Raw genomic sequence first — 142,688 nt, forward strand, 5'->3', positions numbered from 1 at the left:
CTCAACCTTAGGACAGTGTCTGCTCATGGCAAGCACTTAATAAATATATTTTCATTTTAATTATTCCTTCAATCACATTTGACTTGCGTGTAATTGTTTCAAACCTGTAGTCACCCACCTCTGAAGAGTTGGAAGGTAGCGTCTCATATTTCTTCTTTGGGGCCAAGCTTGCTAATTTCACAGTATTCTATTTTGATTTTGATGTTTTTCTTTCCCTTTACAGTACATCGGGCAGTTTTCCTCTTCCTGTTTGTTTCATTTTGCATCAGTGTATTTTTTACTTCTTGTACTTTTCTGTTCTCCACACTAATCGTTTCTTATAGCACAATAGTGTTAAAGTCCACCATTGATGGACCACAATATGTTTAGTCATTCCCCCATGGATAGGCATCTGCTTTGTTCCCAGTTCATCGCTGGCACAAAAGAGCTGAATACATATTTGGGAGCATTCATTGACCTCTTGGATAAATACCCAGTAGTGGGATCTCTGAGTAAAAAGTTAAGGACGTTTTATTCCTTTCTTTACATAACTCCACTGCTTTAGAATTGGACCAATTAGGGGTAGCTAGGTGGCACAGTGGATAAAGCACTGGCCCTGGAGTCAGGAGTACCTGGGTTCAAATCTAGATTCAAACACTTAATAATTACCTAGTTGTATGACCTTGGGCAAGCCACTTAACCCCATTTGCCTTGCAAAATCCTAAAAAAAAAAAAAAAAAGAATTGGACCAATTGGACTAGCTTTACCAAAAGTGTATTATTAACATGTCTGTCTCTTCACAACCATTTTGACATGGACTTTTCCCATCTTTTGCCAATAGGTTGGCAGAAACATTCTTCACAATTAGAACCATGCCCCGATAGTGGTTTCCCATCAATGGGACTGTTGATGCAGAGGCTACTTAACCATTGAAGGTACTGTGGTCTTTGGTGAACTGGGCTCAGAATAATGGCTGACCTTCATATCTGGATTTAGCAATCGCAAAGGGCTTTCCATATTATTTGAGCCTGAGGTCTGATTGTATTGCTATTCTGCTTCAGAAGCTTCTTTGGGCTTCCCTAACCTTTAGAAAATAGAAATGCCTCCTTTTAGTACTTAAAGCTTTCTACAATTTAGCTTCAGTGTGCCTTCCTAAATTGATTATTTGTCCTCCATATTTTAGTCAAACCAACTGATCTACTATGCCTGATACATAACCTTCCATAGATCCCATTCCTGATGTCTGGAAAGCCTTCCTTCCTTCTCTCTGCCATCTTCCTCACTCCAATCCCATGAAATGGGGTGTGGGCAGATCTATCTATACCCCACTGATAGCACAATCCAGTGACCTGATTACCCCCTATTCCCTTCTTTCCCCATCTAGGGAGAAATACCCAAATCCAGCTTACCTCCCACCCTACTTTTGCTCCCTCCACAAGCACAGGCAAATGTTTGCAAAAACATAATCGCTTTATTTAGTGTTGGCTGGGGTTGCAAGTGTCGGCAGTGTTCCCAGGATCCCAAGGAAGAGCACAGGCTGCTTGGAGGGCCTCCTGACTCTCAGTGGGAATGGGGAATGAGAAATGAGTGGAGAAGCAGCAGAGATAGGTGATACCCCCTTTTTCTTCTTATTCCAAAGTCATCCCTTACTCAACAGAAGGATGACAGATTTGGAGAAGGGGGGGACAGCAAAGCAGTGAACAAGGTCACACTGTGGACCCTAGGATCATTTTTCTCCCTTTTAATTATATCCAAACTATCCATTTCAGTATTGATTCTAGGGGTTGAGGGGCTTTGAACAAGGATGTGCAGATCCCATTTTCCATTGGGCAGGGGCTTCAGAATAAACACCATTGAACCCCCATAATCATAAAATGTGAGTTGAGGGGAACATGGATGGTCCCTAAAATCCCTTTGAGTAATCCTATGATTGCAAAGGAGGGTGAGGTCCAGAGGTGAAACGATTTGTCCCAGGTCACACAGGTAATAAGCAGAGCCCCAAGCCCTTTGAGATCCAGGCCCCTGTTCTTCGCATTGTGCCACTCACATTGACTGCCCCTTCAAGGGAGCATCTCCTCTCATCTGTCACCAATTCCATCCAGGTCTGTTTCAAGATATATCTCCCCACCCTGCCCCAGGCAGTTAGGGGCCTATCATGGGGGCCAATTTATAGGGGTGTATGTGTGTGTGTGTGTGTGTGTTTGTGGGGATTGGGGAGAGAAAGTGCCTCAGTCCCTCTGAGAAAGAGCTCTCAGGTGGGCAGGGCCTCACTAAGGCAGAGAAGAGCTGCAGATCAAGTGTGGTCCCAGCCCCTTTATGGCCAGGGATGAAGGGAAACTGAGGGTATCCCTAGGGATGAACCTATGGGCAGGGGCAGAGAGGATGGAGTTCTGGGGTGGAGTGAGAGTAGCTGGACCCTGACCTTCCTCCCACCTCCAGTCCTCTGATTGTTCCTTGGTGGTCTCCCTGCCCTCCCGCAAGGCTGGTCAGAACACATCCAGCATGTCTTGGTGGCAGGGAATGAATGATTTAAAAAAAAATTATCTCATAAAGCATCAAAATGACTCAGCAGAAAAAATAACTCAGCAAAAGGTCTCCTTCCCACTGGTTTGGCATCGGTCATGGGGCTCTGCCTTGGCCCCTGTCATCCCTCAGCTCCACTCCTGCCATAGCTCCCTATTTTCCTACTATTCCCCCCACATCCACCATGAAGCTGATGTGGAGGTTGGGACATGGGCGGGGAGGAAGGGATTGGGAACAGAAGGCAGGTCCCACAAGGGCCCCCTTCAGACCCAGATGCACCCAGTTTTCCAATCGTGGAAGTGAGAGTCTTTGGTTATCATGAAGGGGGATAGGACAGCAGTAAGCGGGGTGGGCGGGTGAGCAAAGCAGGCATGGTGGAGGGGCAGGAAGAGTGTCCCGACGGACAGGGTCCATCATCATCGAGAGTTCAGCCGGGGAGCGACCTGCAGAGGGGAGCACAGAACACTCAGAAGGGATCCCTGACTGCCCCCACCTCATCCATCTATTGAGGGGTACCTGGCTCAAGGGGTAAAAAGAAGGATGTTCAATAGCTTACAAAGCACATTCATGTCATCCTCAACCTGTGAGGTAAACAGAGCAGGAAATAATGGCCCCATTTTTATAGTGTTTCATTCTATATTATATTTATTATAATTATAAATAATAAATGTAATTTAATATTTTATAAATAATGAAAATTAAAGATCAATGGAGGCTCAGTGAATGACCCAGCTAGTAAGTGGTAAAGCTGGGTACTGAACTCAAGATTTTTGATGTTCTTTCTGCCATGCTAATGTTACTATGCATGGTTCGGTATCCACTTTATTTTGAGGTCTCCTATGGGACCCAAGGCTCTCTTGACACAATAGGCCTAACCCTCCCTCCCAGTCTCCACAATTAGAAAGGTCAATCAATCACTCCCTAGGCAGCCAGGATTCTGAGAGGAATCTGAAAGGTTATCTGGGGCCTGAGAAGGATCCTCCATACCATCCTACTTCACTCACCACGGCAAGGTGCCCATTTTTGGCTTTGGCGATAAGGAGTTCGGAGCCAGGGGTAAAGTCGATGATACCATCTCTGCCTGGGCCACCAGCAAAGGTGATGCTAATGGGGAAGGAGCAGGCTTGATCAGATCCAAGATGGGACAAGGACCCCCCATGTGTTATCCACTTCCCTTCCTTCCCCACCACTCCCTCCAAACCTAAGCAACACATACCCTCCTATCCCTGAGGACTGGGCTTACCTGCCCTGGTTGATGTTAATGCTGTTGACTCGGTCTGCATTCAGGGCCAACTTGGTTATCGTCTCAATCACGTGATCACTTTGGAGCACCACATCCCCCTAAAACACCCAGGAGGCAGGAAGAGATGCTTAGCTTCTCCATCACTGGAGTCTGGCATCTCAGCAGTCAGGGCAGCCACCCTGCCTCCATCCTTCCCCACATGCCCTCCCCCAATATCTTTAAGATATAATGATTCCAGAAGGCCTTCTATAGGACAATGATGGGGGAGCCTGAACCCCAGCTTCAAGCCACAACCATGAATTCAGGAGCAGAGAATTTTCAGGTAGAATTATAGAATGTAAGCTCCTGGAGGGCAGAAACTGTTTTTGTTTTCCTTTGCCTATGCCAGTGCAATGATTAGCAACCATTAATAAAAGCTTACTGAATGGTTGATTGATACAGAAAAGTCAGGGGTATGTCAGGGGAAGGGTCAGGGGGCTATTCTCTTCCTCCCTCCCCTTTCCCCATATTTGTAGAGGAATTTTCAAAGGATGGATAGTAGAGGCTGGTCAAGGGAAGTCTCTGGAGGGTCGGTGGGGAGGAGGAAGAGATGGAGCAAACCAAGTCCCCCCAGCCCCTCCCCCTCCATACCTTCTGTTTGTTGTCTTCTCTCTGCACATGGAGGACAAAAAGGCTGTCACTTAGGCTGCTGACCGAGATTCCTGATAGGGGAAAGGTCAGTATGGTGAGATCCGCTCTTCCCCTCCCCCATCCATCCAGTGTAGAGGAAGAGGTCAAGCAGAGATGCCCCAGTGAAACCAGGAGAGATGCCAGGGCACAGCGAATGACGCTGAAGGTGGTGATGGAATGTTAGCCCTCTGGGCTTCCTCTCCACAGGTTACCTAGGATTCATGGACCACCAAACCCATTTGATTTAACAGAAGAAGCTTAGGAAGGCCAAGGACTTATTGAAGGCCACATCACATAGGACTGTAAAGCCAGGTCTTCTGAGTAGAGAAGTGGCACTGCCTGGGCCTTTTCCCTGGTCCATCCAGGGTCAGGATGGCTCCTTTCTTTGGGGTTGTCTCTCTAGGTGGCCCCTTACCGGTTAGGTTGGCGTATTCAATCCTTTGCTTGACTTTGGCCTCCTCCACGATGACTGCAGCATTAGGGGTCAGGAGTAGCTGCCGGGTCCGAGGTTTGTAGCCTTTCCGGTCATACTTGACAACAGGCACTGCATACTGGAGGGAAGGGCACCATTAAGCCACTCTCTGGTAGCCCAAGATCTTTCTTTTAGCCTTCCAGTTTCCATGAAAATCTCCAGAACAAAAACACCTCCAAGTTCCTGACTCCCCTGTTTCAGTTCTCTACCTCAGTCCCATTTGGGGGTCACTCCTATTATTACATCATATTAAAAAGAAAATAGAACCTAGGACTGGATGAAATGGCACTGAAGGTAAACAATGGGGGAAGATGCCTCTAGGTAGGTATTATAGTAAATAGAATGCTGGCCTCTCTGTAGTTCACTATGACCTCCCACTTCTCTTTTTAGACTGTTGTTTCTCCCATTTCCACTAGACTATTAGCTCCTTATGAGTAGTGCCATTATTTCTACTTGTATTCCCAGGGGTTAGGACATGGTAGTTTAATAAATGCTTATTTCTCCTGTTATTCCTCTTGCCTCCCATTCTGAGAGCCCTAAACTGGGCTTCTGACTTATTTTTGAATTGCCACCATCAGTCCTGCTCCCATAGTTCCCTCCTATTTCTCTCTCAAAGACCCCAGAGAAGAGGCTCACCTGGACAGGCTCATTGCCTAGGGCCTGGAGCACTTTGGGGTTGATCTCATCAGCAGCTAGAAAAGACAAATCGAGGAGAGGTTGAAATATTGTTGGGGAAATCCCAGACTAGAAGGAAATGAGGAAGGGGTGAGAGGAAGAACATCCATGAGGAAGTGAAGTAGGAAGTTAGCCAAGGGTGATGGTGGGCAAAGGAAAGGGGCACAGAGAAAGGGACAGTGTGGAGGAGGGGTGCCCAGAAAAAAGGGAAATTATGAGGAAAGGGGGGACCAGAATGGTGGTGGGAGGGTGCAATGTCATACCAAGCCGCGTATTGATGAAGAGTCTGGGGACACTCTGGGGGTAGTTGTCTTTCTTGCCCTTGAAAACCTCACTGGCCACAGCCTTCTGATGTAGCTGTTGAGACAAGAGTGGGGCGCTGACCAATAATCCAGCAATTTCATACCCCTTGTTCCCTGGTTCAACGCAAGCTTAGGTTTTTTCATTTGTTGCTCTTGCATCTCTGGTGCTGGCATATTGCCTTGCACACAGTAGGCACTTTAATAATTGCTATCATTTATATAGCAGTTTATCTCAACATAGATTATCTCAATCAATCCTCAGCAATTCTTGGAGATGGGGTTATTACTATCACTATTTGATAGATGAAGAAACTGAGGCAGATTGTGGTTAAATGACTTGCCCAAGGTTGCAGGGCTAGCATTGTCTGAGATAGGGTTTGAACTCAGGTTTTCCTGATTCCTAAGTCCAATATACTTCACTGTTCCAATATTAACACACCACAATTACTAAATGTTTTGAACTCCTTTTCTCAATAAAGAAACATTTCTTTCTGAAATGTCACTTGGGAAAGAGACAAAGCGCCAGACCTGGGAGCTCTGGATTCATCTATATGTCCCATCTCCTCTCCTCCCCCCAGCACAATGAGATTCAGCGTTTTAAAAGCGCCAGTAATGGGGTAGCTAGGTGGCACAGTGAACAGAGCACTGGCCCTGGAGTCAGAAGGACCTGAGTTCAAATCCTGCCTCAGACAGTTAATAATTACCTGGCTGTGTGGCCTTGGGCAAGCCACTTAACCCCATTGTCTTGCAAAAACTAAAAAAAAAAAACTCACCAATAATATCCTAAAGAGACAGAACTGTTTAGAGAGGATAGTGCTAGACTAGCAACTGGGGAAAATCTGGCTTCAATAGTGTGTGACAAAAATATCCTGTGTGTCCACAGACAAGCCACTTGATTTTTCTGAGCCTCAGTTTACTCATCTGTAAAATGAAAGGACCAGATGGTCTCAGAAAACTTTTCCAGCTCTCAACTTATAATTCTTTGTCCCTGTCCTTCTCTATGCTCAGCAATCATCTTTCCTTTGAACTCTATAATACTGGAGAAGGTGAATGTACTCAGGTTCCAGTCCTGGACTTGAGACTGAGTGGCCTCAGGATTCTGCTCTGGGTTCCTTCCCTTCCTCTACACACTACCTTCCCTTTCGCTCAGTTGTGGGGAGCCTTGGATCTGTGGATCTTATTGGTCTGGCATTGCCAAGGCAACCACAGACTTGGTCTAGTAGTTTTTTAGGGGTGAACTGTTAGCCCTCAAATGATGCTGTAAATACCCAAAAGCCCTTAGCAGAAAAATGGGTCGCCGCTCTTATTTTAGCTGATTAGGATTCTTATTCCTGGCAAACCAACTCACCTGCTGCTTCCATTCATTACTGATATTCCGGCAGTATTTCCACACCATATTCCTCATACAGAGCTCCCTCAGCTGCTCTGATGCCTGGGAAGAAAAGAAATGAGGTCAGGAGTTAGGAGGTGTGGAGAAATGTCTCTGGGGAAAGAGCCCAAGGGAACTTGGGCCGTTCTAGGTGGGCCATCCACAGCTCTTGCCCACAATGAGGATCTGAGTTCTAATCCCGATCTGACCCACCATCTCTGTGAGCTCAGGCAAGTCCCTTCATCCTCAGGACCTCAGTTTCCTCATCTGGGAGAGAGGGGCTGGTCTAGAACAGAAGCTAAATGCATTTGGGAAATGCTTAACAAAATCAATAAAAACACAATAAAGGTCACTTTGTAGTTTTCTTTTTTCTTTTTTTTTTTTTAAGTTTCTGCAAGACAAATGGGGTTAAGTGGCTTGCCCAAGGCCACACAGCTAGGTAATTATTAAATGTCTGAGGCTGGATCTGAACTCAGGTCCTCCTGACTCCACGGCCGGTGCTCTATCCATTGTGCCACCTAGCCGCCCGTCACTTTGTAGTTTTCTAAGACAATATGCCAAGAATCTGGATAGCTTCTACTTGAGTTTGACACCCTTGATCTATGATCCTGTGAAGTTGAAGTCAAAATTCAAATCCAACCTTGTTTCCTTCCTACTTATGGGACCTCAGGGAAAAAAAAATCACTAAATAGTGAAAACTATGTAACATATAACTGGAAAAGTAAATAAGCTAATGTTTTTAGAAAAATCATGTGCTTCTTAGGAACTCAGTTTTCCCATCTGTTAAGAGGGTTGAAGTATATGCCTGAGGTCCAATGTGGCTATAAATGTTTTCAGTTTTTGAACACCTTCCTCTCCAAAGTCCTGGAGGTCTTCTGCTTTCTACTATTGTTTTGTTCCTCCAACTAGTCCTTGAGGGGAAGGATGGAGCCTCAATTTTTTCCTTGTGACCTCAGTAGGGCTTGAACAGGATTGGGGCAACACTTGCTAAAGGATTGGTCATCAGAGTAACATAGGATCAGAGCCTGAGAATTTAAGGAATTTCAAGAGGTCATCAGTGAGGAGACTGAAAACCTGGACAGCTAAAGGGTCAGATTTCTATCTTGGAAGTTAACTTCTTCTCTTTAGAAATAAGGAAACTGGGGGCAGCTAGGTGGTGTAGTGGATAAAGCACCGGCCCTGGAGTCAGGAGTACCTGGGTTCAAATCCTGTCTCAGACACTTAATAATTACCTAGCTGTGTGGCCTTGGGCAAGCCACTTAACCCCATTTGCCTTCCAAAAATTTAAAAAAATAATAAAATGAAATAAGGAAACTGAGGGAGCAGGTAGGTGGCAGTGGATAGAGCCCTGGCCCTGGATTTAGGAGGACCTGAGTTCAAATCTGACCTCAGACACTTAATAATTACCTGGCTGTGTCATCTTGGGCAAGTCACTTAACCCCATTGCTTTGCAAAAACAACCAAAAAAAAAATAAGAAATAAGAAAACTGATTCAGTGAGTTGCCCAAAGCCACACAGCTAGCTAGCGTCTGAGTTCAGAGTGGACCCCAGGTATTTCCCACTTCTGAGAGCTTATCCCTATCTCTACATTGTCCAGCCTCCTCAGACCTCATGCAGGGCTGGGGGAGGGGTGGGCCACGTTTTGTCCAGCACATTCCGGGGCAGGTGTCGCCGTAGATTCAGTAGGAAGGAGCACCGAACGAAATCCAAGAAGAAGGCATTTTCTGGGCATCTGGGAGCACGGCGAAGGATGAAGCCTTGGATTAGCCTTGAGGAGAGAAGTCAGTGTGTTAATGAGAACAGCTCATTGAGGACTCTCTTCCTGAAAAACTCAAGTTGAAATCCTCTCCTTATGTAAAGGTGGACAAGACATTCACCTTAATCCCTCTGGCCCTCGGGTTCCTCCTCTGTAAAATGAGGAGGTTGCATTAAATGGTCCCTGAGATCGTTGCCAACTTTAGAGCTATGGTTTTGTAATTCTCTAACCCATCTCCAAGGAAGGTAGGCTCATTTCACATATGAGTATATGGACACTTGCCCAAGACTATAGTGAAAGAGCTGAGACTTGAACCCTGGTCTAAAGACCTTCAACCCATTGCTCTTCCTAATGCACAATATCCCTTTGTCATCAGGCGTTGAGTATGAGGACCCATCATCAATGATTTGCTCCCATTTGCCAAGGTCACTCCCAACACCTAAAGTCAACACCTCCTCCCTGATCCCAATGTGGGGCCCCTCAAACTCACTGTCGGATCATGTGGGCAGCCCATTTCCTCTTGGCAGCTTTCCTCCGGCCCAGAGTACCACGCCACCATGACTGGATACAGATAGCTGTACGGGGAATAGATAACTACTCACTCCCATCCACTGTCTATGGACAACCCTGAACTTGACCTTGGTCCTCCCCTTTCACCATATCCCATTATGATCTAGGCTTCTCTAAGCCCCTTCCATTAACTTCAGCTCTCCTCCTCTTCCCTGCCCCATCTCCACATCCCTCACCCAAAATTTACTGACCTGCACGTTTCACTCGTAAGAATTTCTGTCTCCAATGGTACCCTTTCCATGCCGCCTGGATCTTTGTGGCTGTGGTTTCAGAATGAACAAACATTTACTTATCACTAATATCCTCTTGGAATAAAAAGAGCTTTTGTCTCAAAGTCCCAATTCCCCCATTTTACAGAGAAGGAGATAGGAAGTGAAGACATTGGCCCAAACTCATCAAAAGTGGGGATTTGAACCCCCATGGCCTTTGACTCTAGAACCAATGCTGTATGAAGAGGGCAAGACATAATAAGACGGAAGCCAAAGGAAAGGAACCCCAAGACCAGATGAGAGGCTCAAGTTGGCCCTGCCCCAAGCTCTTACCCAGGCTCTGCTTCCTCACTTCCAGAGCATCCTCTGTGGCAAAAAGTGTCTTGGGGAAGCGAATGAAGATCTTGGTTCTGGAAGAGGGAACCGAAGAGGACCCAGTCTGGCCTCAGCCACTGGCAGCGACTCTTCCCCAGCCCTCTCTGGGCTGCCATCCCCAACACAAGCCCTGAGATCCCACCATGGGGCTCCAGGGAGGAACGGACGACTCACTTGCCCAACTTGTATTCCTCGGGCTTGTAGCCAAGGTGCTGGATCAAGACTGACACCCCATCTTGTGGTCGCCCATCCCAGGTAGGCCAAGTCTCGGGACACAAGGACTTGTATCTGCAGAGGAGACAGAACAAGTGCTAGCCTCAGTCATCACTCTGGAGAGAGAGAAGGGGTATGTGATGAAGTATGTGGGTGTATGTGTGAATGAGAGATGTGTGAGTGTGTGTAGTGTGTGACATGTATGATATGAAAGTGTATGTAAGAGATCACATATGTGAAAAGAGAGAGAGAGAGAGAGAGAGAGAGTGTGTGTGTGTGTGTGTGTGTGTGTGTGTGTGTGTGTACTAGCACCAAAATGAATCCTTCAGTTTGGGGTCTAAATTGGGCTCTAAATTCTGGGCTCTGGACTCTTGGCCCTTGATTTTTGATTTACTACAAAATCCACAGAGACAAATGGGACCCTGAGGAAGGAGACCTGGGTTGTGGACTCATTATCAATGTGACTCAAGAAAGCATAATGAAGCAGCTTGTTCCAGGTCCCACTGAGGGGTGGATCTGAAGTGGGAGAGATCTGGATTCAAATTTGGACTTAAGATGCTGACCACCAGTGTAACCCTGGCCCGATGACTTAGGCTCTCTGGGTCGGTCTAAGTTTCTGAATCTAGAAAATGAGGAGGTTAGACCTATATCTAATTGTTTACCATTTTAGGAAAGGGGAGGGGAAGGAGAAAAATTCAGAACTCAAAAATTATTTTTTAAATGAATGTTAAAAATTGCCTTTCATGTAATTGGAAAAAAAAACACTCTTTAAAAAATAGGATGTGATTGCCTCTTTGGTCCCTTCTAGCTCCAAATCTAGGCTATTCTATGATCTGAAGTCTTAATCTGGATCTCAGTTTCCTCATCTGTAACATCTCCTAGGTCCTTTCCAACTTTAAATTTGTGATTCTATGATACTTAAGAGGCATCAGGTTTGGAACTCATGTCCAGGTCCCTGGACTCCATAAAACTGCCATCAATTCTCTTTTCTTTATTTTTTTAGGGTTTTGTTTTTTTTTTTTAGTTTTTGCAAGGCAATGGGGTTAAGTGGCTTGCCCAAGGCCACACAGCTAGGTAATTATTAGGTGTCTGAGGCCGGATTTGTACTCAGATACTCCTGACTCCAGGGCTGGTGCTCTATCCACTGTGCCACCTAGCCACCCTGCCATCAGTTCTCCAAGTGGAGATGGAGGGCTCTAGTCTGGAAGCTGAGCAGCTGTTGGGACAACCAGTACAAAATTCCTTATAACTAGCAACCTTGGTGAGACTGGGGAAACCACAAGGAAAAGACCAAGGGGAGCTTACTTTCAAAATGTGCCTATATCCATACAAAGACAGAAAGATAGATAGATAGATGGATGGATGGAGAGATAGATACATAGAGATGGAGATAGATAGAGAGATAGATAGATGATGGATAGATGGATGGATAGATAGAGATAGAAAGATGGATGGATAGACAGATGACAGTTGGATGGATAGATAGATGGATGGATGGTTAGATAGATAGATAGATAGATAGATAGATAGATAGACAGAGCAAGCAATAGGTAGGTAGATAGAGATATAGCTGTAGAGATGTAGATACACACATCTATACACTATATACACACATACATATATGCATAGATACACACATACACACAATACCCAAACACACACTACACATATAAGTATATACATATAACACACATGTAATACACACATTCATACACACATAAGCCCTTCAGCTATAGAAATGTGGAAAGCAAACTGGATTTGGATTCCAAAGAACTAGATTTGAACCACTAGCTATGAGGCAAAATAGTACAAGAGGAAAAAATGCTGACTTTGGAGTGGGGTTCAAATCCTGGTTCAAGCTTATCTAGAAGTCAGGTCAAAAAAATCACAAGCTAATAAGACTTAATGACCAGTGTCTATATAGCACTCTAAGAATGGCAGCTCCTTTTGAGTGGGGGCTGTTTTATTTTTGGCTTTGAACCCTTATCTGGGAAGTTAGGTGATACAGTGGATAGAGCTCTGGGACTGGAGTCAGGAAGACCTGAGTTCAAATTCAACCTCTAACACTTACTGGCTGTATGACCCTGAACAAGTCACTTAATTTTTTTTGCCTCTGTTTCCTCTTCTGTCAAATGAGCTAGTAAAAGAACTGGTAAAACATCCCAAGGAAACCTCAAATTGGGTCACAATGGGTTAGATGCAACTGAAAAATGACTGAAAAACAATGAAAATCCTTAACACTCTTAAGGTCTACCAAACTCCTTACGAGATCAACTCATTTGGTCTTCACAATAACCCTGTGACTTGGGTTGTAATTATTGTCCCTGAGACTCAAAGGAGATAAGTGACTCGCTCAGAGTCACACAGCTGGTAAATGCCAGAGGCAGGATCTGAACCCAGATCTTCTTGACTCCATGTCTAGCATTCTACTCATTTTATTATTTATTTTTCTTTTTTTTTTTGTTAGGTTTTTGCAAGGCAAATGGGGTTAAGTGGCTTGCCCAAGGCCACACAGCTAGGTAATTATTAAGTGTCTGAGACCGGATTTGAACCCAGTTACTCCTGACTCCAAGGCGGGTGCTTTATTCACTACGCCACCTAGCCGCCCATTCTACTCACTTTAAAGGCCAGCAAGTTCAGCCCCCACATTTTTTTAAATTTAGTTTAACTTGATTTTTTAAAATTTTATTTATTTAAGGCAATGGAGTTAAGTGACTTGCCCAAGGTCAAACAGCTAGGTAATTATTAAGTGTCTGAGGCCGCATTTGAACTCAGGTCCTCCTGATTACAGGGATGGTACTGTGCCACCTAGCTGTCCCCCCCTCCCATATTTTTTAGATGAGGAAACTGAAGTTCAGAGAGGGTATGGAGCTTGCCCAAGGTCACAAAGAAAATGGAAGATCATGATTTGAACTCCAATCCTTTGACTCCCAAATTGAGCACCTGTTCAAATAGACTTGCTCTTCCCTCCCTGCCCTGGAAGGACCTTCTGATCCTCCAGTATCTGTCCTTTTCATTTATTCTTTGCCCCATGGCACTCACTGGCTTCCCAAGCCATAAATTCCCATCCTCGTTTAGGCCCACATACCTCTGGAGGAAGTTCTCATATTTACGCCGATAGGCAAAGCCAGCTCTCCGTACCCGCAAATTCTCCATCAGCCCCAGATATTTCACCTGGTGTCGGATCAGCACCTCATCAAACCGACCTGGGGGGAGAAGGTGCAAAGGGTTGAGCCGACCATGTGGGTCTCAGTTCTCACATCTGGATAACAAGGGCATCTGAGTAGGGGAGAGGTGTGAGAATCGGTAAATATTTCACTAGAGAGAGGGACAGATTTGTGATGTCTGGTTCAATCTCACATCCCCTGCATGAAGATCTTGTCAGTGAGAAAATGGAGTTATGACAGATGCCACCCCCAAGATGGACTTGGTCACTAAGAAGGGTCAAGGCCGGGAGCTGAAGACAGTTCTTGGCCTCACTAAAAGCCAGAACCAATGGGGCAGCTAGGTGGCGCAGTGGATAAGCACTGGCCCTGGAGTCAGGGGGACCTGAGTGCAAATCCAGCCTCAGACACTTAATAATTACCTAGCTGTGTGGCCTTGGGCAAGCCACTTAACCCCAATGCCTTGCAAAAAACTAAAAAAAAAAAAAAGCTAGAACCAACTCTCCAGTTGGAGAAGGGCCATCCTTAAGAGCTGGGGGCATGGGGCAGCTAGGTGGAATAATTACCTAGCTGTGTGGCCTTGGGCAAGCCACTTAACCCCATTTGCCTTGGGAAAAAACCCTAAAAAAAAAGAGCTGGGGGCTTCTGGGGCTTGCTCAGAACAAGTATTCTCAACAAAGAGGAGTTTAACAGACAAACAGTTGTGGGGGGGGCAATCATGCCCATGCCCTTAACCCTATAATGCTAGATAAAACAATTTAGGGGGACCCCGTGGGGTCTCCTTTAAACACTTTGGGAGCAGAAAGGAGTGGGCTAGATGATCTTCCAGCTCTGATATTTTGAGATCCCAATCTTCCCAAGAGAGAAACAGGACAATGAGGGGAGCACGCCCAGGTGAGAGATGGGGAAAGGTGCCTCCCCTTACCTGGCTGTTTGGCATCATTGGGCTTGATACAGCGAATATAGGCAGGTTCTTTGGACATGAGAATCTCAACCAGTTGGAACAGACTTGCCTTAAACTGTGTGGCTGCCTGCAAATCAAGTTGACAAACATTTATGAATCACTTACTATGTGCAGGCAGTGGCAAGAGCTCCCACTATGTGCAGACAAAATGGTAGGAGTTCCCACTATGCGCAGGCACAGTGGTAAGAGTGCTCACTATGTGCAGATACAGTAACAAGAGCACTCACCGTGAGTAGTCACAATGGGAATAGCACCCTATGCACAGGCACAGTGGTAAGAACCAGAGACAGAGAGGTCAGAAGGAAACGAAAAGCTATGGGTTTGGGAGTGAGGAGGTAGATGGGAGTTATTGGGGGAATATGGTGGAGGTAGGGGGAAAAGTTGTAGTCTGCCATCACACTGAGTCCCAGGGAGAAGGACCCTCCGACCCCTGCACAGTCCCAGAGGTAGAGACACACACACACACAGAGACACACACACTCTCCTCTCACAGCCCCTGAAGTGCCCGCACCGTCTCCGGCCTCTTCTTGTCTGTGAGCTCATTCCTGTCGAAGCACTGGCTCAGGATGGGGTTTTCAGAGCAGCACATTGTCTGTGGGAAGGAAGGGAAGACACTGAGGAGGGATATTTCCAGTGGGAGGAGGAAGAGTCCTGACTTTCCATATTCCTTCTCCAGAAAAAAAGAAAAAATAGTCTGTTCTTGATATTAGTGGAAGGTAAAGTTGCCCTGATGACAACCTCAAGTGCATTCCCCCCCCTTTTTTCCCTTTCTTCTTTAGCTTTAGCAAGGCAGCAGGGTTAAATGACCTGCCCAAGGTCACACTGCTAGGTAATTATTATGTGTCTGAGACTGCATTTGAACTCAGGACCTCCTGACTCCAGGGCCAGTGCTCTCTCCACTGTGCCACCTAGCTGCCCCCTGAATTTCCCTTCTAAGGGGAGCCCAAACCATGGTGTGATGGTGAGTCAGGACCCTGGGACAATGGTAGAAAAGTGGGGGGCCTCAGGAGGTGAACTGTGGCCTGTGAGTATGTAGATGCTTTCTGTATTTACTTAGGAGTTCCTATGAACTCTTATTTTATGTTTTCTGCATTTTTTGTTTAGTGAAACAAAAGCTGTCCTTCACCCAATGTGAAAAAGATAAAAAAAAAAAGCCCTCACTTCATTTTTCCCAAGGCCCAGAGTGCCAACCTGTCTACCTGCCAGGGGCCAGCCCAGCTTACCTCCTTAAGGTTACGAAACAGGAGGTCATTGTTCTTGTCCAGAAACCCTGGTGAGAGGCAGAGAAGAAAACAGGGTTTGGGAGGAGAGAAGGTCATTGTGGAACGAGTGCCACATTTCAAAGGCGAAGCCAAGAAATGGGGATGAGTCAGGCCACAGGGGGGGAGGGTTCATGCCCCTGGGCCCCGCTACTCACTTACCTGTCACACTGTAGGTCACCTCTCCAGCATAGTGCAACAGACGGAATTCACCTCGACCCAAGGATTTTCTTGTCCTCTGGTCAGCCAACTTGTGACTAGGGGAGAGGACGAGAAAAAAGGGGCAGATTGAGTCAAGCTGGCTCAAGGTGTTGTTATTCAGAGCCTGGGGTTCCCAAGGATATTTCGGCTGAAGTCTCCCCTAGCTAGCCCTTGTCACCTTGGCCAAGTGCAGAGTCAATTAATCAACAAGAATTTATTAAGTATCTGATGGGCCAGGCCACCAAGCATACAAAGATGAAACAAAAACCAAACAGCTTCTGCCATCCTAGAGCCTCCTATTAGGGTAGACAGACATGCATTGACATCAGTAGATACGTGGCTATTTTTGAGGGGGAAGGAAATGTCATTTGGGGGCAGGGAGCATTAGGAAAGGTCTGTAGAATGTGGAACTTGAGCTGAGTCTTGAAGGAAATCTGGGCTTCTAAGGAAATTTGAATGACATGGACGTCATGAAGCAAGACTCAAGATAGAAAGAAAAGGCTGAGTTCAGGAGTGGACAATGGTGTGCAATCTAGAAAATGGAGGAGATAGATTCACTTCTCACATTGCTTCTCCATGTGTTTTGGGACAAATAATTCCATCTCTCTAAGCCTCGGTTTCCCTCTTTATAAAATGAAGGGGCTAGATCAGATGGCTTCTAAGGTCCCTTTCAGAATCACTTCTGAAAACAAGGATTACATACTTTCACAGGTTCTCATTTAAGCATGACAATAGGTAATGGGAGCAGGGCAGAGAGAACCAAGCAAGCTCAGGGTTCCAATAACCTCTGCCTGGATCATGAGGCAGGACCAGGGCTTTGCCATCTGTCCATCTGCTGCCCCATTTCCCTAATCTACTCTCTACCTCTTGTTCAAATCAACATGACCACTGTATAGGGAAGTAGATGATGGTGGGGTACCCTATAACTCCCCAGCACTCTGCTCCCTTAGTCCTATGACTATCACCCCATACCTCCTACATCCCCATTTCAACTGCAACTTTCTATGATGCCCTCTGCAAATCCTGTCTTATTGTTAATAAATTGTTACATGATGTTAAACACAAATGTGTATGTACAATATTCCCCAGACTTTTTGCCACTGAGGGGATGGGGTGGAAGGATATTATGTGACATAAAAATATGCATATGCATGTAGATGAATGTTGAAAAACTTTCATAACACGTAATTGGAAAAATAAAATAAAATCATTGATTAAAAAAGCAAAATAAAGTTGTGACCACAAAAATAAATAATTAATTTTGGACTAAGGTCCATTCATCAGAAATTACTTTGTATATACTTTATATTTAATTTTCCAGATGCATATTGTTTCTCCCAAGAGAATGTCAGTCCTCTTGCTCCAGGTATGCTTTATTGTTACCTTTCTAATCCTAGCATTTAGCACAATGCAAACACAAAGGTGCATGACAAATGCTTTTCAAATTGATTGTAGTGATCACAACAGTAATAATTACACAAACACCAACAAAAAAATCCAAGAGAATTACAAATTTGAGGGTAAACAACGATATTTTCATTCCTCATTTATGAAAAATTTATGCTCCTGTGTCCTATCTTCTCCAAAAAAAGATTTGGAGAAAAAATAATAGTAATAATAATAATAATGCTGCTAGTAGTAATAATTTAGACATTTTATTCTAAAATTAGTCACTAACATAAAAATTCAAAATGATCAAGGTTAGAACAAGCTGAGTCATTTAGAATTTGTCTTTTTAAAGAGTATATCTTGGTGTTACCAAAGTAATAATGCCCCATGTGCCTCTAGGTCCCCTCTGATCTGCTTCTTTTTCTTTTTTGTATTAAATTACTGGTTTTTAATCTGGTAAACTGCAATTGTTTCAATTTAAGTCCTAGGTATATAGTCAACTGGTGGTTTATTTTTTGTACACAGAGACAAATTCCCAGAGCTACTGATGTTTAATATTGACAGTTTGGGAAATCAAAACACCAATTTAGCAATTTCTTAAATTAGAAAAAAATTCATTCACGAAACTTTGAAAGAATTTATACCAAAAAAAATTCAAATTAAAGTTAACAAAAATACTAAGTACATACTATGTCCAAGATATATGCACTGAATAAAGCTTTTGTGGGCTTAGGGATCCTTTGGTTTTTATTGCAAATAGGTTGATCTGCTTCTTCTATCTATCTTTTTGTTATTTCAGATTTTTTTGCCTCCTTTCTCATTATTTTTACAGATGAGGTCTAGAAAGTTTGCCTACTATCTCCTCGTCTGTCAGACCTGATTTTGTTCCTGGTGCTGTCACTAACATGCCCTCTGATCTTGATCAGATCACATTTTATTTACTGTCTGCCTGGCTTGATGGACAGATTGCTGAGTCTGGAAAGCTTTGGATTCAAAGTTCTCCTCTCAATCCATCAACCAGTAAACATTTATTAAGCCCCTACTCTATACCTAAGTCCTGAGGATGCAAAAAGAGACAAAAAATTGTCCCTGTCCTCAAAGGTTTACATTCTAACGCTTGTTGTGTGACTTCAGGGAAGTTATTAATTTCCATGTGCAACTTCCTTGGATTTAAGTCATAGATTGCTTGTGATGTGAGTCAGTTGTCATGCTGAGTGAAAATTCCCCTTTTTGCATCTGAATTTTCCTTTAAATAGTCACAATTAATGTGCTGAGTGATCTGTTTCTTCTGCGCATTTTTTCTTTATTTCAGTTTTGTTGCCTTTCCTCTATTTTTACAGATAAGGAAACTGAGGCTAAGGTAGGTCAAGTGACATACTCAGAGTTACCCAAAAAGTTGCCGGTAGAATTGCTAAGAGAACCCAGGGAGAGCTGAACAAACAGCAATTTCAGAAGGAGGAAATGACTTAGGAGAAACAAATCAGAGCATGTCTTCCTTGGAGAAAAGAGTGGACACCAACTCATTAACTTTTTCATAAATAGGAAATGAAAATTTGCATTTCTCTTGGGAACTGATTTTTTAAAATTCCTCTGACCTTGTGCATTTTAAATTCAAATTTAGATTCCAAGCCAGAATGAGAGATCTTCTGTTATTACTGTTTCTGTGTGCTTCCCTTCCCTAGGCCTGGCCTGCTGTTGACATTCTCCTTACATTGGAAATAAGGGCTCTACTTGCATTTATCTAATGCTAGTCAGCTTCAGTATCACAATTTTTACTAATTATTTAAGGCAATGGGGTTAAGTGACTTGCCCAAAGTCACACAGCTAGGCAATTATTAAGTGTCTGAGGCTGGATTTGAACTCAGGTCCTCCTGACTCCAGGGCTGATGCTCTATCCACTGAGCCACCTAACTGTTCCTTATTTTTGCTTTTTCTGATGCAAAGAAAGTTTCAACATTTTTTTTTAAGTTTCAAAGATAAGTTTTGTTTTTACACCTCAATTGCTTCCTAATCTACCTAAGCATCCTAACTACCATTGAATTATAATTATAATAATAAAGAAAAAGAGTCAAGCAACAGAGATTTAATATGATAGTATATGTCCCATTCTGCAGGCTCCCACCCCTCTAAGTAGAGTTTCCTTATCTGCTCTCCAAGACAGAGCTTGCTCATAAAAAGATTTTCTTTTACCATCACTGTAGTTATAAGTTTCTTGGCCAGAAGACTTTTAAAGTCATTTTAAAGTTCAGAGAAAAGTATCTGTGGTAAAGCTAGCCCGGTCCCCCTCAGTGATAGACTGCTGATTTCTGGGACTCAGGACAAGTCTCATTCTTACTGATTATTGGAGGTGGTGAGGAAGATCATGGCGGGGCTTGGCAGGGCTGGGGTGGGTGGGAGAATGGGGAATGAGCTCAGAAGGAGGTCATTTCACAGTAGGGAAGGGAGCACGATTCTCATTTTACAGATGGTGAAAGTCAAGTTCAGAAGAAAAGTGGATTCACTCAAGGTCATCCAAGGATGAGTTGGTGGCAATGCGAGACCATAACTCAGCTCTCCTGACTCTCAGTCTAGAGTCCCTTTCTCATTCTGGGCCTCAGTTTCCTCTTCTATAAACGAGCAAGTTGGACTAGCTTGTGTCTAAGATTCTTCCTCGCTCTATCCGGGGGCATCATTTAGAGGTAAACATGCAATTTCTCTAGGGCAAGTGCCAAGCCCATGGGAACTCATTGTTCTTGTTCAGAAATCGTGATGAAGGGAAGAGAAGAAATGGGGTTTGGGAGAGGAAGGAGCCTCATGTGGCACAGTTGGAAAGCTGAGTCAAGAGTCCTTACTGGCATTTGAGAGAAAGCAAGGGCAGTGAGGGTGACTCACGTCACAAAGTGTGGGTGGTGCTTCACTGTGTCCTCAAGCTTTTCCAGGAATGTCAGATCTGTGGCATCCCCAGGACGAAGGCACTCCTCATCCTGGGAGAAGAAAAGGAGAGCATCAGTAAAGGGCAGAGAAGATAGAGGGATATGTGTAGCTTAGAAAACAGTCATAGACACAGAAAATAAGGCACAGACATGAGATGGGGGAGAAAATTAGAGAGCATCGCATAAGGCAGCAGACCAAGAGGATGAAGGCATACTCTTCCAAATGGAAGGACTCCCCCTGGAGAGGGAAAAAAGGTCGAAGAGATTCCCTTTCAGGCTCAAGACAAAAGCCCCCAAACACTTTCTCCCTCTTCCTTCTGTCTTGGTCCCTCTTCACACCTCTCTATGTATTGCTCCCTGCCCTTGGTTCAGTTCCAGATAGGACTCCCCCACTCCCACCATGATGCTTTGACATGTCCTGGTGTCCCCTGAGTGTCAGAGCCTCACCAGGATGGAGATGATGCCCTTGAACTTCTCCTCTACTAAGTCACAGATGATCTTGTTGTTGAGATATGGCACTGGTTCCCACTGTGACCAGACAAAAGAGATACACAGGGAAGGTTAACTCCCTCCTTGGGGAATGGGAACACACTTACAAACAATTCTGTTTACAGGTCATGCTGCCCACCCAGTACAAAGAGCCCAAATAGCCCAAGGACATAATCTGGGCAGAGAAATTGGGACACACAATAGACCTTCAGTCAACCATGAAACTTCCTACTCACAGCAATACCCTCTGCTTCATATTCTTCCTGCTCTGACTTGAGGGTGAGCTCGATGAAGAGTTGTTGCAGCTTTTCATTACAGTAATTAATGCAGAATTGCTCAAAGCTAGAGAGATAGAAAGAGACCCCCCCAGAGAGATTGATGGAAGATGCCGGGGCACCTCAAAAATAATCAATGGGGAGGTATGAGGGAGATTGTGAAAGGAACCAATGGGAGATGCGGAAGTCTCTAAGAGTGACCGATATTTCATTGGTCATTGAGGGAAGAGACTGGGAATGACCAGTGGAAAGGACACTATGAAGGATCTTGGGGGATCACCAAGAGCAACCAATGAGAGATATTGGAGAGTCTAAGCTGAAAGTGACCAAGGGAATGATGTGGAACCCTGGGAAGAACTGACGGGATATTCTGGGGGTGATCCTGAGAACAATCAATTGGAGATGATAGGGAACAAGTTCCAGGAAGAGATTGGGGTGACCTTAGAGAAAGTAGAGTGTTTGTGGGAAGAATGGGAGGAGAGGAATGGAGGAAAAATGAGAAAGATGAGGAATAGGGAAGGGAGGAAGAGGGGGGGGAGGAGAAGGGGAAGAAAAGAGAAAAGATGGAAGGGGAAGGGACAGAAGAGAAGGGAAGGGAAGGGATGGAAAAGTAAAGGTACAGAAAGATGGTCAACATCAGGGAGAAGAGCAAAAGTGCATTGAAGTGCATTGCAATGGCACCAACCTGTTGTGCTGGAAAACCTCAAAGCCGTAGATATCCACCAACCCCAGAACTGTGGTGCCTCTCCAGGTGGGGAATTCTGGGTCCTAAAGTGGGACCAAAGTCGTTCACTGATTCACTCCCAGCTCAGAAGAAGGCATCGGTGGTAAAGCTTCCCTGACTTCCCCCCACCCTTAGTGACTGTCGGATTTCTGGGACCCAGGAAAAGTTCTGTTCCTTCTGATGGACTGGGGGGTGATGAGAAAGGTCACAGTGGGAGGTAAGTTGGAGAATAGGGAAAGAGCTTAGAAGGGGGCCCAGAACCAGCCTCACCTTGAAAGCCAGTGACCTATTGATCTTGTTGACCAGCCAGGAGAAGGTGCGGCTGTAGATGGCTTTTGCCAGGGCATCCCGGGCATAGGCAGCTTGTTCCAGGTTCAGGGGGCTCAGGAGCTAGATAAGGGAAAGGATGGCTGAAGGGGCTGTGCTCTTCCTCTCACCTTCCCCATTCCCAACTCTGGTTTTTCTTTTTTGACCCATATCTTCTATTTCTTGGGGGCCCTCTTAGATTCTAGTCTTCTGATTTCTCAGGACACTAAGAGGGAAAGTGTCTTCCCCAAAATCACAGTTAGTATGGGTAAAAGGCTGGGTCTCCTTCTAGCTTTGTGACCATTTCTCCACCCATTCTGCCCAGCTGTCTTTCTTCTCTCCCCTATTCTTCACCCTTATCTCACAGTCCACTAGACTATAGAAAGCTGTGGCTTGGATGAGGAAGCACTGCCATCCACATTTCCTCAAAGATGCTCATAGAAAGTCCCTGACCTGAGGGGGAAGCATTGTCAGTCAGGCTTCCCCAAAGATGCTTATAGAAAAGCCCTGGCCTGGAGGGGGAAGCATCAACATCCATGCTTCCCCAAAGATGCTCATAGACAGAACTTGCCTTGGAGGGGGAAGCACCTCCACCCAAGCTTCCCCAAAAATGCTCATGGCTGGGACATTTATAAGGACACAGCCAAGACCAAGTGGAATTCTACTTCCAAAAGGGCTTTTAGAAAGCACAATGCAGTCAAGAAGAAGGCTCCCCAAGGGCTCCAGAGTCACCTTTGAGTGATTCTGGCTAGACTTCCATTGACCTCTACTGTCAGAGGCAGATAATAAATCATTTGTACCCTGACTATATTACAGGGGGCCGAGGAGCAGTGGAGACACTGATGTTTGTGGAGAGTACCCAGACAATCCCTAAGATACTTATGCATAATGGATACCCAATGAAGGGTTGCCCATTGACCAAAGCATAAAAGGTTACTATTGTTTTTACCTCCTCACCCTTGGCAATGATCTTCCTATGGGTAAGGGCTTCCTTCAGCATGGAGCCATCCACTTGCAGCAGCTGTCAAAAGCAAACATGGCAGGGTCAGGGACTCTCCTAACATCAAAGTCAAAGCTAGTCTTCCCTCCCTTTGGGCCACTCGGGCCACTCACTTACCCGGGTCAGGTACTTGACCTGGTTCTCTGTGGTTACTTGGGCATTGCTCTGCTCATCAGCAGCAAAGTGAATATTGCCCAGATGCAGCACACTGGCCACAATACTCAGCAGGTCCTATGGAGAGGGAGGGAGCCCATCAGGGGGAAACAGGGGGAATAGTTGAGAGCTCCATGACTGCCAGGGACAGGGGCCATGGGAGGAGGAGACCATGGGAAGAGGAGAGGGAGGAGGAAGATGCCAGGGAGGAGGCAGGAGAGAGAAGAGAAGGGAAAAAAGGAGCAGGGACAAGGAGGATGGGGAGGAGAAGGAGGAGGAAACTAGGGGCCAGAGAGGTCATGAGCAAAGGTGGAAGGCCAGGAGGATGATTACAAGAAAAAGGGAGTTTCAGGAAGCAATGAAATTCCAGGTGAAAAGAGCAAGTTTGAGGAGGGAGACTTCCATCAGGCCCTCTCACCTCGATGTCATCTTCATTGAAGTCAATGACGGAAAGAGCTTTCCTGACCACCTTCCAGTCACTCTTGTCATTGATGGACGTGACTTTGGCACACTGACCCTGCAGGGAAAGTGAGGGAGGAGTGAGTCTCTGCCAAATCCCCCAGTCCCAACCTCAGACCAAGTTCATTGGCTCAGATGCCCACAGAATGAAGAGGAACTGCCCGTGGTACTGTTCTTCTGCCCCCATTTCACCTTCACCAGGTACAAGTAGCTCTGGGGATTCCTCTCCAGGCCCAGCCTCCGAAGTGTCTCTTCCTCTCCTCCTTCCAGAAGCTGATAGAAGATATGGAAGTTTCTCTCCCCATGATTTTGGTGAACGACTCGAGATTTTTCCAGGAGGTAACTGAGGATGTGTCCACCTACTGGGGCCCCCTGAGGAACAGGAGATGGGAGGAGGAACAGGAGATGGGAGGAGGAACAGGAGATGGGAGGAGGAACAGGAGATGGGAGGCATGGTTATGGCCAGAAGTGGAGAATAATGGATACTTTTATAGGATCAGAGATTTTTGAGCCAAAGGGACTTGAGAGGTCACTAAATCCAACACCTTCATTTTACAGATGAGGAAACAAGCATATATACAACAGACTCAAGGTGACTGGAGGGAGGAGGGTGCTGGCACCTTGAGGGGATTAAGAAAACACCAGAGAAAGATGCAAGATATATGGAACAGGAAAGGAAAGAGCTGAGAGTTTGGACTCACTCATTCATTCATTTTTTCTATACAAAATGAGTAAACAGTGTGCCTCCTCATAGAGTTTCCAGTTCAGTGGTAGTAAGAAAAGGCAGTGAGTTCCAAGGTAAAACATCTACTTTATTCCTTCATGGCAAGGGATCCCCACCTCCCACTCCCCTCCAATAGAGGTCATACTCCTCCCCACCAGCTCCCAGAGTCTCCTCTTGCTGGTCACCCCACACCCCTATTCACATACCTTGAAGTCAAACTGTACATCCATGTATTTGCCAAATCGGCTAGAGTTGTCATTTCGAAGGGTCTTGGCATTTCCAAAGGCCTGGGGTGGGAGAGAGGGGAATTGTTTTAGAGGAAGAGGCTCCCTCAATAGGAGCTCAATGATCTTTTCCCCAGACCCCATATCCTCCCCACTTCATTCCCACTGTTAGAGTTTCTTTTCCTTATCCCTTACCCACCACCCCGCTGTGCCACCACTTTATCACTGCTGTCCTTCCTACCTCCAGTACAGGATTGCTCTGGAGCAATCTGTCCCTTACGGCCTCTCCCCGCTCACTGGCGGGGCACGTCTCTGCATAGAACTGCAGCAGCCTCTTGGTGGCCTCGGTTTTCCCTGCTCCACTCTCCCCGGATATCAACACAGCCTGGTCCTTTCTCTCCGTACGTAGAGCCCGGTACACTGTGTCAGCCACAGCAAACCTAAAGGGGTGTGGGGATCAGACTGGGGGTAGGGATTGGGTAAACACTGGGGGGGAGTGTCAGACTGGGGGACACAGGGGGAGCAAATGTGAGGGAATGGGGGCTCCATGCAGGCAGACACAATCCCGGGTGGGCTTTAGAGGTAGATGCCTGGGGGATCACAGGTCAGGAAGCTATTTACTGATAATCACCCAGGAAGAGGTTATTAGGGAGGTGAAGGAATTGGGGTTCTGGGTCTAAGTACCCAGGAAAGGTTGGAAACCAGAGAGGTCACTCACAGGTGGGGAGGGACCTCATAGAAGCTGACACCCCGGTAACGTTCCATGTGCTGCCGGCTGTAGATCTGGAGGTCCCGATAAGGGTTGACAGAGACCAGCACCGGACCAATATAAGTCTGCAGAATGGGGACAAGATAAGGAGATGGGGGTCCCCAAGATGCTCCTATAGCTTTGCTGTCTCTAGGTCCCCCTAACAAATCCACCCTCACCCCCATCTCACTCCTTGGGGTCTTACATAGATGAGGTTTTCACGGAAGCGCCGTCTCAGGTTCTCGATGAATGCAGCTTCACTAGTGAAATTTTCCAGTAGCACAAAGTCCTGGACCCCAACCCGGTCCCTAGCAGTCAGGGCGCTCTCCATGCTGGTGATTCGTATTCCGTCACTCCCTAGGGCCTGGGGAAGAAGAGCGGAGAGCTCTGTCAGAGTCTGGCTCCTGGGACAAAGGCCGCATAGGGGACAAGGTGTTAGCCACATGGGAATGAAGGGGTCACCCATGAAGAAACCTGGAACATAAAGATCATTGGATGATAGGAAACACCAGGTTCCATGGAGCACCCAGGAGGCCAAGGGACTGATTTTGCCTTGCAAGTGTCTCTTCCTTCTGATGCTGAGTGTCAGTGGCCCAGGCACAATCGCTCAGAACCTCTTACTAAGACTCCTCTAACAGCCACTTGGTCTCTCTGACTTCAGCCTTTCCCCTCTCTAATTTATCTCTTATAGTTGTCAAGATAATCTCAGACTCACACACACATATCATTCCCTAGATCAAAAACTTTCAATGACTCCCCAGTATTCATTGAACAAAACAGCTCAAGTCTATGTCCCCCACAAGCTTACTCTCCCAGGCCATTAATTATTCAACAGACATTTATTAAGCATCTACTAAAGCCAGGCACCGTACTACATATAGGACAAAAGTGAGGAAGTCGCTGACTCAACTAGTTTATATTCTGTCAGAAGAGACAAAATGCACACACAGGATGCTATGCAAAACAAATATATAAATATAAGATAATTGGACGTGGAGGCACTAGCAAGTAGAAGGACCCCAAAAAGTCACACGAAGATGACCCTTGACTTGAACTCTGAACCACATTATTCTAATACCTAATATTTGTGTAGCCCTTTAAGGTTTGCAAAGTGCAGCCAAAGCATACATATATGTGTGTGAAAATGTAGCATGCATACATGGGTACATAGGCATGTACATTTGTCTCTATATGTAGACCACAAATGCACAAGTGCACAGCCATGAGGACAGACATATATGTGTTTGTATATGGGTAAAGCAACACAGGCACGCCTCTATCTGCACATGTGTGCGTGCATACACTTTACATGAATGCACACATGTGAGTTTGTAATACACAGCACCAAAGGCATGTGTTCATGTATCTGTACATGAATTGTACAAAGCAATCTATGCAACCCATTTATGTATAACACTGAGTTGTGCATGCAGTCATATGTGTATATGACAATCCATGCATGCACATATGCACTGAGAATGGGTGACATAAACAGATGTACACATGCATTTGTGTGTGTTTACACCCACTTTCATTTGATTCTCATTTTTAATCCCCATTTCCTATTTTATAGATCAGGAAATTATGGCAGAGAGAGGTTAAGTGATTTGACCGAGGTCATGTATCTCCTAAGCTCTGAGACAGGATTTGAACCCAGGTCTTCCTGATTCTGGGTTGAGTCCCCTCCAGCTTCTGTGTCAAAGTCTCATATTCTAACAGAAGTGAGGACAGAATGCATTCCAGACATGGGGAGAACAAAGACAAAGGCAGGGAGATGATAGAGTGTGCTGTGAGGAACAGCAAGGGTGACAATTGACTACACTGTTAAGGTTGTAGAGGGGCATAGGGTAGAATAAGACTAGGAAGGTAAGATGGAGCCAGCTTGGCAAGGGCCTCAGATGCCAAACAGAAGAATCTATATTTAACTGTGGAGGGAATACGGAACCACTGGACTTGACTGAACAGCAGAGAGACGTGGTCAGACTTGAAATTCAGGAAAATCCTTTTGATATCCCCTGGCAATGGGGAGACGGATTAGATCTGTGATCAATCAGTCACCTTTAGTTGTTAAGTCCCTACTATGGATCAGACCCTGTGCAAAGAACTAGGGTTGCAAAAAGAGGCCAAAGACAGTCCCTTCACTCACAGAGCTTCCGGTCTAATGGGGGAGGCAACATGCAAACTACGTTTACAAAGCAAGCTCTTTCCAGGATAAATAAGAAATAATTAACAGATGGAGGGCACTGGATTTTGGGTCACACTGGACAAGGGGTTTCAGTTTCCTTCTCTGTAAAATGAGGGAGAGGATTTGATGGCCTCTCAAGTTTCTTCCAGCTCTAAAGTTATGATTTACAGTGATGTAAAGCTATGTCTCTGAGCCTCAGTTTCTTCATCTATAAAATAGAGATAGTACCTACCTCGGAGAGGTTGTGATCTTCAAAATGAGATAATTTATGTAAAGGTCTTTATAGACCCTAAAATGATACATAATGTCAATAATTATAATGATCATGATCTCCTGGCATGGCAGGGAATGAGCACTGAACTTAAAGTCAAGGACTTGGTTCAAGTTCCAGGTTTGACTTCCTAACTGTGTAATGGTAGACAAATCATTTTATTGCTTATTCTTCTTTTTCTTTCTTTTCTTTTTTGTGAGGCAATGGGGTTAAGAGTGACTTGCCCAAGGCCACACAGCATGGTAATTATTTAGCATCTGAGGCTGGATTTGAACTCAGATTCTACTGACTACCGGGCCAATGCTCTATCCACTGCACCACCTAGTTGCCCTAAATCACTTTAATTGGCTAAGCCTCTGCTTATCCATCTGTAAAATGGGTATAATTTCAGATTGGAAGTTTGATTGGATTCATCCAATCCAACCCTCTCACTTGAGAGAGGAGAGAAATGAGGTTCAGAGAGAATAAGTGAACTGCCCAAGGTAGAATGACAAAGAGCAGACATAGGAATCAAAACTGGCTCGTCTGAAGTCCCAGCCAGAGTCCTTTCTATTGTTCTGGGTCCAAGGAGACAAAGGATGGAAGTAGAATTTGAACCCAGGTCCCTGTGACTACAGTTCAGCTGTTCACCTTACTAAACATTCTGTTAGCTATAACTAATATACTATAGAAATGTAAACTCTGGCTGGGACTTTTGCTCCCTCAGAATGGATTGTGCTACCTTGTATACAGTAAGTGTTTTGTAAATGCCTGCTGATTCAAAAGGATGTTAGAGACCATGTCGTTCCATTGGTGTCTGTCTTAGAATCGCCCCAATATGCCAGAAAAGTGATCATCCTTGGAGATCTCCAAGGAGATGGGCCATGACCTTTCCTTTTGGGCAGCTCTGTTAGGAAGTTTCCTCTCCCACCCCTAAATCTGTCTCTTTGCATTTTTCCCCATAGGGGCTCCTGGTCTGCTCCAAGGGGACCAACAGAACAAAGCTAGTCCCTTTCCCACCACAAATTTTCCTCCCATTCCTTTATGGGCCTCGTTAAACTGAAGAGCCACTTTGGGAAGGTGTTCAGGATGGACAAATAGTAAAATGATGAACAAGCCTCCAAAAGAGGGAGGCAACTCCCTCTCCCGACCTCCCCCAAGCATTCCTGAAGACCAACCCAGGAGCCTCTCCCTAGCCAGGAGACTTGAACTGGGTGTTCAGGGATGAGAAAGGTAAAAGCCCAACTGGTACAATGCAGTAAGTCCTTTGGATAAATCACACAGGAATACAAAAGACAGGCAGGGGAAATAAAGACAAAATTTAAATGGTTCTTAGCTTCCAGAAAAGGGATCCATCAATCAACCCACATTTATTTACTCAGATACCCCAGCACCAGGCCCTGGAAATTCTAGAGGAAATATATGCATAGAGAATTAAATACAAACTACATGCAAAATGAATATCCAGGGAATCTGGGCAAGACAGACTAAACATGGGATGTACAAAATAAATCCCATGATCTGGGAGACCCTCCCAACCAGGGGAATGAGTCAAAAGCCTCTTGAGAAGTTTTTCAGCTTCTCCCCTACTATATGTGTAGCTAAGGTGAGAAGCCCTCCCCTGCCAGGCGCCCAGCCCACTCTGCCCTGGCCAGGGGATGTCTCCTCCCTGAGGGGCTCCCCTAGAAGGGCACAGTCTGACTCAACAAGCTTCCCCAACCTGGTCTGTAACTACCCCCACACAGGCCACAGGTGCTCCGCAGTAGCCCAGGGGGCTATTTCATCAGAAAGAACAACAGTCTCCCAGCCCAACCCCAAGCCCCGAGGGACCAGCAGGAAGCATCCGGGGCCAACAGGGATGCCACACAGAAGCTCCTTTCACTCTCTTATTACCTACCCCCCCAAAAAGGCAGGCCTTGAAGGGTTCACAGGGAGGAGGGGTACTGTCTCCAACAGCTCTGGATTTGAGTTCAGAAATCCAACTATCACTTACAGCCCGTGGAGCCTTGGACAAGTCATTGTACCTCAGTTTCCTCACCTGCCAACAGAAGGGATCCAACTCCCAGCCCCTTCAGATGTCAAATGCATGGGCCAAAGAATAGTAGAAGAAGGAAGGGGGGAGAAGCGAGGTCTGAGTGAGCCGGAAGAGAGGCCGGGAACGCTTCCATTTTGGACTCAGGGAAGCTTCTCCCTCAGTCTCCCCAACTGGATTTAGGTCGTAAGGATCTGGGTGAGACCTACTGGCTACTGCTGCCCACCTCCGAAAAGGAGGGACCTCGGACCGAATGGGGAAGCTGGAGTAAGGGAAGATGTGCACATCTGGGCTTGGAAACAGCTGGAACGGCTGGGACTCCTGCGCCCCAAACGCTAAGGAACCGGCGGGGTCCCCCTCACACAAGCCAGTCCGGCACCCCAAAGGGGGCGCCCCCCGCGCGCGCTCCGGGCCCAGGGCCTCCTCCCCACCCCCACCCTCTCCCTCCCAACTTTCCACCCGAAATTCCTGGGCCCCGCCCGCTTTCTGCCCCAGCTCCGGAGCTGGGGCGGGGGCTGGCCACCGGGGCGCGGGAGGGACGCTGCCCGGACCCCCCGCCTCGCCCCTGCCCCGGCCGGCTCACCGACGCTCGGTACCGCATCCTGACCCCCCCGGGCCGTCCGCCTGGGCCGCCTCCCGAACGCCAGCCCCGCTCGGCTCACCGGAGGCGTCGGGCACAGGCGGGAGGGGAGGGAGGGCGGGCGCAGCTAGGGAGGGGCCGGCCCGCCCCCTGCCCCCGCCCCCAGCCGGGGGGCCCGGGAGACCCAGGCGGGGAGCCGAGGCGGGGCTCCGGAGCCCACGGCCCGGACCCCCGGGAGGGAAGGGGGGCTGGGCGGACACCGGGACCCACGAGCCTCCCCACTTTTCCGGGGGGATCCCTAGTCCCAGAGCCCTGGGGGCGGGGCTTCCGGACCCCCTCCCCTTTTTCTCGGCCCCTCCCCCGGGCGGGGGCTCCGCCTGAGTCAGGTTTTCCAGGAGAGCCGGAGATTCCAGGGTGGGGCGAGCTCCACACCATTCCAGCCGGAACCGGGGAGGCTGCCGGGTCTACGCGGCCCAGGAATTCACTTCCGGACCCTGGTCTAGACCGCTACGTTTTAGGAAGGGTGGGAAGGGGGGGGGGTCGCTCTAGGACTTGGGCTTCTGGCCCTCGAACAGGGCAGGAAAGAGAATCTTTCTCTGGACACCCCCTTTCCCCAACTTCGAGTTCAGAGAAAAAGCTAAAAATAGAAATGTCCAAATAGGGCCCGGAGTGGCCAGGAGCAGGGGGCGGGGACGGCACTTGGGAGAATGACCCTCCCCACTGACACTCCCGCCCCCCAGCCGGACTCCGAGAACCCTTAAATCCACCGCGGGGTGGGGAAGGCAAGAGCACAACCCCCCCTTTCCCCCTAGTTAAAGATCTGGGGGTCCCACTAAGCAGAAAGCCCTCCGTTTCCATCTCAGACCTGGCTGGAGGCCAAAGAAAAGCAGCCAGCCCTAAGTGGAGTCTAGACAGACTGAGACTAGCGGCGTGACCTTGGCCAAGTCACTTCTCTCTTGGACCCTCAGTTTGCTCATTTCCGAAACGAAGGGGTTGCCGGCTCTCTCTCTCTCTCTCTCTCTCTCACACACACACACACACACACACACACACAATGTCTAGTCAACTCCAACTCTCGTCTAAGTTTCCCTTCACTTTCCTGATGTCTTCCTTCTTTCATTTCCCCTTTTAAGTTCAGTTACCTAAATTCCCCTCCTTGGGGTGAGCTCAAAAGGAGGAGCGGGTGCAGACCCCAGACCGCAAGCTCACTTCATCCTGCTGCCATTTATCCTTTCAAAACCCGAATCCCCCGCCCCCCGCCCCCAGCCATCACCCAGGCCCAGCTGAGAAGCAGATCTGGCCTTGCTGTGGAGCTGCAGCTCCTCCTCCCCTCCCGCAGCCCAGGACAACCAGGGACTCTCCGGGGATTGGGGAGAACAGGGCCAGGCCTGGGGGAGGGAGCCCAGCCAGGGAGAGAAACAGGTTGACAGCTGGGAGATGGGGGACAACAACCCCAGCCCCTACACACACACACACACACACACACACACACACACACACACACACACACACACACACACACACACACACGATGGCGAGGTGATAAGGAGTCAGGGGATGGCAAAGGCAGCTGAGGAATGGGCGGGGCTGAGCAAGCAGGGTGGGGGCAGGGAAGGGATGGTTCCGCATAAGAAGGGGGCTAGACCCCTCCCAGATAGCTTAGTTTAGTTAAGAATGACCAGATTTTGGGGGGGGGGGGGAGATGTACAGATCACAAAGTCCGAACGCAGTATCTTATACAAAGGCTTCAGAGGGCAAATGATTTGTCCAGGGTCACCCGGAGAAGCCAGTAGTTTGGCTCTGAGCCCCAGTTTAGCCACCATTCGCCCCCAGGGTAGGCTAGCTCCTCAGGGAGTCAGCCCGACCGGGCCGGCGCACGATCCAGGTCCCAAACACACCCCTCCCTACAGTATACAGTCCCCCCATTGCACCGACTGGCTGCCCCGGACTGGGGGGGTGAGCCCCACCAGAGCAGTTCTGGGGGGGAAACGAGAGGCCCAGGGGCTGCCGGGAATTCCTGCCCCTCTCCCCACTGAGGGTACCGGCAGCAAACTAGTTAATTAGGGAGGCCGAGAGCCACGTGGTGGCCGGGCTTGGCAAGAAGGGGCCGAGAGAGAGGAAGTCGGTCCAAAGCTGGGGGGGCGGAGCCTTTGCCCTCCCCCCCCCCCAGCCTGGACCCCGCCCCCCGGGATCAGGCTCCTCCCACCTTTGTAAGCGGAGGAGGGGGTGTAGCAGGGTAGGGAGCGGGTCAGAGGCTCCGGCCGCAATCTAGAAGGCACCGGGCAGTGGAGAGTGGAGGAAGGAACCCCCCCCAGCCCCGATCCTTCCAGCCCCCCCCCCCCGTCCCCCATCCTTCCCAGCCCAGCCGGTCCCAGCGCCCGCGTCAGGAGGATGGAATGAGGGGAATCCGGGGGGGAGGGGTCTGAGGGAGGGGGTTCCTGCTAAGGATGGGCGGGGGTGGGGTGGGATAGCTTACATTCCCGGGATGCCCGCCCCTGCCGATCGCCTGGCTCGGGAGAGGCCCGGAACCCACCCCCAGGTGCCACGAGGGAGCTCCCCTTAGAGTTTTCAGGGACTTCCCGGACCCTCCCCCATTATAAAGGGGCGGCCCCACCGGATCTGGTCCAGGATCCCAATTACGATAGAGTGGAAGCTGAAGAGGCCAGGCCACGCTTGGCCTGCCCTCCCTACACATCTGCCGCAGCCCTCGCAGCTGGAGCCGGTTGGGGCTGGGCAGCTGCGGCGCATGGGGAGGGAGGGGCTCTCTGGGAAGTAAAGGATGGAGGACCAGGTGGGGAGGGGCTGCAGGAAGTTATCTGGAAGGTGCGTCTGGGGTGGGATCATCCAATCAGCAATCAGCCAGCATCTGTGAAGCTCCTACTATGCCCCAGAAAGTCAACATCTAAGCGTGCCCTACTTCGGGTGTCAAGTGGGGGAGGGGAGACAGGCACATATATTAGGGGTAGAACAACATACAAGCGGGTGGGGAGGTGGCACAGCAGCTGGAGGGACCAGGAAATTCCTTCTGCATTAGATGGTGCTTGGAAGCCCATTGGGGAGGGGGCGTATCTAGGCCTATTCTAATTTTACAGACCAGGACCAAAGAGGGGAGGAATGATTTATAAAGGGTGGAAAGAGGGGCGGCTAGGTGGCGCAGTGGCTAGAGCACCGGCCCTGGAGTCAGGAGGACCTCCGTTCAATTCCGGCCTCAGACACTTACTAATGACCTAGCTGCGTGGCCTTGGGCAAGCCACTGAACCCCATTGCCTTGCAAAAAAACTAAAAAAACAAACAAAAAAACAAAGGGAGGAAAGAGGCAGAGTGGGATAAATGGCTTCAGACCAAGAAGCCCTGAGTTCAAACCCCACCTCAAAAACACTAGACAGATGAGGGGGAAGTCAATTAACCATTATGAGTCTATGATTTTTCAGCTGTAAATAAAAATAATAATACCTTTGAAATCCCTGAGGGCAGGAAGTATTTTTCTATTTTCTGCCTTTGTTTCCCCAGCATCTAAGTATTGTCCCTTGTACACAGGCATCTCATAAATGCTTGTTTCATTGAAATCAGAGTGAGCTGTATAGAGTTCTTTTCAAACCCTAGAGTGCTTTAGAAATGTGTGTTGTTTACTATTGGAATTCAGGTCTCATAAATCCAAATCTATCAATTTTCCAAGAGGCAGAAGCCTCTTGCTTAGGCAGGCCAAGCATATAGGACCTGAGATTTAGGCATTTGCTCTAGGGAGTCCACATTCTACTGGGAAGAAATGACAGTGTCACGGGTATTGGATTATGGATACTAATGTTGGAATCAGAGATACAAAATCTATACAAAGTAGTTTCTAAGAGTAAGATTAGGAGCTAAATGACACCATGGAGAGGGCACTAGACAGAGTCAGTAAGACCTTAGAAACTAGCTGTGTGTCCCCGGACAAGTCATTTAACCTTAATCCATTATATTGTCAACCCCTTAGGAGCAAGGATTGCCTTTTGCCTCTTTTCGTACACTTAGCATTTAGCACAGTGCCTGCACATGGTAGACATTTAATAAAGGTTAATTGACTTTTTCAGTCATCTGCCATCTGCCTCAGTTCCTTTTTTCTGTAAAATGGAGATTTTAACAGCTCCTATTTCCCAGAGTTATTGGGAATCTAAATGAAAAACTATTTGCACAGCACATTGCAAACCCCAAAGCACTATATGAATGCTACCTTTTATTATTATTATTGATGATTATTGGCAATAGGAGATCAGTGCAAGGCTTTTGAAGGAGATACTTCAGCTTAGAGAGGAAGCAGGAAGACCATTCCAGGTCTATGGGATAGCTGATGCAATGTCAGAAGAGGAGATGTTGAGGAGAGGAAATAGCAACTCACAGTCAGTTAGTTAGTTTGGCTGTAGTATAAAATGCATGATGGGAAAATAATGTAAAATCAGAAAAGTTGGTTGGTACCAGTCTGTGGAGGAATTTACATGCTAACCTCATTTAAAAAAAAATCTGTCCTGGTAGTGACTTCTTGAACAGGGGGAAATGACTTGGTCAAAGTCTTTCTGCAGCCAGGTAGAGAAAGGACTGGAAAGGTTGGCAGGAAGACCAATTAGGAATCTATTGCAATTGGCTATGAAAAAGGTGTGGAGAGCTTGAATAAGGGTGATGGTGGCTTTGTTAGTGAAGTAAAAGATAATGATTTGGATGCTGATTCTATCAGACTTGACAAATCATTGCTGAGTGAGAGTGAGGAGGTGAGAATGGCTTCCAAGCTGTGTATCTGAGTGGCTAGAAGAGTGGATGGTGATGAAATTGCCACTGACAGAAACAGGCAAGTTGGGCAGAGGAATGAATTTGGGGTGGATGATACAAAGAAGCTCATATGTTTAATTTGAGGTCCCTTTGGAACTTCCAAATAGGGCAGTTCAGTAGACAATTGGGCAGCCAGATGGTGCTTGAGACAAAATTTGAACTCAGGCCTAAGCCCAGCGCTCTGTCCAGAAGATGTCTTCACACAAACTTTGTAAGTAGTGGCCAGGTAGATAATCTTTTTTTTTTTTAGGTTTGTTTTTTTTTGCAAGGCAATGGGGTTAAGTGGCTTGCCCAAGGCCACACAGCTAGGTAATTATTAAGTGTCTGAGACCAGATTTGAACCCAGGTACTCCTGACTCCAAGGTCAGTGCTCTATCCACTAAGCCACCTAGCCACCCCCAGGTAGATAATCTTATTACCGATCAAAGGGGTCTTTTATCAAACCTACTACTTTGTCACAGTTTTTGTTCCCCCAAGCTCCAATTCCAAGAACCAGAGAGGCCTGGGGGTGACATAATTTGTTATTGTTCAGTAGTTTCAGTCATATCTGACTCTCCATGGCCCCATTTGGGGATTTCCAGGCAAAGAGACTGAAGGGGTCTGTCATTTTCTTCTCCAGCTCATTTTACAGATGAGGAAACTGAGGCAAACAAGATGATGTGACTTGCTCAGGTCACATAGCGAATAAGTGTCTGAGGCTGGATTTGAACTCAGGAAGATGAGTCTTCCTGGCTCTAGGTTCAGATCTCTATCCATTGTGCCACTAATATCTTGTGATCTTTGGATCAGAGAATATTAGGGTGGTTTTGTAGTGCAATGGAAAGAACTTGGGCTTTGAAGTCATGCTCTGGATTCAGATCCCATTCCTGAAGCTTACTACTTTGGTGATACTGTGCTTGTCCCTGGGCCTCAGTTCCTCATTTATTAAATGAAGTGGCCTCTAGTTCAATGCCCTTCCACCAGCTGCCTGATGGTGGCTGACCATCTTGCTTCTGGTTGGTCCCTGCCATCAGAACAGAACTGAAAGTCAAACCAGAGAACATGAGCTTGAATCCCAACTTTGCTAATTTCTGCCTTTGAGCACCTGCAATAGTTAGTCTCCCCTCTCTGGGCCTTGATTTCCCTCTCTGCAAAAATGAGGAAAGGGCTGGACCTTCCCAACATGACTCCAGCAGACCTTTGCAGACATAATACATCTTGTTTCCATTTTCAGATTTTGCAAACAGTTCAGCCCCCTTAGCCAACCCACTGTCCTCACACACAACAGTCATCTCCCCATGTAAGGGCTGGTCATTATGTTTGGAATGTGCTTCCTCTTGACTTCCTCCTCTTTAGAATCCCCACTTTCCTTCAAAGTTCAGCTTAAGGGTCACTCTCTACATGTGGCCTTTCCAGCTCACCCCCTGCCAAAGCTGCCAGGGTTCCCACAATTATTTTGTATTTATCAGTCATGTCATTTCCCTTTATAAAATGGGGACCAAGAGGCAACTAGGTGGCACAGTGGTTAGAGCACCGGCCCTGGAGTCAGGAGGATCTGAGTTCAACACCAGTCTCAGACACTTAATAATTATCTACCTGTGTGACTTTGGGCAAGTCACTTAACCCCCTTGCCTTACCAAAAAAAAAACTAAAAAAATTGGGGACTATTTCTTCTTTTCCTCTCCATCCCCAGCACCTCAAACAGCATCTGGAACATAAGAGGCTTAGGAAATGCTTGTGGACTAATCTAATGATCTTGAGAAGATAGACAGGCAGCTGGAATGAGCACTTCTCCCCAACAGTCAGGAGACTTGCATGCTCAGCTCCCTGCTATGAACAATCCAGTGAGCCCCAGATTCCTTTGGAAAAATGGAGCTAATGCTACCTGTAGTATCTGCATCCCAGAGTTGCCTATGTAAGGATGATGATGAGGCTGATAACATAATTACCATAATAACTAGCATCACTGGGAACTTTAACACTGACGAGCTCTTTTACAAATATTGTCTCATTTGATCCTCACAACAACCCTATTTTACAGTGGAAAAAAAACTGAGGCAAAGAGATTAACTGACTCGCCCAGGGTCACAGAGCTAGTAAATATGAGTCTGGATTCAAACTCAGGACTTCCTAACTCCAGATCCAGTGCTCTATCCACTTTGACACTTAGCTACCTCATTAAATAAGTTCAACCTCAGCACACTAGGAACAACTAAGAACTGCTAATATCTACTATCTTGATCGGGACAAATGATCTCATCTTATGTGGAAACTTCAGATGCAGAGCAGAAAGGTCTGTAATATCTAGCTGGAGAGTTGCCTAGGGCATCCTGAGAGTAAGTCACTTCCCCAGCTCCTGGAATATATGTTAGACCTGCACTTGACCTCGGGACATCCTGGTTCTCTATCACTTATGATACACTGCCTTTCTGTTAAGGATGGACAATAGTAAGATTTATATAGACCCAAATCTGAGACCCAGAAGTGAAGAAATACACACACACACACACACACACACACACACACACATACAAGAAATATAATAACACCTCATAGGGTGTTATTATAAATCACATTTTATATCTATATTTATGATATATATTATGTTATATATTTTATTTATAATTACAATTTTAGTTTACTATATATTCTTATTATCCTCATTTTATAGATAAGAACTCGAGACCCAGAAGTGATTTACCCGGGTCTCACACAATTAATATACTCATTTGTGAGCCCCTCAGTCCTTCACATCTCATCTCCTCAGGATCATTCTCACCCACTTTGCTCCTGTCTCTGATGAAGAGGTGACTCTTCTCCCTAATAAAGTCTATCCCTATTCTTGCCCCCTTGATCCCTTCCCCCTCCCTTCTCCTTCACCCACTGGCCCCTTTAATCATCCTTTCTTTTTCTAATTTTCAGTCACTCTTCACTCTTTGAAGGTTCCTGCTTTGATGCCATCTCCAAAAACCTCTGTTACTCCTTCAAGCTACTGTCCTCTTCCCTTTCACTGTCAAGTGCCTAGAAAAAATTGCAAGCTGTCTTTGTTTCTACTTCCTCATATCACACTTCACTTGCCAAATCCTGGCAAGCTTAACCAGGCTTTCAACGCCAGTATTCCAATGAATCTGCTCTGCAAAGATTTCTTAATTGTTAACAATAGCCTTTTTCCAGCCCTCATTTTTCTTGACTTTTCTAAACAGTTTAATATTACTGACCCCCCCCTCCTCTCAGCTACTTTCTCCACCCTCAGTTTTCTTGTCTCTGTTCTCCCTGCATTTCTCCTTCCTGTCTGTCTTTCTGGCTGGATCAGCAAACATCCCACCCTCTTTTGGGTGTACTGAAAGTCTTTGCCCTGGGCCTTCCCCTTGTATTTTCTTTCTTGGTGATCTCATTAGTTACCACAGGTTCAATTATCATGTCTATACAAATTATGCTAAAATCCACATAACCAGTCCTCATTTCTCTTCCTTTCTTGAGTAATGATGTTTCTCCTTAATTCTTTTTTTTTTTTTTTGCAAGGCAAATGGGGTTAAGTGGCTTGCCCAAGGCCACACAGCTAGGTAATTATTAAGTGTCTGAGACCGGATTTGAACCCGGGTACTCCTGCCTCCAGGGCCAGTGCTTTATCCACTAGCCACCAAGCTGCCCTGTTTCTCTTTAATTCTTGAAGAAGACCATGACATCAGGAAGATGACCACAGGACAAGCATGTGAATTGAATTTGAGTTGGGGGTGGGGGAGGCCATGATAAGTCATCAGCCTCACTTTCTCCTCTGGAGCCATCTGGATCCAGTGGCCAGATATGAATCATGATGACTGGAGATGGCCCTAGATGTGAAGCAATTAGGGTTAAGTGACTTGCCCAAGATCACACAGCTAGGAAATGTTACATGTCTGAGGTCAAATTTGAACTCAAGTCCTCCTAATTCCAAGGCATAATTCTGGTGCTCTATCCACTGCACCATCTGACTGCCCAATTGCCTACTGAACTGCCCCATTTGTAAGCTCCAAAGTGACCTCAAATTAAATATGTCAAAAATGAGCTTCTTTTTATCATCCACCCCAAATTCATTCCTCTTCCCAACTTGCCTGTTTCTGTCAATGGCAATATCATCACCATCCACTCTTCTAGCCAACACAGCCTGGAAGTCATTCTCACCTCCTCACTCTCACTCAGCAATGATTTGTCAAGTCTGATAGAATCAACATCCAAATCATTATCTTTTACTTCACTAACAAAGCCACCATCACCCTTATTCAAGCTCTCCACACCTTTTTCATAGCCAATTTCTATAGATTCCTAGTTGGTCTTCCTGGCAACCTCTCCAGCCCTTCTTCCACCTGGTTGCAGAATGACTTTGACTAAGCCATTTCCCCCTGTTCAAAAAGTCACTACCAGGACAGAATTTTTCAAAAAATGACTGTTGAGCATGTAAATTCCTCCACAGACTGGTACCAACCAACTTTTCTGGACTGATTTCACATTCTTTTCCCATCATGCATTTTATACTACAGCCAAACTAACTAACTGACTGTGAGTTGCTATTTCCTCTCCTCAACATCTCCTCTTCTGACATTGCATCAGCTATCCCATAGACCTGGAATGGTCTTCCTGCTTCCTCTCTAAGCTGAAGTATCTCCTTCAAAAGCCTTGCACTGATCTCCTATTGCCAATAATCATCAATAATAATAATAAAAGGTAGCATTCATATAGTGCTTTGGGGTTTGCAATGTGCTGTGCAAATAGTTTTTCATTTAGACTGGCAATAACTCTGGGAAATAGGAGCTGTTAAAATTACAGATAAAGAAACTGAGGCAGGTGGCAGATGACTGAAAAAGTCAATTAACCTTTATTAAATGTCTACCATATGCAGGCACTGTGCTAAATGCTAAGGTAAGGGTACGAAAAGAGGCAAAAGGCAATCCTTGCTCCTAAGGGGTTGACAATATAATGGATTAAGGTTAAGTGACTTGTCCAGGGACACACAGCTAGTTTCTAAGGTCTTACTGACTCTGTCTAGTGCCCTCTCCATGGTGTCACTTAGCTCCTAATCTTACTCTTAGACACTACTTTGTATAGATTTTGTATCTCTGATTCTGACATTAGTATCCATAATACAATACCTGTGACACTGTCATTTCTTCCCAGTAGAATGTGGACTCCCTAGAGCATAGACTCATTTTTTTAAATTCAATTTTTAAATGTTATTTTATTTTATTTTTTTTTTCAATTACAGAGCAGAGACTCTTTAATGGTTTGTTTTGGAACCTAGCATAGTATTCATAGGATTCCTGACTCTAAAGCAGACTTCCACCTATTAAACCCTTCTGCCTCACATTACTTAGTAATTCAAGTTCCTTTCAACTCAAAAACCTACCATTCCATGATTCCTAAGTCTCTGGAGAGGCAATTGAATTTCACCAAAAAGAGATAAATGACTGCTCTCTTCTTCCATTTATAGTGCAGTGGTGCGGCGAAGTGGATAGAGCACCAGCCCTGGGGTCATGAGTACCTGAGTTCAGACCAGCCTCAGATACTTAATAATTGCCTGTGTGACCTTGGACAAGTCACTTAACCCCATTAGCTTAAATAAATACATTTTTAAAAAAAAATCCTAAATATAGTACAGTGGAAGAATACTCAATCTAATCTTGAACTTGGAATCACAGGGGACTGAGTTCAAATCTCACTTAAGTGTAAGTTACAAATTCTACTAAGAATAAGTCACTTGGGGCAGCTAGGTGGCGCAGTGGATAGAGCACCGGTCCTGGAGTCAAGAGTACCCGAGTTCAAATCTGACCTCAGACACTTAATAATTACCTAGCTGTGTGGCCTTGGGCAAGCCACTTAACCCCATTGCCTTGCAAAAAATAAAAATAAAAATAAAAAAAAGAATAAGTCACTCAATCTTCTGGGTGTTAATTTCCTCATCAGCAAAATGAGTGGGGTCTGGTGGATTAGATGACTCCTAAAGTCCCTTCTACCTCTCTAACCCTAAGGCAACCCTAGAGCCCAAGCTTATTTCTCACCAGTATCCACCACCTCCTAGCCTTTCCCCATCCCTACTGATTTCTCTCCCTGTGGGGAGGTTCCCCGAACCTGTAATTTGTTAAAGTGTATTGAATGAAAATATGTTAAATGCGACTATACATGTCAACCTTGAGTAGGGGAAAAGAACTAATGTGTAAAAGTGGAAGCAGCTGCCTCACAGATAGGGAGTTTCCCCTCATTTGAAGTGTTTAGAAAGCTGGAGAAGAGAACAAATAGGGCAAGTAGGTGGCGCTGTAGTGGATACAGCATCAAGCCTGGAAATAGGAAGACTCATCTTGATGACTTCAAATCTGCCCAATACTGTGTGACCCTGGACAAGTCATTTCACCCTGTTTGCCTCAGTTGCCTCTGTAAAATCACCTGGAGAAGGAAATGACAAACCACCCCAGTATCTCAAGCTAAGAAAACCCCAAATGGGATCAACAGAGAATTGGATAGGACCAAACAAGAGATCAAGTGAAATCAGAAACATCTTTGCAAATCTTACAGGGCTGGCCTCAGGGTAAAGTTAAGAAAATGTCCTTCCCTCTTATGCAGAAGCAGAGGGAGACTCTGACTGTGTCCTATCAGACATGGTAAATAGATTGGTTTTGTTGAACTAATTTCTCTTCTCTTTCTTATTTTCCCTACAAAGAATGGCTCCCTGGGAAGGGCAAGGGAGAGAGAGAGATTCAGAAATAAAGGTGATGTTGAAAACAAGAAGCCTCAAAAGATTTGACAAATTGGACAATTTTAAAAAACAAGTTCAAAACACTATATAAATATGTTGCTCTTGTTATTAGAAGGATTTTTGATCAGGGATGGATGGGACTGGATTCTAGATTAAAACCAAACTGACATACTTGCCATTACCAGCATCTGACATTCTTCATCCCATTTTCATGCCTTTGCCCAAGCAAAGGTCCTCCAGTCCTGAAATGCCTCCCCCCCCCCTTTTTAAGGCTTTTGCAAGGCAATGGGGTTAAGTAGTTTGCCCAAGGCCACACAGCTAGGTAATTATTAAGTGTCTGAGGCTGGATTTGAACTCAGGTCCAACTGACTCCAGGGCCAGTGCTCTATCCATTGCAACACCTAGCAGCCCACCTTCCCCTTCTTTATCTCCACCTCTTTTCTCAATTAGACTACATGGAGAAGAGAAATGAGCAAGTCTTATCTTTCCTGAGCACCCTCTCTGCCCATATCTAAAGACCTTTCTTGGTTTTTTTTTTTTAGGTTTTTGCAAGGCAAATGGGGTTAAGTGGCTTGCCCAAGGCTACACAGCTAGGTCATTATTAAATGTCTGAGACTGGATTTGAACCCAGGTACTCCTGACTCCAGGGCTGGTGCTTTATCCACTAGGCCACCTAGCCACCAATACCTTTCTTGTTAACCTTATTTGTTGGTGCTATCTCCTTTCTACTTGCCCTCCCCCATTACCTTGGGGGGTAATTTGGATAGATTTTTGTATTGTCTTATCAGTGCACATGTTGCTTTCCCACAATATAGGGTAAGGTTCTTAAGAAATGGGGTAGATTTCCTTCTGTCATTATGCCAGCTCCTTTCCCCTCACTCAGGACTGAGACTGGGCTTGTGATTTCATTCATAGGAAAATCTTGGTTGGACAACTCCCTCTACCAATATAGGTCAGCTCCTCTGCAACATCAAGCCTTAGTGACTTGCCCAGGGTCACACAGGAAATATGTATGTCAGAGCTACAAATGGAACAGCTGTGACAATTGAATCAGATTAACTAGATGATCTCAGAGATTCCTTCCAGGCAGACAGTCACTGAGCATTCCCTACTCCTCACTAACCCCCAAGTTATATCACAGTGGAAGAGTTAAAAGATGAAACCAAGAGGAATTTTCATAATAAAGCGGACATTCCTGACCTCCTCTGACTCTTGCCTCAACCCATTACTAGCTCTTTTGACACAGACAACCCATTACTATCAGAAGATGATCCTCCTCAGCCCCTTATCCAGGAGTATCTTGGACTTACCCCAGGCCAAGAGGGTTGAATCTTTTTCTCTCCCCTCATGCCTCTGGGTACATAAGAGAACAGGAGATGCCTTAGTGACAGAATGTTGGAAACACTGAGGGAGGGGCAAGACAGCTGGCCAGAACTAGAGACCTCCATCTTTCTCTGGGGATTGGAAACATATTTGCCCTGTGGTCCAGTCCCCTCTTGAAACCCTTTTTGGATGCAGGCCAGTCCCCAGTGGTAAGTCCACAGGCGCATTCCCTCCTCCAACATAGTTGGAAGGGGTAAATCATTGTATATGGGATCGGCTTGAGGTAAGGGAGCCAGGCTGGGGATAAAGGGGTGGGGATGAGGGGGTAATCAGGGACATGGAAGGAAGATGACATTAGGAAAGGATTTTACAGGGGACTGGCACCCACTTTGTAAAGGAAATAACAAAAATATGCATGAGACCGGGTTAGACGATATCTAAGATCTCTCCCAACGCTGACATATTGAAATGACTTTTATGGCTTAAAGACTTAAAGTCTTTTGTGCATATGTCATGAGAAACTGGTCATAGAATGGATAAGAGAGCTAGCAGCCAAGTCATCTAGACACCTAACTGCCTGGGTAAGTCACCTGATCTCTCAATAGTCTCACCAGGCAAAGTTCCAAGGCTATCTGGTAAAGAAGGTGCTAACCTGCATTGTCTGATAACTCCATTACCTAGGACTTGCCCATAGCAATGAAATCACAGGCCCATTTCCTATCTCTTTCCGTCCATTATCTCACTCTGTTCTCCTATCAGCCTTGTAAGATATGTAGGAGGAGGACTGGCATTGAGGACATTCCCTCCCTCTACCAATTTCTCACTTTCTGGAGAAATTTCTAATTCTAGAATTGTCTGGGGACACTAAGAGGTTGATTCCATGTGGTTGAATCATTTTGGTCCTATTTGACCCTTTGTGAACCCATTTGGGGTTTCCTGGGCAAAGATACTGGAGCGGTTTGTCATTTTCTTCTCCTGCTTATTTTGCAGGTAGAGGAACTGAGGCAAACAGGATTGAGTAGTGTGAGGTCACACAACTAAGTAAATGCCATGAGCATGTCTTCCTGTTTCCAAGCCCAGGGTACTATCCACTGCACCACCTAGCTACCCCACTAATCTCATAGAGTCATAGAATCAGAGCCATAAAGGGACCTTAGAGGTCATTGAGTTCGACCTCCTCAGATAACAGTTGAGGAAACTAAGTCCCCGGGAGAAGGTGAAGTGACTTTCTCTGGATCAGAGGGCCAGTATGGATCGGAATACTTTTTGTCTCCTAAGCTGCCCAGTCTCCCAAGGAAGTTTCAAGTAGGAAGCAAGTCAAGATCAGAGTGATTAAAGGTCAGCAGGGAAGTATCAGTGGCAAGATTCAAACCGGGATCTCCCCTGGCTCCAGCTGCTCTCTTTTCTCACATGTGTGAGTGGTCCGTTACTGACTAATTGTGGGACCATGGACAGATCACTTGGCTTGAGGTTGCTCCCTTGTAACAGGTCCTGAGGAAGGGCAGCAGGGAGGGGAAGGGGAGGGGGAGCTCCAAAGTTTGGAGAGGGCAGCTGAGGAGATGGGCTCTGGGCGGCCTTTCCAGCTCGTCCGGCGATCCCATAGTTCCCTGATTCCATGGGAGTGAAGACAGGAGCCACCGCAGGAAGGGAGCATGGGGAGGCGGACAGGAGACAGGGAAGGAACAAAACATGGGAGCGAGAAAACCGGGGAGGAAAAAAGGTCACGGAAGTCTGGCAAGAATGGGAGGAGGCGGGCAGGCGGGCCGGCGGGGCGCAGCAGGTAGGGGTAGGGGAGAGGAGGAGGAAGGGGAGACCCAGGGCTTCCCTGGCTTCTCCCAACCTCTGGCCCTCACCTCTCCCATAGCTCCCATTCTAGGGGCCGGAGAACTAAGTCTAGAAAGTGGCACCAGAAAGTGCCAGGGTCCAAGTGGCAGTCGGGCTGGCCAGTGGAGGGGCTGAGTCCCGGGGTCCCGGCCGGCCCCGCCCCGGCCGCCCTGCCCCCCCCCCCCCGCCTGCCCGGGGCACTTTGCCCTCCTTCGGGCGGCTGCAGTCGCCCCCCTCCCCGCCCTGCCCAGCCCGCGTGGCCGCCCCTCGGCCGGAAGCTGCCCACGGTCACCGCCGCCCCCCGGCTCCCCGGCGCCCGTACCCACCGGCGGCTGCTCCGGCTGCTCCGGCTCGGGGGCCGCCGCAGTCTCCTGCCGCCCCGGAGTCAGCGGGCCGGCCACTCCCCCAGCCAGGGCCCGGCGGCGGCGGCGGCCCCCAGCCAGCGGGGCCCGGCGGCGGCGGCGGCGGGAGCGGGAGCGGGAGCGGGAGCGGGAGCGGGAGCGGGAGCGGGGGCCGCGGCTCTCCGCCTGGCGTCATCCCGGCCAGCTCCCCCGGAGCCGCGAGCCGCGCGCGCGCACTCATGCGCACACACAGACACACAGACACAGACACACAGACACACAGACACACAGACACACAGACACACACACACACACACACACACACAGACACACACACACACACACACACACACACACACACACACACACGCCCCAGGCCCCGCCCCCCGCCCGCCCTTCCCCCTTCTCGGCTCCCCTCCCTAGCTCCGGCTCCAATGGCCAAAAAAAAACAAAAGGCAGAGGGAGATCTGCGCCGCCCCCGGAGCCCCCCAACAGCCGCAGGTACCCCGCACGGCCCCTTCCCCCACCTCCCTGAGCAGTCGTCTCAGGAGCCCAGGTAGAGAGCCCCAAGCGGGGCAAAGATCTGTGCGAGCCCGGGGTAGGGCCAGGGGCCAGAAGCTGGCGCCCCGCTGCCTCCTTAAGGCCCCCCACCATCACACACACACACACACACACACACACCCCTACCCCATCCCGACTCATACAGCACACACATACATAGCCCTACCCCCACACCCCCTACACACACTGCGACCACCGACACACAACACACATACACCCCACCACACACACACACACAGGCCCCCGCAGAAACTCTCTCCACCCAGCCAAAAGGACAAACAGGTTAGAGCCCCATCCCCCTCTCCAAAAAACTAGCCCTGGTCTAGCCTAAGATTTCTGGAGCTCTCCTGGGTAGAGTTGGGAAGGCCGGACTCAAAGTAAGGCATTCGGATCAAGGTTCTAGGTTTGGAGCGGGAGAGAACTTTAAAGTTCACCTGCCCCCCCCCCCCCCCATGTTGTCGGAGACGAGAAAACTGAGAAAAGACAGAGGCAGAGACAGAGGAGAGGGACAGGCAGAGACAGAGGAGAGGGACAGGCAGAGACAGAGGAGAGGGACAGGCAGAGACAGAGGAGAGGGACAGGCAGACAAAGTGACTTGCTTCAGATCACACAGGTAGTAAATAGCAAAGCCAGACTTCAGACCCTCTTCTCCTGAGCCTGAATCCAAACCCCCTCCCCCCTGCACTGGTCTCCCCCCCTCTTTTGTTACTGTAGGTCCATCCTTTTTCCAGCTCAGGGCTGCTTTCTACAAACCCTTTGGTGATTTGAAGCAAGGCCTGGAGCACCCCCTTCTCCTCTCCTTCCCTTCCTCCCTTCCCCCCCAGCCCCCCCATCTTCTAGCTTAGTGGAGGATTTCATTTCTGGAGTGGAACAGCTGCAGAAACCTCTTTCCCTCTTTCCCCATCCCAGAGCCATCAGTCACATTTGACATGAGCCGTCCTCCTCCTTCCCTTCTCCTCTAGGGCAAGGAGCTCCTTGGGCCTTCCCTTCTCCTAAAGAGCACTGAGGCTCTTGGTGCCCCTCTGGGGAATCCCCACCCTTGATCTCTGAGAAGAACTGGGGGGGAGTTGGATAGTGTCACCCTTGTTCTTGCAGCCTCCCAAATGACTTACAGTTTTGCAGGTCCCATGGGGGTAGACCACTCGAATGATCTCCCCCGTAGGGATGAGCTCCACTTGCAGCGCCATCTCAGCCCAGCCAACCCTTAGGCCTCCTAGCTGCCAGCCAGGCCTGTACCCGCTGCCTCCAGGCTGCTCTAGTAGCTAAGAATTTATGGCCTCAGTCAGGGCTTGCCACTTGGGCTAGGTTCAACTCTGGCCCCAAGGGAGGTGACCAAATCTGGCTCCTCAGGACGCAGCCGGACAGTGGCTCCAGGGCTGGGGCTGAGAGCAGGAAAGGGAAGAGCTGATAGGGGCTAAGGAAATGCTTGCTGCCCCAGGTAACCCAGGGGAATGATGAGTTCCCCCCCACACACACACACACTTCACGAGATTCATGGCTTCCGGTCAAGAGGAGGGTGGGACATCCCTCTCTCTAGCTCCCATGCCACTCCCAAGACATGGGTCTTTCCTCCTCACTCCCAGAAATCAAGCTGAGAAGCTTTCCATTCTAATCTGGGAGGAAGTGGCAGAGCAGGGTGGGACAGGTCACTGGAGCCTCAAAGGGCAGACAGTAAACTCTCTCCCAGAGGTGTACCCCACTACCTACCTGATGGTCTATAAGCACCGGGCCTCCTGGGCAATTGCAGAAGTAGCCTCAAAGACATTACGCTGGCTAACAAGCACTTTACAAAGATGGAAAAAGAGACAGCAGGCCTCTAACTCATAAGGTACCCAGGACTTTGACCCAGAGCAACCACAAAGAGGTGTCTCATTCTCCCTCCTGGAGTCTTGATTACTTGGGTCCTTGGTTCTTCACCCTTGCCTGCCCCTGAGCCATCGCCCTCTCCCAAGCCTACTTTTGCCCCTGACCCTTTCAGAGAAAACTAAACCTCTGGGATTTGTGGAACCCATCTCCGAGCACAAATACATCAGGGGCTAAATTATCTGTTCCTCCTGTCTTCACTCACTCTTTCCTCTAATTTGAGTGACCAGTATGGCCAAGGCCATCACTACCACTACCACCCCATGGGTCCTTAGCTCTGCTTAGAGTTCCTAATTGTTGCTCTGGTAGGAGGGCTGACAGCTATTCTTTCCCCACTGATCCCAGGCCCTCCTCTCTCTCCCCCCCACCCCCCAATTCTCTGATGAATAGTCTTGCTGTACCTCTTCTTCCCTCCTGTTCCTGTTTTCCCTCTCCATTTTCATTGTTTTTTAAATCACAGTTGACATTTTCCTGGCCTGGATTGGAGCCTTTAGGACTTTTGGCAGTTCCTTGTAGGAAGTGAGAAGAGGAAATGGAGGAGGAAATCACCTTTCCCAGATGGAGAGGCTGGAGCCTGGGCGATGGGGGTTCTAGCAGTAGTGGGACATTTCTTTTAGTCCCATCCCTTGGAATACCACAGGACACCCCACTCTATTCCTCCCTCCCTCCCTCCCTCCCAGGAAGGGCCAATTATTTCCTTCCTCTGGGAAGCACATCCATCCAGGAGCAGGTTCATTCCTGGAGGCCACACAATGGCCCTTATCAGAGAAGGGAGTCAGGTCCCAGAAAAGTGAACCAACACAACGTCTCAGTCACTTCCTGTTTCCCCAGCGAAGGCAGGGCTAGGCTCCTAGCTGCCACATATCCTGATTGGGGAGGGAGGGAGATGTCACCCCACTCTTGCTCTCCCCTGCCTCACCCCTTCCATCTTTCAAAGGAATCCTAACAGAAGGGATGTCTGTTTGTAGAGACTTGTTCTGGTGACATCACAGGGTGGGGTCAAAAAGTGGAGAAAATGAAAAGGGCAGAGAAACCAGACTAATTGAAATAAAATCCAAATTGGAAAATCTAAAAAAAATATCAATGGAAGTCTAATGACCCACTACCAGAAACTAGCCAGGTTGAGTTTACAAACTGAACATTTATGAACAGGATAAATTTATGAACTATGAGATGGACCAAAGTAGAAGAGATGTTGAAATGAAAATACAAGATTTGCAAGATGTCAGTCTGGGCCTTGGTTTCCTAACCTGTAAAGGTCCCTTGTAGCTCTAAACCTTTGACCCCCCTGAATAGCTTGGGTGAGTGTGTTCAGGAGACTGGGGAAGAATAGATTTTAATGAGAATGTGTGCCAAGTGTTTTGTAAGACCTTAAAATACTCCATATATGACAATTGCTATTAGACCAAGAGGCCTGGGTCCTTTTCCAAAATGTCTTTCTCTTTAGGGCCAACACATTTTTTCCCTGCCCCTTGTTCCCAGTCTGGGCTGGGAATTTGGGACCAATGTACAAATGTAGGATTAGATTTTTTTGAGTTAGATGTAGGAGAGAGGTCATTTTAAGGATGACATGGGGAGATGGGGACAGACAGGAGCATAGACTATGGAGGGGATTCTATGAGGTAACGTGAGCCTAACAAGGATGGGAGGAAGTCTCCAGAGGGAGGTGGGGTGCGGGTAAATGAAGTATATCTTGATCAGCTAAAGGCTGAACTAAGATACTAGGGAGTGAGAGGGATGGAAGTCCAAAACAAAGGTGTCTCTGGCTCCCATAAGTACTTTACTTTTCAAAGCTTCTAGAGCCACAGCCCTACCATGTGAAAGTTGGCAAACTTGAGATCCATTAGATGAGATCCTTTGGACTGACTGACCCAGAAACCCAGTCCACCCCCATTCCCTCTAACTATTCAGGTCTTGCACCACCTGAAATCAGAGGAAGGACTGGATCCTCAGGGTCCAAGAGATTTGCATTCATCTTCTGCCCCTCCAATACTGGAGCATCTGCTTCCAAGCAACATGGACAAGAACACACAAGGCCACTTTAAAGCCACATATCTATTTTCAGATATAACTGACACAGATGCACAGATTCAGGTTGCTGGGCTGGGGAGGCAGGGCAGGCACAGCAGAAGCAGGGGTAGTTGTTGACATTCAAAGCTTCCAAAGGGGAAATGTCAAGCAGCCACTAGTCTGGAGCTCCCCCTCAATGAGGAGGGGCTCTATGGCGGATCTTCGGGAAGGAGGGAGGAAAGAACCGCAGTGATGTCACAGAGCAGGCTCCCTGAGATGGTCTTTCCTAGGAGGCTAAGGCAGAGCTGCCACTGACCCCCAGTGGCTGGGGGTAGAGTTGAATGACTTGAAAAATTTCATGACAGTACCTAGAGAGGAATGTTTTTTAAAGATCCCCAGATGGCCTTAACTATCAGCTTGCCCAATCCCTGTAGAGGGGTCCCAAAGTTGTTTCCTGTGAGCTGGTATCCCAGAGTACAATGATACTATGTGAATTGGCTTGTAAAACCTAATTGTGGGAATGAGGTATTATCTCACAGAAACTGAAGGAAAATGAAGATGATGGGATGATGGGGTTCTGGGCAACAACTCTTAAGAGTTCCTCCCTGTCCATCTGACTCCACCAAGTTGGGAAGGCTGGAGCCACAGCCATCTCACATCCAAGGGTAGGAGGCACTGACTGAACTGCCCCCACCTCATGAACTCAGGCTGTATCTCATTGCCAAAAGGCTTTCTGAACCAGGAGACCCTCTTGAGAAGACATTTAGCCATCTGCTACCATACCAAAGCTACAGGCCTAATTCTCTATGCTGAAGGAAGGGCACATTAGGACATGCCCATCACTTTGCCACCCCTGCCCTGACACTGAAGGGGGGAATAAGCTGCCAACTGGTTAGAGGATTCTATATAAATATATCTTCCCACCCCTGCCAACCAGAGCCCTGGAGATGGAGTCAGGAATGCAGAGCAGGTGCCAGCTGGGGCAAGTGTCTGGCAGCTCCACTGAGAGCATTTTGAAGACAATCAGCCCTACCTGGAATATGGAGTAGGATGGGAAAAAAGAAAGGAAGGAGGGGAGCCTATAATAATCCCCCCCCATCACTTAGCTGACCGTCCTTGAGTATCCACAGCAGGTGGACCAGCTGGCCTCATCTTTATCCTGGTAACAAAATCCTAATCCCAGTCCTGAATGGAGAACCAGGAGGCAATTAGGGGAGGCAGCTGCTCTGCAGGGGCTGCCCTTATCTCAAGAGAGCTAGACACACATACAGCAGCCATCCAGGGAAGCTGTGACCCCCGATTTAGGCATTCACCCTGGCTCAGTACATCAGTGGATCTCCTTTCTTTTCCCTCCAGTCTTCTGGGGTCAGGGCATTTCTAGAAATCTGAAAGGAGAGAAGGTGAATTAAGTACTTGAGGGTAGGAGAGAGATTTCTGTCCTTTGCCATCCAACTTGCACCCAATCTCATTGTGACTGACTTTCCGTAAAGCTTCCAGAATGAAATTCTATGCCTGCTGACCAGATCATGTGTTAGCACATCTCATAGTGAACCCCAACACTATCCCTCTCCCCTTTGCTTTGCTCACTCCCCATTCTGGTCTGCTCAGTGACCAGGAGGAACTCTTACCTGAAAGGGTTCACTCAGCCCCACTATAGCCTGAAGGTTGTTGCTGTAGTAACTGAGAAGAAACTCTCCCCCTTCCTCTGGGAAACCGCTAGCATTGATATAAACCTGAAAGAAGGAAAGAGGGCAGGGAATGGAGAATGTCACTGGAGGACTGGACACTTGCCCATTTGCCAGCCTTTCACCCTTTCAAGGAAAATCTACCAAAATCAGGTATCTGGCCCCTCTGAGCCGTAGCTTCCCTCTGCTCATTAACTTCTGTTAACTACACATCTTTAGAACCTATAAATGCATGGGTGAATGATACTGGTCCTGCAATGGGGCAGGGTTCTGGAGAGGGGAACCACTCATGGGATAAGGACTGATTCTAAATGGGCACAGTGGGTTCTGGATACCTGGAAAAGTCCTTCTTTTGAGGAGATCATGTTGTCCTTGACCCAAGCATAGGTGACATAGTCCTTCAAGTGGCGTATCACAACCTGGCAGTCAACACATGGCAAGACCCAGGGTTAGTCAAGGGTCTGTGTACTAAAAGCAAGACCTACATCATGGCCAAAGGGGTCAATGGCTGCCCCACTCAGGTCATGCTGGAGGCTCCACAGAAAGATGGCTCCAAAGATGCTCAAGAGAGAAAGGGGTGGCACAAGACTATGGAGTGGTGTCTCTCCCAGACCCCCACCTTGGTCGATCTACACTCACAACCCCTTCTCCTTTACCTTGTGGAGGCCAATCCAATCCCAGGGGCTGCTGATGAAATCAGGGCTCCGTCTGAAGCTCACCACCAAATCGTAAGGTGTAATCCACTGACCCTCAGGAATCAAGTTGATCGGTGGAGTTAACAGTAAGGACTTCAGCTAGACATGACAGGAGTGAAACTCTGATCATTAAGCATCCTCCTAACCTGGGGGATAGGGTTGAACTCTATGGAGCAGTACAGGGGGAATCAATGATGGGCTGTCCTAGGAATCTGCAGCTGCTCCATGCCTTGTCCTTAAGGTAAGGTTTCTTGCCCTGGGACACACTGTTTGACCAGGGCCAGATCACCTTGAGGGGAAGGACCATGGGATTACTCTGTTATTTCACTAGGAAAAATGCCACTTTAAAGGAGGGAAGCCAGTTGCTGATGGATCCTGGGGATGGAAAGGGGAGACAGTCCTCTGAGAAAACAGAGGGGCAACTGGATAGGTAGGAACCACCAGAGGCCCCAGAGGACAAGGGGGAATAAGGTCAATGTAATGGGAAGATATTGTTGAGGATCAACCACCTAGAATCCAGGTGTTCCCAAACTCAAGGATGAAACTGCAGATCTGAGACTCTGGCCTCAATTGCCTCTATACTTCCAGATAAGGGCAAATAATATTGTTGGAGGACTTTATTTGAGGGGGAGAGGGCAAGAGGCCTGGCTTTGAGCATAGATTATAATCATTAAGATTCTTCAATTGGGAAAGATAAAGAGATCACAATTGACATTTCCGGAATCAAGGACCACCCAAGGAAGATCAGTTCAGGACCAATCAGAAGAACTCCTTCTTCACAGAGCAGTCACTTGGTAAGGACTGACTGAGACTGGCCACTGGGGGAAGATGGGGAATAAAATAGCCATCTCTCTTTATCCATTTCTTTGGGATATCTATTAGCAACTGCAGATCGGGCTACAAAGTCAATGGGCTAGGCCCAGGGAGGCTCACCTCCATCACAAAGGTTGCTGTGACTGGTTTGTGGTCACTGATTTTATGTTTCATATGGTTTTGATAATTCTTCAATATCAGAGAGAAGAAGCGCTCACATTCCTCAGAGTCCACAGAGTTCTTTAGGAGATCCCGGTTCAATCTCCAGAGAATGCGGTCAGTCCATGCTGGTTTTCGTTTTTTCTCACTGAACTCATAAAGAAGAAGGGGAAAGGAAAGTTGAGAATGGCTCAGCTAGATCATTTCAATTACACTGAATCGAGTTTGTAATGGCCTTTAATGACCAGAATCTTCAAGCACAAGAGGCCCATGGCAAAGGATGGGGAGGGATAGTTCAACTGAGAAGACATGCCACTAGCAGCCAATTACATTGAAACAAGTCAGACAGTGCAAAGGCTCTTTTGATTTTCCTATATTGCAAATGAATGGAATCCATGATTTGAAAGATTCTGATTCAGAAACTTTTAGTTAGCAATTCCAAAATCTCTTTCTCTTAAACCAAAGCAGCAACAATTGCCCCTAGGAGCTAAGTCACAGAAAGGAGTCATGTTACTAGACCTGATGGATATCCCCATCAAGGATTAGCCTAGATAAGATGGACTGGATTGGTTCCTTATATTAAGACTTTTGCTCTCCATTGTCCTAGTCCCCTCAGTAGAGATTCTTCTTAATGAGTTGTCTTCTTCCCTAGCCTGTATCTCAAAAGCCCTAGTATTCAATTTCCATTCTTTCCCTTTTACTCTAATCTTTGGTGAAGAGGTGGCCTTTCTCCTGGATCAAGACAACTTACACTGACCCCCTTGATTCCATTTCCTCATTTGCCCCACCACAATTATCCTCCACTTCTGAACTTCAATCTCTCTTTTCTATGTCTCTTCTTCTCTTGCCTTTCAGTCAAACTCTTAGAAAAAGCTTTCTATACCTCGCTTCTTCTCAATCTGGCTTTCAACCTCATTAATCAGCTGAAATGACTTTCTCCAAAGTTGCTAATGAGTTCTTGATCAGCAAATCTAAATAGGATTTTTTCAGTCTTGATCCTTAGAGACCTCTCTGCAATCTCTGTCTTTTAACCAGTTTCTCCTCTTGAATAATCTTTCCTCAGGGTTTTTGTGATACTGTGCCCTCTGGAGACTCTGAAGTCTCCTATTTGACCAAGTCTTCCCTGTCCCTTTTGCTAGATCATCATCCACATTCCATCCCTTAGTCGTGTGTGTCTTGGACCAACTTCTCTTATCTTGTAACCTCATCCTGGGTTCAATTATAAGATCCACCCACATTATTCCCAGATCTGTACATTCAGTCCTAGTCTCTCATGAACTCCAGTTCCATGTCACCAACTGCTTCTTAGACATAACCATCTGGATATCCTATGGGCATTTCAAACTCAATCAATACAAATCAGAGCTCATTAACTTCATTCTCTCCTTGCTAACTCAACAATCACCTTTTATAATCTCTGAGTTTCTCTCAAGGGTACCATCATCCTTCCTGTACTTCCAGGATTTGCAAATCTTGAATCCTCATTCTTCCTCCTCACACATCACATTTAGTTGCGAAGTCTTGATTCCATCTCCACAACATTTCTTGCATCTGTTCTCTTCCCTCTTCTCACATAGCCAACCACTCTAATTCAGATCATATTATCTTTCTTTTAGTCTAATGAAATAACCTCCCTACTGATCTCACCTCTATTCTCTCTCCTCTCCAACCCACCTCCACAAAGCTGCCCAAGGTGGTTTTTCAAAAGGGCAGGACTATGTTACTCTTTTTCTCAAAACTCCAGTGACACTATTACTTCTAAAATTAATAATAATTCTGCTTCTCACTTAAAGTCCTTCACCATCTGACTCAAACCTATTTTCCCAATCTCAATACACCTTACTCCCCTTCATGTGTTTGATGGTCCAAAGAACCTGGCGTTGATGTTCCTCATCTGTGGAACCCCATCTAACCATGTTCATGCTTTGGCCCTGTCTCCCATGCATGAAATGTATTGCTAGCTCTTAAATATATAATGTCCTTCAAAGCTCAACTGACTTGTCAGGCCTTTCCTGACTCTTCCAACTGCAGGTGTCTTCACTCAAACAGTGATCCTATATTTATTCTGTACATATTTATTCAGAATAGACCAAAAATCATGCTATGATTTTAAGATTTACTACCTTAAAATTGCTCTAAGACTTTAAAAATGCAATAAAATTTTAAGGTCCATATTCTTTCCCTCCAAGACACTTTTCTCCTTATCTCCCCACATTGAGAGAGCAAGAAAAACAAAACTAGATACAAACATGCAGATACAAATGAAATAAATTCCTGCATTGGTTATGACAAAAATAGGTTTCAATCTGTCCTGAGTCCTTCCTCTATCACGAAATGGGACCACAGCATATTTCAACAAGAGTCCTCTGAAATATTGGTTAGTTATTATGTTTATCAGAGTTCCGAAGTCTTTCAAAGTTATTTGTCTTTACATTACTGTATAATTTTTTTTCTCCTGATTTTGATCACTTTGTATGAGTTCATACACTATTTCCCAGGCTTTTCTGAAACCATTCCCCTTTATCATTTCTTAAGAGTATAACAGTATTTCATCACATTTATAGACAACTTTTCAGACATGTCTTACTTGTTGGGGATGTTCTTGGTTTCCAATTCTTTTTCATCACAAAAATGATTGCTAAAAATATTTTGTGCATTGAGGTCCTTTTCTTCTTGTAATTTCTGGAGTATAGAACTAATAGTGGCACTGATGAATCAAAGGTTATATCAATAGCTAATAGCTTTGGGGTCAAAGTTTCAGTACATGGCTCCACCAACAGAGCATTAATAAAGCTGTTTTCCCACAATCCTCAGAAAATTTTTGTCAACTTTGCCAATCTCATTGGTATCAAACAGTACTTATGAGTTATTTTAATTCGTATTCTTCTGCTTATCAATGATTGAGAAATTTTTCAATTGGTTATTGATAGTAGGGGTTTCTTCTTCTGAAAACTGTCCTATCCTTTGTCCATTTATCAATTTGGAAATGGCTCTTATTCTAATAACTCTGGATCAGTTCTCTATGTGAGAAATGAGATCTTTATTAGAGAAACTTACTACAAAGATTTTTTTTTTACCCAGAGCCTGCTTCTCTTCTGATTCAACTAATGCAATTAGTCACATTGATCATTATTTTTCACTAAAACTCCTGAAGCACCTTTTATATGTTCATGATATCTCTTCCAAGAGAATGTAGGCTCCTTAAGGGGAAGAATTATTTCACTTTTGTCTTTATACATGGTCCCTAGCACAAAACTGACCTAATGGTAAAAGAGGCACAAAAAATGCTTAGAAAAATATCATCTTAAAAAAAAGAATTGATATAATGATAAAAGAGGCAAAAAATTCACTGAAGAACTCCTTTAAAAGCAAAATAGGGCAAATGGAAAAGGAGGAACATTAAAGTTCACTAAAGAAAATGTTCTTTAAAAATTAAAAGTGAGTAAGTAGAAGCTTGTAGGGCAGATTCGGGGAGGTAGTGTCAGAAGCAAGACATATTTTTGGGCATGGACAGGATAAACTGAGGAAAATGGGATTGAAGGAAATATATAGTTAGTGAACATAACTGTAAATATAAATGTGATGAGCTCACCCATAAAATGGAAGCAGGGAGCAAACTAGATTAGAATCCGGAATCCAATATTACGCTGTATACAAGAGACACATATGGGACAGAAAGACACACGGGGAATTAAAATGAAGGACTGGAGAAGTCCTCATTTCAGCTGAAGTGAAGAGGGCAGGAGTGACAGTCATGATATGATCTCAGACAAAGCAAAAGCAAAAATAGACCTAACTGGAAGAGATAAGGAAAACTACATCTTGTTAAACAATGAAGTATCAAAAAAATTTTACAGCAAGTTTCCCTGTTCAAGATCTCATTTGTCAAATATATAGGAACTGAGTCAAAGTTTTAAAAATAAGAACCATTCTTCAATTGATAAGTGATTAAAGGAAAGGAATAAGCAGTTTCCAGAAGTTGAAATCAAAGCTATCTATAAGCCATATTAAAAAAAATGCTCCAAATTACTATTGATTAGAGAAAGGCAAATTAAAATATCTCCTATCTATCAGAAATAAAAAATATTGGAGGGGATAAGGGAAAATAGATACATTAATGAATTGCTATTGAAGTAGTGAACTGGTCCCACAATTCTGGAGAATAATCTGGAACTATGCCCAAATAGATAAAAAACAAAAGGTGTTCTTTGTCCGAGCAATACTATTATTAGGTCTGTTCTCCAAACAGAGCAACACACACTAATACACTATATCATATGCATCTATTTTTGTGATAGCAAAGAATTGGAAATTGAGGGGACATTCATCAGTTGAGAAAAAAGCTAAACAAGTTGGAACATACGATGGCGATGAAGTACTATTGTACTTGATGAATGGCTGGTTTCAGAAAAGCTTTCTAGGGGGCAGCTAGGTGGCGTAGTGGATAAAGCACCGCCCCTGGAGTCAGGAGTACCTGGGTTCAAATCTGGTCTCAGACACTTAATTACCTAGCTGTGTGGCCTTGGGAAAGTCACTTAACCCCGTTTGCCTTGCAAAAACCTAAAAAAAAAAAGCTTTCTAGGACCTAATGCAAAGGGAAGGGAGACAAACCAGGAGACCACTGGACATCATATGAAATGATGTAATGATGAAAGACTTGGCGACTCTGATTAATAAAATGATCCAAGGCAATTACAAAGAACTCATATTGAAGAAATGCTATCCACCCCCAGGGAGAGAACTGATGGACTCTGAATGCAAATTGAAGTATAATTTTTTCTTTTTTTCTTTTTTTGCAATATGGTTAATATGGAAATGTTTTACACGTTCAATTGTTTATCATATTGTTTGTCTTTTCAGTGGATAGAAGGGAGGGAGAGAATCTGGTACTCAAAATTGAAAAAGAAATGAATGTTAAAAATAATTAATAAACATTTTTGAAAAAAAAAAGATCATTAACTTTCTTTTCCCTATATAAGGGAACACCCACAAAGTTGCTGGGCACATAGTGGGTACTCCCTTCTAACTTGATGATTAATCTTTTGGAGGAACCATGCAATGAATTCTTGCTTAAATTTAGCTCCAGAAAAGAGTTTTGTTTCTGCAAATGAAAATGCTTCTTTTGTCTAAAACTACAGGCTAGCCATTCTGCTTATTTTCCTTTTTCAGTTGCGAGAAAATTCAAAAGCCAAATTTATTGCCCAAATACATCAACTGCATCAATTCTAATTTCTGAAAACATCATCACTTCTCATTTGAGCTATGTTCTGCTTTAAAATGTCAGCTACTTCATGGCTTTGGGAACAGGGAAAGACTTAAGTTTTAAATAATTGAAAATAGATTTTATCTTTCTACAATCTGCTTGTCATTCTATGCCCTCAACCTCCCCAGTGGTTCCAATCCTTTCCTCCTCCCCGAGGCCAGTTGTCCTCCCTTCTCATTTTCCCAGGGCCCCTTGTGGCCTCACCCAAACTTGGGAAAGGGTTCTGATCAGCTGGGGCAGGCATATCCTGCTCTCGCTGCACTTATTACCCTCATTCTCCTTTCTGTGTTCTGTTTGTTTAACCAGCAGAACTGAGGCCCAGATTCCTGGCAAGCCTGGCAGGAGCTGCTTTGTCACCCTTATCTTTAAACTGGGTTAGGAACCTGCTGATGGAGCAATGAGGAAAGGCCCTGCCCAAACAGTGGGAGTTAAGACACTAAAGGTCCTGGAATGACCCACCATCACCCTAATGGAAGTGCTGCCCTCCAGAACACTGGCACTATCTGCTCCTTCAGGCCGTTACACCACATCCACAAACATTTGTAACTTCTCAGTGAAACCAGTGAAGGGTCAGAAGGTTCTGATGCACTGATGAAAACTCCTAACATTTGCACGATCCTTTCAGATACATTTTTTATTTGGTTTGATCTTCACAACAAAGTTATATTATTATCCTCGAGTTCAGAGCAGTGTCAGTGACTTGCCCTAGGTGGAACTGCTAGTAAATGTTAAAGCCCAGGATCTAATCCAGGATCTTTTCTGATATCAAGTCCAGTGTTTATTCTATTACACCAGAATGCCTCTGGGTAGGGGGAAAAAAATCAAATCTTTTTAGGTCTCTAGAGACTCCTTCCTTAGTATCTTTCCCTAAATAAGGGGAATGTCATTCGTCTCCTTAGGGAGGACAATCTCTTTTTGCCTTTTTAGCTTTATAATTTCTCTGTACCCTAGAACATAGCCTATTTTTGCAAAATTACTACATAATGCTAATATGTATATTCTTTCCTGTACCTTTCAGAAGATGCCATAAGACTTCCAAATCTAATTTTTTTGCCAAAATCTGTTCATTCAGTTCTATATTTTCCTTTATGCTTTAGGATGCAATTAGAATAAGGAGAAGTTTAAATGTGGCTTGAGGAGGAGAAGAGGAAGAGAGTCCTCAACCTCAAGTTTTTAAGATATCATTTGATCTTCTGGCAAGGAAGAGACCAAATTTCTCAAGCACCCTGATTTATCAAGCTCTGAGAGGAGAGGAACATTAAATTCTCCTATGATCATGGTGTTTATTTTTACAATTCATTTAAGTTTTTTAGATTCTATGTCATTTAGTGCACACATTTAATGTTATTGTTTCTTTGTATTGCCTTTAAAGAGAATATAGTTTCTCCATTCATCTTCTCTTGATATTGTCAATTTTTACTTTTGCTTACATGATAGTATGATTACAACTTCTGTCTTTGAGATTGCCTATACACAGTATTTTGAAGCAGTTTCTTGTTCACATTTATACTTCTATTATAAGCATCTAGAAGGGTTCCAGGTGTAAGGTGGATGCTCAACAATGCTCACCAGCTTGAGTTTCCACTTCTGGAGAGTCTGTTATTTCTAATTCTTAGAGAGAGATTGGTGGGCAGAGGAGCCATATGCAACTCAGAACTATTTCTCTGATGCACTTTCCCCTTTAGAGAGACTTAACTACTTTTCATCAGGGCCTTATCATTCCCTACTCCCTACTCTGGGGATATGGGATGGAGAGGAGGCTACAGAGAAAAAGACAGAATGAACATCATCAAAAGGGAGCCTGTGGATATCTCTAGAGGTGTCAGTTTAAGCCATCTATCAGAAGAAATTACTGATTTCTCTCTGCTCCCACTTCTCCCTGTGGATAAATCTGGGGTACCTTCTTCTGTTCCTAGGAGGCTGTTGCTTTATGAGATGAAAAGGAAGCAAAGCTCCAGAAAGATGATCATTGCTTCTATTCCTGTTCCCTTGACAGTTCTTTTTGGGAACTGCTTCTCCTACCCTCTGCTTCCCTCATTCCTCATTCCAGATCCCTTAGACCCCCTTCTCCAAACACCCTCATTTCCTCCCAGCTAGCTCCCCCCACAACCTGCACAATGCCCTTCAAGGTCTTCCTACAGCTAGTCTTGCCCTTAGCTCCTCACCTGGAATCATAATTTTCTGAGTTGATGTCAAATTTATAGGTTGGCTGAAAGAGCAGGGGACCCTCCTGGAACTGCTGGAGCAATGAATCTGTCTTCTTAATCATATTGAGCTACAGAAAGAAGAAGATCCCTCATTGCCATATAGCCAAGTTGTAAGGATGCAAAAACCTGGACATTGGCAGAGCACTAAAGCTTCAGGAAGCAATTAGAATAAGGACTTGGGGAGGGAGAAGGGGAAGAGAATCCTCAACTTCAACTTAAAGATATCATTTGATCTTCTGCCAAAGAAGAGACCAAATTTCTCAAGTGCTCTCACTTCTTCCTTTATCATCTCTTTCAGTCTCTATAGGAAAGGAAGTTGAAATCCTTTTAAAAATCAATTTACTACCCCAGATGAAAGCCTTGTTGAGGCTCTAAATATCTTCCTAGGGACAAACAGTTGACATATCTTTGAAAGGAAAATGGAGTTGTCAGGGTAATTCCCCAGAGTTAAGGGGATCATGCACTATAGGAAAGAAATGCACGTGAGGCACCATGGAGGTGGTCAAGGGGAAAAGGCAAGTCAATTCAATAGCTCCTGGTATTTGGAGTCAAGTGTAGAGAGAAAGAGCAATGACCCCAGTGCAGGGGAGTTGGTGGAAGAAGAGACTCCTCCAAACTCTTAGGTACGACCTATCAGATTTAGTCTGGGCAGGAAGACTACAATTATAGGTTTTACACTAGTTAAAACAATGGCACATGACAAATGATCCCTTGGACTTAAAACTTGGCCAGTCATGGGAGTGAATGTGAGAGGGACAGAGAATGGCCACCAAGGATGTCTTGGTCCTCCAACTCCTTCAGGCTGGTCTAGAATTCGAAGAAGGGCTTTCTTTTCTTTTTACTCAGTACCTGATCTTTTTTCCAGAGTTCGCTGTATTGCTGATTATTGATGGATTCCTGGATAAAACACAACCCATAATCCTCGATGCGAAAATTTAGGTCACCAAACCATAGGAGGAGGCTACAGAGAAAAAGAAAGAATGAATCAAAGACAGAATCATCAAAAGGGAGCCTGTGGATACCTCCAGAGGTGTCAGTTTAAGCCATTTATCATCAATATGGAAGAAAAAGACTAAAGGAGATGGGGCCTCCCTGTCACACACAGCTAATCAAATGGTGGTAGGACAAAGCTGCTTCCTGCTAACGCCCAGCAGGTCTTTCAGCCTTTCCAGGCCAGAGATTTGGGGGACAAGGCTAAATAGCATTGCTCTAAGCTTGGCTCCCACTGAGGGGAAGAGAGGACCTATGCTAAGGTTGGAAGCTTAGGTTCACTCCTGCGTTAGGATTCGGAGGGCACTGTTTCAGGGAAAGGAGTTTATAAGGGAAGGAGTTCTCTATATTCAACAGTGGCAGAAAACTTGGGGGATGAGGTATAGACACAGTCATGGTTTTGGGGGTGGGAGATAAGGAATGGGATTCTAGATGACTCAGAAGGGTGGTCTGGGGCTAAGCTGGAGAGCACAGGAAGCCCAGCTGGTGGTTTCCTTCGTACTCACTCATGGTCCAGGATGTTGGGGATGTCTTCTTTCTCAAAGTTCTGCATCTCCAGGATTTTGTCAAAGTCGCTGAGCCGCTGGTCAATGTTAGCCACGTGGGGTGGCAAGTGGCAGTTGAGGAAGCAGAGCGAATAGCCATATATCCGAAAGCAGACGGTAACTCCCCCTTTGTTTCCCTGTCATGGTAGAGAGGTAAGAGAAGCTGTCTGCCTGCTCCTCTAATCCTCTGCCAGAGGGAAGACAGTGGAAAAAGGCTGGACCCCATTTCCTCCCCTCCATGGGAAAACTCTCTAGCCACATGAGAGCCAGTCCACTCTCTCAATAAATCCTCTAAAGTTTCAAGGGAAGGGGCTCTACAACACATGCTCAGAGAAGGACCTGGCAAACTCAATTCATCCAAATTTATCTGTCCTACAAAATCTCCTGGCCATTTTTACTCAGTGATACAGACCAAACCCTAGCCCAGGCTTACCCAGTAGCCACCGAGGCCAGTACGGGTGAAATTGGTGTAGATGCTAGACATGAAGGGCACATGCTGGCGCTTGACCAAGACCAGCAAGAGGAGTCCTTGCATTCTTATAGAGGTCACCTGTGGGACAGGGAAAAGGTGGGGGCACCCAATCATTTCAAAGCTAATCAAATGCTCCAGATCTTCCCATGCCTTTAGCTTCACCCTCAGATCCATGGCTTCTCTTCCATTCATCAGCCCTGGAGGATAAAGACTGTGATGCTCAGTCTCTATGTTAGGTCTGGTTTGGATTAACTCTTTACCCTGAGCCTAGACCCATTCTCCATAAGACCTGGGAAGAGGGAAAAGTTTAAGAAACCCATTCATGATAAGGATATCTGTGCCCATCCTGAGGAACAATGAAGAAAAATTTCTCTGTTCCATCTTCCTCCAAGTCCAGCTGGAGAACCCTAGGGCCTAGCTGCCATTTTAATACTTGTATAGGACTGCCTCTCCCCACTCTTTACAATATATGCTAAGAATCTCTGATGTTCCCTAAGACCTCAGCTATGTGGGAGGTAAGAGAACAGTGTTATACAAGGAGGGCAAAGAAAGAAACGTTTCCTTAGGTCTTCTCAAATGTATAGTCTGGAGGTGCCTGAGTGTGTGAAAGAAAAAATGAGGTGACCCAGGAAGTGAAGTGATAGATGACTGATAAATGCAGAGGAGATACTTAACATAAAATGGGAAATATCAAAGATCTAGGATGGAAGAAAAGGATACCTAAGAAGGGATGGGTATAGCTAAAATATACCCATTTGAGGGGTCACAGGGGAGGTTCCCTGCTCCCCCTCCAGAAAAAGGCTGCATTAAAGCAGAGGCCCCAAATCTACTCCCTGAGTGACCATTTCCGGAGCACTCAGCCCTAAGCTGGAGGAGGAAATCCCCTGGGCGGGAACACATCCCAGGGCCTTCCAGGAATTATGAAATCTGATCCCTGGTCTCAGGGAGCTCCAAGATAGAAGAGCAAACCAAAGTGGGGAAACCCCAAGAATGGGTGAGTGAGTGGGGGGAATCTAAGGGAAGGAGGCTAAATACTGAATTAAGCCAATATTTCAGGAGTCCCTCCAGCTGGTGGGTGGCAGGGAAAGGGAGCCAGTTAACAATATATTCTGCTTCAGGATGTTTCCAGCTTAAACTGCTTGCAGGTTTGCCATCCTAATGGCAACCACTCCTCCTTGGCTGAGTGTCGACATAGTTGGGTGTCGGAGGACAAAGGACTCCTTGCAGGTACCTGAGCAGGGCAAGGACAGACATGCTGAAAAAGGGTGGGGCAGTGATTGGCACAGGGAGACATCAAGGGGAAGTATCTTAAAATGTTAGTAGAAAGAAATGAACAAAGAGGACACTGAGTATGACTGAGTTAGTAGGAAGAGGGAGGGGGGAAATAAGGAGATCTGGTAGCAGCAGCAGGTCCCAGCATTCAGAAGGAGCCCTGGTCTTCCCATGGTGTAGGTAGGTAGCCTAATATCAGCTTGGACTCCAAGTATCCACTTGGCTTTTCCTCACCTCTTAGCCAAAGTACCTGAAAGTGGATATTTCCCACATGGTCCTCACTGGCTCCTGGCCCTCACAGAGATTCCCCATCTCCTTCAGGGGTCAGCACTCAAAATGCAGTAGGTTGAAGTCATTTTTGTAGTGTTGCTCTTTTACCAAGTTACTGCCAACTTGAGAAATTCAAGGGATTCCCAATCTTTTTTTTTTTATAAGGTATAAGAAGGCAGAAAAGAACTCCACCCTGTGGCTAGTAGATGGTACAATACATTGGCTTCCCTGGAAGGGGATGAGCCTCAAGTGTGATTCTTAGGGAGGAGAATAAAGAGATTCTGATATGGAGCAGAGGAATCCTCAGGTATCATAGTTTGGCCTTCAGAAATCACTAAGGTAATTTCCCCTTCCAGCAAAAAAAAAAAGCCCTCTGCTGCCCTCTGTCTCTATCAGGGTCAGCTTAGGCCTAGCCTAGGTCTGCTGCACTGTTCTGGACTGCTCCATCTCCTGGAACTTGAGATATCTGTACCTGGTAGCACCAGTGAGCTGGCCTCTGCCAGAATTCTCCTCTTGGCTTGAAGTGCCTCCCACAAGTGGGGGGGGAATGCTGTCAGAGAAAGAATTTCTTTGGGGGGTGGAACAATGACCAAGTAGGTCAAGGGTATTTTATGCCTAATCCTGGAATTCTCCCAATCCTCCTAAAACCAAAGGGTCAAATTGATTTTGGTCTTGGGCGGTACCTAAAAGAGATGAACTTGGGCAACCTTGTAAAACCTTCCAGCAGGTAGGGACCAAGATCAGGGGCATGAGTGAAGTCTAGTTTCAGAGTTTTAAGTAAACACTAGCGATGAGAGATAGGGCAGGGGAAAGTGAGGGAGGGCTCTAAGAGGCCCCACTGATTCCTTGGAGTCACAAGCTCTGTCCAAATAGCAGCTCTTTGATGCCAACAGAGCAAGCACAGCCCTTTTTGCATGTTTCTCCACCCACTCAGCTCCCAGAGACACAGAAACCCCTTTGGGGTGGATATCAGAAGTCATCTAGGCCAGGGCTTCCTCCTGCCACTCCTAAGGACAAAAGCTTCCAGAGGATGCCCAGAGGAAAGGGAAGTGTTTTTCAAGTTGAAGAGACAGAAATAGCTGATGACCCTGGACAATACCCCACACTGAGAGGAAGAGAACCCACAAAGTATAGCCCACAGGCTTCACCCCTAGTTTGAGAAGATGGGAGTGGGGCAGGGATTGGCAGGACTAGTTTGGTTGTCAGAAGCCTGGTCTAGCCCCAAGCACTAAGGCTGCCTGGGCTGAGGCAATTAGAATAATCTCCACTCTTGAGGAGAAAGAGAAGGGAGAATAAAGAGAAGGAGAAGTGTGTGGCTGGTGCTGTTGGCAGCCAGTAGGGAGATTGAAAGACTGAGTTACTCAGTCTGGGCCAGGCAAGAGAGGAACAGGGAGCCAGGAGGTGGGAAACTTCTGAGCTATTTCTTTCCCTAAGGGCACAGAGTGAAGGGGGTGGGTGGGTGAGTGCTATATGATCAGGAACAGAGCTTGCTGGTTTACTATCTTAGAACTAGCTGGGGAGCAGATAAACCCAAACCTAAAAGGATTGGAGGAGGAGGAGGGGGAGTCCTCAGTTGAAAGGCCAGTGAAAAACGTTAGTGCCACCCCCCCAAGTCCATTTCCCTCCCACCCAAAGTAAAGCCCCAAAATCACTCAGCAGGTACCTTGATATAACCCAGAGGGGAAAGGATGTCCATGATGAGCTTGCTCCATGGATCTTCAAATGCCAACTCAGAAAGGTAATTGATGATGCCAGACTTTAGTTCCTGTAAACTGACCATTCCAGTGGTCATTGTCTTTGTCACCCTTTCCTTACTAAAACCCTGTGATGATTCTATTCCCTCAGCTTAGTTGAACCAAGGTAAGAGTTCTGCAGTTGGACCCCAGAGTAGGCTGAAGAAGGCTCTACCATTCAGAGGGGCTCTGGGGGTGTGTCCTCCTCTATCATTCCTCCCCAACTCCCAGCAGGTTAGGTCGTACCAGATTTCAGGAAGAATTGTGTCAGCCCCAGAAGGAACTTACCCAAAGATATACATGTCAATGCTAGGAGATTCATTGTCTAGCAGAAGCAGGTCATTGATGTTGGGCGGAGGTGATGCAGAAGCCACATTCCAGGTCATGACATGCAACCTATGGATGAAGGCACAATGAGACCACAGAGTATGAGAAGTCAGGGGCAGGCAGAGGCCCTGGCCTCCAAAGAACAGACTTTCTAGGTGAAGGAAGCTGTCAGAGAATGGGAAGATTTTACATCTGACTGGGAGAAAAATGAGACCTAAATCGTAGATATTTCTCCTTCAGCCTTTTCCCCCAGAGCAGGAAGGCCTTATCCAGCATTTGAGCCATTTCTTCCTGGATCTCCTCATCTGAGCTGATATCTTCCACACAGGTCAGAAGCTGTGCCACTCGCTGCCGGAGGGGTGTGTGACCGACAGAGCTGGCACTGCTCACGCTAGCAGAACAATCCCGGGAGGATGGTGGGGTCTCGGAGTCAGGCAATGAAGAAGAGAGGCTGTCTCTTCTCTCCATGAGCCTAACCAGCAGCCCAGTCACAGGCAGTAACCGACTGGTCCCCACAAGCTCGAGGCCCAGGAAGAATGAAGATCCCCAAGAATATCCTGAGGGTCAGCTTCCATGGGTGGGGTAAAGCCTTGGGAAAGTCCAGGGAGAGTGAAAACAATAAATAATAGGGCATTCATCCTCTTAAGAGACTTAAATGCCAATCCTACTAAGTCTCTGAAAACCCTAAGGAAAAACAAGTGACCACTTCTTGGTACATCTGGAATTTTTTCTAAGAGTCAATGGAAAGGACTTTCTATTTTCTATTTCTATTTTCATTTGTTGAGTCCTGTCTCACCCCCACATATCATAGGGGAACAAGAGAATACCCTTCAGTCCTAGGGGATTTGTGGGTTCCCTCTTCTGAGGCTTAGGACAGACCTGGGGCAAGGAAAGGAAGTCATCAGGAGAAGCACAAAGCTATCGCGGGACATCTAGCTGTGCCAACAGGCAGCCAGGACAATACAGTTTACATAGATGGGTGCTTTATAGCTTATAGAATTTATAAAATTATAAAATTTTGCCTCACAGGTCTGCAATTATCGACATCTTACATCTGCCTTGTCGCAGTCATACAGCCAGAAAATGGCAGAAGACGTACTTGTACCAACTTGTACCAACTGGTACCAAGACCACTTTCAAACCCAACCGGGGGGGTCAAAGACCCTGCGAGGGGGAGAAAGGATCCCGGAAGTCACCTACAAGTCCATAAATGTGCCTTCTGCAGATCGAGCCAACGCACGGCACGTAAACGTACTGCGGGGATTCATTAAGTCAGCATTCATTAAAAAGTAGTGGACGAACCCCATTGCCTGAAATAAGCAAAATATCGCCGAACGGCGGTGGTTTTTGGTCACCGAGCACTTTGGCCCGATGCCTGCTAACAGCGTGAGGACAACGCCGCCGCCGGGGCCGGGCCGGGGCCGGGCCGGCGCCTTGGCCAGCTTCTCCGGTGACCTGCGGGCCCGGGCCCTGGGCAGGGCCGGGGTCGGCTCTCTCTCACGATTCTTGCGGGGGAGGGGGCTCGTGTTAACGCCTATTGGAATGCTGGAAACTTTAGCTAAATCTACAAGAAAGGGTCTCACTGGGGGCCCCCCACGTGCAGCCCGCGGCGGCGCCTCCCCCGGCGCCTCCCGCTCCTCCCCGCCGGCCGGCGGGGGGCCCTGGCCCGCGGAGCCCCGCAGTCCGCCCGTCCGGGGGGCGGGGGTCCCGGCTGCCGGCCGCCCCGCCCCCTCACCGGAGGTTCTTGAGGTGCCGCATCCTTTTGACGGGCCGCTCCATGGCCTCGGCGGTTCCGGGGCCTGTGACGGGGAGGGAAGGCGCGATGAGCCGCGGCCCGAGGCCCCCCCAGCGCGGCCCGGGCCGTTAGCCCCGCGCCCCCTCCCCTCGGCGGGTCCCCGGGGCCTCCCTCGGCCCCTCTCGCCTGCGGTTTGTTTCTCTTCCGGCTCAGCGGCCCCGAGAGGCGGGTCCTGGGCGGGAGGGGGCAGGGCAGGGGGCGGGGCTTCCAGCGGGCCCGCAGCTGAGGCCCGGGGCGGGGGGGCGGAGGGGAGAGGAAGGGGAAGGGAGAGGACGGGAGGAGGGGAAGGGGCGGGCCTGGCCCTGTCGCCTAGATACCGGGAAACACTGCGGCCGCCGGCGTTCTCCCCTCCCGCCGCCCGGACTACTGTTCCCAGCATGCCGCGCGAGCCGCGCGTTCCCTCGCGAGAGCCGCCGCTTCCGGCGCCCGGGCCCGCCCCTTCCTCCCCCGCCCCGCGGCCCCTCCCCCGGTCTGGGGCCCCCTTCCCGCCGGCCGGGCCGGGGCCTCCCCGGAGCTTCGGGACGAGGGGCCGTTGGGGAAGGCGCGGCAGCGGCCCAGCCCTCCCCCCCGGAGGAGGGCCCGGGGCCAGCGGACACCCCGGGGGTCCTGCAGGCGCCTCGCGGCCGCCGGGGCCCACAGCAACAACCTGGACTCGAGAGAGCTGTGTCTAGGACTTTATTAGACTTTCCCCCCCACAGACCCGTATTGGAAGATTAGGAGACAAAAAGGCACAAACTCACATTAAAGAAACAACAAGGTACTCTAGTTCATTCTACAAAGGTTTTTTGTTTTTTTTTGTAAAAGGAAAAGCACTAGGAACCAACCAAAACACGTCAGGGGTCCCAGCGGGGTCAGGGAAGACCCCAGGAAGGTGCCCGCGGGCCGGACCCCTCCCTTCCATGAAGTGCCAGGCCTGGAGGGCCTGGTGGGATAGCAGCAGCTCACCTGGAGCCAGAGGGCATCCTCAGGTAGGCCACCGCTGGTGCCGCTCCCTCCGTGTGGATGGGAGGCCGGGGGCACGGCCAGGGGGTGGGGAGGCTGGCAGAAGGGGTGGGGGCCAAGGCCGACAACCAGCAGCAGTAGCAGCGGCACCGTCATCTGGAGGGTGAGCCCTGGCCTCAGGAGCGCCACTTCAGAGTGGACGGATCCCTCCAGCCCGGCCCTTCTGGACGCTTTCACTCTGGGTTGAAATGCGAGGGGGGGGGGGGGCCGACAAGGAGGAGGTAGGCAGAAAACAAAAATCTCAGGAGGATCTCAAGTTTTGTGCATTGATCTTATTTAGAAGCTGGCGAGACTGGTTTTTGAAGGACTTTCTCCTTTGTGCCTTTCCTGACTACAACTGTGTAAACATTCATTAGCTTTGAATGTCAGTCTTTTCCCCAGAGAGCACAGATGTCTAGACTCCCTCCACCTTCCAGATGAAGGCAGAAGAAAACTTGTTTAAGCACAAATATGGCCATAGCAAGAGAATGATAGGGCAACACTGACATTTTCCCCATACAGTCAGCACCCAAAGGAATGGCTGTAATGCCCCAGTTGTCTATCCAGGGGACCCATGAGGAGGCTGCTGGACTTGGGGGATTACCGGTCAGACCAGTGTCTGCAATGGGAGCCAAAAGAGGCTTCATCGTGGCCAGAATAAACACTCTTTTGGAAACCCAGGGTCCATGCTTCAATTCAGTTGGCTCTGGGTCTGCCTACCCCATTCCCCCAGAAGGGTCCCAGAGAAGGGTCCGCCAGAGTCGAAGGTGAAGTCCTACACTCCTTTTATTGCACTTAGAAATGAGTAAGGCAAAGCAAACTACCAGAGACCCGCAGACAAATGATCTCCTCCCTACCAGGGATCTTGCTTCTCTTGGGCAGTTCAAGCATGGGGCAGCAAGGACTTAGAACACTGATGATTCGAGCAGCTTTGGGGACGGGGTGATACTTCAGCTGCTTTGTGATGCGCCCTTGGCTTGGAAGAGAGTCCTCTCAGGTTCTACTGAGGAGGGAGGAGGAAGAGACTCCAGTGGCTGGTCAGTTTGAGAGTCAGGACCCTGCCTGGAAAGGCAGCTTGGCTAGAGGCAATACCTCCTTCCCAGGTCCACCCTGTGCAATGCTGGATGAAAACATCCCTCTTGACCCTCTGGGATTGTCTAGAGTAGAGCTCTGCTTGGGCAAAAGAAGGAGCTGGCCATGTAGACTGGGCCTCTTCCTAATGCCTCTCCAGCAGCCCTGGAGGATGAGAGGACTTTGCCTTAGGGCAAAAGGGGCTTCTTGCATGCAGCATAAAAAGACTGGGACATTGCAACCTAGTCAGTCTCCAAGCCAGGGAAGAGGGCTCCAAGAGAACATGGGATTATTGCTCAACAGAAGCACCAGCCTTATTGAGAGGCAGGGCACAGGCATAGATAGCACCCCAAAGGGGCCCTTATCATAGGTGATAGAAAGAGCTTACAAGGGTCAAATAGGACAAGAGCCCTCTAGCTATAGAGACTTGACAATGACATTATGGGCTCTGCAGACAGAAGCAGACAAGATGAGTTACAGGATGTTTAAGAAGCTATAGGTGTCTCCAAAGAAAGTGATTTCAAGTGCTGGTACCTAGGGCTAGGCTTATTTTTGCTCCTAATCTATGATTGGCTAAGCCTTGGCTACCCTTGGGATAAGCACCAGATACTGGGATTCTAGAAGCATGATAAAGATAATTCCAGGAACCAGGGGTAGGGCAGGGCCACAGAGAGGGGTAGGAGGAGGACAAAAATCCATCAATCCACCCAATAGCTTCTTTCTCCCCAGGTTAGCACTCAAAATCATGAGGGTCTGGCCAGGACACAAGAGGCCTCAGTTTATCCCAGATTTAAAACAGACAAACTTAAATCATTGAAATCACATCACAAAAGACAGCTATTTCAGCTAAAAATGTCACTTGGAAATAGGGCCACATGGAAATGGGTCAGAACACAATGGAAAGAGGAGGGAGAAGCTGTCAGTCCAGCGACCTACACGCCACATGTCTCAGCGGCTCCGGCTCCTGCACACATGTGCTTAATAATACCAGACGGTCTATTTGTTCACAATATTAAAGGGCATCTAGAGTTAGCTACGAGGGATTGGAAATCGCCTGTCGAATGGGCACAGAAAGGCTGGGTCCAAAGACGGCCTGTCACTCAGGAGGGTGGAGCTGCTGGGCCTTCCTGCTGACCACTGTCTTGCAAAACTAGAAAAAAAAAATATGATTATTAAGGAAGCAACAGAGGAAAATAGAAGTATACCATAAAGCATCTTTAGTGGATGCTCCTGCTTATGAAGGAAGGGCCACCAGATTAACCTGTGGCCATGGCCCAAGCAGGGGCTTGACTCCTACCCTATACCATACTCTTAAGGTCCCAGTCTTTATACCCTTAGAAAAGTCACTTCTATGAGAGCAACACAGGGAAAGGGGGGGGGGTATGGAGTATCCTCTTGTAGTTTTCCTAATGAGAGAAGATCGCATCTCTGTCAGTGCTAAATTGGGCTGTGGAACAAAAGAATTTCAACAGAACCTGCAACTCTGAGAAAGGCATCTGTATCTACCAAAGTCAGAGCCATTTATGTGGGGAAGCCCAGAAGAGACTTTGGAAAGAGTTACTGAACAGAACAAGAGGAAGAAAGTATGGAGAAATCTTTTCATGGCTCGATGGAGTTTGAAAGATTTTTAAAAATTTTACTTTCCCCCAGTCCTCTAATTTTATCAGTGCAGTGGTTTTCTGTAAGACCTTCTACTAATGCAGAATGGTACCCTCCCTGAGTCACTGACATAGGCAAAATGGGTAAGAAAGCGACTTCCCAGGTCCTCCTGATCCCACAGGCTAGTTCTTGGGCCATTGTTTCAGGGTGCTAACCCTAAGGAGAGATTATCCCACAAGGCTGAAAGATCCAGACGATGGAGAGAACTACTGAGACTGAATCCAAGGTACAGAAAGAAAAGAGAAGCGAACTGATAAGTGTCAGGATTTCACCAGGAAACGTCACAGAATGCTCCTGAAGAGTATTTCGGAAATCAAAGGGTGGGACCTTTGTGACCAAACATTGTGGCTTTCATTTACAACAATCTAAGAACAGATTAATGCCTGGGGAAGGAGGGGTGAAAGTGGTCAGGACTTCTCAACACAGATGCAGCCTGGAAGTAATGTTTCTTTTCTGGTCTGATCCTTATCGGGCACCAACCACCCAGTATTTGACTATTTCCATGTGATTTTCAGATTTAAAGAAGAGACCTCAAATTCATTTTTTCTTTTTTTTTTCTCTCTTGGTTTTTGCAAGCTAGTGCGGTTAAGTGACTTGCACAAGATCACACAGCCAGGTAATTGTCTGAGGTTGGATTGGAACTCAGGTCCTCCTGACAACAAGGCCAGTGCTCTATCCATCAAATTCATTTTCAATTAAACCTGAGACCCAAGTGCTGCGAGTTTGGCAACCATGTCATTGTTGCTATAGGAAGGATGATATCTGACTCCCTAAACAGTTATCAGACCTTTAAAACCTCAGGTTTTAACCTTCGCTTCCATGATGTGCAGATTGAAAAAACTTGGTACGTACAGTGCTTGAGGGGAAGGGATGGCATTAATCATCTGCTGTCATTCCTTTCACAGGATCTTTTTCTCTCATCTAGAAGACAAACACAATAAAAAGATTTCAGCTGTTGGTAGAAATTCGCTACAAATACCAACCCCTCCACCTTCTCCACCTTCTCCAGTCATGTCAGAAAGAATTGCCTGAATGGTTTTATGGACAAGCTGGAACAATTGGGAACAGGACAGTGTATCTCTCAGAGCTTCTCAGGCTTAGAGGCCCATGTCTTTTCTATTAGGATGCATATTATCTGGCGTACACACACACACACACACACATACACACACACACACACACACCCCAAGTGCACACTTCTGGACCTTCCCCTCAGATGAGGCTTCTTAACTGTGTTCTATGATTCCTGACTCCCTTGGGCAGACAGATTGGTTAAGTCCAAGGATCCCTTCTCAGAATCATGTTTTTAAATGAACAAAGTAAGATACAAAAGAAAAAGGATACCAACTGTATTAAATATGGCATTTTGACCTACAAGCTGATGGGCCCAAGATAAGATTACCTCTAAAACTTCCTAATCCAAATTCTCTCCCAGTCCTTTCAATTCCTTTAGTGTGTGGGCCCAGGGATTCTGGCAGCACCATCCAGCCACACTCAGAAGGGCTTTAGCATCTTTATTGATAAGATGGGGGTTCACAATACTTGTACTATTAAACTTTATAGAGCTGTCAGGAAAAGACTTGGTAAGCTACAAAGTGTCTTAGAACTGAGTAGCTGTTACTATTATTTTCTCATACCACCATAAGCCACCCTCAGCCTTGCCTTCCAGGCCTTTCTCATCCAAATGTTTTCTTACAAGCCCTACCCTTGGGGCAAGGTCCAACTTCACTAACCCTTCTTCCCCATGGCACTTCTGATTCCCCAGTACACTTAAGTCAGAAACATCTTTCCATCCCTGGCCTCTGACCACCTCTAAAAGTGGTCTTTATTGGAGTTTTTGAATATGTTATGTATTATCTCTCCCAAAATCAGAGTGTAAACTTCATGAGGGCAAGAAGCTTATTTTATGTTTCTCCATCTCTTTCGCAGGGCTTTTCACAGAGTAGGCTCTTTATAAATGGTCCTTCAGTGAAAGCAGGATGCTAAGAGGAGGGGCCTTTTTCTTAAAGCACTTTTTAAAAACTCATTTTTATAGGGGTTTTTTTTGCAAGGCAAATGGGGTTAAGTGACTTGCCCAAGGCCACACAGCTAGGTAACTATTAAGTGTCTGAGACTGGATTTGAACCCAGGTACTCCTGACTCCAGGGCTGGTGCTTTATCCACTGCGCCACCTAGCCGCCCCTAAAAACTCATTTTTTAAAGATCATATGCCACACAGGAACCAGGAAACAAACTAGGATATGAATTCTCAGAATACTGCGTAAGAAATAATTACTCATCTCCCCCACTCCATGCAATTTTGGAAATTACAGAGGGAATCTTCTGTAATCTTTGACAGCAGAATAAGACTGTGTTCACAATTAAGAAGTTGCACCTCAGGGCAGCTAGGTGGTGCAGTGGATAGAGCACCGGCCCTGGAGTCAGGAGGACCTGAGTTCAAATGCGCCCTAGACACTTAATAACTACCTAGCTGTGTGGCCTTGGGCAAGCTACTTAACCCCATTGCCTTGCAAAAACTAAAAAAAAAAAAAAAAAAAAAGTTGCACCTCAATCAAAGATTAGCAAAATTGTAATTGAATATTCATGAATTAAAACAAACCTTTGGACAATCTTGTATTTGGTTCTAATCAAAAGCCAAAGAACCCACAAGCCCAACTCCAAGATGTCCCAAATGCTGGGGATTCATCTTGAATGGAAAGTCAGTTGTATATAGTTGTTTAGCATCCACTAGGTATCATAAATGGGAGATAATACACTAGAAGACATTATCTTGTAGTTGGGAAAACTGAACTAGGAAATTCAACAAATATACTTCCAACTAAGTACCAAGGGAAACAATGAAAGAGCTGTCAGCATTGAGGGAAATCAGTCAAAGAAGACTTTCTGGAGGGAAGTGAATTTTGAACCACAATGTAAGGTGCATTTAATAGAGAAGACAGTAGAAAAATATTGGGTGAGAACCTCAAGTTCAGCAATAATCAAGATTCTGAGTTTTTACCAGCTAAATACCACTGTCTGAAAAGTTTGGTCCAAGTCAGCAGGAAGCACAGGAGCAAAAGAAAAAGAACTAGTTAGTGTCATCTTTGTGGGCCATCCATCTCAACAAACTTCTGGACTCTGGATCTTCTGTGAGATGTGTTGAAGGGTGATCTGTTCCTAGGGCTCAGGGAGGCCAGGCACTTGTTTCTCTAACATCAGAAGCTAGGACATATCAAACCAGCAGTAGAAGTAATATTGGGGCTCCCCTGACCAGAAAGGAAGGGAAATAAACCAATAAAGGTGCTTTCCAGCCCCCATAATTCCAGCTTAGAAACTTCAGGAGGGCTTTGCCTAGAACTTCATTGTACAAGAGGAAATGCCACTTAATATACACATGGGGTCCAGCACAAGCCAGGATTTTGTGACCTGAAGCTACAACAGCTGATGTACTCGACAATAAAAAGAAAGCTAGGGTAACTAAAGGTTCTGAAACACCAAGAGACACCTGGGCCATAGAAGAGAGAAGGGCTCTTATCTCCTAATAAAGAGATGGAAAAACCAGCCAGAGAGAAGCTAAGGGACAGCCTTAATCCAAGTTCATCAAAAGGGCATAGGTGAATCCTGGCCCTCATCCCCAACCTGAACTGCACAGTCAGGGCATTAAGCCACTAACTAAAGGGTTTTTTCCAGTGCTGAGCTCTATAACTGAGAACCACCCAAAACCTTCAGAGAAGGATCAGAATAGGAAACAAGATTATTAAGTGATATGGTGGATAGAATGCTGGGCTTGAAATCAGGAAAACGAGATAGAATCCTGCCTCAGATATTTAATGTGTAGACAAGTCACTTAACCTCAATTTGCTCATCTGTGAAATGGAGCATGATAATACCTACTCACAAGGGGAAAACTCGAGCAAAGGGATTTAGAATCCTTAAAGCACAGTTGTTAACTAACACTGGGGGATTGGAGAAGTAGACAAAAGACATGAGGATCTGAAGGAGAGGCTGCTTTTAACATCCTAGATACCCATGAATGGGAAAGGATCTTTGTTAACTGATCATCTCTTTAATGTGTTTGGAATTTGCTGCATTTTCTAAACTTAGCCCAAAGAAATAATGATTACAGCACTCTCAAGTATGTGATAATGCCAGAAAACTCAACGAGCTAGATTATGGCAGACCTTACAAACAAGGTAGTATAGCTCAGGACTTGACATGGAGGCAGAAAGTTCAAATCCTACTTTGAATAGATGCTAACTGTGTGACCATGGGCAAATCATTTAGCCTCAGTTTCTTCAGCTGTAAAATGAAGATAATAATCCATGTGATACCTGTGTCCAGGGTTGCTGATGTTCCAATGAATTATTCTGCAAACTTGAACGCCATATGGTAGTTCTGGCCTTATTTTTCTCCTTCAGAGAGATACAGAAAGAAATATCCCTGGAGCGAATCGATCTCCTATTCTTTCTATTTAATGTTCTCTGAGCTCTTGCCTGGCAGAAAAAAGGCTTTTTATTGGAGAACGCATCCTTGGGCTGACTCTGGTCATGAGAAGACAACTGGGAGGATCTGCCCCCCTCCTTCTGTGCCAGGCATTCAGTGTAGCTTGGAGAACACTCCCTGTGAGGGCACTTGAGGGATGGGCAACTGGTGGCAAGACTGGTCAGAAGAAATGGTCTGGTTTCAGCTTATAGGTTGGATTCTTCAGGATGTTTTGCACTCTGTATTTATAGTATGGAGACTGATCTGGCAATCATCAAAGATATCAAATTTCTGATATACAATCCTGGTTGCTAAGTATTCAGTAAATGCTCATTATTTAGAGCCTTAAGTCATATGTTGTAGTTCCTTCCATTTCCTTGCATAATCTGCATCGATTATTAAGACTGGGCTCCATACAAATAATTCTTCTGTGATTTCTATTGACCTGAATCTCCTGAATAATCCTGTTTCCACAAGGGAATCTGCACAATTCAACCCTTTGTTCAGTGCATATTTGCAGACGTGGTTTTGGCTGAATTTCATGTGGATGTGCCCAAGGTCCATGCTGGGAACTTCACTATTTCATTAGCTCCTTCTGGAGGTAAGCTGCTTTTGGTGACATGAGGCAAGTGAGGGTATGTACCTAATAAAAGAACCCAGGCAATAATGCTGTCATATGTTGTTGTACAATATTGATAAACTTCTCTGGGCAGCCACACTTTGCCATAATTTTCCATAAACCCTCACAAATGGTGGTACCTGTATCCAGGGTTGCTGAGATTCCAATGAGTTATTCTGGCAATTCATTAAAGATATCAAGCTTCTGAAAAACAATACTAGTTGTTAGGTATTTGGTAAATGTTCAGTGTTTAAAGCCTGAAGCCATGTTGTATCAAAGGCCTTGGTCAGATCTACAAATGTTATATACACAGTTTTGTTCTATTGCTGGCATTTTTCCTGGAGTTGTCAGACAGCAAACACCATATCAGCTGTTCTTGACCCTTTCTGAAGGCACACTAGCTCCCAGGTAGGTGACCATCTTTAGGTGAAGGATCAATCTATTGAGAACTCTGTCAAGAATCTTACCAGCAATGACTAACACAGTGGATAATGGACAATGCTCTTGAGATTTCCCAGTCACCAATGGAACAAGGATGTGTCTTTACTCCCATGCTTTTTAGCGTGATGTTTTTAACCATGTTATAAAACACATTCACTGAGGATGAACATGGCTTCAAGTTCAGCTACCACACTGATGGTAAATTCTTCAACTTGAAAAACTACAAGCCAAGACCAAGTCGGGAGTGTTGGTGCATGTCCTTCTGTTTGCACATGATTGTGCTTCAATGCAGCCTCTGAAACTGAGTTGCAATAAAGTATGGACCGATTCTTTGCCGTGCTAACTTCGGTTTAACAAGCTACATCGAGAAAACGCAGGCGCTCCATCAGCCAGCACCACACCATCTATGTGTGGAACTATCAATTAAAGCAAATGGAGAAGTTTTGTGGATAAGTTCACTTCCCTTGGCAGTGTCCTTTCCAGGGAGGTACACATTGATAATGAGATTAAACACATTGCCAGAGCTGGCTCAGTATTTGGGAGGCTCCAAAAGAACAGTGTGGGAGAGAAGAGGTATTAGACTATCAGACTGAAGGTCTACTGAGCCACTGTGCCGACTTCATTGCTCATTGCCTATGAAACCAGTCTACTGAGCCATGCCAGGAAATGGAATTGCCTCCATTTAATTGTCTTAGGAAGATTCTGCAGATCACTTGACAGGAAACTAAGTTGCCTAGCATTCCAGCATTACTGCAGAGAGTGCATCTATGATAGGGCTGGCCACACTGTTAAAATGTCAAATGTAAGCTTCCCAAAAAAGACTATTTTATGGTGAACTCACAAAGGGCAAGTACCCACAGGGTGTCAGAAGAAGCAATACTGAGACACCCTGTAGGTCTTTAGAATTGAATGTGCAGCATGAAAACACACTGGTATAAGACTGCCCAGCATGGCATGCCCTTATCAGAGAGGGTGCTGAGCTTTATATGTAAGGCAGAATTGAAGCAACTCAAAGGAAACATGACATACATAAGTTTAGAGTACTCACCTCAAGTGTTCACATGGATTATTCGTGCCCAACCTGAGCATATGGGTCTGAACAGCCACAGTTGGACACACTGTAATTTGTCTCTATTTGTCATTTTGTTCTTCTTCAATAATGAAGGACAAGAACCAAACTAAACCTAATAGCAGTTTTTATGATGGCTAGGTAAAGTGCTGTTATTATCAATTTTATTAAATACCAAATTACATCATTTGTATTTTATCCTATAGGCCATGGGGAGCCAGTAATGATTTCTAAGTGGAGAAATGACATAATCAGACTTGTGAAATAGGAGGACTATTTTGGTAGCTGTGTGGAGGATGGATTGAGGGAGAGAGAGACACAAAACCAGCAGATTAATTAAGAGGCTCTTAGAGTAGTCCAACCAAGAAGTAATGAGTGTCTGAACTAGGAGGCAGCCTGTACAGGTGGAAAAGAGGAGACAGATGTGAGAAAGGATATAAAAATAGAATAGACTAGAGTTGGCAATTGACTGGATATGGTAGATAACAGAGAAGGAAGAGAACATGGTATCTTTTTGCTTTATGAAAATAAAGAAGGGGGGAAGAATATATTAGGGAAGAAATGCTACTTCTCATAATTAGGGTAAATCAAAAAGAATATACAAAGGAGGGCACTGAGTACTTTGGAACCTCAGTCTTACCTAAACCAGATTAAAGGTGGTAGAACACACACACACACACACACACACACACACACACAAACACACACACAAACACACACACAGAGTTTGATGCCAAAATACTTTATAAGCATGAGGAAAGAGAGAAAATAGATTTGGGAGGGGAAGAGTTATAAGCAAAAAAGAAGTCTGATTATAAAGGAAGAATGAAATGGAAAGAAATAAAAGGTGAGTCCATGACTTGGGTGAAGACTGGAAAAAGAAGTAGGATTAGGCACTCCATTAAGAGGTGACTATATAGAAGAAAAAGAGTGAAGATGACCCAAAAGCCCACAATGCAGATGGATAGTAAGAAAGGGTTCCAAATGATGGTGGCAGAGAAAGTGTTTACAAGGGGTAGCAAGGAGCAAGAAATATTTTTAATCTTCCTCTTCCTGGTCCAATGTCCAATAAATACAAGAGAAGGAACTAGCTCTGGAGTGAGTGGTCAGGGATGTAATCTCTTCTGGGGAGAACTGAGTTTCTTTGAGGGTAACAAGATGAAAAGACTGCTGAGAAATCAATTATGAAAAGTAAGTTTTGTTAATAGCTGAATAGAGGGCTCCAGATGCCATAATGGAAAGTGACTTGGGAATGGGAGCAGAAGAATGAGAGTATATGGAAAAGTAGTATGGAAAGGTGGTTTTGGCAACAAGGGACATAGATTCTGAATTACTTTGATCAGGGATGTAGGTGAAAATTTGTAAGCCATGAGTACCAGTGGATTGGAGCCTCTAATTTCTAAGGTCTTGTGATGAAAGAGGCCAACATTCATGCATCTTCCCCAAACACAAGGGAAACTCAGAGGGTCTGGGTCCCCGAGTACTAAACTAAAATTACACATGGTGCAGTGCTTATATCCCAGGATGGCAGAGGCTGAGGTCCATGTGAGGAGAGGTCAGTGTTAGGAGTTTCTAGTGGGATTCTAGGCTTTTGCTGGTGATCCCAGTCTTCCCAGTTTTGGATGGGGGAGTCAAAGCCTGGCTGGCACACTCCAGGACTTTGTAATTGTCTTCTCTCCTCTGGAGAGCATGGGGCACACTGGGGCTTTGCTTTAAGTTTCTAGCCACTGACTTGCCCCAGTGAGGCCCCAATTTCCTAATCTGCTCCACTCTCTTCTTTCCACTGGTCCTGATTATGCAGAGCAAGCCTCATCTCTTCCATACGACACAATGGCAAGAACATTCACAAGTTTGAACTCTCATGTTCTCTAATAAAGAGGGTTTCATGGATATGGAGCTACTACTCAGTGGGCAGAGAGCAGCTTATTACCTTACAGAAATGAATAAAGTGCAATCTCAGGAGTTAAAGGGAAGAACTACACTACTAGAATAGAGTGTGGAGGAAACCTGGCAAACCGGATTCTCTGGCAGTCATTAGAAAGGATTAATTCTCATTGGTTTGGGATGGTTTTGACCAGTTCTGCCTGAGGGTAGGAGGATCAGTGAGAGGCTCTGGAGGGTCCAATGGCTTCCTGCCCACATAAGCTGGTCCCCACTTTAGCAGTCACAGTAAGCTGCTGCCTGATTGGTGCCATGCAATTCTCAGCATGTGGTCCATCCAAGTCCTCAAGCCTGGGGTCTGGTAGCTGACCATGCTGGGGTCACTCTCATGAATGCCCTCTGAAGGGATTATAATCTCTGAGAAAGAGTTCCAGGACACAAATTGCAGCTACTAATGGCAACACTGGAAAGACTTGACCTTATCTGCCTTGGACAGAAAACCTCATGCCTTTCACTATCTTTTCATATAATTGGAAAAATAAATGTTCATCCTATCCCTCATCCTACTACTCTGCTCCAGATTGTTCAAGCCTCTGAAGTTCCTGCTCAATAACTAACCCACTTTCTTTCATTTCTTACTTCCTCCTGTCCTACTCGGTACTTCCTGACAACAGATTCCCCCAGATGACCCTAAATCTCTGGTTTTCCTTTCCAGGACTGGCTGCATTTTTTTGCCTCCTCAATTCCTTGATTCCCGTAGGGGAATCTGTGTTCCTAATGTTCATCTGCCACTCCCAGTGGCCATCATGCAGCAATCTCTTCAAAGTTATCACCTCCAAGCCTGGTAGTCATTATCTACTGACCCCAGGGCAGTTCAGTGCCAGGCTCACAGTCTCCCTCTCGACTACACTCTTACGGTCAGACCAGGGACTTAAACACAGATCTTCAATTTCCTTCAAATTACCCTCAAACTATCTCATTCCTCAATCTATTCAGCTCCCATGTTAAATCCCCACAGAGATGGCCATAGTCTCATCTCATCATCACAAGGATTCAATTTTCATATTCAAGACAATATTTTATTATTCCATACTATTCTATGCCTCATTGCTTCCAATACTGCTGTTGTCCTTATTATGGCCTCCAATCCCTGCCCCTTTCAGTCCTCATAGGCCATCTAGACCATCAAGTACCCTGGCTCTGGCTATACTTCCCTTCCTTCCCAACCTCGACACTTTGATGAGTCAGTTCAACTTGCTTCATTGCTCTATCAACAATGATTTCTTGTTGAAGCTCAACTTGGGATCACTCTCCAAAAGTGACTCTTTGCTCCTACTCATGTCCTGTTGAATGGAACTGGAAGAAATCACAAAACCACTCATATGAATCTTCTCAATTAACAGAGCAGGTAGAAGGAGCTTTTATAGATGAAGCACAGGAGAAAACTGAATTTGAAGATATATTGTTGTGTAAAAATGGAGTCAATAGATAAAAGGGAAATGTAATGGGAGAAAGAAAAAGGAGAGGAGGAATAGGCTAAGATATTTCACATAATAAGATTTTTCTTTATTACAATGAGCTATTGCAATGATATGGAGGGGGGGAAGGCAAGGGGGAATGAGGGAATCTTCATTCTCATCAGAGGTGGCTAGGAGAGGAAACAACATATATACTCAATGGGGTATAGGCATCTGGAGTAAGAAGGAGAGAAGGGGGACAAGGGGAAGGGGTGGGGATGTGAATGATGGAAGAGAGGATGGACCATGGGGGGAGAGTGGTCAGATATAACATTTTCTTTTTTACTTCTTGCAAGGGGCTGGGATTAGATGGCGTGTCTGAGACCATAGGGCCAGGTAGATGCTGGGCCTAAGGGGTGGTAGGAGGGCCAGGGCCAGGGATCTGTCTGCTGTGCTACTCAGCTACCCTACAGCAGAGTCAGAGTGAAAGGAGAGAGAAAATATAGTACATGGTAGTGGAGAAATACGAAAGGAGGGAGTTGCGATCAGCAATGGCAACGGTGGAAAAATATGGAATTAACTTTTACAATGTATTTATCATAAAGAATGTAATCCACCTGCAACAAGAGTTGTTGGTGTTGGAACAAGGACTGGAGCACATTTTTTATTATTATTATTTTGGGGGGGTGCAGGGCAAATGGGGCTGGGTGGTCTGCCTGGGGCCTCATAGCAGGGTGATCGCTGGGTGTCTGAGGGCAGATTTGGACCTGGGTGCTCCTAGCTCAAGGAGCCCAACTGCCCCTACTATTATTACTATTTTATTTTATTTTGGTTCTTTTTTTTCCCCTTCTTTTTTTGTTTTTTGCAGGGCAGTGGGGTTGGGGTGGCTTGCAGGTCACACAGCTGGGTGATTGTTGGGTGTATAGGGCCGGGTATGGGCTCGGGTGCTCATGGCTCCAGGGCTGGTGCTCCATCCATTGCGCCACCTGGCCATACCTACAATTATTACTATTATTTTTTTAATTTTAATTTTTTTCTCTCCCCTTTACTTTATCACTTAAGGAAGTCTTTATTTTTTTGGGAGGGGGGTATTTTGTTTACTCTTAAATAACAATATTTTATTAATGTATAAAAAGTTATTATTTGTACAAAATGAGAATAAACATTAAATTAAAAAAAAAGAAATCACAAAACCATGGTGACTAAATCTACTTACAATCTGTTAACTCATCTTTAATTGCAGCAAGCCCTTCTGTTCCTCCCTAACATCTATAGATCAAACATCTATCCCATTCACTACAAAGGCTGTTTTAAATCTCTATCCTCAAGCCTTGTTTAGTACCCACTTTGTTCACCTTTTCATTTGAGAACCTCATCTATCATGTGATTAAATGAGATTAAGCCCATTCTCAATGACTCTTCTTGTCTCACACCCCCCCAACATCATCCCCTATCACCTCTCATTCTTTTCTTTACCAGTCAATTCCACTCTTCAAGAACTGTTCACACCAATCCTTATCTTCTCCAGCAGATGGCCTCTGCTGGAGATCATCCTCCCTTCCTAATATTCAATTTCTGCTACTTACTTGCTATCTAGAATCATACCCATATCTTTCCCATTCTTTGAAAAATCCTCATTAGGTCTTTATCTAGAAGCTACCAGCCAGTATCTTTTCTTTGTCTCCTCACCTAAACACCCAGAAAAAACCATCTATATACAATGCATCTACTCTATCTCCTGTCATTCTCAGCTAAATCCTCTGACCTTTCCATTTAACTGAAAAGCTCTTTGAAAGAAAATTTTAGTTGCAAGTCTAGTGGTATTTTTTCAATCTTCCCCTTCTAGAGCTCTCTGTAGCACTTGACACAAGTGGCTACCTTGTCTCCTGGATACAGCTCTTTCTTGACTCAGTCTTCTAGCTATGCATGTATGCATGTCCCCCCAGCATTCGTCCCTCTTCTCCTTTCCCTTCCATCTTCTCTCTGGTGATCTTATCAGCTCCCATGGAGTCAATGATCTCTTGACAGATGACTCCCAAGTGGATGGAGCACGGCCCAGTCTTCTCCTGAGCTCCTAGCCTCCATCACCTAGCTGTGAATTGGCTGACCCATGGGTATCTCCAACTCACTCATCCAAAAGCATTCATCACCTCTCCCTTCGGCATCCACCAAAGGCATTCCTTCACCTTCTAGTCATCTTGGTTGGCAATCTCTGCTCCTCCCTCTTACCTTGCCTGCCCAATTAGTGTTGACATCTTGTTTCAATAAGTCTTCTATATTCACTTTGCTGGTTCAGGACCTCCCTACCTCCTACCTGGATGACTGAAGTAGCCTTCTGAAGAGTCTCCCTGTCTCCAGTGTCTCCCTATACCAGTCCATGTGGCTTCTACAAGGTCACTGGAATGACTTTCCTCCAGCCCAAGTCTAACCCCTCCTCACCATCCTCAGGGAGCTCCCCAAGCCCCCTAATTTTTCCAGGGTCTGCAAACATCTACTTTTGGCATTCAGATCCCTGCACAGATCCTTGGTTCCTTTCTCTTCTCCAGTCTTTACACATTTTTGCCCTCCAAGCATGCCTCTGTAGTCGCCCCTGCCTGCCCGCTGCTCCTCACACAAGACAAGCTAAGCTGTATCTCTGAAGTCTTACATCTGCACTCTATAACATCCCCCTGTGTCAAAAATGAGTGCCTTTTTCACCTTGGCCCCTCTGACACTGACTTCCTTCAGGACTCTGTTCAAGACAATTTTCTCCAAGAAGCCTGAACCATCCTATGAGAAACTGTGTATATACTTTGTATTATGTATGTAGATATACAGACATACACACACACACAAACACACAAACTTGTTAGAAATATAAGTTCTCTTCAAAGTTACCAGTGACCACAATGACAAATTTTATTTAGAAACCTAAGCTCCCTGAGGGCAGAGATTGTTTTTGCTTCTTAATTGTGACCACAGTAATTGGCAGATATAAATAATTAATAAATACTTACTGGTTGACTGATGAAATGAGAAAGTAACCCATTTTTGAATACTTTTTTTCCTGGCAAAGAACTCACAAATTCTGAAGTTATGGTCATAAACATAACTTTTTGGTAGACCAAACAAAATAGAGGTTATAGTCCAGAGCTTGGCATGGAGCCAGCCCAATGCAGTCAAAAGAGTAACCAAGATGTCTGGCCTTCCACGGGGACTAATTGAGACATGATTCAGCCATTTGAATCACCCCAACCTAGGAAAAGCTCAGCAAAGGCAGGAGCTGGTAATCCCCGCCACCCCCGCTGGCCCCACCCCAAGTTCCAATGGGAGGAGATCATGGAGGCCCAGGAGGTTAAAAAGGCATGGAGAGTGGGAAAAGTGGCAGGATGTCTAGGAATAGGAAATGCTTTATGCTCAGCAGCATGACTACATGACAGTGAAGGGATTATGCTTTGAGGTGCCCAGGAGGACCTGAAATGAAGACCCACCATGACTGTTCCCTTAGCCCCAGCACTTGAACTCAGTGCTGACTTTCAGGAGACAGAAATTATTCCTCCTTCCTGGACCCCACTTGAAGGCTCAACATACCTGCAATCTAAAATTCTCAAAAGAACCAAGTAAAAAACCAACTGAAGCTACAAGCAACCTTGGGAAGAGGGAAGAGGGCTGTTGAGGTGGTTTCTGTGGTGCCCAAGTGATGTCTCCCTCAGGCTTGTGCCCAACATTCTCTCTCCTCCCTGACTACTTCAGACCTGTTGCCTGCCCTTCTTATGGACTCTTTTAGCACGTCATCTGTAACCCTTACTTGGCCCTTAGTTCACGTTGCCTGGGCCTCTGTTCCTTTGGTCAGCATTTTCTGGGTCCTGCCCCCCCCCCCCCCAAAGGGATCTGTGAGGTCCTTGAGGGAAGGCATCATGTAGTGTTGAACTTACTTAGTTTTGGTGAATAATAAAAAAGAAAAAACTTCTCAGTATTCATCTGTAAAAACTGCTGGCCCACTTGTCCCACCTGCCCAGAGCTTTGTCAGAACAGAATTGGTGCTAGCCAGACTGGGTCACATTGATCCATCCTACCCAGTCTCCTGACTGAAGCACCCCTTGAGAAGCAGCTGCTATGGATTTAGCCTCTGGATTAACCTTGAGTTTCAGAGCCTCCCCCTAAGCTCCCACTTACCTCATCCAGTTGTCTCTTGGTCTCGTCTTCCATTCTACGAATATCATCCATAGTCAGCTCAACCCACTTATCAAGCCAACAGAACAGCTGCCGGTGAAAATTTGTAAACAGACGCTTCTCTTGCTAAAAAATGGAAGCAACAAGTTGACAATTCAGTAGGTGAAAGACTCTACTGCCCTGTTCTTTCCCATGGTCAGAGAGCTGATGCCAATACTTAGTTTATAAAGCTGGGGGTGCCTGGTCTGTTAGTTTTCATTATTGGCTGAAGAATGAGAGAGCAGGGAGACTCTCACCTCAGGTTTTCTAGTTTTATTTTTTATTTTATTTTTTTGTAAGGCAATGGGGTTAAGTGGCTTGCCCAAGGCCACACAGCTAGGTAATTATTAAGTGTCTGAGGCCGGAAGGAACTCAGGTACTCCAGGGCCAGTGCTCTATCCACTGCACCACCTAGCCGTCCCTCACCTCAGGTTTTCTAAATTGACAAGGCAGTGGTCCAGAAAAAGACAAGTATCAGGTTGGTGGAAGATGGAAGGGAAGACAAGCCTATTCCTAGTTGGTTGTGCCACTCGGATATTGGAGGAAGAAGTGCCTAGGCCCCCTGCACCAAAGGGCAGAGGCTTTATGGTGAGCCTCACCAGGATAGGAAGATGAAGCATGCAGGGCAAATCCTAGAATGGTGCCAAAGGATGAGCACTCCACTCTTGGAGTCACAAGGGGCTGGAGGTGAGGACAGTCAACTTGAAGTGACTCAAACCTCCCAGAAAGAGGCTGCTGGGATTAAGAGGCACATGTTCAATCCTATTATTCTAGGCCAGCAATTCAGGGCCCTGAAGAATTCTGGTTACAGAACTTTTGAAACCTTTATTCAAATAAAGGGAACAGCTGTCTGAGCTGGATCATAGCCAGTCATTCCCATTTCTGTCCCTCAATTTCCCTTCTCTCTGACACTGGGGAGACTTCCTAATCCCTGGGTGAAGAACCTAGAGGGTCAGGGACTCAGATGGAACAAAAGTGGGCTGAGTCTAAGCTCCTTTTTTCAGGCAGAGGCCACTCGTTCCAGCCACTCACCTTCTGTATAAAGTTTTCCACTTTGTTCTGGAGGCCCCACCACTTGAACTTGACAGTTACCAGTTTGTAAGCGCACATGTATGGCAAGTCTTTCTGATTTGCCAGTTCTTTCTGCACAGAGAAAATACCCAAGGGTAAGCCCATGAGGGGTTGGGGAGGGGTCGACAGGCTCCCTTTAACCCAGACTTGGGTCCTTCAAATCCCTCCTCTTCCCCATCCATCCTCCACCCACCCAGGCCCTGATCCCAGCCCCCTGGTGGTCAGAGGATGAACTTCACCTTCCAATTGGGACCCAGTGGACCTCGTCCTGTCTTGATTGATTTAAATTTTGCTGGATCTTCTTCTTGCTTGTAATCCTGTGAAAGAAAGGTGCTGAGTGGGGATGGGGTATGAATATCCCCCCCTCCCATTGATAATGGGTCAGCGGAGGAAGAGAGTCCATCCATTACTGCTGCCCAGTAACCCTGGAACAGAGCAGGCTGAGAGTATCTGCTCCATTAGCTGCCCCCAGCAAAAGGGTGGATGGCGAGTCACCTCAGAGCTATGTAAACATTAAGGGTGGCCTCAGAGAACTCAATGTTATTTTATCTGCGGTGGTTTGTTTTAGACTTTTCCCTATATATACCCATGACCAAAAAGTTCAAAAAGACACAATGTTTCCACTGTCCATGCCAGGGGGCCCATATGTTAAACATCTTTGGGCATGATCTCACTGCTTTTTTTCCGTAACTCGTTTTTAATGGTGTGGGATGGAAAGAATTCAAAGTGTAGACTATGTATTGCTTGTGCATTAACAAGTCTGTCTTACTTCATTGGTTTGCAAACAGTTGATTCCTGAGTATCTAAGAGTGAATTTGCCACAGTAAATTTTTAATTTTGGCTTGCTCTACTATCTTTCACTTGACTGAGACTCAGAAAATGCAGTCACTTTAATTGCCTAAGAAAAATACAGCTAGGGGCAGCCAGGTTGCACAATGGATAGAGCACCGGCCCTGGAGTCAAGAGGACCTGAGTTCAAATCCAACCTCAGATACTTAATAATTACCTAGCCATGGGGCCTTGGGCAAGTCACTTAACCCCACTGCCTTGCAAAAAAAAAAAAGAAAGAAAAATACACTTAAGAGGGTGATCATCCATAGAAAAAGAAATGGGACATAGATATCTTCCAAAGTCAATTATAGGTGGTTTGTGTTTTCTGCAATCTTGGATCTATTAAATTACCCTCACTAATGTGGAATAACTGAGAATCTCCTGTGTTCTTAGATTATGAGCCCTCCTAAAAGTTGCTATTTCCTCCCTGGAGGGGCTTTGAGGAACAGAGGGGAGGACAAAAGTAGAATTCAGATCTTTTCATGGATAAACTTGTAGACCTGTCTGAAGAACACACACTAACTGTTGGAATAGAAGGTCCTGCCAACCTGAGCACAGCCCATGAGGCTCTCCTTGTGATCCGAACAGGCCATGGAAAGACAGAAATCTGTATTTCTCACAGAGACTGCTCTTTTGGAGTCCTGCTGCTCCTGTCTAGGATTCTGGTCCTAAAATCAAACACCTCATCTTCTCTTCCAGGTCTTAGAAAACATTTTCCCTTTCCTGGGCTCCTGGGAGCATTCCAGATGGAGCAGATCTTTAATGTGAGTAGTTAGTTGAACTGGAAAAATTCAGACCAGGGTGAAGACTTTCAGTATTGGGGAGACATATAATTTGACATCAGTAGCATCCCAAGCCAAGAAGATGAAACTTCTGGAACTTACTTAAAAAGACTCATAAGAAAAGTCTCCTTTTTAGCTAGAAAGAGTAGATATGTTTCTCCTGTTTCTAAAAGGTTTCACACCACCTCAACCACACCGGGGTTATACTGGTCAACCACCAGTTCTCTCCCTGAAAACAATTCCTACCTTGCTAAGCACCTGGCTCCGATCTGCAATATCTATGAAAACTGTTTCCACGTGTTTCCAAACATCTGGCTCCAGTTTGTGCACCTGCAAGATGGAGACAGTTCAGTCCACGATTTCCCCTATTTAGCCCTCACCCTACAATGGAAGAAGAGTTCCCAAAACCAAGGATGCTGAAGGGGATTCCCTTTAAGAGGAGCTTTCCTTGCAAAACCAACCAAAAGAAATTGGGGGCTGATGTTCACCTCGACATAATTAAACTGGTGTTTGTCAGCCTTCCAATCTGCAGAGCACTTTAGTTCTTAGGACTAGCTCTCAACCCATCTTCCACTGCAGAGACACGAAAACTTTCAAGCATGAATTTATGTTTAAAAAATCTTCTATTTTCACATATTTTTAATTTTCATTTAAAAATTTTGAGTCCTAAATGGTCTTCCTCTCTCCAGCCCCTCCCCAACTTGTTGAGAAAGTAAGCAATCTGTGGGTCTCTGTCTAAAGTGCCATTTAGTTGGGTGTTTTCTCCCAGGATCACTACAATTCATATAAGTTGTGCTCTGGACTGGCCCAAGGACTACCAGGAAGTTGTACAAGTACTCTAAGGGTCACATTCTGTCACCCTGAGGCCCTGGCCCCAGGACAGGCAGCCAGTCCCCTTTCTAAGGAATGGTAAGATAAGGTGATAGAGTCAAGTGGCGAGGCCCTAGCTGGCAATTCCGAGTGAAGTCTTGTGGTCCAGGGTCCTTGTGGTCCAGACTTTGTACTTACATTTTCTAGTGTTCCAAGGTCAGGTTTGTGCCAGGTTTCAATTTTAATCAGGAAGTCATCTTTCATATATTCATTCTGCCGACATGGGGGAGGAAGAACAACATAAGATGATCTTTTAATTACCAGGCCCAGGTAATGAGGCAGCCTGGCCCAGGCTTTGACATCCTCCAGAAATCCAGGGCCACTTCTGGAGCAGAACCCTGCCCAGGAAAGGACTGACTTTCTATGAAGAACTCTGAAGGTATCAGGGCACTGTGATTGGAAGGCTATGGAAAAGGGTATGAGGAAGACTCACTGTGGGGGAGGAATGGGCATGGGGGAACACATTAAGTCACTAAGACCTGAGAGGGCAATGACTGTTCCTGACTTCCATGGAGGATGAGATACCTGGGAGGGTGGAGCTTGGCCCACACAAAACATTGGACATTTGACAATTTTGCCAAAGTCCATCCCTGACTTGGGGGTCACAAACTTTTCAGCAAAGAAGAGGGAAGACAAATTTGAGTCTGGACTAGAGAACAACATTGTGAAGGCTCAACCCCAAGGAAAGGAAAGGTTTCACTTGATGTGGGAGACCTTTTTTTTTTTTAGGTTTTTTTGCAAGGCAATGGGGTTAAGTGGCTTGCCCAAGGCCACACAGCTAGGTAATTATTAAGTGTCTGAGGCCGGATTTGAACCTAGGTACTCCTGACTCCAGAGCTGGTGCTCTATCCACTGTGCCACCTAACCACCCTGGGAGACTCCTTTTAAATGAAAATAAATTCTGGTTATGCCCCCCAGGCCTAGTCTTCTGTGCCCACATATGGAGAATGGCTTCAATTTATAAATCCGAATGCCAATGCAGCTTAACCAAGGAGCAATTGTGCCAAAACCTATAACTGTAATAGGGAGGTTCACAGGAAGTTTGAGTCTCCCTTCTCCAGGAAAAGGAAAAAATCCACCCAGTACCCTTGTGCACCCTACATTGCCCTTTCCCCCCCTTTTTTACAGGTCTCATACACACATCAGACACATGACAGACCCCATCAAGACACTTACTGTAATAACTGCTCCAAGGTTAGGGCATGGAAGGAAGAAAGACAAAAGATTAATAAGGACAAATGAACAACTGCCCTCCCCCAGGGGTCAGCAGCAGCCAAGTGACTCTCATCTCTCCACCTCATTTCTGAATGTCATCCCTCAGGCCCTCTGGCCAGTCAAGAATCACTAGGCTTCCCCCATCCCCTTGAGTTTTGCTAGGCAAGCAGAAGCTCGGAGGAACAAATTCTGCACTTAATTAAAGAGATGCCACTGTCTGTTCTCTGGATCCTTTCCAATTGGGCAGGAGAAGGGAACAGAACCTGGTCAGCTGACCCACTGCAGCCCCCTCACCCTGCAGAATAAGATCATCAATGGCTTGGGGACTTGAGGCAAGGCAGGAAAGCATCCAACCACTGCCCACTTAGCCTCTGCAGCCCTTCCATTGACTGTAACCAGACCCCATCCTGTCTGTACCCCTGCTCATTGTAATTAGACCCTTTCGGAAAGCAAGGCTCAATTATTCATTAGAGAAAAATGGCTGTAAGATCCTATGTCACTAGAGAGCAGACAGTCTCCCAACAGAAGCCTTGTTCACCCTATGTCCTTGAAGTGCAGAAGCTGCCTGTTGTTCTGATGGACACTCTACTTTTATGGAGTTGGAAGGCCTAGAAACTGACTTGCAATTAGAAAACAAAGGATACTACATGAGAAAGGATAGTTTAAGCTCATTTTAAATCAAATCTTTTTGGACCAAAGGAATGGTACTCTTTCCTTCCTCTTCCCCAAGACCAATCTTGACAAACAATCACTTTGGAAGTTAAGAAGAGAGGAGGAAGCTGGAGTAAGTGTGGGAAAGCTCCATGTAATTAAGAGCATGAAATCATCTTAAACCCTTATAAACTTAAGCGTTTTAACCTCAACTAGACCCTTACTGCTGCGTTATCACCCTTTTGTTCATCTTTTGTCAACTCTCCTATTCTCATCTATTTCCAGCCTTCTTTTCTCTCCTACTTTGTCCCCTGCACATTCCTAGCAGATGACTTCAACCCTGCTTCATGGTGATGTTGATGCCCTCCAACTCTAACACGGGGTCCTGGGAACACTCTCAACTTCTCCTTTGGAAACCTCACTACTTTTTCAGTAATTCTCTCCTCCACTCTTCCAGCTTCAGACCGAGGTCAAGCTGAGCCTCTCAGCTGCCCATCCCCTCTTTCCAATCTTACACCCTCTCATCTCCTCCAGGCCTTGCTCCATTAATCATTCCCTCTGTTCATACACAATCTCTTCTCTATTGACTCCTTTTCTCAATCTACAAATATTCTCAGGTATCTAAGAATAAAAAAACAAAACAGGAACTTCACCCTCCTAGCACCTCTTTTCCCTCCTCCACTGTCAACTCCTAGAAAGAGTAGTCTATACACTCACTCCTCCAAACTTCCTCACCACCCACTCACTATTCGGTTCTTGCAAACTGACTCCAACCTCCACCACTCTACCAAAACATTCTCTCCATGTTCACTCTTTACTTTATTGCTAAATTCAAAGGTATTTTCTTTTTCCTTTTACTTCCTGATCCTCATGACATGACAGGCAGCAGAGAGTATTATCTTCTTCATGATGCCCACTCCATCTTCATGGTATTTATATCCCTGGGCCCTTTTGAGTTCCTCTATGTCTGTTCTTCATCCCTGACCTGTGGATCTCCCCTTTTCTGTCCTTGAAGATCCTCTTTTCTCTATGTATTCATTCTCACAGCTCCATTTTTGATGTCTATTCAGATGAATTCCAGATTCCTCTCTCTTTCTCTCTCTCTCTGTCTTCTCCTCCCCCAACCCTGAAAAGCACCTAGTATGTGTTAGTGCCCCACCCACCCCCCCTCGCCACAAAGGGCCTGATAGCTGTCTCTGAATGACCTTCAGCCTATCATTTCCAAACTGAAATTCCACCTGTTTTCCTCAAACCAATACCTTCTTTAGCTAATTTTTCTACTTCTTTGAATAGCATTAGCAGCTTCCAAATCACCCAGGGTTATGACCATGAAGTCAGCTCTGAGGCTCGCTTTCCCCCAACTGCCATCTGTATTTTGTTGCAAGTGCTATCAATTCTCTTCCTTCAGCAGCTCTCCTATCTGTACCTCACCATCTCTAGTCATGATGTTTCCTTCATCCAAGCCCTCCCTTTTTCTTCCCCACAATGTTCCAACAATCCCTAAATTCTCTTACTTTCAATTTATACCAAGTACCACTGTCCAAGTAATTTTCCAGATGCAATGTCCTGATAACACCACAACTCTACTCCAAATCTTCATTAGCTCTTCATTTCCCACCAAATAAGATACAAATCCTGCTCTTGGCATTCCAAGATCTCCACATTAATTTTTGCAGCCTTATCTCATGAGTCCCCTCTTCATACTTTTTCCTAACTTGATGCAGTTAGAGAAACCTAGCTGTTTCCAAAAGATGTTCTCTCTAGAACCAGCTGCTCCTTCTCTCCTGTCCCCCAACACTGTGGGCCAGGAAGAGTGGGTAGACTCCTGACTCCTCACTGAAAGTGGTTTCAGACCCTTTCTCTGCCATCATTACTCCCTTGGAGATTCACTCCAACTCTAGCTATCAGCCAGGCCAGATTTTTGTTGCCATGATCATCTGGTCTCCAGGTCACCCTCCCTCCTTTCACAAGTAACTCCAGGGCCTCTACTTTCTTCTTCCATTCCATTCATGTTCAAAGGACCCAACATTTAAGGCCCTCCCCAACTTGGCTGCTCCTTCTCCTTATTTCATGCTATTACAGGAACCACTCAAATTCAGTACTCCATTTCTTGATGCCACAAATTTGCCCAGACCACTCTCTCCCTTCTTGGAATGCCTTCCTTCCTCAACTCTTAGAATCCTGCTTTTTCAAGGCTCAAGTCAGGCACTTCATAGAGAATACCCTCATTCCTAAATTGTCTATATTCTTTCTACCTCTCAATTTTTCTTGTGTGATATACATATACATATATATATATGTATATATATATACATATATATATGTATATATATATATATATATATATATCAGTATATTTGCCATATGTATTATGCCTTCCAAATGAAATGGAAGCTCATGGGAAAAGACTTCACCATTTTTGTTTTTATATGCTAAGGACCTAAGACAGTGGCTTCCAGATACTGGGTGCTTAATAAACACTTATTATCCTCTTCACTTATGTGACATTCCACCTATCCTGGACCAGTCTCTGTTCCCTCCATCTTTTTTTTCCCTGTCCTATGATCTCCAGTCTCCATACCTTTGCCTTTTCCTGACTTTCACTTATTTAAGTCTCTATCTTGAGGGCCCATTTCAGGAAATACCTCTTCCATGAAATCTTCCTTGACCCTATCCTCCTCTTCCTCACACATTTCCATTGCATTTCTCAAGGTACCTTTTGCATCCTAATTATCTGGAAACATGTCTTGTCCTTGATGGCAGGGCTTGCAGTCTACCTTTGTTACCCCATGGCCTAGCACAGTGCATTACACAGAGTAGGCATTTAATGTTTGTTGAATTGAATTAATTTTTACTCCTTTCATTAAATAAAAGGCCTTAGGAAGTTAAGTAAAATATTGGTCCACACTACCTTAAACACCTTCCTTTTTGAACCAAATTAGAGTTAAATGTTTAGTTAAGGACTTAGATCCAAAACCCATCTGTTACCAGCCTCTAGAGAGAAATGTCAAAGAGTTCTCAAATTTATTTTTTCCAGAGAGGAAATTTCCAACCTAGATATGTCTGAGACTTAATTTCACAAAGACAGTTACTTTAGATGGATGGACAATAACCCTAAAAGGTCATCTCTCCCTTACCTACCTGAATTCTTGGCCCTTCATGTACTGCCTGGGCTACTGGGAGGCCTCAACATTTTCATTCCAAGCAGAGAACATATACTATTTCATGCCAAATTGACTCAGGTTATTTACAGATTATGCCCTCGCCCAATGTTCTTGGATACCAGGGAAAGTCACCTTTGGCCAAGGCCAGACACACCCAGTCATGTTTCAAGTCATCTTTTAAGAAAATTTGCCTGGCTAGTTTCCTGAAACAGTCACTCTCTGCCCCTTGATTAGGCTGAAGTGATGACATACTCTGACTCATGGGAACTCCAGAGTCGGGTGTTCCCTCTGAAGACCTCACCCAACTAAGTTCATCCGGAGATCCATCACTCCCAAGTAACAGCCGTGTTCCGTATTCCATGTTCCACCCCACCCTTGAAGCTGGGACCAAGGATTCCAGGGGACAAAGAGCACATAGTTCTGTGACCCTTTCCCCAAATTCATGGAGTCAGCTTTGTAAGCATTCAGCAGAGAAGTTATAAACAAATACATTAATGTAATCCAGGAAGGTACAAACCAGTCCAAGAGTCCAAGCAACCAAAATGTCTAAGATCAAGAAAACATATTTTTTTAGGTTTCTGCAAGGCAAATGGGGTTAAGTGACTTGCCCAAGGCCACACAGCTAGGTAATTATTAAGTGTCTGAGGTCGGATTTGAACTCAGGTACTCCTGACTCCAGGGCTGGTGCTCTATCCACTGCGCCACCTAGCCACCCTAAGAAAACATTCTTAATGACAATATTTGTACTCATCCACACCAGTCTAAGTGTCTGGAGGCCAATAAGGAATTATTGCTCAGGGCTGTGGATAAGAGCTGGGGGATAGTGACCACGGACCAGTCCAACAGTGTAGAAAAATAGGCATGTTTCAGAAGATCCTCAACTATACTAGGAAGATGACAGAAGACCTAAATCAAACTGCCACCCTAACCCCATACCCAAAGTCCAGAAATATGTTGGACACAGTAGCTGACCAAGGTCAAGATCGGAGACCTCTTTGATCATTAATGGTTCTAGAGGACCCATGGTTCCATCTACTAATTTAGAGCCATAGAATAGTCAGCCATGAGATCCAGACAATGAGGTAGGGCTTTGTTCTCCAGGCAGGGATATGTGCACCTATCTGTGTACACAGTGGTGCCCTCACACTAGCAGGTCACCACATCATCTGTTCTTAAAGGTAGAGATCTAAACAGATATGACTTTTTCCTTTGCCTCTCTCTGACTCACAATACAAGTCTAGAGATAAGAAACCAGTTTGCTGATGAAGGATTTTCAATAAGCTCTCGGGGTCAACCTTCTCTACAGTTCCTTTTCTTTTTTTAAACTTTTTTTTAATGTATTTAAGGCAATGGTGACTTGCCCGTACACACAGCTAGGGAATTATTAAGTGTCTGAATCTGAATCTGAACTCAGATTGGTCCTCCTGACTCTAGGGCCAGTACTTTATCCATTGTGCCACCTAGCTGCCCTTACAGCTTCTTTTCAAAACAAAAACATCTCAAGTTCACTCACAGATCAAGATGGATCAACTCCAAGAGAAAGATTACCGAACACAACTACTTTGATAGTTTCTACCCACCTAGTTGTCTACTCAATGCTAACCAACCAATAACAGCGCTCACTTGCCTGAAGTCAGCCTCTGGCCCCAATGTTTTCTCAGGCATCTTTTTGCTGGTCAGTTAAGGGGCAAATGAAGGCTGAAGCCAGCCCCATCTCCTCTGCCCCCCTCTAGAACCTTCCCTCCTTAGCTACTAGTCCTTCCTATACTCACCTGTTCTACAGTAGGGGTAGGCATTCCACGCTTTTTCATGAATATTCAGGGCTCCCTCTGGGGCCAGCATTCGAACAAATGTTGGTACTTTGCTGTAGGAGGGGATGGGGAAAAGGAAGGAGAGAGGAAGAAGATAGCGGACTTTTACAGTAGATTCTTCAGACCACAGCTTCAGCTTCCTGCGATGAGTCTTGGAGAGTAAGTTACCTTGAGACCCCAGATCACTTGGCCTTAAGACATAAGAGCTCACGTGTTTCAACTGAGTCTGGTTCCCCAGATCAAAACCCGTTACCAGAATAGGATGATGGTGACTGCCTAGGCACTTTTTCTCTGCCAAAACCTTCCAAAGCACAGTGGGCCTGCATTACTGAATAAACATTTACTTAACCCAGGTTGTGCTTCATAGTTCCAGAGCACAGTTCAGGTACTTTGGGAACCAGAATTCAATTCAACCAACATTTATCCAGCATTGAGCTCCTATTGTGTGTGAGGAATGATACTGGGTATATGGTTTAGGTCATTGAGAAACTTCAATCTAGAAGAAAGTCTTAAGACATGCATGTCATCCCAACAGAACACAACACATAATGGGCTGGCGATATGGGTAGAGCATCCATCACAAGTGGAGCGCAGAAAAGAGAGAGCCCTTCTGCTCAGAGGAGCATCAGGGAGGCTTCACGGAAGCAACATTTATTCTGACCTTGAAGGAGGGACCATCTCGGGGAGAGACGAGAGGGAGTGGCTAAAAGGTACAGAAGTGGTTAAGCATGTGATGTGGGCAGGAAATAGAGGACAGTTTAGTTGGAGTGTAGAGAAGCTACATGGAAATCATAGGAGGAAAAGAAAGGTTGGAGCCAGATGATAGAGGACTTGAATGTTATTCTAAAGAGTTTGGACTTAATTCAGCAGGCAGTAGGGAAAAAATAACCCAACACTGAAAAAGCCAAGGAAGCATCGTGACCAGAATTATACTTTAAGAAAGAAAGATGAAGGAAACTGCAGGCATAAATACAAAGCAAATAGAACCTAATCCTCAAGGATCTTCCAGCCCAGCAGTGTGCCAGGGTAGTTGGCAATCAGTAAAGGCCTCTACTCCAGCTTGGAACAGCCCAAGGATAGTGGGGCCAGCACGCTCTTATGCCCTCGTCCTTTGAATATGGCCAATTCTTTCCACCATTTTGGAGATGCCGCTGTGATGCTCCTGGAAGTTAAAGTTTGTGAGCTGCCCAATACAAAACATCCTGTTCTTTCCAGCTCTTCCAATACTACTCCTATGAATGGCTGATCAGGGCATGGGTCATCTTCCTAGGATCTTTATCTGATACGACAGCTCATCCAGGCTTCAGGAGGCAACAATTGCTTGAGAACCTAAGGTCTGTGTGAAGAACAAGGTAATCCTAAACATAGGCAAACAAGAGGGTCAGCGACTCTTTGCAGGTTGTATGCCAAAATGTCAAATAGCCTTTTATTCATTTCCTCATGGATAAGAGAAGTGATTGAAAACCTTTAAGTCTCTTCTTTATAAGCATGTGCTTTAGGGGTGGGATCATACAAAGGAGAACAAGTAGTGGCGTCCACCTGAGGACCAAGCAAATATTCTCTACATTCCCATGTTAGTCCCGAAATCACAGTAACCTCCCAAATATCAATTCCACTGCTGAGCTTTGGAAGTCTCCTTTAAAAATGCAAATCGTAGAGGATAGGGAGAAGGATGAGATGGAAGTACCACCCCTTGTAATCAGTTAGCACCTTATTAGTCATGTGATCATCAAAGGAGATAAGAGCTAGAATGGAACACCAGTTCAACCATAACTAACATTTTGATAGCAGTTTATAGTCTGTTTCAGCACTTTCTTCACAATAACCCTTTGAGGTTAATAGAAGTGCCCATAGGCACCTGAGGGTAGGGAGAAATGCCTAAGGGAAGGAGAAAGGGCATTGATCAGAAAAGAGGGAGGACAGCAAAAATATGCTTAGCCTGCCTCCTAAATCTTGCCTAGGACTAACTAGTCTCTCTCTCCTCAAGATCACCTCACTAACACATGTGCCAAATATCACTGTCCTAGCAACTAGACCACTTTAAACTGGAATTGAACAAAATGAATTAAATTTAAATTCAGCTTGGAAACTATCAATTCACTGTTGGCTTTTGTTCCAGTTTAATAGCTGTAGAATAGTGTTGATAGCCAGTTCCAGTTCAGATGGATTCATCAGACATTTCTTAAAAGGATCCTGGTGCAACAAATTCATTTTCAAATTCAACAAACATTAATTTCACACCTACTGTGTTCAAAGCACTGTTTGTCACTCAGGATGTTCCACAAATTCATGGGGATCCATCTTTTGGATTTACATTTCAGTTCTAGTCCCTACTCTCGATGCTTGCTCCTCTCAGGCAGGCTGTGCAGAAAGGATCCCAAGATCATCCTGCTGACGCCAGGCTCGTTACTCTGACCCCAAGCTTGCTACTCTTACTTTGGGCCAGCTTTCAGATACCTTGGCCAACAAAGCCCTTCCAACTCCCTCAGTGGACACGTGGCACACCTACCTCTGTAAATGGTAGATCTTGTGGGTGTACTGGCCTCTCTCACCATCCTTCTCATAGGGCTCATTGACCAGGACTTCCACACCTTCACCACCACCAGTCTCATTCTTACTGGCCTCTGCCACCGAATACAGCTGACCTACCTGGTACTGAAGGAAGAAAGAAACAGGAATTTAAATGAGGGCTAATGGCTTCTTGGTAGTTAAACACCAACTTCCTTGGGCCCAGAAATATAAAAGACTATCTAACTAGATCATTCTTCAGCACATGAGGCTGGGGAATGTTACATCCAAGTCGTCCAAGAGGTCAACAAGGACCTTGCCAAGAATTCTTCCAAAGTAACTGAGACGAGTTGCCCCAGAGAAGTTGGCACATACACCCATGGAGCAGTTATATGTCTTAGCAGAAAACTTGCTTGTTTCCATGCTTCCTATTTCTCCAAAAATCCACCAAGGCTGTCCCTAGGAATGACAAGGACCAAGAACCACCTAGTGAATAGATTCCTGGGACTCCAGGTCATATCTGCCCTGAGGGCTCTCCCTAGAGTTTTGCTCCAAACTCTGGCAGGGTCAGAGTGGTAGTAGCTACAAGGTCCTCACTCTGTTCACTTAAACAGAACCCCAAGGCCTCACCTCTCAGCGAAGTGCTCTATGAGCAGCTCCTTCCCACCTGATACACCTCTTTTTGGTCTCCAGTGTCAGGCTCCTCCTCATTCTGGAAGGTGTCCAAAGAACACCCTCAGGATCAAATAAGTCTCCTAGTCCTTTTTCAAACTCCTGAGGTCTTGCTAGATGGCACTAAAGTGACTCTCTCCACTTCCTGTAATAGCACTGTCCCATGAACTAAGATCCGCAGGCCACACTCTGGGCCTCACATCCTTCTGGATGGCTCTGAGGAGGTGACAAATGTCTAGTGTCCCTTTCCTGAGGTCACAGGCTACACTGGACAAGGTCATTTGTTTTCTCTTGCTGCTGTGAAGCTGGACTTCAGTGTTCAGGTTTGAGGCAATGATAGTTAGACCTCAAACTTTCTATCCTCCTTTATAAAGGGAACCTGCAAAGAGGGTAAGGGGAGAATGAATAAAGAGAATGGATGTACAACAGCACTAAAACTGCCTTAAGAACAAAAAAGGAAAGAAGGCCAGCCATTTGCTTCCCCATTTGTATGGGGAGGAAAAAAAAATCAAATGAGAGACTCCTCTCCATTCTTTTCCTTACAGGAAAATAAGAGCTAGGAATTTCCTCCCCTTCTCAGACTAGTAGATGACGGGGTGGTTGCCAGTGACACTACTATTCTCAATAGCAAAAAAAAAAATAGTGACTGATCGCCTTATCCTGAGCTAAGATACCAGGAGGGCAGCTGTTGTGAAGTGGTCATAGGCCATATTTCTCAGCCCAGTGGAGACAACTGCATCTGGGATTATCCTTGGCAACGGGGCTAAGTGAAAGGCAACCCTTTTTTTTTTTTTTAGGGGTTTTTGCAAGGCAAATAAATGGGGTTAAGTGGCTTGCCCAAGGCCACACAGTTAGGTAATTATTAAGTGTCTGAGACCGGATTTGAACCCAGGTACTACTGATTCCAGGGCTGGTGCTTTATCCACTACGCCACCTAGCCGCCCCTAAGGCAACCCTTTCTTGACCCCCCTGACTTTTCAGGTGAAAGTTCTACACAAAAAGCCAGAAGAATCATGAGACTTGTTAATCTCACAAAGTCCCTTCCTTCACTCCCTCTGGTGAAGAGCCAGCCCTCCCAGCTTTGCCAACCCTAAGCAACCCCAGCACTGCCAGCATGCCTTATGATACCCTAGAGATCCTACTTGGGACACACACTGAACAGAGCAGTTTGAGCAGGTGTCCCAGGATCATCAATCGGAGAAGAGCTGTGAGAACACTGGCCTGGGATAGCCCCCGCGGTAAACCAGGGGAACCGTCTGGCTGGTTGATAGGTCAAGCTGGGACCAGGGTTCCCCAGGCACAGATTAATCTTCTTTAGTAACAGTGTTTCATTTATTTGCTTCCTCTTCAGTGGCAGGAGTCAAAGGTTAGGCTCTAAGAGGATCAGCCTGTTGGGTTGGCATCTTTGCCCCTTAATCTCCCTTGATATTCTGATCCTATAATCCCAACGAGACGAGGTAAATAAGACTCAGCTTCCACCAACTTCAGAAGTGGGGAGGAAAAAGTGGAGAGAGGCTTTACCTGGAGAATCCTTAGGGAAGAACCAACTCTGTTAAGATAACCAGGGCCTGATGGGAGGTCCTTTAAACAAACAGGGGCCAAAACACCCCAAAGAGTCAGTTTCTAAACTACAAGGTCCCTGAGGCCTAAGGAGGGTCCATATCCCTGTCTTTTAGTTCTGTTCCCTTATCCCAAAGAATGGCTTCACAATTTAGCTAAGAAAAACAGGAACTCGTCTGAATTTAGCAAGCCTATTACAGGAGGAGGGTGGGGGACAAGGGTGAACACATAACTCTGAAGCACACAAAAAACACAGCGCAGCTGTTTGTTCCACCCACACAACAGTGTGAGGCTGGGCACCCAAAAAGAGATGGAGCTTAGAGATGTCTTTGGAAACAAGAAGTGAAAACGCACTCCCCACAAAGGGCAAAGGACAGGCCTTTCTCCAAATGGGAGCTGTGGCAGACACACCCAGTGTAGACAAGTGCCAGCACAATGCACCTAAACACTGAAACAGGACAGATGGTGGCTGTGCCACTCCTGTGCTGTACGGAATGATAAAAGGGACAGATTCAGAGAAACCTGGGAAGATTTTAATCATCTGATACAGAGTGAAATGAACAGAACCAGGACAATTTAGATAGTAACAATAACAACATACAGCTGGGTGGTGCAGTGGATGCAGCACTGGCCTTGGAGTCAGAAGGACCCGAGTTTTAATTTGACCCCAGACACTTAATAATTACCTAGCTGTGTGACCTTGGGCAAGTCACTTAACCCTGACTGCCTCCAGTCTCATCTCCAGTTCTGATTCTTATCTGGCCACTGAAAAAACTTAAGAGGTCCAATCAAAGCAATGACTAACCATGATTCTGGAATACTTATGATAAATGAAGCCTGCTCCTTGAGAGGGCTGATGGATTCAGGATACAGAATGAGACAGACACTTTTGGACACAACTAATGGGAGAATTCATTTGCTTGACTGCATATTTGTTACAAGGGTTTTTGTTTTTGTTTTTTCAATGGAAGAGGAAGGTGAGAGGGAGAGAAACCAGATTTTTGTTCATTGAAAAAAATAAATTTAAAACAAAACAAAACAAACAACTTATACAAGATGGAAAAGATTCTGATGAGATGTATACAGCACATAAAACTCCTCTTCCTAGGAAATGCCAAATTCCTCCTGGAAGATGAGACCCTCAAGATATTCCTGCCCCTGGGTCCACCCCCCCCCCCCAGCAAGGAACTGAATCAGGGTATTGAGAAAGAGGACATTTACAAAGGTCTCATTTCTCATCATTCTTCCTCAAACTTACAAATCCAAGAATTCCCATCCCATGATTCAGGACAGCCTTTCACTTCAGAAAGCAGATGTGAGTGACCACATGATGCTCAACTGAATTCATGGAATACATCCACTATCGTCAGAATGGGGCAATGGACACTGATCCAACATGCTTCTTGCTTCTTCCAGTGTCAGTAAAACCTGTGCTTCCTTATCCTCTCTATGAGGGCCTTTCTTAGGTTCTCTAAGGGAGACACATGACCAGCAAGGTGGGCAAAAAGGAGACCCTTCCCTCTCCTCCTTTCTCTATCTAGGACCTGGGCCAGGCACCTCTCTCACTCCTCTCATCTAGCTAGCCAAGTCACCTCAGGAGACCAAAGTAAATCTAACAAGTTCAGCCTCCTGTTGACACTGCCCTCTCACCCCAACTCTGACCCTTTTTTTTATTCTAGCAGATAAAACCAAATGCTTTCATAGCCAATCCTGAGTAAAAGAAGTTATTTACTCTGCAAACATCAGACTCTATAATAAGCAATTAGCTTTTGGGCAGTAATAAAGTAGAAGGAACAAGGCCTTGGAATCCAAGGACTTGGGTTCAAATTCCGGCTCTGGTGACCCTGGGCAACTCACTGCTTTGGACCTCACCATACTCAGATATAAAGTGATAAAGTGGCTCTTGAACTTATGGCCCCTTCTAGCTCTAGAATCCCGTGACCTCATTCTGTCTCTCCATGACCTGGCACCTCTTCAAAGGGCCCAGGAAACAATCCAACACCTTCCATTTGCAAGAGGCCTTCCATCACCCAGGAAAAGGGCCCTAATATCCAGGTGTCTTTGTCAGGCCCCAGCAGAGGACTCTGGTATTTCTGGTTCCTGTAGGAACAGCCTCAAGGCAGAGAGAAGGCCAGGTCATGGAGAAATTACTGGCCTCTCAGAATTATGTTAGAAGGTTTGGCCATTACCACCCCCCACCAAAGAAAGTCCAGAGCGCCTCCAGGATACAGCTCCCTCTAAACCGAGGATGTTTCATAGGCATTCTCTGCCATTTATCTGGTACTTAAAAACTACTGGGCAGGACATGTATTTTTATGTCCTAACCAAAATTCTTGTGTCGCAAATGAAGGTGACACAATTCTTCCTGTAGAATTGGACAACAGCTACTCACTATTACTGATGGAAAAATGTGACCGTCTGAAAACATTCATTATGTACTCCATCTCTCCTCCAGGCAGAGTACCTCCATTCCCTTAACCCGGGGCAGGAGGGTCCTTAACCATTTTTTGTGTTTTGGATCCCTTTGGTAGCAGTCTGGGGAGGCCTATGGACCTCTTCTCAGAATCATAATGTAAAATGCACAGGATTACAAAGGAAACCAAAAAGTTATTTTTCATCATGCCAAAGCTCACAGACCCCCTAAAATCTCTCCATGGGTCCTTGGCATGAATCCCTGCTATGACCTCCACCTTCAAAGACCTCTTTCTCCTTAGGCCTGCTTGAAGTTCCCCACAATGCTTCTCATTTGTAGAATCTGACAGTGAGCACAGTCCTCTAGGAACATCAAATTAGTACTCCTTACTCCCCTCATGGAGCATGGAAACTGCAACTGAGACACAAATGAAATGTATCTTCCTCTTCTTCATCTGCTTTTTTTTTGGGGGGGGGAGGGCTTGCCTGAGTGATTTTTTTAGAAGTATTATCTCTGTTTGTAAAGCAGTTTGTTATCAGTCAGAAACATTTCTGATAAGTATCTTCCAAAGGTAAGGATGGGTGCGGTTCCAGATATGACTGCACTAGGGCAAGCTTGTGCAACTAGCCTCCCCCCTTCCCACCTGCTCCCTTCACACTCCACCGGCTTTCATTCTCTGGGGTGGGCCTAAGGCAGTGACCTCCCCTGAAGGTCTATTGCTCGGCACTCAAAGTTGGAAAGGAGAGCAGGAGGAAGAGGAGAGGAGGCAGCCTCAGGGAGGACATCTGCTGAGTCAGTTCTCTAACAGAAATCTCCTCTGGCTGACTTGGCCAGAACATCCCATAACCAGAAGCCAAGTGGGTAAACCAATCACCTTCCGTTTCATTCTCTTCCCTCTGAAACAGACTTAGACGCTTTCACTTCACCCTCAGGGAGCCTGGAGGATCCTTGCACAGTCTTTTCCCAGTAAATCATCTTGGTTTGTCACACAAATACAAGGTGTTTCTACAGACTAAGTGACTGACATCTCAGGGAGATATGTGACAGTGACATACCTAAGAAGGAGTCCCTCGTTAGTCCAAAGCCAGAAATAGGGACTGGTTTTATTTTAGGAGTAACCCCCCCCCAATCACACCTGGCTAGCTTGGGGCTAAGCCAGGAGAGTACCCAGGCCCGGCCCTTAGTGTTGAGAATAAGAGATCTCAATGGATGCAAAGTGATCTTTTAACTGAAGCTGGGCCAGCAACAGTCAAAATGAGCACAGCTCATTCCTACTTTTGGGGAGAGGTCACCAGTCTGAATAGTGCAAATTCTAACTCAGTTGACCAGAGAGAAACACACACACACACACACACACACACACACACACACACACACACAAACCGAGGATATCAGGAAAAAAGACTTACCTCATCTACAGACACAGGCAGGACAACTCGACTGTAAGAGAGGGAAAACAAGGTATCAACTTCAGGTCCTGGAACTCATACAAGACTCTTAGATCATCAAAAAGTATTTAAGGCCTCAATTAGATGACACCATAATGTAAAAGAGAACTATATGGAAGGGAACCAGCTCTGTCCTCGAGGAGATTCCAATAGAAGATACACTGTGACCTCCTGGCACATTCATTTGGGGTTCCAGGGGCCTCATCTATGCCTCACTGGGAACCTCTCCTGCCAGCACATCTGGAAGTGCCTCCTTCCCATTAGCAAAACAGAAGAGGCCAACTTTGGTGGGTTGCAGAGCCCAGAGTGAAGAGCTTTGCTGACTCCCTGAGGTCTGGGCTTGCAAGCTCCCACCTGTTAGGTAAGGAACCTTCTCCATCTGAGGCCCCAAAGCAGCAGCTCTGAAATCATCCAAAGACAGCCCGCCCAACTTCTGACCATTCCACTCACCCATCACTTCCCATTGCTCCATAAAGGCTCAGCAGTACTGCTGATTCTCAAAGCACTAAAATGATGACAAACCAAACCCCTTGGGGGAACATTTCATTCTCAACCATACACTGACCAAATACCTCTAACCAAACAATCAATCATTCCACCTGAAAGATCACAGTCCAGCCAAGGTCAAGTAGTTGTGTCCAACCTATGGAATCCACCTTCCAAGAGCTGTCCAAAATCAACTAAACCAGTTACTTGCGTTTTCTTCCTTCTTCCATTCTGCTGGTGAGAATGGCGATGAGGGAGCAAAAAGAAGCCTGAGGCCTAGAAACGATTCACAAATCAGCTAAAACCCACTGACCAAGTAACCAAGATCAAAAGCTACTTAAGCTTCCCATGCAGCTTGCAGAGTTCAGACTTGTCAGACTTTTTGAGGTTTACAATTAGTCTTCTTGGCAATGTAGAGAAGCCCACTGTCTACCTCAAGGGGAAGGCAATTACAGGTTGGTAATGACAACACATACTTTGGACCTACTGAGCCAGTATAGAGCCTTGGTTTTCAATTTCTAGGGCTCAGAGATAGACATTAAAACCTTCTGCAGGGGCAGCTAGGTGGCGCAGTGGATAAAGCACCGGCCTTGGAGTCAGGAGTACCTGGGTTCAAATCCGACCTCAGACACTTAATAATTACCTAGCTGTGTGGCCTTGGGCAAGCCACTTAAAACCCCATGTGCCTTGCAAAAAAAAAAAAAATCTAAAAAAAAAAACTTCTGCACCTTGCAAGTACCTAGTTAGGCTCCATCCATAAAAGCAGGGGCAGTGGCTCTCCTCAAACCAGTGAACAGACAGTTCACTGTTATAGTACAGGCCCATGGAGACCTCCAGGAGAAGGCGGGAAGCACACATGGGGGGGCAGTGAACAAAACCCCCAGAACCAAGCAAGAGGAGCAGACTAAACCAGATGGGGTCATAGTGGCTGCTGTTAGGTAAATAAAGAACCAGGAACAACTCAATATAAATAATCCATTTTATTGGATAGTGTCGCTGACACTTCCCTCTCTGTAGAGAAAGCAAACACCATAGAAATACTCTTAATTTGGGGGCAACCCTTAAAAAAGGAAACTTCTTAGAAAACAAGGGATTTTCAATTTAAATACAGTAGGGAAAAGCACATTCAAAACTTTGTTGAAATTAGACCATGAGGTCTTCCGTTTGAGGAATCACCAAAAAAGTCAGTAATAGCAGCTCACAGAGCATCAAAGCTCAGAGGCTGGTGGGCTTCCCTAAGCTAATTCCTGCCTGGACAATCTAGAGCTGCTTCTGTTCCAGATCTAGAACCATTCATTCTCTCCTCTGCTATTGGGATATGAAGCCACCTTTCCTGTGCTGGAGAGGACAAAGGAAACTGAGCATCCAAAGCCAGGTTTTGGAGACTCAAACGGGTGTCCTATGAGTGTATGACCTTCACTCTGATCCTACTCAAAAGAACTGCAGCACTGCAGTTATGGCAAAGTAGCCCAGACCCCTCCTCCTCTGAGCATCCACACATACATGGCCACATGCAGAGCACAGGTCTAAAAGGAAATGTAGATGGATGGGTGCTGCTGCTGCCCCACTGGCCTCCTGAACCAGAGATCAAAGAACAAACAGAGAGAACTCCTCTTCGGAAAGTGCTCCGGCCACTTCCAGGCTCACCCTCCCTATAAAACTCCCAACCGCAGCTGACTGCAGGTTCCTGCAGCGCTTTGTTACAGAAGGACCAAGGGAAAGACGGTCAGCTTGGAAATGAAGAGTTAAAATTCCAAATTTGCCCAAGCCTTCTTACAACTCCCTGTCCTCTGGAAAAAAAAAATCACCCAGGAAGCATTTTCCATCTTTTCCTCCTCTCCACACTCACAAAGTAAATCTCTAAGCACAACCTGGATTCTGTCCCTGCAGACCAGACTCAAAAGGAGCCCAATTCCAGGGACTGTGAGGCACCAGGGTCTCCCCTTTGTGAATAAACCAAGGGCCCTCCTGAAAGGAGGGAAACACCCCAAGACTCCCACAATCCACCTGCATCTACCTTGCAAGGTACCGGAAGACTCGGCCCCAGCTCCTCACTTCAATATCAGTCATTTCTCTGCCCCTGTCCCCTGCAGCCCCCTTGCTCTCCCCCTCCCAAAGACGGTCCCTAATTTCCACATCCATCACCTTTGAAGATGGCTCAGAATGAGAAGTAGCAACCCTGTTCCCAGTGCTCAGGAGATGGAGAATGTTAACATCCTCACCCGGCCTGGGTCCCAGAAGCACTCACTTCCCTTCCCTGAAGTGCCCACAAGGGCCATGGGCACCAAGCATTATGGGCTGCCCACTTACTCCCCTCTATAGAAGGACGGCCCCTTTCATCCCCTGGGGGAGCTGTGTCTGCTCTCCCCCTTGGGCCAAGGGGCCCCCCCAGTCCGGCCCTCCGATGAACCCCTTGTCCTAATTCCTTCCCAACGCGAGGCTCCTCCACATCCCTTCCAACTCTTGCCAGTGCCCTCCCCCCCGAAATTCCATCACACTCCGGCCCGTGTCCCGGCCAGGTCACCCCCGAGCCTCTGGCCAGCGCCCCCCCTTACCTCCCGTGACCCCCAAGTGCCTTCCAGGCACTCCTCCCCCCATCCTTCTCGGTGACCCCAATCTCCCCTCTGCCTCGGAGGCGCCTCCCTACCAGACCTCTGGCCTGCCCAACCCCCCAACGACCTCTGCCGAGCCTCCCCTGTCCCCCAGCCCTGCCCCGGGGGGCCTCGGCCTTGCCAGCAGCGGGCCCCCCCGGCCCCGTCCTCCTCCCTGCGGCGCCCCAGCTCTCCTCCCGGCCTTCGGCACCCCCAGCTCCGCGAGGCCCCCTCCCCCATCGGCCCCCTGCCCACCCCGGCCCTCAGGCTCTCCTCCCTCCCCCGCCCCGACTGAAAGGGGCTCCGGGGCCCGGGCCAGCGCCCCCCGGCCCCGCGGCCCCCCGGGCCCGGCCCGGACACTCACTACTCCTTGATCAGCACCATGTCTGGGCCCGGGCTCGGGGCGGCTGGCCCGCGTGGCGGCGGCCGCTCTCGCCTCGGCTCGGCCCGGCTCGCCCTGCCCGGCTCGCCCGGCCCTGCTCCCGCCGCCCGTCCCGCCTCGGCTGCCGCCGCCCGGGCTCCGGTTCCGCAGCGCCGCGCGGGGGGCGGGGCGTCTCTGCGGCAACCGGCGCGTCACGCACGCCAGCGCCTGACGTCACCGCGGGGCCCGGCCCGGGAGCCTTAAAGGGCCCGCGGCCCCGGAGAGCCGGACTCCAGCTCGCTTCTCCTGGCTCCGCCCCCAGCCCGCCCCCTCAGCCCCCGGGAGCTCCACGCTGCCCCCCGGCTCGTGGGTTCCGATCTCCCTGCATCCTCTGCCCCCCTGGCTCGTGGGTTCCGATCTCCCTCGCATCCTCTGCTCCCCTGGCTCGTGGGTTCCGATCTCCCTCGCATCCTCTGCCCCCCTGGCTCGTGGGTTCCGATCTCCCTGCATCCTCTGCCCCCCTGGCTCGTGGGTTCGAAATCTCCCTCGCATCCTCTGCCCTCCTGGGTTCAGATTTCCCTCGCATCCTCTGCCCCCCTGGCTCGTGGGTTCCGATCTCCCTCGCATCCTCTGCCCTCCTGGCTCGTGGGTTCGAATCTCCCTCGCATCCTCTGCCCTCCTGGGTTCCGATCTCCCTCTCATCTTCTGCCCTCCTGGGTCCTGCGTTCCGATCTCCCTGCATCCTCTGCCCTCCTGGCTCGTGGGTTCCGATCTCCCTGCATCCTCTGCCCTCCTGGCTCGTGGGTTCGAATCTCCCTCGCATCCTCTGCCCTCCTGGGTTCAGATTTCCCTCTCATCTTCTGCCCCCCTGGCTCGTGGGTTCCGATCTCCCTCGCATCCTCTGCCTTCCTGGGTTCCGATCTCCCTGCATCCTCTGCCCTCCTGGGTTCAGATCTCCCTCTCATCTTCTGCCCTCCTGGGTCCTGCGTTCCGATCTCCCTGCATCCTCTGCCCTCCTGGCTCGTGGGTTTGAATCTCCCTCGCATCCTCTGCCCTCCTGGCTCGTGGGTTCCGATCTCCCTGCATCCTCTGCCCTCCTGGCTCGTGGGTTCGAATCTCCCTCGCATCCTCTGCCCTCCTGGGTTCAGATTTCCCTCTCATCTTCTGCCCCCCTGGCTCGTGGGTTCCGATCTCCCTCGCATCCTCTGCCTTCCTGGGTTCCGATCTCCCTGCATCCTCTGCCCTCCTGGCTCGTGGGTTCGAATCTCCCTCGCATCCTCTGCCCTCCTGGCTCGTGGGTTCGAATCTCCCTCGCATCCTCTGCCCTCCTGGGTTCAGATTTCCCTCTCATCTTCTGCCCCCCCGGCTCGTGGGTTCCGATCTCCCTCGCATCCTCTGCCCCCCTGGCTCGTGGGTTCCGATCTCCCTCGCATCCTCTGCCCCCCTGGCTCGTGGGTTCGAATCTCCCTCGCATCCTCTGCCCTCCTGGGTTCAGATTTCCCTCTCATCTTCTGCCCCCCGGCTCCTGGGTTCCGATCTCCCTGCATCCTCTGCCCTCCTGGCTCGTGGGTTCGAATCTCCCTCGCATCCTCTGCCCTCCTGGGTTCAGATTTCCCTCGCATCCTCTGCCCCCCTGGCTCGTGGGTTCGAATCTCCACATCCTCTGCCCTCCTGGCTCGTGGGTTCGAATCTCCCTCGCATCCTCTGCCCTCCTGGGTTCAGATTTCCCTCTCATCTTCTGCCCTCCTGGGTCCTGGGTTTCTATCTCCCTGCATCCTCTGCCCTCCTGGCTCGTGGGTTCGAATCTCCTTCGCATCCTCTGCCCCCCTGGCTCGTGGGTTCGAATCTCCCTCGCATCCTCTGCCCCCCGGCTCGTGGGTTCCGATCTCCCTCGCATCCTCTGCCCCCCTGGCTCGTGGGTTCGAATCTCCCTCGCATCCTCTGCCCTCCTGGCTCGTGGGTTCCGATCTCCCTCGCATCCTCTGCCCTCCTAGCTCGTGGGTTCAGATCTCCCTGCATCCTCTGCCCTCCTGGCTTGTGGGTTCGAATCTCCCTCGCATCCTCTGCCCTCCTGGGTTCAGATTTCCCTCTCATCTTCTGCCCTCCTGGGTCCTGGGTTCCGATCTCCCTGCATCCTCTGCCCTCCTGGCTCGGGTTCGAATCTCCTTCACATCCTCTGCCCCCCTGGCTCGTGGGTTCGAATCTCCTTCGCATCCTCTGCCTTCCTGGGTTCCGATCTCCCTGCATCCTCTGCCCCCCTGGCTTGTGGGTTCCGATCTCCCTTGCATCCTCTGCCCTCCTGGGTGGTGGGTTCCGATCTCCCTGGGATAGGACCCCGGACAAAGGCCTCCTCTGGTCTACTGGAAAAGGAAAGGGCTGGGCCCCTGTGCAAGATGCTGAAGAGCTGGGGCCTTGCGGCCGCTCTCCAGTCCCATCCACTCCCATGGCTTCTTCTTGCCTCTTGGTCCCCAGTCGGGCTCCCAGCTCCCTTTCCAGCTTTAGCAGAGTGCGCTCCGGCCCAGCCCAGCCACCCGCCTGTCTTTGCCCATCTTCTGGAGCCCTGTCTCTACACGGCCTCCCCATGTCCCATAATACTAGCAAAGCTAGGTCCAGCCTACTGGCAGGCCAGCATTCTGTCCACTAGGCCACCTAGGAAGGAGACGGATTCCCACCTCTTCTCTCACCTTCTGAGAATTGCTCTCTGTTCCCTTCATCTCCCACACGGTGAGCCCTTTCTCTGTCCCTTCATCTACCCGTGGGTCCTTCAGAAAATCACCTTGTATGTATTGCCCCGGAGGGAAGGCACTGGCTCTGGAGTCAGAGGAGCTGCCCCGTCCCTCAAGAACAGGGTGACCTTGGACGGATCCCTTCATCTCCCTTGGTCTCCACTTGTTTCCTCATCTGCAAAAGGATGTCTCCCTTCCCTTGCTCTGCTCTGGTTTATTTTGAAAAATAACTCTCTGAGTGCTTTGTAGCTCTTTTGCCTGTGTTCATGGACACGCTCACTGTTCTTAAGCTTTGCATTTACTTTGTAGCTAGATCGCATTTATTTAATTGTGTGTATATGGTTTCCACTCCTGAGGATGCAACTTTGTCACACTGCATCAACAAGAGTGTGTTTCCCCTGTATCCGGTGTTCCAAACTTGGCACTAGGCCCTGGGGGTAGAAAGGGGCTGAAACAGTCCCTTGGCCTCAAGAAGCTTGCATTCAATTGGGGAGACCAGGTATGCTTAATAACAGGGGACATACAAGATAAAGAAAGTAGTAAAGAGAAAATCTCAGAGGGAAAGACAGGAGCAGCTCAGAGACCTGTTTGTCATTGTACAGTCCTGTATGATTCTCCATGACCCCTTTTTGGGGGAGGAAGGTTCTTGGCAAAGCTACTGGAGCAGTTTGCCATTCCCTTCTCCAACTCATTTTACAGGTGAGGAAACTGAGACAAATCGGGTGAAGTGCTTTGTCCAGGGGTCACGCAGCTAGTGAGTGTCTGGGGTTGTCATTTGAGCTCAGAAAGATGAATCTTCCTGACCTCAGGTCTAGTTCTCTACCCATTGCCACCCAGCTGTTCAGAGCTTCCTGTAAAAGGTAGGATTTGCCATTTTTGTTGCTGTTGCCATTTGTCCTTCCTTCTCAAAGAAGACACTGAACTGTGCTTTGAAGTCAGGGAATCTAAGAGGGGAAGTATAGGGGCAGGGGTGGGGGTGGGGGTTGGAGTGTTTGGGGAACTAAAACTAAGAGAGCTGAAGCACAGTGCTTAGAGTGCTAAAAAAAAGGAGAAAAGTATCAGAAGGGAGAAAAGATAGACCAAGGCCAGACAATGAAGAACTTGATAATGGTAGCAGAGGACTTCAGATTTGATTCTAGAAGGAATAGGGAGCCACTGCAACTCACTGAGCAAGGAGAAGAGGTGATATGGTCAGAGTGACACTTTAGAAAAGTTGATTTGGCAGCTAAGTAAAAAACAGATGGATTGGAGTAGGAAGGGTTGAGACAGGAAGATGGGAGATGATGAGACTTGAACCAAAGTTTGTATGAATGGAGATAAGTGTGTGTGTGTGTGTGTGTGTGTGTGTGTGTGTGTATGTGTGTGGTGTGTGTGTATGTGATGCACAGAAATATCTATTTACATATTCACATATGCATATGCATATATGTGTCTATTTGAGGGTATACATACATGAAATGAGGCATCTATGAGTGATATTCTGAAGATAGAAAAGAAAGTATTGTCAAGAGATTCAATATGTAAGATGAATAAGAATGATAAATTGAGGATAACATTGCAATTGCAGATCTGGTGATTGGGAGATCTGTCACCCTTGATGGTAAGAAGGAAATTCAGAAGAGGGGAAGGTCTGGAGGGAAAAGATAATGAGTTCTGTTTTGGAGCATTTAAGTTTGAGATATCTAGGGGATGTCTAAGGGTGGTGCAGAGGGTAAAGCACTAAGCTTAGAATCAGAAGACCTGAGTTCAAATATGGCTTCAGACATTCACTCACTGTGTGACACTTGAGCAAATCACCTCATCCTCTTTGCTTCATCTCCTCTCTCTCAAATGAGCTGGAAAAGGAAATGGAAAATTCAGTATCTCTAACAAGAAAACTCCAAATGGGTTTCAAACTTGGTTGATTGGTTCTTGTCCTTCATTTTTGAAAAAGACCAAAATGACATCACTATGTTTGAGACAAATTATAGTGTGTCTGACTGTGGCTGATCAGATCGATATGAACTCAGAATGCTCTCCCCCAGGTCGGTCACAAATAGTCCATGTGAACACCTGGGGTGTTGAATCTAAACTTACTTATGTCACGTTTCCTTTGAGCTGCTTCAATTCTACCTTCCTCATAGAGTGCAGCACCGTCTCTGATGAGGGCACGCCATGCTGGGTGGTCTTGTGACAGTCTCCCATGTTGTACAATCAATTCTAAAGTTCTTAAGAGAGACCCTCAGGGTATCCCAGTATCGCTTCTTTGCACCCCCCGCCACCCCATGACCACTTGCCCTGTGTGAGTTCTCCATAAAATAGTCTTTTTGGCATCACAACTGAAATGACTGAATAAGTTTCAGGGTAGGATGCTCAGCATGGAAATCAAAGCTGGCTGGGTATATAGATTAGAAAATTGTCTGCAAGAGATGATAACTGAATGAAATGGGAGCTGATGAGATCATCAAGTGTTATAATATAGAGGGAAAAAAGAAATAGTTCCAGGACAAAGCCTTTGGGCAAACCTAGGATTGGGTGGCATGACCTATATGAAGAATGAGCAAAGAAGACTAAGATGCAGTGGTGAAACAGATTAGAGAAAAATCAGGTTAATGGAAATATGTTTACAATAGTTATACATAAAACTTATATTAGATTGTTTTCTGTCAAGGGGAGGGGGGAAGGAATAGAGAAAGGGCGAAAAATGTGAAACTAAAAATCTTACCAAAAAAAAAGCTGTTGAGAAAAACCCAGAGAGAACTGTGTCCTAAAAACCTAAAGATATAAAAGAAGGGCATGATTGTCACAAAAATTACATAGATTCATACCACTACTGGGTTTATGCCCTGAAGAGATGATGAATAAAGGTAAAAACATCACTTGTACAAAAATATTCCTAGCAGCCCTGTTTGTGGTGGTAAAGAATTGGAAATCAAGTGAATGTCCTTCAATTGGGGAATGGCTTAGCAAACTGTGGTATATGTATGACATGGAACATTATTGTTCTATTAGAAACCAGGAGGGGCCGCAGCTAGGTGGCGCAGTGGATAGAGCACTGGCCCTGGAGGCAGGAGTACCTGAGTTCAAATCAGACCTCAGGCACTTAATAATTACCTAGTTGTGTGGCCTTGGGCAAGCCACTTAATCACATTTGCCTTGCAAATAAAACCTAAAAAAAAATTAAATAAATAAAATAGAAACCAGGAGGGATGGGAATTCAGGGAAGGAAGCCTGGAGGGATTTGCATGGACTGATGCTGAGTGAGATGAGCAGAACTAGAAAAACATTGTACACCCTAACAGCAACATGGGAGTGATGATCAACCTTAATGAACTTTCTCATTCCATCAGTGCATCAATCAGTGACAATTTGGGGGTATCTGCAATGGAGAATATCATCAGAGAAAGAACTGTGGAGTTTGAACAAAGAACAAAGACTATTAATTTTTAAAATCCATTATTTTATTATGTAATTCTGCTATCTCTTATACTTTATTTTTTTCCTTAAGGATCTGATTTCTCTCTCTTCACATTCAACTTGGATCAATGTATAGCGTGAAAACAATGTAAAGACTAACAGACTGCCTTCTGGGGGGGGGTGAGGAGAGGGAAGTGAGATTAGGGGAAAAAATTGTAAAATTCAAAAATAAATTTCATTTCATTTCATTTCAAAAATTACACAGATTCCAATTTGAGAAAATGTCATTAGATTTGGCAAATAAGAGATCACCATAAGATGTCAGAAGCCCAATTGCATAGGGTTGGAAAAAAGTAAGAGGTGAAGAAGAAAGTGGAGACCGTGAATATCGATGGCTTTCTCAAGGAGTTTAGTTTTGAAGGAGAGGAGAACTACAGACTGGTCGTTCTCAGGGATTGTGGCCCAGTGAGGGTTTTTAAAGCTGGGGTACATGTAGGCATGTAGACATCATGGAAGAAGTCATAGGTTGGGGACAAATGAGAACAAACAAACAACAAATGAGAACGGACTGTACATGTGCTCATGCTTTTCATCCCCACAAGATTCAGTCTTTGGGGGAACCAGAAAATCCAATAAACATTCATTAAATGCTTTTTATGTTCCAAGTACTTTGCTAAGTGCTGGGAATTTGCTGTTCTTGAATTGTTTCAATCGTGTCCAACTCTTCAATGACCACATTTTGGGTTTTCTTGACCGAGATCCTGGAGTGTTTGTCATTTCCTTCTTCAGCTCATTTTACAGATGAGGAAACTGAGGCAAACAGGATTAAATGACTTGCCCAGGATCACATAACTTCTTTTTTATTTATTTTAAATTAATTTTTATTAAAGATATTATTTGAGTTTTACAATTTTCCCCCCAATCTTGCTTCCCTCCCCCCACCCCACGCCCACAGAAAGCACTCCTTCAGTCTTTACTTTGTTTCCATGTTGTACCTTGATCCAAATTGGGTGTGATGAGAGAGAAATCATATCCTTAAAGAGAAGAGAAGTCTAAGAGGTAACAAGATCAGACAATAAGATATCTGTGTTTTTCTAAATTAAAGGGAATAGTCCTTGCACTTTGTTCAAACTCCACAGCTCCTTATCTGGATACAGATGGTACTCTCCTTTGCAGACAGCCCAAAATTGTTCCTGATTGTTGCACTGATGGAATAAGTGAGTCCTTCAAGGTTGAGCTTCACTCCCATGTTGCTGTTAGGGTGTACAGTGTTTTTCTGTTTCTGCTCATCTCACTCAGCATCAGTTCATGCAAATCCCTCCAGGCTTCCTTCCCTGAATTCCCATCCCTCCTGCTTTCTAATAGAACAATAGTGTTCCATGACATACCTATACCACAGTTTGCTAAGCCATTCCCCAATTGAAGGACATTTACTTGATTTCCAATTCTTTGCCACCACAAACAGGGCTGCTATGAATATTTCTGTACAAGTACTGTTTTTACCCTTTTTCATCATCTCTTCAGGGTATAGACCCAGTAGTGGTATTGCTGGATCAAAGGGTATACACATTTTTGTTGCTCTTTGGGCATAGTTAGTTCCAAATAGCTCTCCAGAAGGGTTGGATGAGTTCACAGCTCCATCAACAATGTAATAGCGTCCCAGATTTCCCACAACCCTTCCAGCAATGATCATTATCCTTCCTGGTCATATTGGCCAATCTGAGAGGTGTGAGGTGGTACCACAGAGAAGCTTTAATTTGCATTTCTCTAATAATTAATGATTTAGAGCATTTTTTCATATGGCTATGGATTGCTTTGATCTCCTCATCTGTAAATTGCCTTTGCATATCCTTTGACCATTTGTCAATTGGGGAATGGCTTTTTGTTTTAAAAATATGACTCAGTTCTCTGTATATTTTAGAAATGAGTCCTTTGTCAGAATCATTAGTTGTAAAGATTGTTTCCCAATTTATTACATTTCTTTTGATTTTGGTTACAGTAGTTTTATCTGTGCAAAAGCTTTTTAATTTAATGTAATAGAAATAATCTAATTGTTTTTTGGTGATGTTCTCCAACTCTTCCTTAGTCATAAACTGCTCCCCTTTCCATAGATCTGACAGGTAGACTAGTCCTTGATCTTCTAATTTGCTTATAGTATTGTTTTTTATGTCTATGTCCTGTAACCATTTGGATCTTATCTTGGTAAAGGGTGGATCACATAACTTCTGAGTGTCTGAGGGCAAAATTTGAACTCAGGTCCTTCTGACTCCAAGGGTCAGTGCTCTATCTACTACATCAGCTAGTGCTTGGAATATAATGAATTTAAAAAAAAACACAATTCCTGCCCTCAAGTAATTTAAAATCTAATCTCTGAGCAACACACAAAAGGAAATCCAAAAGGCACTTGGTGAAAGTTGAATCTTTTCAGAGTTTTCAAAGATGTTTCACATCTTTATAGGGTCCAAACTAATGTGTGTGTGTATATATATATATACATATATATATATATGAAGAAATTTTTTAAATTGCTAATATCTTTGAAATTGCATTGAAGGATTATTTTAGAGTTATAGATATGCCTAAGGTCTTCAAAATTGTTCTATAGACAATTCTGACTAGTTTGGAGAAAGCAGGGTTAGCATGTGATGATATTTTTATGATTCTTTGTCTGCCAGTTTTTATCTCATTGATTCACCCTATGGAAAAAACCCTCTTCATAAAATGTTATTATAAAAAGTGTCTTTAAAATATTAAAAGTGTGATTTATAAATGTTCAAAACAAAGGAGTCATAGGTAGAGAGATACTGAAGATGAGATTAGAGGAGGGCAATCTGCAGAAGAAGGTAGAAAGGGATAGGAAATCAAGGGTGCATGTTGAAGGATTTTCTTTTGCAAGGAGAAGGACTACTCCTTCGAGTGAACTGGGGATAAAGGAGGGACATGAGGAAGGAAGGGGAGAAGGGGGAGTTCTTGGTGAATTGTCTCAATCTTTTTCATTGATGAAGGAGTCCAGGTCCTCCGCTGAGAGGGTGAATGGAGAAGACGCCATGGGAGGTTTGAAGAGAGACAAGGAGGTTTATAACTGCTATGGTGAATGGAATAGCAAATCACTTTTTATGGAGGACTTGTGTCCTTAATCCAGTTTTTCTTTCCAGCTCTTCCAGGAGCATCCCCTCAAACCTTTTTCTAATTTTCGGTCTTTACTGTCTGTTTCCTTAATGCCTGTAAATATACCTAGATCTCTTCTACCATTAAGGGGAAAAAACCTTCATTCTACCCCACCATTCCCTTAAGCTATTACAGTACCTCTTATCTCAGAAAGGAGAACTGAAAATTGAGTGGGGGAGAGAATGCAGGGGAAGTTGAGGAAAAAGAAAGATGGCATCAAAGTCACTAGTAACCAGGTGTGCCATGGATAAAACACTGGAATTGAAGTTAAGATCTGAGGTCAGATCCAACCTCAACCACTTCTCAACTGTGTGACTCTGGGCAAGTCACTTACCTTCTCTTAGCCTCAGTTTCCTCAACTGCAAAATGGGGGTCTGTCTATGAGGACAAAATGAATTCATCTTTATAAAGCCCTAGGCAGATTGAAAGTGCTACACAAGTGCTGGCTATATTAATATTATTGTTAGAGCAAGAGGAGTTGGCAACTACTTCTTCCTCTGAGTCTCAGCCTCTTGGAGTCTGGCTTCCACCTAGAGCACTTGGCCAACCCTGCCCTCTCCAGTGTTACAATGACTTTTTTCATGACTAAATCCAATGATCTCTTCTCAGTTCTCATCCTTGAATTCTCAGAAACATTTGACACTCCTGACCACTACCCAAGTATATATTAAGTATCTATGATAGACTAGACATTTGAACTTCCCAACAACCCTGGGAGTAGGTATTATTATCATCCTCACTTTATAACTGCAGAAACTGAGTCAAACAGAAGTTAAGTGACGTGCCCAAAGTCACACAACTATTAAGTAGCCTGGATTTGAAATTCAAATCTTCTGATTCCAGGCCTAGTATTCTATTCACTGTACCACTCAGTTTACTTGGCTTCCCGCCTGCCTTACTGTTCCTTCCACCTTCTTTGTTACATTGATCCCTCATGGGTAAACCCCCACACTCTCTTTTGAGCTCTCTTGTCTTTATGTATTCTCTTAGTGATTTTCTCAACTCCCATAGGTTTGATGATTATTCTTATGTTGGTAACTCCCAAACCTACAAAACTAGTTCTTGTTTCTCTCCTGAGTAATAGTCCCATGCCTCCGATTGCCTATTAGACAGTTCCACCCAAATATCCTGTAGCATCTCAAACTCAACAGGCCCAAAATCTTCCCTCTTGCTAATTTCCCTGTTTCTGGCACCATTTTCCCAATAACCCAGGTTTTCAGTCTCAGAGACATCCTCAATTATTCATTCTTCCTTACTGCCCACCCCCATATTCAGTCAGTTGCCAAATCTTTTCAATTCTACTTTCTTTTTTTATATAGTTTTTTTTTGTTTTGTTTTATGTTTTTGCAAGGCAAATGGGGTTAAGTGGCTTGCCCAAGGCCACACAGCTAGGTAATTATTAAGTGTCTGAGGCCGGATTTGAACTCAGGGACTCCTGACTCCAGGGCCAACGCTCTATCCACTGTGCCACCTGGCTGCCCCTCAATTCTACTTTCAAAGAATCTCTTGATTCTGGCCCTTTTTACCTTTTACTCATATGACCATCATCCTGAGTCATGTCCTCATCACTTCTCACATCACTCACTCACTACTGAGCCTCCTAATTAGTTCTCTTGCTTCTAGTCTTTCTCTTCTTAATCCATCCTCAAAAATCCATCCACCAAATTGATGTTCTCATGGCAGAGGTCTGACTATGTCACCCTTCCCCTCAAGAAGCTCCCTATCACCTAAACTCTTTTGTTTGGCAATGAAAAACTATCCTAATCTGATTCTCACTTATTTTTCCAGCTAATATGATCATGTGAATCTCTGCTGGAGCCTTCCAAACTCTTACTGGTCTAATCAGCCATAGTTAGACACATTGTACCTGGACCCCTCTATAGTGATACTATTTTGGTTTTCTTTGAAATTGAGGGACCCCAAACCAACCATTATCTCTGCAGACTAACTTCATAGTATTTCATCCTCATTCCCAAGGTTGTTGTGAAGAAAGTTCTTTGTTATTCTTTAAAGCATTTTGGAATTGAAATTCTATTCAATTCAATTTAATAAGACTTCATGAAACATCTACTGTATGCCAGGCTCTCTTCTAGGTACAAAGACAAAAATGAAATAGTCCTTATTCTTAAGGAACCAACATTCTTCTGTAGGAGTTGATATTATTATTATAATTTTATTATATTCACAATAAGAGGTAGGCCAGAGAAACAGAGATGAAGATCTAAAGAGTAAGAGACAGACAGAGGGACAGAGAGCCAGGAAGCCCCGAGTTCCAGCCCTGCTCTTGTTATAGATTGAATGGGTGACCTTGGGCACGTTAACCTCTCGGTGCCCTAGGCTGACCTCCAGGATCATAGAATACAGACAAGCTACTTCTCATTAGGTAGAGGGAGTTTCCGATATGCATGAAAGGATAGATTCTGAGCCAAGGAGGAGGCTAGAGGAACAGCAGACACCTACATAGTCATGGCCAGCAGAATCAGCATCAATAAGGCAAAGATGTGTTTGGCCCCCCACTCTAAATATGCTGCTTGGACACACACAAGGGTTCCCCCTTGGTAGTCCTCCCCTCTGAACCCCCCCGCCCCCCCCGCAACATATATGAAAGATGAGGGAGTCTGGCTTATGGCTTCTCTCTCCACTTTCTGCATGAGCAGCCAGAAAAGAATAAGACCTGCCCCTCTATAAAGATAAGCCCCACCAAGGTTGGTTGGAGCAGGTGGGAGATATTTAGAGTGTCTTTCTACCCACTTACCCCCTTTCAAAGGAAGGGATGTCTTCCTGACCCAGGGGGCAGCCAAAAAGCCTCCTTCCCTAGGTTTTGTGATCCAAATAGTCTATTGGCAGGAGAGTGTGCTCTGACACATTCCTTCTCTCATGAGGATGAGTCACATTGACTCATCCATGGTCTCATACCCAGTCATCTCCCTTTGGCCTCAAGTACACATGGCTATACATTGAGACCTGGGTACAATCCAGGGCCAGGACAAAGGGATTTCTGAATAATAATAATAGCCAACCCTTATATAATATTTAAAAGTTTGCAAAGGGCTTTACAGATTTTATCTTATTTTATCCTCACAATAATCTGGAAGGCATTTTACAGATGAGGAAACTGAAGAATTACAGAGATTAGGGGCAGCTAGGTGGCCCAGTGGATAGAACACCAGCCCTGGAGTCAGGAGGACCTGAGTTTAAATCTGGTCTCAGACACTTAATAATGACCTAGCTGTGTGGCCTTGGGCAAGTCACTTAACCCCATTTGCCTTGAAAAAACATAAAAAATAAAAGAATTGCAGAGATTAAATGACTTGTCCATGTTTAAAAGACTTTTAAGTGTCTGAGAGTGGATTTGAACTCAGAACTTTCTGACTCCAAATCCAACATGCTTTCCGCTATACAACCCTTTTACTTTATAGTTGAGGAAGCAAGATCCCATGTGTAGTGATTTGCCCAAAGCCACCCAGATATTTGAACCCAGGGCCCCTAACTAGAAGCTGAGTGTCCTTTCTACTATATCTTGCCACATGAGAGCCCTGGGCAAGGTCCTCTTCATTGTTTGTTTTTATCATCTTGGTTACTACTCCAAGGGAAGTCCTATTTCATCCTTTAGATAAAAAAGTGACTTGCCTGTAACCTGTTCAGAAGCTACAGAATATCTTGGCTTCAGACAGGAGGATGTGCTGATAAATGTTTCACTGCCTAATAATGAATGGCTGTGTTCATATATGTGAGGATGCATGCATGTGCTTTGCATGTGCATGTTGGCAGGGGGAGATGTTTTGATATTCCTTGTGCTGAGAAGCCAGGTGGCAGAGAGAGAGATAATATAGTAGCTTCAGGCACTGTTGCCATTTCTGTCTTCCTCCCAGCTTGATCTTTTCTCTAAGCATCTCCTTGACTCTTCTCAGTATCTCACTCCCTGATTTCATTTTTCTTTTAATTTTTTCCATTTCTTTTTTGTCTTCCTTTTCACTATTTTTCTCTATCCGTCCACATCCTTTTTATCTATCTCTTTCTATCTGTTTCTGTTTTTGGCTTCCTCTCTTTCCCCCATCTTTTATCTTTGTTTTGGTTTGTATGTTCTGTACTCTTTTATTTCCTTTTCCCTTTTTCTTTAAAAAATAAACTGATGGTCCTTATTTTTACACCACCTTTATGGTATATCCTTTATGGTATATATCCTTTCCCTCTCCTACTTTGAGAGTCTCCCTTTTTAGGAAAGAAAAAAAATAGAAAGGCGGGAAAGAGTTTTTGGGTAAACCAACCAACTATGAACTAAAAAGAACTTTAGGGCTTATGTAGTCCAGCACTCTATTTTCTTTTTTTGTTTTTTTCAGGGCAATCAGGGTTAAGTGACTTGCCCAAGGTCACACAGCTAGTAAGTATCAAGTGTCTGAGGTCAGATTTGAGCTCAGACCACTGTTTTATCCACTGTGCCACCTACCTACTCCCCAACACTCTCTTAAAAAAATTTTAACTTAAAAAATTTCTGTTTTATTCATTCATCTTTTTTTAAGATTTTATTTATTTTGAGTTTTACAATTTTCCCTCTAATCTTACTTCCCTCCCCCCACCCCCCACAGAAGGCAATTTGCTAGGTCTTTGCATTGTTTCCATGGTATACATTGATCCAAATTGAATGTGATGAGAGAGAAATCATATCCTTAAGGAAGACACATAAAGCATAAGAGATAACAAGATCAGACAATAAGATATCAGGTTTTTTCTAAATTAAAGGTAATACTCTTTGGTCTTTGTTCAAACTCCATAATTCTTTCTCTAGATACAGATGGTATTCTCCATTGCAGAGAGCCCCAAATTATCCCTGATTGTTGCACTGATGGAATGAGCAAGTCCATCAAGGTTGAACATCACCCCCATGTTGCTGTTAGGGTGTACAGTGTTTTTCTGGTTCTGCTCATCTCACTCAGCATCAGTTCATGCAAATCCCTCCAGGCTTCCCTGAAATCCTGTCCCTCCTGGTTTCTAATAGAACAATAGTGTTCCATGACATACATATACCACAGTTTGCTAAGCCATTCCCCAATTGAAGGACATTTACTTGATTTCCAATTCTTTGCCCCCACAAACAGGGCTGCTATTATTCATTCCATTCGTTGTTTAATTCTTTGTCTACTCATTCATTTGATTGCTTATCTATTTCTTTATCTACCTAGCCATTCATTCATTCATTCATTCATTTGTTCATTTCTTTTTCCCAGTGGGGAGGTCACCCAAGTAGTAAGTTGCCCAACCAATTCTCAAGCCAGGACCTCTGGTTCCCAGTTCAGGGCAATGTCCAATGAAGGTACCCTGCTCCCTTTAACAAAATATGCTGAGCTTGTAAAGAACATGCACATATTCCCCACCTTGCATCTCAAAGGAGACCGGAAGGAGGCGCACATGCTCACTTCTCCTAAGCCATTGGAATCACACAAATTGTTTCCTTTTTTCTGGTCCTTTCCACTACATAGTTGCACTCTCTCGGGTGTCTTATTTTCCAGGTCCGCTCCATCCCCTTTTGCCTCAGTCTCTGTATCACTGTAGATGTATCTCTCTCTCTCCCCTTGTTTCTTTGTTTCACTTCCCTCTAAGTGTGTCTCTCTTCTTTATGCCTCTGCCTCTTTGCCCTTTAGCCTCAGCCTTCCTCCCTTCCTATGAGTCCACCATAGATACCTAGTTTCTCGATTCTCAACTATCATCTCCCTCATCCTCTCAAAGCCACATCCCAGCTTTGATTTCTCTTCTCAGTCCCATCCTCACATCCCCCACTGCCTAAAAGATGTCTGATGTCACCAGCAGCTCAAAAATCCCCAGGGACAAAAATTAACTTCTTTCCCACTGTTATTCTGACTTCCCTATTTATCTTTGACACTATCATTTAGTCAGTCTCCTGTGTTAATGACTTTGCTCCTCACAATTCTCTCTCCCTCAGCTCTTATATCCAACCAGTACCAAGTCTTGTTGAAACCTACAGAACATACTTCAGCCCATCTGGTACCTACTATTTTATTTTTATATTTTTCTTTTAAAAAATTTTCCTTAATTTATTTACACATTAGTAAAATAGTCTTGTTGTAAGAGTAAACATAATCCAAAAAAAGAGTAAAAATAATCCCCCCTCCCCCCACAAAAATATAAAACCTCACGAGAAAGAAAGTGAAAGAAAGAGAAAAAAATGTGTTTCAGTCTGTCTTTTGATACCATCAGCTCTGTCTCAGGTGGATCACATTCTTTATCATAAGTCCACCAGAGATGTTACTTCCATATTTTTCCACAGTTGCTGTTGCTGATTGTAATTCTCTCCATCCATTCCTCTCCACCACCTTTTATTATATTTTCTCTCTCCTTTCACTCTATCAAAAATGTGCTGTGGGGCAGCCAAGTGGCACAGAGGACAGAACATAGGAGACCCAGCAACCACCCAGACCCTTGGTCCCAGACAGGCCACCCAATCCCACCACCTTGCAAAAAGTAAAAAAAGAAAATGTGTTATATCTGACTATCCTCTCCCATGATCTACCTTCTCTATCATGCACATCCCCCTTCCCCTCCCTCTGCCTCCCTTTTCTCCTTTTTCCCCTAGATTTCTATACCCAATTGAGTGAGTATGCTGTTTCCTCTCTGAGCCATTTCTGATGAGAATGAAGGCTCCCTCATTCCCCCTCACCTTCTCCCTTTCCATACCATTGCAAAAGCTATTTCTTGATTCCTTTACAGGAAATAGTTTAGCCTATCCTACCTCTCCTTTCCTCTCCTTTCTCTTACTCCCAGTACATTTTCCATTGACTCCATTTTTACAATATATTATACCTTCAGAGACAGCTAGGTGGTGCAGTGGATAGAGCACCAGCCCTGGAGTCAGGAATACCTGAGTTCAAATCCCACCTCAGACATTTAATAATTACCTAACTATGTGGCCTTGGGCAAGCCACTTAACTCCATTGCCTTGAAAAAGAAAAGAAAAAAAAAATATATATATATATATTATACCTTCAAATTCAGCTTCCTTCTATGCTTTGTCTATATAAGTTCCTTCTAACTGCTCTATTAAATGAGAAGGTTCATACGAATATTATCAGTATCATCTTTCCATGTAGGAATACATGCAGTTTATCATCGTTAAGTCCCTCATAATTTACCCTTCTTGTCCACCCTCTCTGTGCTCTACCTGACTCCTTTACTTGAAGATAAAACTTTTTGTTCAGCTCTGACTGTTTCAACAGGAACATTTGAAATTCCCATTTCACTGAAAGTCCATCTTTTCCCTTGGAAGATGTTCAGTTTTGCTGAGTAGTTAATTCTTGGTTGCATTCCAAGATTTTTGCCTTCTGGAATATTATATTCCAACCCTCCAAGGCCTTAATGTGGATGCTGCTAAGTCCTGTATGATCCTGACTGCAGCTCCATGATATTTGAATTGTGTCCTTCTGACTGCTTGTAGTATTTTCTCATTGACTTGGGAGTTCTGGAACTTGGCTATAATATTTCTGGGGGTTGGGTTTTTTTTTGGATCGCTTTCAGTAGATCGATGCATTCTCTCAGTTTCTATTTTACCCTCTGCTTCTAGGATATCAGGTCAATTTTCCTGTAGGAATTATTTAAAAATGAAGTCAAGGCTCTTTTCCTGATCATGACTTTCAGGTAGCCCAATAATTTTTAAGGTATCTTTTTTTTGGATCTATTTTCCAGACCAGTTGTTTTTTTCTTTTTCTTTCTTTTTCTATTTTTTTAAGGTTTTTTCCAAGGCAAATGGGGTTAAGTGGCTTGCCCAAGGCCACAAGCTAGGTAATTATTGTCTGAGGCAGGATTTAAACTCAGTTACTCCTGACTCCAGGGCCGTTGCTCTATCTACTGTGCCACCTAGCCACCCCTCAGTTGTTTTTTCAATGAGATATTTCACATTTTCTTCTAGTTTTTCATTATTTTGGTGTTGAATTATTTTCTTGATTTCTCACAAAGTCATCAGCTTTCTTTAGCTCTGTTCTACATTTGAAGGATTTGTTTTCCTCAGAGAGCTTTCTTATCTCCTTTTCCATCTGGCCAGTTTTGCTTTTTAAAGCATTCTTCTCCTCAATAACTGTTTGAAATGTTTTATCCATTTGACCTAAACTGGTTTTTAATTTGTTATTTTCTTCAGCATTATTTTTTGGATCTCCTTGACTAAGCTGCTGACTTGGTTTTCATGTTTTTCCTAAATCTCTCTCATTTCCCAGTTTTTCTTCTACCTCCCTTACTTGATTTTCAAAATCTGTTTTTGAGCTCTAGCATAGCCTGAGCCCAACTTCTATATTTCTTGGAGTCTTTAGATACAGAAGCTTGGACTTTCTCATCTTCAGAGTCTGTGTTTTGGTCTTCTAAAGTAATTGTTTATGGTCAGGTTTCTTTTTTTCCCTTCTCTTTACTTATTTCTACAGCCTTTGCCTGGCTTGGGGGTGCTTCCTGAGCTTCTGAGTATTATTGGGACACTGCTGCAAGGACCTCAGTTCCTTCAAGGTGACCACAACTCACCCCTCTGCCCTGGGCCTGTGAGGAAGGTCCTGCTCTATGGGGGCTCAGACTGCAACTAGGGTCCAAATATGGACAAAGCCCCAGAGTCTGGTCCCAGGGACAGAGGACAGACCTTAACAGTCTCCCTCTACTCCCTTATCATCTGTGGGCTGAGTGCTCAGGGAGCAGCTGCCCAGCAGCTTCCTGCTGGGTGGCTCTGGGGGCCTGCTTTCTTTTCTTGGGATCTGGGCTGTGCTGAGGGCCACAGTCACACTGAGGGGGGCCATGCTGGCCTGGACTTCATGCTGGCTCTGGCAGAGGTCTTCCTGCTGATCTTCCAAGTTGTGCTTGGTGCTCCCTGGGGTGGCAGGTTAGGAAACTGCTTTTACTGCCAGAAGCCAGGGCTCCCAGGGACCCAGGGCTGTTCCCAGAAGGCTGAAGCTCCTTTGCTGCCCTCCAACCCTGTGGAACAGAGCCTTCCCACTATTTTCCAGCTTACCTTGAGCTGGCGAATTGTCTCACTGGATCTTTCTGTGGTTCCGTCTCTTGAAAATTTAGTTAGAGTCATCATTTTAAGGTTTTGGAAATATTTTTGAGAGAGCTTCTGAGAAAGGCTGTTCTCCTGCAGCCATCTTGGCTCTGCCCCTATTTTTATATATTTTTAAGCAATCAGGGTTAAGTGACTTGCCTAGGGTCATACAGCTAGTGTCTAAAAAGGGCTGCTAGGGGCAGCTAGGTGGCGCAGTGGATAAAGCACTGACACTAGAGTCCGGAGTACCTGGGTTCAAATCTGGTCTCAAACACTTAATAATTAACTAGCTGTGTGGCCTTGCACAGGCCACTTAACCCCATTTGCCTAGCACAAACCTAAATAAATAAAAAATAAAAAATAAAAAGGGCTGTTAGATGGTGCCTTGGATAGAGTACTGACCTTAGAGTCAGGAGGACTGGAGTTTTAATCCAGCCTCAGACACTCCATAGGTTCTAGCTGTATGACCTTGGGCAAGTCACTTAACCCTGACTGCCTCACATCCAGGGCCATCTCCATTCATCATGATTCCTATCTGGCCACAAGACCCAAATGGCTCTGGAGGATGATGTGAGGCTGGTGACTTAGCACAGCCCTCCTCACTCCAATCCAATCCATGTGCTTGTCATGGCATCACCTCCTTGATGTCATGGTTTTCTTCGAGAATGAAAGACAAACATCATCATCAAGTGTCTGAGATGGAATATGAACTTAGATCTTCTGACTCCAGGGCCAGTTCGCTATGTACTATGTGCAAACTTTAAACCACCATTTACCCAGGGTGGGCATGCCTAAAATCCTAGCTACCAGAGAGCTAAAGCCCAGTATGTTTTTTGAACTTAAGGTTTCTGAGCTGTAGCAGGCCCTGTGCCAGTCAGGTGTCCTCACTAAGTCTGGCATTCATATTGAATCTTCCAGATCTGGGAGAGGAGCTGGGAGTGGAAGTGGTACCAGGTAGTTTAAGGAGGAATGAACTTCCTAGGTTAGAACAGATCTTGTGCCAGTCAGTGATAGGATTTAGCCTGGGAGTCGCACCTGCATTTTTAGGGAAACACACTCAACACAAACCAAAACCAAATACCTACTCTATAATGGGAGTAATTTGGAGAACCCCTTTATATGCTGAATTGAGACACCTCTCATAGAAGCAGGCAACTTTCATACTCTTTGGTCCTTTTCTGTGGGACCTCTCCCCCTCTTTTAATAAAATTGATATTTTATCTTTCTAATTATACACTATGGTAATTCCACAATCATTCATTTGCAAATTTATAAATTACACATTTTTCTACCCCCCCTGCAGTGAATAATCTGGTAAAAGTTATATACGTACATTTGTGTTCAGCATGTTTACATAATAGGGTTTTTTGGCAAGGCATTGGGGTTAAGTGACTTGCCCAAGGTTACACAGCTAGGTGATTATTAAGGATTTGAATTCAGATCCTCCGGATTCCAGGGTCAGTGCTCTATTCATTGTGCCACCTAGAATAGTCTTTTTTTAAAAAAGAGAAATTAGGACTAAGGGGAAAGAAAGGAAACTATGAGATAGGAAGGAAAAACATTAAAGAAGTTTTCAAATGTGGAGCATTTACTATGGCCCCTTGCCACAGTTCTTGCATGGCAGCTCTTGATTGGTGGAGTTGATCCAAAGTGATTGACTACAGGGTTACAAAGAGCTGCCCGTTCACTGGGAGCCAATTAGAGAATCTAAGATGAAAAATATAGTGCTTGGGATGTGTCCAGTGTTTTCTCTACCTTGACCTTTAAGGATGATGACAGAAGGGAATTCCTCTCCTCCTCCCCCAATGGCAATGATGGCCAGATACATCCTTGCCCTAAGAAAGTTATCATTTCCTAACTATAGTTCAACAATCATTTCCTGCTCTGGTGTAATCTCATGTTAAAAAGGGGTTAACTAGGGGGCAACTAAGGGGCACAGTGGATAGAGCACTGGCCCTGGAGTTGGGAGGACCTGAGTTCAAATCCAACCACAAACACTTAACAATTGTCTAGCTGTGTGACCTTGGGCAAGTCACTTAACCCCATTGCCTTAAATAAATAAAATTAGGGAAAAGGCTGGGGGGCTGGTTAGCTGCCCAGAGGGAATGATGCTTAAAATCAAAGAAGCATATCCCCCCCCTCCCCACCCTCCCCTCCCCGGGATGCTGCAGCTAAGAGAACCCAAATCATGCCCTGGTTGGCTCTTATAGACTGTTCCAACACTGTGTGTCTGGAAGCTATGTCAAATACCCTTGCTATCCCATCAATGGGCCCACAAAGTTGTCTTGGCCTCCCGGGAGAATATAATGAGGGTGATGGCTTGTTGTTTTGTGGATTTCTCTATTTGTTAATGCATGCTTCTGGGTTCTTTTGTGTCCTGAGCATCTTCTAGTGGTGGTCAAATAAACCACTATCTTGTAGTTGGCACCTCGATTGTACTCTGAGAATCATTTTGCAGAAGGATTCCATTATCCACATTTCTGAGAGAGGGTCCAGATGAAGTCCAATTTTGTTTCAGAGATGTCCCTAGAATTGCACCAGGGTGAGAATGATGAACAAGTCATTAAGAAGATCCTGGAGAGTCAGGCCCCTTCAGGATGAGCTTAGCTCAATGGAGTCCAGAGCACAGCCCTTGACGGAGAGAGCTCCTGCACAAGGAACCATAGTGACATAAATGTCAGCTATTATTATTCCTTTGTTGTATTGTTGTGATTTATGTGTTTGCTATTATTACCTTGAACATCCTTCTTCCTTGGACCTCTCAGAGGACTTTGGGATTCATCTCTCTAACACATTGTTCACTGACACTGGCCACTTTGCTCCTGTTAGAACACAGCATTCCATCTTTTGACTAACACCATGGATCGAATGCTTTTCCTCCTCATCAACTTTTCCTGGATTTCCTGGCTTTTCGAATCCTAGCTAAGATTCCATCTTCTAGAGGAAAATTTTCCCAATCACTTTTTTTTTTAGGTTTTTGCAAGGCAGTGGGGTTAAGTGACTTGCCCAAGGCCACACAGCTAGCAATTATTAAGTGTCTCAGGCTGGATTTAAACTCAGGTCCTCCTGACTCCAGGGTTGATGCTCTAGCCACCACACCACCTAGCCACTGGCCCCCAATCATTCTTTTTTTTTAAGGTTTTTGCAAGGCAAACAGGGTTAAGTGGCTTGCCCAAGGCCACACAGCTAGTACTTATTAAGTGTCTGAGACCGAATTTGAACCCAGGTACTCCTGACTCCAGGGCTGGTGCTTTATCCACTATGCCACCTAGCCACCCCCCCCATCTTAATTACAATTTATTCTGTATGAAGCTTGTTTGTGGGACAGATAAGTGGTACAGTGGCTAGATCAGCTTGGAGCCAGGAAGACTCCTCTTACCAAATTCAAATATTCAAATTTGACCTCAGACAATTCCTAGCTGTGTGACCCTGGGCTTGCCTCAATTTCCTCATCTGTCAAATGAGCTGGAGAAGGAAATGGCAAACCACTCCAGTGCCAAAAAACCCTAAATGAAGTCATGAAGAGTCAAACATGACTGAAAAAATTACTGAACAACAGCAAGCTTGTTGCACTGTATACTTTAAGTCCACTAGAATCCCTTAAGAGAATGATTGTTTTTGCCTTTCTTTATATGCCCAGCCCTTAGCACAGTAACTGGTTTCTTGTAGTAGCATAATAATGTTTATTGACTGAGCAAGTAAAATTGTGCATTTTAATTATCTGTGTTGACATCTTTTTCCATGAGTAGACTGTTTCCAGAGTGCAGGCCTCATGTTTTATGAACATTTTGTATCTTCCATCAACACCAAACATCATTGTTGGCAAACAGTAGTAGCTTAATAAATGTTTACTGAACCAATGTTTCTATAGCTCTTGGCCTTTTCTCAGATTCATCCTGCCTTACTTTCTGTTCAAGTTTTTTCCTTCCTCTAGGAGTTCATCAACTTGGGATGTTAATGAGACCAAAATCATGAGTATGTGCCCAGCACGGGCTACTTAATTTTGTTTTTTTCCCCCAGAAAGATGCAATCAATCATAAGGTTACTGTCCTAGAGAGTAGGAAAGACTAAATATAACTTACATTCAAAAATTCTTGAATCTCCCCCTTTTACCCCACTCATCTCCCCCAATTCAGGCCTCCCATTCCTTCTCACCTCAGACTATTGAAGTAGCCCTGCCCTCAACTGCCCTCCACTTGGTCACCCAAATGATTTTCCTCAGTTGGCCTGATCATGTTACTTCCTTGTTCCCTATTACTTCTAGGAGCAAATATAAACTTCTTTGGGGGCATATAAAGCCTTTCACAATCTGGTCTCCACTTACCATTCAGGTATTATTCCACATCCCCTTTGTACCTCTATAGTTTAATGAAAATAGTCTTCTTTTTTTTTTTTGAAAATAGCCTTTTTAATGATCCTTTATCTAATCCCCCCATTTCCCCATTTCTTTGCCTTTGCACCGCCTGTTCCAGATTTCTAGAAGGCGCTCCCTTCTGTCCTTCCTCTTTTTGAATTTCTATTTTTCTTCAATACAGGTCAAGGTCCACTTTCTCTATGATGCCTTTCTTGTCTCCTCCCACAGCTGCCAGGTTCCTTCCCCAATTACTTTATATCTCTTTTATATAGTTGTATATTCCTTCTAATATCATTCTTTGCCTTTAGGTGATCTTGAGGACAGAGACACCTTTGGCCTTTTATTTCCCAAGCTCCCTGCAAAGGACCTGCAACATAGCATATGAGTAATAAAAGTTTGTTGATTAATTCAACTCAAAGATGGCTAGAAGTGGGTTAGCTGGATTCCCTTTCCTCTTTATTTCTCCATTCTCCCATTGATCTTGTTGGAATTTTTTTTTTAGTTTTTTTTTTTTGCAAGACAAATGGGGTTAAGTGGCTTGCCCAAGGCCACACAGCTAGGTAATTATTAAGTGTCTGAGACCAGATTTGAACCCAGGTACTCCTGACTCCAGGGCCGATGCTTTATCCACTGCACCACCTAGCCGCCCCATTGTTGGAATGTTTTTCAGGGGAGCAGGGCAAGCATTCAGTGAATATCTATCATATGCCAGATACTATGCTTAAATTTTTTTTATATATCTTTAATTTAATCCTCACAAACAACTGTGGGAGAGAAGTGTGATTATTATGCTTATTTTACATTTGAGGAAATTGAGCTAGACAGAAATTAAGTAATTTGGCCAGGGTCACACAGCTTGTAAGTGTCTGATTTGAACTCAGGTCTTATGATCCCAGGTCCATCCACCTATCCACTGCACTACCTAACTAGCTATGTCTTTTGATACGTTTTATATCTATGGGCCTTCATTCTTGTTTCCCTTTTTCTCTCTGCCTGCTTATTTCTATCTTCAAATCCATGTTTCTTTTCCCATCAACCTTTCTCTATGTCTCAGTTTAGACAAATAACTAGTTTTTTATTACCCTGAATAACTTTTATTTATTTCTCTTTTTAAATGCTCACCTACCATAAAAACCTTCCTTGTAACAAAGAAAAAGTTAATGATTGTGTCATAGTCCATACCCATAGACTGTCACTTTTACAATGACTCAATTGCTTATTGGTCATTAATCCAAATTCCTTTAATCCCTTCTTTCGACATCTTTCACTTTCTTTTGCTTTGAAACTCAGTTTTCTCATCTGTAAAATGAGCATAATAATACCTGCAGAAATATTTACTCCATAGGTGTTTTGTGAGATTATATGTAGAGTCCTTTGCAGAGTTTCAAACGCTGCTAAAATGTCCATTCTTATTATTTCACTCTCATGGTCTCTCTCCCTGGTAAGGTTTGTCTTCTGTTGTCTCTCAGACACTTAATTTTCTCTTTTTTTCCTCTCTATCTCTTCAGTGCTTTCTTTACCCCCTCTCTCTCCCTTCCTCTCCCCCCCCAAAAAAATTTCTCTAAGTGACTTAGTTTTTAGAACTTTGTTCTTAGGCAGCTCAGCTGTTCCCATGCCCTGACTTCTCTGATTCTGGGTGTTCATTTGAGGTCATGCGCCCCATCTCCTGTCTTCCCCCAGGCCTCTCTTGAACCTCACTCTTTACCTAAAGTAAAATCACCACCACTCCTGCCCTGTGGCTAGTCTCTCCATTTGGCTGGCATAGGTGTTAGAAGCCGACAAGGAAAGGGAAGCTGTGGGGAAGATGTCTAGCAAGAGAACTAGAAGGAACCTCAGAAAACATCTACTCTACCCCCTTCATTACAGAAGAAACTGAGGTCTAAAAAGGGAAATAATTTGCCTAAAGTTAAACAGTCCATTGGTGGTGAAGCCCAAATAGAATCTAGGTCTGTTGACATCCAATCCAGTGTGTTGTTTTGCTTATGCTGTCTTGTCAGTCTAAAATGCGGGCCTCAGCCTTCTCAGGCCTGCAGAGCCTCTGGGACTTTGGCAAAGGAAGGAACCCAAAGAGCCAGGACTGGGAAGATAGGGGGCTATCTGGAGCCCAGCTAGGGCACACATCAGGTACAGTCTCTTAGATGTCAAGCTGGCAGAGATCCCAGAAACCAATTAGTCCAACCCCTTTATTTTACAAATGAATAAACTGGAGAGAAGTGATTTGCCTGGGGTTTCACAAGTATTAAGGATAAGAACTGGGCTTCATGTTCTTGCCATAGGATTATAAGTGCCCACTTTAGGCAGGGCATTGGAAAGAGTCTTGGAAGTAAAAATGGGAATAGTCCAATCAGGGAAAGGAAGTAAATCTTTCTGCTAACCTCTAGTTAAGGGTCTGCCAAACTGTTTTTGTTATTCATCATTTCAGGCAGGTCCAATTCTTCATGACCTCATTTGGCATTACCTTGACGGAGATATTGGAGTGGTCTGCCATTTCCTTCTCCAGCTCATTTGACAGATGAAGCAACTGAGGCAAACAGGATGAAATGACTTGACCAGGGTGACATGGCTAGTGAGTGTCAGAAGCCAGATTTGAACTCAGGAAGAAGAGCCTTCCTAACTCTAGGCCTGGTGAGTTAGCCACTGTACTAAACTATGTTAACCTTTAAAGCACTGCATTAAGATCTGATTCTCTGAGGAGGCCCAGACTATGTCACATGGGATCCGAACCCTAGAGCTGGAAGATCCCTCAGAGGCCATCTAGTCCAACCCCAAATGAGGAAACTGAGGCTCAGGTTATTATATTTAGTACCTAAGGTGGGAAGTGTCCACTTTTCCCTGTTCCTGAGTTCCAGCATGAGAAGGGGATGCCCCTGTGAATGTGTGTGTGTGTGTGTGTGTGTGTACACACACATGGAATGCTCACACATACACATATACAAACATTCATTTTTACACATATACACACACACACACTCTCACACATTCAGCTCCCTACCCCCCCCCACACACATTACCCAGGTGTATCCTTCCAATCAACACATTTTAAAAATAAATGATAGGGGCGGCTAGGTGGTGCAGTGGATAGAGCACTGGCCCTGGAGTCAGGAGTTACCTGAGTTCAAATCTGGCCTCAGACACTTAATAATTACCTAGCTGTTTGGCCTTGGGCATTGCCTGGCAAAAAAAAAATGACAAAAGCATTTATTAAGCTGACCTCAAAACAATGACCCTCAGTTTTAAAGGCTTTAAGGTTTACAACTACTCTAGAAAGTACAAAGTAATACAAACATCATCAACCTCCTTCCTACAGATAAGGAAACTCAATCTCAGAAAGGTTAATTGCTTGGCCCAGGATGACACAGCTAAGATGTGTATGAGTCAGCAATTGAACACAAACCTTCTGACCCAAAGGTCCAAAGTCTCACACATAAGGTCCTAAGAATATGTGCTTAGATTGAGCGGTTGGTTGGTTTTATATAGAGATGAAATAGGTGGTCACCTGTTTAAGGTAGGATTTAATCATAGGAGTTAAAAGTAGAAGAGACCAGGTCCCTCATTTCTGACTTTGTAATCTTCATATTACTGTTCTCTTTGAGGTTGGATCATGGTATCACTTCCTCCCATCTCACGTTCCTATTTTTTTCCTGATTGACTGCTTCATCTGGGATGATAAATAGAATCCTGGAGGCCAAAATTTCAGTTCTGGTGATGGGCTGAGGTGCTGCTCAGGGAAGTTTATGGGAGGAAAGAGGTATTGTCTTTTTCTGAGTTGATTTCATTTTATCCTGCTGTGATCTAGACCCTGACTTTTCCCTTCATTAAAGACTAAAGGACACGTTTTGGGGTTTTTTCCCTTTCTAGAGATACCTTTTGGCTTTTCCATTATCTTCATTTCCTAATAAATTCTGTCTCCATTGTGTAGGAAAGATCTCAAAGTGGCATGAGGTAGACAGTTCAGCAAACCCAGCCCCTACATTACCCAATCCCAACAATGTGCTTCACATTTCATACCCATAGTTTCCTCTCACCTCCATTCTTAGATCACTTTTTCAGGGTCAGGTTTAACCATTATGACCATGGCATTCATTCTGGGTCTTCTTTCCATTTACATTGACATAGTCTTTGGGCATATTATTTCCTGTTCTGCTCACTTCATTTGCATCTGTTCATAGAAGTCTCAAGCTTCTTTGCATTCGTTGGATTCATTGTCTCTTATAGCATGTCTATGTATGACATTCATATCCAACAATTTGTTTAGCCCTGCTATATTTGATGGGTATCTGATTTGTTTCCAATTCTTCACAATTACAAAGATTACCCTATTTTAGGTAACAGGGGACCTTTCTTTCTATCTTTGCCCTCCTTTCAAATGGTGAACAATGAGATCTCTGGATCAAAGGACATGGATGTTATAGTTACTTTCTTAGTGGACTTTTGGTTAACATAAATTTAATTCTGAATTTAATAGACACCAAATAAATTGAATGTTTTCCTATATCTCGTGGGCCTTAAAAAGAGGAATGGATGTGATACTACAAATCTCCATCATGTAGAAATTGCTTTTCATTTCAAGTAGTCATTCTCTGCCTCATTTCTTTACTTAGCCTTAATCATTGAATGGGCATTGCCTCAGTCAAACTGAGAGCTGTTAAAGACCCTAGTTTAAAAAGGCCAAGGTCTCTGGGCAGCTAGGTGCTGAAGTGGATAGAGCACTGGCCCTGGAGTCAGGAGGACCTGAGTTCTAATCCATCCAAAGAACTTAATAATTGCCTAGCTCTGTGGCCTTGGGCACGTTACTTAAACCCATTGTCTTAAATAAATAAAAGTTTTTAAAAAGTCCAAGGTCTCCAACAACATCCAGAGTCATCTCCAATTGTCCTGATCCATATCCTGCCACTGGACCCAGGTGACTCTGGAGAAGAGAATGAGGCTGGTGACTGCACAGCACCCCTTCACTTAAAACATTTCACATAGATGTCATGGCATCACATCCTTGATGTCATTGGTCCTGTTCAAGAATAAAGGACTAGGGGTGGCTAGGTGGCACAGTGGATAGAGCACTGGCCCTGGAGTCAGGAGTACCTGAGTTCAAATCCGGCCTCAGACTCTTAATAATTACCCAGCTGTGTGGCCTTGAGCAAGTCACTTAACCCCATTTGCCTTGCAAAAACCTAAAAAAAAAATCTAACCCCCCCCCCCCCGAAGGATTAGCAACAACAAATTCAAAATGTTACTTTCAAAATTGTCCTGCTTGGATGAAATTCTTTCTGACCTTATTTTTATTCTCTTCTATACATTTTAACAAATACTTCAATGGACTCCTTTCTTTCTTTTTTTCCCAACTTTATTTTCCTATTTTCCTCTTCCTAGCTGCCTCTTAAGATTGTTTTGGGGGTGGCTAGGTGGCGCAGTGGGGCAGCTAGGTGGTGCAATGAATAGAGAACCGGCCCTGGAGTCAGGAGTACCTGGGTTCAAATCCACTCTCAGACACTTAATAATTACCCAGCCATGTGGCCTTGGGCAAGCCACTTAACCCCATTTGCCTTGCTAAAAAAAAAAAAAGAAAAAAAAAGATTGTTTTGAAAAATAAAGCCTAACCATTGCCACAAATAAGCACAGGTGAGAGAAACAATGTTAAATATGTCCAAAAATGTATGTCTTAGCCTGTATCTTGAATACATCACACTTTCTTCATGTCATTCCACTGAAAATTGCTTTCCAGAATGATTGGAGGCATGTCCAGCTATTCATTTGGTGGGACAGTGGATAAAGTCATGAGGACAGGAATTCAAATTTGGCTTCAGACACTTGACTCTTACTAGCTGTGTCCTTGGGCAAGTCATTTAATTCTGATTGCCACTCATCCAGTGCTATCTCCAGTCATCCTGATTCATATCTGACCACTGGACCCAGCTCTGGAGGAGAAAGTGAGGCTGGTGACTTAGAGCATCTCCTCACTCAAATCCAATTCATGTGCTTGTCATGGCATCACCTCCATGTTGTTCTTTGAAAAATGAAGGATAAACATGAGGTGAGGTTTTTACACATGGGCATTCTTAGGGTCATCTCCACAGCGCCATAGCTCAGAGTGTAGCAGGGTAGCCACGGAACAACTTCTCAAGTCTTGGATTGATCCCTTTCTAACTCCTTGGTATCCCTGAAACTGGACACCCATTAGGGGAAGGGTGGTTCCCCAATTCTTTTAGCCATCTCCCTTCCATACGGTCTTCTTTCAAGCACTGGTGGATTTTCTAAATTAAGAGATTAAATTTACAAGAATGTAAGAACCTTGAAGGTGGGGACTGTCTGGTTTCTGGCTTTGTAGCCTATGCTTCTCATATAGTAGAGGTTCAGTCAATCAATTAACAAGCATTTATTGGGCACTTATATGTTCGACAGTAGATATACAAAAAGGTGAAAGCATGATCCCTTAAATTCTGGACAGCTAGGTAGCACAGTGGATAGAGCACTGGTCCCAGAGTCAGAAAGACCTAAGTTCAAATCTGGCCTCAGACACTTAATAATGACCTAGCTGTGTGGCCTTGGGCAAGTCACTTAACCCTACTGCCTTGCAAAAACAAAGAAGAAACTCACATTCTAATAGGGCAGACAAAGTACAAAGTGTGTAGACCAACACAAATGGGAGGTGATCTCTGAGGGCATGCACCAACTCTGAGAGTTGAGAAAACCATGTGTGTGTGTGTGTGTCTGTGTGTGTGTGTGTGTGTGTGTGTAAAGCATTAGAGAGGTTTAATAAGGTTAAACTTATTTTAAGTTCAGAAACATAAATAGAAGCCTTTTAGTCTGTGTTGATCATTAGCTTAGCCTGTCTTTACAAAGGAGTGTACAAAGTTAAAAAATAAATAATAGGAGGTTTTCCCATTTGTAACCACCCCCTCCCCCCATTCAAAGAAAGAGCAAATTGGATTATGGGCAGGTTGATGTTGGTAAATGCTTAACAACCAGAACTATGGTGAGGGAGCTGCTAGTAACCTTTTAATTATCTCAGGAGTGGTGGGGTCTCTCTTGAAACTTACTCTGAATTAGTAATATTTTCTCCATTTTTTCTTAACTCTAGACTATTAATTAATAAATCAGGCCCAAATTTGAAGCATTTGTAGATTTACAAGATGTAAATCACTGCAACTTTAATAACCAGTTCTCCCAAACTACACACATACACACACACACACAAACACACACACACACACACAAACATGGCTTGGTTAAGGGAAATCCACTCTCTCTCTTTGTGACCTTGAGCAAATCATTCCCTGCTTTGATCCTCATTTTTTTCCTCTGTAAAATGGGGGGGCTTGGAATAGAGGATCTCTGAAGTCCTCACTGATTGGAAATCTATGATCTTATTGTCTAAGTTCCCAGCAAACTGTCTCCTGGCTGTTTCCTGACCTTAGTATGGGCTCTTCCCCATCCTTCCTCCTTAGTGCAGGCATGTTCCCATGCCTGTGATTTACTCTTTCTTCACTTCTGCCTTTTGACAAGGCTAGCCTCTACCCAAGTTCAACCAATGATTATTGTTGTAGTCCTTTTCAGTCATATCCAACTTTTGGTGACCTCATTTGGGATTTTCTTGGCAAAGGCACGAGTGGATTATTATTTCCTACTCCAGCACATTTTATAGAGGGGAAAACTGAGGCCAATAGGGTAAAATGACTTATATAGAGTAACAGTTAGTACATGTCTAAGGTCATATTTGAATTTAGGAAAAGGAATCTTCCTGACTCTAGGTTCTGCACCCTATGCACTTTGGCACTTGCACCCTATGCACTTTGGCACCTAGCAATCAACAACTTATCTCCTCAAATAGTCACTCCCCAAACAGATCATTTATCTATAAACATATATCAGGGGAGGGGCACCTCCGGTAGATTATAAGCTCCATAAGTGTAAGGGAGTGTTTTATCTCTGTATTATCCAGTTTCCATATCCCTGGCATCCGGTCTCCAGTCTTTGGGATTCATATCTGGCCACTAAACCTAGATGACTCCAAAGACTTAGCACAGTCTCCTCACTTAAATCCAATTTGCTTGCTAGTGATAGCATCACCTTCCTAATGTCATGGTCTTCTTCAGGAACGAAGGACAAATCACATTCGACTGAGATCAATGTATAACATGGAACCAATGTAAACACTATCAGAATGCCTTCTGTGGGGGGAGGGAAGCAAGAATGGGGGGAAAATGCAAAACTCAAAAAAAAAAACCCAAAGGATAAATATCATCATCTAGCACAAGGCCTTGCAAGTGGAAGGCCTTTAATGAATGTTGATTAGATTGGGTTGGATCTAATCCAAATTCCCTCACTTTGACAAAAAAAGGAAACAGGTCCTTCTGCTTAGAAAAATTGCTCTTAGGGGACCTTAAATCTCATTATTAGAAATCCATTCTTTCGGTTTAGGAAGTTTTTCAGTTTTCCAAAGGGTCCTAGAGGCAGATTAAGAAAAGCGGGAGGCCTGGGGAGAAACTGGAGGAAAGCAGCTGAAGTCATATCTTGGCTTTGAGGGGCAGTGTGGTTTAGTGAACACTGCTGCCTTTGGAACTCAGAGACTTGGGTATGAATCACACTACAGGTCCTTCTGTATGATCAGGACCTAATCACTGGAATACAGATATAAAGGTGGGAAAGGGATCTTAACAGCCCAAAGCCTTCATTTTACAGGTAAAAAAAGGGAGAACCCAGGGAAGTTGTGATTGATCCAAGGTCACACAGGGAACAACTAGTGGGGAAGGCTTCATGACCCAAGATCTTTCCACTCTTTCCACATTCCAAGAGAGTTCTCTAATCTATGAAACAGAGATAATTACATCTTTAGTGCCTCTTTTACAGGGTGGGAGGATCAAAGGAGACCAAGTATGTCAAGCTGAAAAGGGCCACCCAAAGGAAAGCTATTATTAAACTATATCTATCAAGACAGATAAAGCAATCTTGCCTAGTGGTTAGAGCATTGGAGTGGGTGGCAAGAAGAACTGGATTCCAATCCTTCTGCTAACCCTTATATGACCCTGGGCAAGTCCTTGTGCTTTGGGGACCTCTAAATTACAAGTTGATTATCTATGTTGATAGCATTCCTGTGATATCTAAATTAGGGATTCTTACCTTTTTGTGTTCTGGCCCCCATTGTCAGACTGACCAAGCCTGTGAACCCCTTCTCAGAATCATGTTCTTTTTTGTTGTTGAGTCATTGACTTTCTGTGACAGTTAGTAAATGTCTGAGGCTATATTTGAACTCCAGGCCTGACACTCTATCTACTGTGCCACCTAAATACATTAGATTACAAAAACCAAAAGTTAGGGAAAATTAAGTATTTTTTCCCATTGAAGTTCATAGATCCCACTGAAATCCATCCCTAGACTTCTTGGGGGTGCATGGGCCCCAGCTTAAGAACCTCTGATCTATACCCAGGGGTAATAATACTTTAGGCATGGGGAGGAGAAGGACAGAAAAGAGGGGTGGGTGATCTTCTTAGACAAACTTCCCCCATCCTTTCCCCCATTTTACAATGGCCTGGCTTTGGTCAGGGGACACTGAAGTTGGAATTGTGACTTGACAGGGAGGGGGAGCTCCTTAGGTCTCCACACTATCTGGAGCTCCTCTCAGATTGGCAAGAAGCGACACAGCTCTAGGAAGAACCAGAGAGGTGGGGAGCTGAGAATTGCCCTTGTTCAGTTCTTCACTGACAGTCTGAGCCCATTTCATAAAGCTGACAAGCCAAATGGCCACAAAAGGCACCACACAGAGGCAGACACTGGTCCAGGAGGTCACAGAGGCAGGTTTATTGGTGACAATAATCTAGCCACATGGTGGGGTGGGGTTCAGCATGCTGTAGGGACACAAAGAACCACAGGCCACAGGGGTCAGATTCAGGCTATGTACCTGGGGAAGATGACAGCAGGTCTTCACCAGCTTCCATTCGGGAGAGCTCCCACTTACTCCCTGGCCTTAGTTTCCTGGAATCAACCCAGATTGATGTCTCCCTAAGGCTGAGGTCAACTCTGGGCTTCCAGAGACACCAGTGGGCAGAACACCATCCCAAATCTACCTTCTCCATCATATCCTGCCACACTTCCATCTCGAGACCCTGACCTTCCTAGTCTTGTCCTGTTCCTTGATTTGTCCATCTGAAGAAATAAACTAAAACAGGAGACTCATCCTAAGGCCCACAACTTGTTCATCTTTTCCGGAGAGGAAATGAGACCAAAGCAAACAGTTCCTAGAATTCCATCTCTCCCAGGTGCCTCCTCTCCAAGAAGCCTCTTTGGGACCGTCCCTCGCTATGCCCCCCCATCTCAACTCACCTGCACATCTGCCCTTGCTCAAATGCATTGTATCTTGACTTGCAGATGTTACAAATTCATTCCCAGTTTCCATGATTTCCATCTTCATCTCCCCCTCCCTCTCCCTTGGAAAACCCCAACCCAACCCCTGTCCTTCTCCAATGTCTCATACTGTTGGGACAATAACCTACAGCAAACCATGGCTATGCTGGTAAAGTCCAGGCCCTTGTCAGTTCTACTAGGTTGGAAAGAAGTCTTTAAATATAGACCCAGTGCGTGATGGGGTGAACATCTGTCTGCCCAAGACCAGGTTGGCTAGACTTGAGCCCAGAGAGGTTCATGGTTAAACCATTAACCACTCAGTAAAGCCATTATGACCGTAGACATTCCTGAATACCCTCTTCTGAGGGGTGCCAAGGGGATCTTTGTCTAAATGAACCCAGAATGTCCTAGGATGAAGACCCTAAGTCACTATTTCTCTGAGAGGGATCTCTCTTGGTGCAGTGCCTTCTTGGTGCAGGGCCAGGGCTCTCTACAGAATCCTCACTGGGGCACCCAGATAGCCTCTAGAAGCTTAATACATAATAACAATACTTAAAGGTTTGCAAAGTGTTTCTCATAGATCTCATTTTATCAGCACAAAGACCCCTTGAGGCAGGTACTACAGATAACACTATTTTAGAGATAAGGAAACTGAGGCCTCATTCAAGAATAGTTCTAAGCATTTTCTCTTGCTTGGAATGTCCTCCTTCCTCATCTGTGGTTGCACACTTCCCTGGCTTCCTTTAAGCCCCAACTAAAACCCCACCATTGACAGGAAGCCTGTCCCACCCCCCACACACACACACTCTTCATTTCACAGCCTTCCCTCTATCCATCATTTCCTATTTTTTCCTGCACTAGTTTGTCCCTAATTGTTAGCATTCCCCCCATTAGTTAGTTTTGGAGAGCAGGGCCTGCCCTTTGAATTGCTTTGCACCCCCAGCCCTCAGCACAGTAGCAGATGCTCCATATTTTTTAGTTGATCACTCATGCAACAAACAAGAGGTCGAATCAAGGCCTGTCTCAACTTCAAATCTGCAGCCCTTTTGATCATCCTATATTGCTTCTAATAAATCATAAAGATTTTTTGATGATGATAATGTTGGGAAGAGGGAGGCGGGGAGGGAGAGGGAAAGGAAAGAGGAAACAGTCCTTCATGAATACCTAGAACAATCTGACCACTCTGAAGCTTCTGACAATATTCTTAACACTGACTTGAAATCCGGGGCCAGAAGAAAGAGGTCATTGCAAGCAATTGAGAAGGCTTGAAAAGGAAGTAGGCTTGTGTGGAGAGAGAGGCCCAGACTTGGAGGCAGTTAGAAACTGGGTTCAAAGCCGGTCTGGAACACTATTTCAGAGGTCCCCTTCTGCAAAATGGA

At 45.5% G+C, this 142,688-nt stretch overlaps 4 protein-coding genes across 10 annotated transcripts in view; all 4 read right to left on the reverse strand.

Annotated features, from left to right (window-relative positions):
• Nucleotides 1–1,430: 1,430 nt before the first annotated feature.
• On the reverse strand, nt 1,431–47,236 carry MYO1C (myosin IC). 4 transcript variants are annotated; one of them, XM_074189170.1, is made up of 32 exons: nt 47,058–47,236; nt 25,552–25,710; nt 25,317–25,432; nt 24,840–25,038; nt 24,581–24,661; nt 23,843–24,022; nt 23,610–23,708; nt 23,156–23,269; nt 22,988–23,059; nt 22,003–22,122; nt 21,694–21,776; nt 20,970–21,075; nt 20,692–20,772; nt 20,204–20,295; nt 15,905–15,999; nt 15,707–15,753; nt 14,995–15,075; nt 14,445–14,550; nt 13,444–13,561; nt 10,317–10,430; nt 10,101–10,177; nt 9,750–9,818; nt 9,479–9,563; nt 8,841–9,000; nt 7,212–7,295; nt 5,825–5,918; nt 5,523–5,578; nt 4,830–4,965; nt 4,376–4,446; nt 3,746–3,843; nt 3,507–3,606; nt 1,431–2,945 (listed from the first exon to the last, which is right to left on the reverse strand). In XM_074189170.1, exons 1-32 carry the CDS (start codon nt 47,130–47,132, stop codon nt 2,919–2,921), a joined length of 3,195 nt encoding a protein of 1,064 aa, XP_074045271.1. In that variant the 5' UTR covers nt 47,133–47,236; the 3' UTR covers nt 1,431–2,918. The 4 variants fall into 4 exon arrangements, with proteins under 4 accessions (XP_074045271.1, XP_074045273.1, XP_074045272.1 ...); XM_074189172.1 differs by lacking the exon at nt 47,058–47,236 and adding an exon at nt 45,370–45,391; XM_074189171.1 differs by lacking the exon at nt 47,058–47,236 and adding an exon at nt 30,397–30,500.
• Nucleotides 47,237–49,845: 2,609 nt separating this feature from the next.
• INPP5K (inositol polyphosphate-5-phosphatase K) lies at nt 49,846–68,457 on the reverse strand. 4 transcript variants are annotated; one of them, XM_074189175.1, is made up of 14 exons: nt 68,362–68,457; nt 67,985–68,048; nt 67,450–67,559; nt 66,211–66,318; nt 65,853–65,961; nt 62,609–62,725; nt 62,137–62,312; nt 61,490–61,601; nt 60,599–60,708; nt 53,132–53,318; nt 52,160–52,297; nt 51,839–51,922; nt 51,447–51,551; nt 49,846–51,203 (listed from the first exon to the last, which is right to left on the reverse strand). In XM_074189175.1, the coding sequence occupies exons 1-14, from the start codon at nt 68,421–68,423 to the stop codon at nt 51,138–51,140; spliced, it is 1,548 nt and encodes a 515-aa protein (XP_074045276.1). In that variant the 5' UTR covers nt 68,424–68,457; the 3' UTR covers nt 49,846–51,137. The 4 variants fall into 4 exon arrangements, with proteins under 4 accessions (XP_074045276.1, XP_074045278.1, XP_074045277.1 ...); XM_074189177.1 differs by lacking the exon at nt 67,450–67,559 and having other exon boundaries at nt 68,362–68,450; XM_074189176.1 differs by lacking the exons at nt 67,450–67,559; nt 68,362–68,457 and adding an exon at nt 68,171–68,333.
• Nucleotides 68,458–68,705: 248 nt separating this feature from the next.
• Nucleotides 68,706–108,427, reverse strand: PITPNA (phosphatidylinositol transfer protein alpha). The gene is made up of 12 exons (XM_074189178.1): nt 108,312–108,427; nt 104,832–104,862; nt 98,779–98,924; nt 96,231–96,322; nt 90,605–90,612; nt 89,567–89,641; nt 88,805–88,888; nt 87,185–87,262; nt 86,907–87,017; nt 85,839–85,961; nt 72,608–72,676; nt 68,706–71,246 (listed from the first exon to the last, which is right to left on the reverse strand). The coding sequence occupies exons 1-11, from the start codon at nt 108,329–108,331 to the stop codon at nt 72,632–72,634; spliced, it is 813 nt and encodes a 270-aa protein (XP_074045279.1). The 5' UTR covers nt 108,332–108,427; the 3' UTR covers nt 68,706–71,246; nt 72,608–72,631.
• Nucleotides 108,428–140,300: 31,873 nt separating this feature from the next.
• SLC43A2 (solute carrier family 43 member 2) overlaps nt 140,301–142,688 on the reverse strand; it is a 58,045-nt gene continuing 55,657 nt past the window's right edge. Inside the window, exon 13 of the mRNA XM_074189179.1 lies at nt 140,301–142,688. This exon is cut by the window's right edge and continues 9,235 nt beyond it. The gene's annotated coding sequence lies outside the window, so the exon portion shown is untranslated.

Source organism: Macrotis lagotis, chromosome 5 (assembly GCF_037893015.1).
Source record: "Macrotis lagotis isolate mMagLag1 chromosome 5, bilby.v1.9.chrom.fasta, whole genome shotgun sequence".
NCBI classification, from domain to species: Eukaryota; Metazoa; Chordata; class Mammalia; order Peramelemorphia; family Peramelidae; genus Macrotis; species Macrotis lagotis.

Coding starts and splice junctions, on each gene's coding strand:
- MYO1C (XM_074189170.1), bottom strand. CDS start 47,132: ATGGCGCTGCAAGTGGAGCTCATCCCTACGGGGGAGATCATTCGAGTG. Junction 15,076..15,706: donor TGTTTCGTAACCTTAAGGAG/GTAAGCTGGGCT, acceptor TCCTTCCCACAG/ACAATGTGCTGCTCTGAAAA. Junction 9,001..9,478: donor GCTGCCCACATGATCCGACA/GTGAGTTTGAGG, acceptor TCTCTCCTCAAG/GCTAATCCAAGGCTTCATCC.
- INPP5K (XM_074189174.1), bottom strand. CDS start 66,717: ATGGAGAGAAGAGACAGCCTCTCTTCTTCATTGCCTGACTCCGAGACC. Junction 60,709..61,489: donor AACTCTGGAAAAAAGATCAG/GTACTGAGTAAA, acceptor TTCTTTCTGTAG/CTCAATATGATTAAGAAGAC. Junction 52,298..53,131: donor CAGCAACCTTTGTGATGGAG/GTGAGCCTCCCT, acceptor TGTCATGTCTAG/CTGAAGTCCTTACTGTTAAC.
- PITPNA (XM_074189178.1), bottom strand. CDS start 108,331: ATGGTGCTGATCAAGGAGTA. Junction 98,925..104,831: donor TGCCTGTGTCTGTAGATGAG/GTAAGTCTTTTT, acceptor TTCTTCCTTCAG/TACCAGGTAGGTCAGCTGTA. Junction 88,889..89,566: donor ACCTTGGAACACTAGAAAAT/GTAAGTACAAAG, acceptor TCCATCTTGCAG/GTGCACAAACTGGAGCCAGA.